Source organism: Taudactylus pleione, unplaced genomic scaffold (genome assembly GCF_031769625.1).
Source record: "Taudactylus pleione unplaced genomic scaffold, aTauple2 ptg000114l, whole genome shotgun sequence".
Lineage (NCBI taxonomy): Eukaryota > Metazoa > Chordata > Amphibia > Anura > Myobatrachidae > Taudactylus > Taudactylus pleione.
The window spans coordinates 989,922-1,134,100 of record NW_028284516.1 but is presented as its reverse complement, the minus strand read 5'-3'; the positions used below and the strand labels follow the sequence as shown (position 1 = coordinate 1,134,100).

General features: G+C 45.1%; 2 protein-coding genes and 1 non-coding gene across 6 annotated transcripts; 1 reads left to right on the top strand and 2 right to left on the bottom strand.

The window, feature by feature from the left end:
- Window positions 1-33,704: 33,704 nt before the first annotated feature.
- Window positions 33,705-131,851, bottom strand: RAD54B (RAD54 homolog B). 4 transcript variants are annotated; one of them, XM_088471365.1, is made up of 15 exons: window positions 131,749-131,851; window positions 129,598-129,733; window positions 119,221-119,368; window positions 84,985-85,182; window positions 73,931-74,203; window positions 72,147-72,309; window positions 69,145-69,370; window positions 67,610-67,817; window positions 64,376-64,515; window positions 61,966-62,256; window positions 55,545-55,711; window positions 49,371-49,632; window positions 46,360-46,426; window positions 36,143-36,343; window positions 33,705-34,979 (listed from the first exon to the last, which is right to left on the bottom strand). In XM_088471365.1, exons 2-15 carry the CDS (start codon window positions 129,724-129,726, stop codon window positions 34,765-34,767), a joined length of 2,688 nt encoding a protein of 895 aa, XP_088327491.1. In that variant the 5' UTR covers window positions 129,727-129,733; window positions 131,749-131,851; the 3' UTR covers window positions 33,705-34,764. The 4 variants fall into 4 exon arrangements, with proteins under 4 accessions (XP_088327491.1, XP_088327495.1, XP_088327494.1 ...); XM_088471369.1 differs by having other exon boundaries at window positions 74,120-74,203; XM_088471368.1 differs by lacking the exon at window positions 131,749-131,851 and adding an exon at window positions 131,443-131,469.
- FSBP (fibrinogen silencer binding protein) lies at window positions 92,403-103,122 on the bottom strand. Its single transcript, XM_088471370.1, has 2 exons — window positions 102,685-103,122; window positions 92,403-93,610 (listed from the first exon to the last, which is right to left on the bottom strand). Exons 1-2 carry the CDS (start codon window positions 103,056-103,058, stop codon window positions 93,097-93,099), a joined length of 888 nt encoding a protein of 295 aa, XP_088327496.1. The 5' UTR covers window positions 103,059-103,122; the 3' UTR covers window positions 92,403-93,096.
- A 4,848-nt stretch (window positions 131,852-136,699) lies between the features above and the next one.
- LOC148524898 (U8 small nucleolar RNA) lies at window positions 136,700-136,828 on the top strand. The gene has a single exon (XR_015878334.1). It is a non-coding gene; the product is annotated as a U8 small nucleolar RNA (small nucleolar RNA).
- The last annotated feature ends 7,351 nt before the right edge of the window (window positions 136,829-144,179 follow it).

Here is a 144,179-nt window from a genome sequence, read left to right as displayed (position 1 = left end):
GCCGAGTCCATGGGGCCAGTGCAAACTGTGAGGTTCTGGTTTTGTTGTGGGCTTGGGGTGATAGGAGGAGACACTGAAGCAGTTTTAAATGAAAAAGTGGAACTTTTAATGAGTGGTTTGATAGACATGAATATGACAAAAACTAAAGTCCAGATATAGCACTAAGTGCACTTGGGAGCGGTGGTGAAGTAATGGGTAGTGACAGGCAATGAACAATGTCCAGGAACTGACTGGTTAATAGAGAATGTTCAGTTGATGACAGGCTGGAGAAATCAGGTGTAGTGGCTGAAATGAAGAATGCAGGCTGATGAAGGATTATCCAGCAGAGTGTCAGTGGAGACAAGGTGCAGGGTGAACAGCAGACTCAGGTACTCAGGCAAGGGGAAGGTAATGGAGGATGCAGGGTAGTCCAGCGGGGTTGGAGCAGACAAGCAGACAGGCAGGTAGCGTATCACAGGAAACAGGTGGTGAGCACAGGGAACTCTCTCTCAGCTATGCTGAGAAACACGTTGCACTGGCAATGAAGTGAGGCTCTGAACCTCCCTAAATGCCAAGTGCTGCGCCGTGACTGGCCAGAGAGAGCATGTGACAAACCAGGATTGGGCGATTAGGTCACGTGGCGCCCATGCTGGAGCGGAACGGAAGCACCACCAGGCCTCACCAGCCCAAAGTGACAACATGCCCACACAGAACCACGCACAGCCAACGCCCCTCGCCAAACACCAGTGCTACTGCCAGACGCACCCCGCCATAGCGACCTCACAGGTAATAACAGTCGACCACCATGCCGAGAAACTCTGGTCGTGACAGTACCCCCCCCTTATGGGTGACCTCAGGACACTCACCAGGCTTTTCCGGATGAGCAGTATGGTCCCAAGTTGTACAGAATTGGTTCAAGAAGCATTCTGCAGAGTTCTGGCAAATGGTGTGGCCACCACATTTCCCCCAACATGAACCCAAATGAGAATTTATGGGACGTGCTGGAGAGGTCCATTTGCACCCAAGATCCTGCACCTACAAATATGAGGGCACTGTGGGAAGCTATCCAGAAGGCATGGGTCATCAGCTCTCCAGAGGTCTTCTATCCACTTGTGGAATAGATTCCACGTCAAGTGGAAGCACTTTGCCGGGCTAGAGGGGGTCCTACACAATATTAGGCACCTATCCCATGACTTTTGGCACTTCAGTGTACATACCCTAACATTCAGCAGGAGCATGTATTTGTAGACTGTATAACATGAGGAACCAGAAATGCATGATAAATTCAGGACTCCCTCATGGATGGAAGACTTCTTTGTGAACAACATATAATATATTTGCCCATCTAAAACTTTATAATTTTACTTCTGAATGAAGATTATCAATATTCTAGAGTTCGATTTAACTTTTATAGCAGGACACCAGGGAAGTTCCAACTGCTATGATACCTCTGGAATGCATCCGAACCACAAATCACAGGTAGAGTCGATTCTGAAAAGTTTATTCAAGGATAATGCACTGGCTGGGGAATGCAGGTCAATTTGACAAGAAAAAGAATTCTTGAAAATACATGTAACACCCTCTAGGGCAGTGGTTCTCAAACTCGGTCCTCAGGACCCCACACAGTTCACATTTTGCAGGTGCACAGGTGAATCATTACTCAATTACACATTTAAAAAGGTCCATAGATGGAGCTAATTAAAGGAGGGGCTGGAGAGATACACACCCAGTCCCCACAACCCTGCATGTCTAACATGCAGATAAGAGAAAGGAGGGGGAAGGAAGAACAAAGGGGATTGAGAAGAATTTGGGAGAGCGCAGACATCTTTGGGGAGAGTCAGAGCTGGAAGCAGAAATGTAGCCCTCGTGCTCCCCTGGCAGGGGGAGATTGGCGGGGCCATGGTCGCTGTCACGATGCCCATCTAACACTAAAGGAGAGATAGGTCTGGAGTGAGACCACTGAGATAAAGTCTGTGAGAGACCACAGAGAAAGAGCTGGAATGTTTTGATGTGAGCAGCCCAGTGAAGTGTTTAGTACCCATGAGGGGTAAGAGATGTCAGTATATGTGTTGGAGAGATGGGGGAAGAGGAATTTCCCAGGAGCTTTTACTGTTAAGGTACCAGAGGAGTCCCTTATGCATAAAAGCCCCCCGCATCCATTAAAGGGGGGGGGGTCACTGTGGTAGCAGTGTGGCTATAGGAGTCATCCCTGTAAGAGAGGGATGGGCTGCTGCTGAGAGTGCGATAGCTGCAATAGAAAAGTCTGTATATTGCTGTCCCATGTGAAAGAGAAGGGGAGCAGAGAGAGGCAGACTGGGTATGAGACACTCTGTATATTGTCTAAGAAGAGACGAAGAGGCAGAGTGCAAAATAAGTTATGTGATATGTGTGTGAAGCGGTTGGACTACAGGCACCAGCCAGCATAGGGCCAGGTGGACCTGCATGTATGAAGTGGAGAACTACAGGCACCAGCCAGCATAGGGCTAGGTGGACCTGCACGTATGAAGTGGAGAACTACAGGCACCAGCCAGCAAAGGGCCAGGTGGACCTCTGTGTGTAAAATGCAAAGCATTCATTGTGACGGTGCTTAAAGACTGTGCTGGTGAAGAAGAGTGTGATGTAATATAACCATATCCATAAGATTGTCATATACCATCTGACCTGCCAAGTATCTGAGCTGGAGGGAGAGGAGAAGCTGCTGTAACCATATTCTTGTCCTGTAAAGTCATGTGCAGGAGGAGAGAAATAAATTAGTATATTTTTATAGGTCTGGCGCCCAAGTTATTCAAAATAACTGTTGCTGCATGTGTCTATCTATACCTTTATCTACACTATATGTGTGACTGTTATACAGCCCGCATGGGCAGGGACCCCCTTCTCAGGTATTGCCCACACCCTGGAGAGCTAGCCTGAGGCAATATGAGGTGTATCACTCCAAATGCACCTATGTACCACACCGCACACTGAAGGGGGTTACATACAGATAAAAAGAGTCTTGAGTAAAGGCCCATACATCTGCGATGGATTGCCGCGATGTAGCGATCCTGCAACCTGGGATCGCAGGGTTGGTGAAATCCAACATGCCGATTACACTCAAAAAATGATTGGCACATCGGTGAAATTTAACATGTAAAATTTCACAGCTCCTGCGACGGATGGCAGAACATCGATGGCCGCCGGTCAGCGTTTCCGATCCGATCGCAACATCACGGCAACCACCAGTCACAGATGTATGGGGAACTTAACAGAGCAATAAGTATCAGGTGTAGCAGATTGTATCATTCATTGCAAGTTTCACAGACACATGTAAACTCAACTTGGGATGTGCAGACAAACGGTGAGCTGGAGATCCAAGGTACAGGAACATGACATCAGAATGACTGGACAGACTGTGAGATCAAACATAAAGACTTTCCAGTGAGAACAATCAATGACCAGCAAGGTGCATGGTGATGGGCAGTACTGTATAGCAGTGAGGCTGGTGCAGGTGATTAAACAGGGAAAACACATTAAATCCTACATGCATACCTCCCAACATGACCCATTCCAGGAGGGACAAAATGCTCTATTCTTGGACTTCCGTCTAATTTATGGTTGCCGTCACCTGTGTTGAACTAGTTAATCAATAATAAAGGTGCTTCAACACAGGTGACAGGGGATGCAATCGGGAAGCCGGCTGACATTAAACCGACAGCCGGCTTCCCGACTGTCATATCCCGGCGAGGGTGAAATGCCCGGCTTCTAGATGTAGACACCGCTCATTTCACCGACGCCGGGCGACGCGAGCGGACAGCCGTGTTTTGAGTTAGGTTTAGCGCACCCCGAGGGGGACTTAGGGTTAGGCACCCCCACGGGAGGGTTAGGCTAGGGGGAGAGAGGGTTAGGCACACCCAGGGGGGACTTCGGGTTAGGCACCCCCCCGGGAGGGTTAGGCTAGGGCGAGGGACGGTTAGGCACCCCCTGGGAGGTTATGGATAGGCACCCCCCCCCGGGAGGTTAGGGTTAGGCACCCTCCCCCGGGAGGTTAGGGTTAGGCACCCCCCCGGGGGCTTAGGTTTAGGCAGCGGGGAAGGGGGGGGGTTAGGTTTAGGCACTTAGAGGGGGGATTATGGTTAGGCACTCAGGGGGGAGGTTAGGGTTAGGCACCCCTAAGGAGGGTTAGGTTAGTCTATACTTACCTTACAACGATCGGGATTTCCAGCACTGTCAGGCTCACACTGCCGGGAATCGAACCGCCGGACGTGCAGCTGGCGGTATTTCAGATCGATTCCGGTGACAGCAATCATAACTTAAGAGGGAAGTCCAGGAGCAGAGCATTTTTTCCTTCCTGGAATGGGTCAATTTGGGAGGTTTACTACACGTGAGGAGAAAAGGTCCAAAACAAAACAGCATCACCTCTGGAAGCACAGAGGTACTGCAGGCTAGATAAAACAAGGATTCAGAGATGGCCGCTAATGCGATCGCAGCTTAGTTTTTGGCCGCAATGTAGCTGCGAAAATATGCTAATGTGTGCAAAAATCACCGTGCATAAAGATGCCCACTGCTGCCTTCTTACCTGCGGTGCGATGACGCATACCTGCATAAATATTGGTAACATTGACGCGCACCGGCAGCTCTCCTCGCACGCAGAGGGCTCTCATGCTGCGAATGCAATTGTAGTTGCTATTTTATGCACGTCCATAAAACCGCGATCTAACGTATAGACACCACTGCGTTTTTCTGACAACCCCCTGTTGCCACTCCCAAACGCAGTCCACCTGTCACTTACTTTGTGCTGGATTCCACGTGCGCCTGTAATCGGAATGCTAGCACTGCGCTGCGCACTCGCGCGATGGCACTCAATCTACATACGTAATCGACATTGCGTTCATCTCTGAATCAGGCAGAGAGTCCTAACACCAACCCTCCATTAGTTTTAATATCAAACTTTCTTGAACATCTGAAATCCTTACTGGGCTTCTGTTCCTGCAAATAATTCCTTGCAGTCCCTTCCCTGTGCTGCATCGCGGCTTACCACGTCTAAAACTTCCATAGATAGAAATCCCTACATAGCGTAAAAGCAATAATACAACAGACTGAAGGTTGCCCATATAAATGTGGAAAGAACAGGAAATAACCACAATATTTCCTTTCATAATGCCCTGGCTTCCATTTATATTCCATTTATTAATAATAATAACGCTGAATCCTTTTTCTAAATACATACATACATACATAATGAGCAGGAATAAATCCAGCTGTGGTTTTGTAGATCACATTTAAAATAGAACAAATACCATAACTTGAATATAAAACTACTATTTAATGGCAGAAATCATTCCATATTTCACATAATGAAAATATAATGGCAAGTAAGATAAATAAGTAATTGACTTTAATGGACTATTCATAACTTTAGGAAATAAGGCTTAGGGAAGTCTCATTAGAGCGTAGGATTCCTGACAGACTCCGGCCTGTTATTGGTTTTAGAACAAGAGTGCATGGGATAATCTGGCTGTACCGTGACGTCATTCAGTGATTCTCTCCAGAATTTGATTGTGCTCTTTAATTCCTTTAAGCCCTCTACAAACCTATTTTGGTCAACTCTAATGAATTCATAAAATGCTTTCAGCATTGCTCTGGTTTTAACTCAGCCAAATTCATTGATTTTCATTTCCTTAAAAGTGCCCTTAAATGTGTATTGATCTATCTGCATGAAAGAACAGCAGCTTGATTCAAACCCAGCAACCCTGGAATGAGCATGGGAACTGCTAGGTTATTCCATGCACTGTGTGCCGATTACAGCAAGCATTCTCAGTACTGGGCTAATCTTGGCCATTTGATTGTCTTATTTCTCCACTCATTATGCTGGGCATACAGTATATAATTATCGAGCCGATCCACCAGATATTGGTGGATCACCCTGATAATTGTACTGTGTGTGTGCAGCCGACCAATGCTTAAATATATCGATAGGAGGGGCATGCCAGATTGTCCAGTATGCCAGTCTCCTCTCTTCCTCCCCCTGCTGCTGACTGAGCTCTTGTGGGTCTCTGAGCAGTGCACTTCCTGGTCACATGACACATCTAAGGTGTCCATCAGTGCTCAAGGCACCCTACCCCCCCACAGTGAGGCGTGCCTCTTTTGGCTCTTTTTTTCAATGTTACAGGCAGTGGTGCGACTCCTTCCCAAGCTCTGCAAGCAGTGTCTGAGAGGCGAGGCTGAGTTCTTGTTGCCTAGCCTCTCATCTCTCCCGACAATTCTAGGGAGCTCCGCAGATTTTGCCAATTTTAAGAAAAAAATGATTACAGTAAATAAAGAAGATGTTTAAAAGTTATAAATATCTTCCTTGTATTATTCTAGTCATTTTTATATCAAAACCATGGAGCATGACAGGGAGTATGACAGGGGAGGGAGTATGACAGGGGAGGCTTTGCCTCCACTGCCTACCCTGACTGCACATCCCTGTACATTAACTAGTGTTTTGTAGAGTTTCCAGAAGTCCCGATTTTCCCAAGACATCCCCCATTTCTGCAACATATTAAACATCCCGTATGAGGAACAATTTGTGCCATCTCAAGTTTCAAAACGACCCCAGTTTTTATATTTTTCTATATTTTCTGATTTTGGGCATGTGGTATCAAGGGGTTGCAATGTGGTGAATGAAGATTCACTTACTCCTACCATCTACACATCTGTCCTGGGTACCCTCTTCAGGAGGCAGGTGTGTGTTCGCTAGTCTGGGGTTGCTCTGGGAGAGAACAAGTGAGTTGGGAGATCATCCAAAATGGCATAGATATAAAATAATTCTCTAAAGCAGTGGTTCCCAAACTGGGTGCCATGACACCTTGGGATGCCTCTTAGCACTTGCTGGGGTGCAATGGGTTAGAGGTCAAGGAGCAAATCAAATTATTTATTTTCAATGTGACAGTGCTGGTGGCTGGCAATCATAAAATAATTGACAAACAGAAGCAAAACCCTATCAGTCACCACATACCTGAACCTAAGGATGACAGGTAAGCACAATTTACTTAATTTAACAATTTGCTTAGAATTTATCAATGAGAAACTTATGCCTCAGAGGTGCCTTACAAAAATATACTGATACTCTAGGGCCCCGTGATTCAAGAAAGTTTGGGAACCACTGCTTTAAGGTCTGTCCTGTCTCCTACATGCATGTGGCTCTCACTACTAGAGAAGCAGGACAGACCACAGTAATAGAGGAATATGCCGCCACTGGAGGGAGTGGTCACAAAGGACTGTGGAGGGGCAGAGCAAGAGGGAGGAGTGGGACAGAGCAGTGGACAGAGTGTGCGGTGTGGTACATAGCAGGGGCAGAACGGAGCAGCAGACAGAGAGGGGGTGGCGCAGTACAGGATGGGGTGGGAAAGAGAAGACAGAGGGGGGGGTTGGACAGGGTGGAGTAGCGGCAGACTGAGGTGACCAGGCATATGCCGGATTTGTTTTCTAGTTTATTAATAGCGGGATAAAAGTAGATATAGGTAATTTAGTTAAAATTTGATAAAGGGTACAGAATTCCAGCAGTCTGTATGCCAGTGTTCAGAATCCCAACAGCGGCATTCCGACAGTCAGAATCCCGACGCATGCAGGAAATACCCTAACCCTCCCCCTAACCCACCTTTCCCACAGCCTTACCCTAACGATCCCCTCCCGCAGCATAACTCTAAGCTTCACTCCCATTGCCTAACCCTAACCTGTCCCCTCCACAACCTAACATTAACCCTCCCCTCCAGCAGCCTATCCCTCACCTTGCCTCCCTCTGCCTAATTTTAACCACCACCGTCCCACCCCCCACAGCAGCCTAACCCTACCCCCTAGTGCCTAACTCTAATACTTACCATCGCATTGTCAGCTGTCTGGATTCCGGAGCCGGGATCCCGACTGCTGTTGGGATGCCGATGGTCGGAATCCCGTCCACAGACATCCTGCCAGGTGCCGACAACATCCCCATATGATAGTAGAACACTATAGTTGCTTTAAATATAATAAATAAGTAGGAATTTCCTCAATTAAGATGAAAATAATGATAGTAATCTCTCTAAAGGCTTTGAGAATAAGCATACCTCCCAATCAGGGCCAGATTAAGGGGGGGGAGCGACAGGGTCAGTCATCCCTGGGCCTCCACACACGGAGGGGCCCCCACTAGCAGCAGTGCAGCCGGTGGCTTGCACCGGGGTCCACTGTCTGCAGTCGCCGCTAGTGTTCCGTCCGCTAGTGTAGTGTTGACCGCACTGAGCGTGGCCACACTACACAGTTACAAACACAGCCGCCGCCGGCAGCTGTGTGTTTGTTACAGCAGCTGATGAGAGTCGGACAGACTCTCATTGGCTGCTGCGTCAAAGGAGGGAGCCGGCTGGAGCTCACTCATGAGCTCCGCTTTCCGGCTCCCCCCGCAGTGGGTGATGATGGGAGACGTCATGATGCTGACATCTCTCCCATAGTGCAGGAGAAGAGCCGGGACTCTGAGCGGACAGCGGCGGACGCGTCAGAAGCGGGGATTCAGGTAAGTTGTGGGGGGGGGTTTGTGTGTGTGCAAGGGGCACTGCATAGGGGGGGCTGTTACAGGGGGTCACTGTATAGGGGGGCCGCTTCATGGGGGCACTGGGGTGGCGCTACTAGAGTCAATGCATAGGGTAGACAACTACTGGGGGCAATGCATGGGGGGACTACTACTGGGGGCACTTACCGTCAACTCTACATAGCCGCAGTAGACATCGACACATCCTCACTGAATTTTGCATATGAGAGAACACCCCATCGCAACCCAGTCCCACCTCATCAGTCGTAGGTGTAATGTAATTGAAATGCGTATGCATCACCCATATTTGACAGCGCTCAATATTGGCACATGCGCAGTGCGAAATCAACCAACATAACTCTGCCAATAGGCCTTTTCCGTTTTTCTCGCCCCCCTATCCTTTTCCGCTCCAAGTATTCTCACGTTGACACTTTTCACATTATTTATAAAATATTAATGACAAAATATTTATCAAAAATATATTTTATTCTATAGATTAGACTAACTGGTCTTTCAAAATGGCCAGCTCTGTACCAATTAAATCCTCATTGTCAGACCTTATTTATATTTCTAGCTCATGCAGGGCTAGTGACCTCTGCTGACAGAGCTGTGCCCGTCCAATGTGGTATAGGGCACCTTGCTGGAAGCTGATGATTCATTGCATTAAAGAGCCGATTCCAGTAACAAGTAACAATCCATTATCTCCGAGTGCAGATTGTGCTGCCCTGTCACCGCTTACGTTAGACCGTGATATCTAAACAAAAGAAAGTCCAAGTTTACAATGTCTACAGAATACTCCATACAGAAACTCGGATATTATCTGAATGTATAGTACAAGTACATGACCCCATTAAACTACGGTATCAGATGTACAAGTGCCGCCTTTAGCACAGCTGTACGGGAAACTGTCCCCTTGCTTGTCTTATACTCTTCATTTAACTTATTTAGCTCATGAATGAGATTATTTTTTTTTTTATTATTTTTTTTTTTTTTTTAGGGAGAGAAAGTTTTTGGCACCTGATTTTTCCATGATGTAGAAGTTCTTCAGAAGTTCTTCTGGTACGGAGTTTGGTTTGGTCGACAACCAATTTATTTCTCTGGAAATCAGCCATTTCTCAGTTACATGTAATGTAGGAAATGTTTTCATTTTCTCTAATTGACCTCAACAACTATCTATTAAAAGGGTGTTTATATACGAAGTAGTGGAAATTATAAGCATAACAGCAACAGAGGAGTATATGTGTTTTGTTATGAAACTTCTGCAGGGATATGAATTCCCCCCCCATTGGATTTAGTGTATACAAAGGTGTACTAATTGATAATGACACATTAACCATCTACTGCCTGCTGGGCAGATTAATAGTGGAGACTCTTGATGTCACCCTCTTGTATAACCTTATCTTTAGTAGGCAGTGATGTCACTTGTGTCACAGCTCATTGCATAGCATATAATAATCACATATACACATTGAGAGTAAAACACACCTGTATATGATGATCACCTCATGTAAGTAAAGGCCCCATACATCTGCAATGTATTGGGCCAATTCCCTGATGCCCAGATGCCGGGGTCGGGGCATTGCTGAAATCCTACATGTTGGATTTCAGTGATTTGTCAATCACAATCAAAATATGATCATGATCAGCAAATCAGGGATTTCCAACATGAATAATTCACTGATTCCCCAGCATATTAGCGATCGATGGCCGAAGATCGGCATTTCTGACCGGTGGATTGGTGGTTCGGCTCCGGTCAGATTGGGGAATCTGTAAAACTGCCGGCAGATGTATGGGGCCCTTAACTTGTATGTGACTGTAAAGGAATCATCTCCCCCCCCCCTGTTGTCATATACAAATATTAGAAGCCACTTGGGAATTCTATGAACTGTTTAAAAGCCTGTGGTCATGCAATTCCCTAGTGGATTTGAATAGGATTATAGTCTACAGTAATGTCTGTTAGTTGTTACTTAGGAGAGTGACTGCCAGGTCTATCAATGCTTCTGGGTAGTGGAGGAGTTACAATCATTGCAGAGGGGAAAGCAGCTAAGGAGCCCAGAGATTATTGGGGTCTGTAGTAGGGATGTCCATCAACCATCGTTGGTTAACCACCAATGGCATGGTTTTGTTTTTTTTCTAGCTCCGCCCCCAACACATCCCGCACAGATCCACCCTTACTCCTTGATTGGCCCACTGTCCTTCATGTATTGAAGCAGACATGGCCATCAGTGGATAAAACCATTAATGATTCCCAGCCGATGGTTTCATAAAATCGATGTCAACCACCAATGATAGCATCGATGGTGGCCATAAATGGCCATCCCTAGTCTGTAGTCACTGAACTCTGACAACTGAACTCTGCCCCCAACCCCCCAAACCAACTCTCACACAGCCCAGGCTCTACTCTTCAAGAACATGTCTGTTTATTAAATAAGTTAGATACTCAAAACGGTGAGGGGACTGGCATTTAACAACATATACAACCCATTTTAGTCAGTGTCTAAAATGTTTAAAATATCCTGTACCTTGCCGACATAAATAGCACAATATCCATAAAAAAACAACAACAAAGTACCTTCACTGTCTAAAGGAGCTTAATTGTATAGTATTACCAGGTGACCAAGTTGTTGTGAATACTTCATTAACATACGATCCTAGGTCACATGGTTTGCAGTGATAAAATTAGTTATTCATAATTATTGGGTGCATACAACTGTAATCATAAAACAAATTGTAAGAGACATCACTCATGTTGGAAAAGAAGTAAAAACAAAACATAGCACCCGTTATAATTTTCATAGAGCACTCAACAAAACAACAAACTGAAAACAATGTCTCTGGTCACAACGTAAGAGGGTGTTTAATTTTATAAATAGCTACCGTGCTCTCCCACACAGGGAATATTAAATGGTGAGCATATTAAACCAAGAATTAATATTTGCAACAAAATAACGAAAACAGAAAATAACAAAATGGAAAACAAAAATTAAATAAAGCGTAAAAAAATTGTAAAGTAAAATACAACAGGAAAAAAAAATAGAGAAAATATAAAACAATAATAAAAAATATATTATCTATATATAATACATACAAATGATTAGAAACATAAGTGGATAATTCTAACAATGTTAAATTAAAATTAGTGGAAACAGGCTGCTAGATTTATGTCTACATAAGCCCTTTAGTTAATAAAGTTTGAAGTTCATAGTTCCAATGTTTCTCTTTGTCAGAGCTTCTCCACTGTTATCAGCAGTTTCTTGTTCAGTATGCATGAATTTAAAAATATACTGTAGGATCAATTTGCTGTTATTTTTTTTTAAATTTTACTATAGGTGCAATTAATACTGGGTAATCCTCTGGTATTTCAAGACTAGGGACTGGACAGGGCCACTGAGTTTTCAGCTGCCATTTTAGAGATGTATCGTGAACTACTGTAGCCATAAAATGACCCAGTGGTGAAGAAAAAGAAGGTGCATCAAGAGGATTGACGAGGATACAGAGGGCCTGATTCAGAGATGTACGCTATTCTGTTATTTACACAGTTGAGCGATTACCGGTCGACTGCGCAAGCATCACGGTCACACCAAGGCATCTTTGCAATGCTGCTCGCAGTAAGGATTACATCGCAAATTGACTGAAAGTCAAGGACCATTTTGAAGGAGGTAATGGGGAGTGGTGGCAAATGCAGCCATGTTCCGGCTGTTTTTGGGAGGGGGGGTCATAGCCTGCATCTGCATTCTTGTATGCAGATATATGGGTTTCGACGTGTCAGTTCAGACGGTCATTTTGCGTGACAATAGGGCTAGTCAGATGGCTAATTACCGAATGATCTGTGACAGCGGCTCTGTATTTGGATGCACTCGCTTGGATCTGAGAAGCCGCCGAAGGGCGTCTCAATACATTTCCAGCCGGCTACAGCATTAGCATATTTTAGCACAGCAGCTGCATGCGTGAGCGCAGATACGAATGTCTTAGCGCACACGCCCAGAGCCCCATCATGGTGCCTTCATCTCATTCATCGATACATGTGAATCAATGACCGTGAGAATCTAGATCTCACTAACAAGATCGTTCAGCTGCTGACTGGAGATAGATGGGAGTATTTAGAATCACAGAAGGGTGTTTAGGAGGAAGTGATGATGGAGAGTCAGCAGGCCCTCACATCCCTGGGTAATTCTCATTTGGATTGACCACGTGGAAATCATTTCTTGTGGCTGGTGTTAATGAGAACAGCCATTGGAGCCAACAAGATGTATTGGTGAGCTCTGATATCATACAGATGTGTCCTTATACATCATTGGTCAAGTCGCACATAATCTATGAGGACATATTTGTATAAAGAAGGTACTCCTAGGCCTGGTTTGACTATATACACTTCTCCCCATTTTCTGAGGTTGACACCTGGATAGTGGATAGTTTCCTTTGACCAATTCATTTCATGAGCAGATAAGCATGAATATGTACTTATTTTCAGGACCATACTGGCTATTAATCTGTTACCTTATTTCACTATTGTCAGTTTTATTCCTTTGAGCAGTGTTCCTTGAACCCGGTCCTCATGGAACCCTAACAATGTATGTTTTCCAGATCATCTAGCTGGAGCACAATAGGTGTACAGATGGTACTAATTATTCCTGAGGTTACCTTGAAAGCACCCATGAGGACCAGTTTTGAGAAACACTGCCTCTGAGATTTTCGGGACCTTGTTTGATGCACAAGACACAAAGATCCTATTGACATCAGACATTACATTTGATATGCAAAAGATTGCCACTTTTGTGTTTATATCTGTTTAAGTTTTGAATCACACTATGCTTGGTGCTCTGTTTTTTTTGCTAACCGTTCCAGATTCCATACACTTAAGCAGGTGTATTTCAGTGGAGGCTGAAATTCTGAGTGCAGTATTTGTTTTATTCACATATTTAACACTAGGTGCCTACACACTAGATATTATGCACGATTTGGCCGATTTCGAAGCATTGGAGAGACAGATCGTGCATAATATGTGCAAATCATGAGTTTCCACTCACGATAATGCGCGTACCTGCGGGTCGTACGTCGTATCTTCAGATCTTGCCTACAGCAGGCAAAATCTGTCAATCAATGCCTGAACGATATGTCGTTCGAATCCTCATACTATGCCAGCGTCACTTGCAAGCACGGGTCAGTGAGATCCGTGCTGCAAGCATCAAGACACGGATGCATGGACAAATCAGTGAGATCCATCCATGTGTCTGTGTAAAAAAAAAAAAATGAATACAAAAGAGTAGGGTTCCCCTGTATTATCCTTAACCAGCACCAAGCTCTTTCTTTCTAAAGATATGCAAATCGTTAGAGGTTGGACAGTGTGCTATTTCTAGTAGTTATTTTTAAACCTAAAGGTCATATCCAATTGACAAGATTTTTCCAGCAAAACTTAAGACGGGTTTCACGACCAAATTTTCTATTACGGCTGATTAGCGTGCTCCCAATTACTGCACTATCCAATAGAAAAATTCTGTTGCAAAATTTAGCCAAAAACCCACAGAAAAAAAAAATAATAGGGGAGCAGGCTGCATGCTAAAAAAAAAATGTTGGGTAACAGTAATGTTTATTACTATCTCAGAGAAAAAAATATATTGTTATTTAAAAATTAATGAAATAGCGGACGTGCATTTTTTTTTATAAGTAAAAAATTTATAAAAATAAAACCATTTTTTCCTTTTTCGTCTAATTACAAATTAATTCATTGAAAAATTTAAATAATAAAAAAATAATAATTTGGGGGCACTTTGAGCACAATAAAAAAAAGAAAACTAAATAAAAAATAAAAATTATAAAAAAAAGCTATTATTTTTCATTTACATAGATTCATTCAATTTGGGAGTGCATAAATCAATGAAAAAAAATATTTTGTGTTAAATTGAGGTAATTTTTTTAACAGGAATAATGACATGAAACTATTGGACTACTTAAGTTAATTGGAAATTTCCAATAGCCTAATGAGTCATTAGAGATGGTTTTTGCAATGGGTTCTGATACAAGTCTTGACATTATTAACTTCCTTTGCAATTGGGGGCTGCGAGGAAAAAAATTTGTTAATTTCAATTGGCTTAATTTATCCCCAGCAATTGAATAGAAAAAACTTTGTGGCTGCAGTGTTTTATTCCATGAAATAGGTACTTTTACCAAAATATATATTTAGAAATATTACTTAGGGAAGCCAGAGGAACACCTGCAGGTGACAAATGGTATTACTCTACATAAAATAAATAATTTCAAATTAGTAATATGCTTTGAATAAACACATCTGCCATAAGTTATACAAAAATATCTGTGGTTTCTGAGCATATGTGTACCAACACTATTCAAGCCTTGAATTTATTTCAAGCCTGTATTTTGCTTCATGAGCTGACTCGAGTTTCAACACTCCTGATACGCTTATAGTAGGGCAGACCCTATGGGCCTTTCTGCCATACTGTAGTAGGTCACATGACCTGGGCCTTACCAAAGCAGCAAATACTTGTACATATAACAAACCACCCTGAAATCAGTGATCGGTATCACTGACAGTGTTGTTAAATATTATTTCTTAGTTACTGTATTTTCCTTGAAGCTGCAGTACATCTCCTGGCTTACTTCCCTGACTTACCGAGGCTGTCACACTTATTCATTCATCATGCTTATGTTTATTTTCATAATCCTGTATTACATAAATATCTGAATTGCGCAATGCATAATTATGCTTGATAGATAATATCTTGTTTTTGAATGATTGGGCGTCTAAAAGGAAATTAGTTTGGCTTTATTAACTTAAAACAATATGTATTTTCTAATGCAGAGTTGCAGTTGTCTTTAAGATAAACTTACAGTCAGCATCCATTTAATTTAAATGCCTTATTACTCATGAAGGTAGTTTTAAATATTTAAATTGTTTAAATAATACAATACATGAGAAACCTTAGTACTATCATCACAGCTGATGGATGAGCACTAGGCACCCCAAAATTGGGCACTGCCCCACCTTTACCTACGTATTACCTTGTGTGAAGGAAGTGGGAGTTGGCAGGCAGAGGAGGGATGTCAGTGCTGCTGCTCCTGCCTAAGGCTTAAGCTGCATACACACACAACGATTTTGTTACCAACGATTTTATGAACGATTTTATGAACGATTATCTTTCAGATTTTTTAAAGTGTAATGAACGATTTTTATGAACTACAAACGATTTTTGCATATTCCCTTAATGAAAATCGTTCAGTTGACAAGTCTGACTGAACTACAAACTACAAACGTGAACGCGCATGAACGATAATCGTTCATCATTTGACTCAGAAAGTGAACGATTTTTTCAAACGATTATCGTTAAACGATATCGTTTAACGATAATCATTAAAAAAATTGTTGTGTGTGTATGCAGCTTTAGGAGTATAATTACTAATGTGCAGGTTTATAGAAGTGGAGGTGTTGTAACCAATCAGATTCTAGGGGGTAAATTTACTAAGGTTAGAGTTTTTAGAAGTGGAGATGTTGCCCATGGCAACCAATCAGATTCTACTTAACATTTAACTAGCACCTTCTAGAAGATAATAGCTAGAATCTGATTGGTTGCTATGGGCAATATCCCCATTTCTAAAACCGCTCACTTTAGCAAATTTACCCCTAGCTATTATATTCTAGAAGGTGCTAGATAAATTATAAGTATAATCTGATTGGTTGCTATGGGCAACATTTTCACTTCTAAAAACCCACACCTAAGTAAATATACCACTCAGAGGGTAGCAATCAGCTGGAACGTCTAATGAAAGGAGCTTTTATGTTTATAAAAGTTAATGTTTTAATGACATTCACCTCCATTGAGCATTGTTTTACTTTTTGTCATAGAATCAATATTGGTTGTTTTTTTCATGGATTTTTTTTTCCACCAATAATCCACTAAATATACTATGAAAAGTAAAAAAAAAAATTAAAAAAAGTTCTAAAATGCGCTCGTTTATTAAAAAAATATAAAAAGAATAGATTACATAAATATTCACACCCCTTGTTTTAGTTACACGGTAGAAGCACCTTCAGGTGTAATTACAATTGTGAGATCCTACCAGCTTTCCACATCTGTAAACTGCAGTTTTCACCCACTCTTTCTTGCAATGTTACCTGTGTTAAATCGGTTTTAGATGGAAACCGTCGTGAACAGCCAGTCTGAAACCATTATGCAAATTCTCTATAGAATTAATGTCTGGGATCTGACTGGGCCACTGCATGACACTGATGTTTTTCTGTATCTAAGCCACTCGACTATGTCTTTTGCTGTATACTTGCGGTCATTGTCCTACTGGAACATAAATCTTCTCCAGAATCCTCGACCTCTGGCAGATTGCAGAAGAGTTTCCTTCAAGACTTGACAATATAATTTTTCAGTCCCTGAAGTAGAGAAGCAACCATATAGTATTATGTACACTATAAGGTACAATAAAGATAGTGGTTTTGGTATGATGCTCAGTCTTAAGCTGGGTACACACGTAAAGATTTTCTGTCCAACCATCCAACTAGTTGATTGGTTGGAATGAAAATCTGGTAACATATGGTAGTAACTGACTATCAGCAATATGCTCCTAAATGCCAGAAAACAGATGAAAATGGTCGTTCAGACAAGTTTGTTAAATGTTTTATCTAAACAATTTGTTCAAACAACAGTTTTTGTCCATTTTCCGGCATTTGGGAGCAAATTGCTGATTGTCATTTGCTTTCATACATTACCAGATTTTCATTCCAACCAATCAACTAGCTGGATGGTTGGACAGAAAATCTTTACGTGTGTATGTAGCTTTAGGCTTGCATGAAACCTCCACTACTGGTCACACTCACATCAGTCCACATAATCTTCCTCCGATATTTGGGTCTACCAAATGCTTTCTGGTAAATGGTAGTAAAACTTTCCGGTGGGTTTTCTTTTAACACTACATTTGTGGAGTGTCCAGACTATTGTTGTCCCATTGATAGTTCTGTTATAGTTGTCATAGTTGGCCTCTTGACAAATGCCCTTCTGACAGGGATGCACCATTTTGGAGGACAGCCTGGACTAGACAAAGAGGTTGATGAATCAAGCAGTAAAGTGGACCAGTGAAGGAGTTGCCCAGAGCAACCTATCAGATTTGAAGTAGCATTTATCTCTAAAATGATAGGTAGAATCTAATTGGTTGCTATGGGTAACTTCTCCACCTGTTCACTGTTTGATCCATCAACCCCATACTTACAGATGAAGTATAATGCCGCCATCTCCTAATCATGGACTTGACTGGACAACTGAGGATATTTAGGGGCCAATTCAATTTGTGGCGATGTTCCGGCGAACATCACTGCGATATTTTGGCTGCGTATCTGTCATATAAAGGTGCCCTAATCATCAGTACTTTTTCTGCGCACCTCTATGGCATGCCAGGTAAACACAGCAATATTGCTGGTGATGATGTGCCATTCCATCAGGTAACTTTTCTCTGACTTGTTTTAAATGTTTTTTGATCTTCAAGATACAGCTATGGTTTGGACATTCACCGCGTAACTGTTAAACTTATTTTTGAAATAAATAAGATCATTATCGAGTATATTAGTTCATATTGTCACAAAACTGACGCTACTGAACTGTGCATTTGTGGGTATCTTACAGCGGAATCGGTATGAAACACCCCCGGCCACATGGAAATCCCGATCATTGTAAGGTAAGTAATAACTAACCTAACCCCCCCTAACCCTCCTTAGGGGTGCCTAACCCTAATCCCCTCTGTAAGTGCCTAACCCTAACCCCCCCCTTCCCCGCTGCCTAACCCTAAGTCCCCCCCGGGGGTGCCTGACCCTAACCCTTCCTCCCCCTAGCCTAATCTAACCCTCACGGGGGGGCCTAACCCTAACTCCCCCCCGGGTGCGCTAAACCTAACCCGGGGCCCTGCGGCTGTCCGCTCGCGGCGCCCGGCATCCCTTCGATCGGGATGCCGGGCGCCGTGTCCCGGCATCGGTGAAATGAGCGGCGTCTACATCTAGACGCCGGACATTTCACCCTCACCGGGATGACAGTCGGGAAGCTGGCTGTCTGTATAATGTCAGCCGACTTCCCGATTGCATCCCCTTACAGCTACACCCAACATGGCAATAAAGCCGGAATATACCAAGCCGCTCAACCTGGGAGACAAAATTATCAATTATACTTATATCCATTATCAGTTATATACTGTACCTTAAGGGGTCTATGTACTGAGCCTTGGAGAGCTATAAAGTACCAACCAATCAGCTCCTAACGGTCAAACACAGCCTGTAAAGTGACAGGAGCTGATTGGTTACTTTATCTCCATCCACTTTACCTCTCTCCAAGGGCTTAGTACATAGACCTCATGTGACTTCAAGGACGTTTTGCTTCATTTTACCCGAATCAACAAAGTGATAATTGAGAAGAGGTTAAAAAGTTGCCAATTAACATAATACAATGCAAACTTTTTTATTCTAATAAAGTTACTTTATAATGTACATATATAATAGATATGACATATATGCATGTATAGAAAGGAGTACCAGCTCTTATTACAAGTCATAGCCTAATCTTTACACAAAGCTTATTTTCATTTGATATTGTCTGCTAATGTGAAGACAGGGTTAGGAGTTGGGACAGTGGAATTTAAGTAAGTCCCTAAATCCATGTAAGTTATGTATATAAGAATTCCATTAGTATTGCTTTCTGGTGTGTGTAGTGCAGAGTCAGGGTATGTCTCCGGGATCTCTATATATAGGCATTCCGGCAGTAACAGTGAATAACAGGTACGACTTACTTGGTTTAACATTTATTGATCTGCTTAGCAACGGTGCATGTTTTCTAAACACTTTGGCCTGCCCCCCTTCACATCCCGTGTAATACTGACTCAGCGGAGCCCGTAGCTTTCGCCATGTCACTCGGATGAGCATAGACAGCAACAAATTCTGTTTTGCCAAACACTTTGGGAACGGTGCTGTTAATATAAAACAGAGCGGGCAGCAGGTAGGAGGGAAAAGACAAGCAGATCCTACAAGATATGAAATCAACATTGCGTTGGATGCTTTTGTCTAACCCATCAGGTTACTGGAAGTATTGTGGAACATTCGTTTAGAGCTACTAGCCAAAGTGAATGTAAAATAAATATTCAGGCAACCTGTTTGTAATAAAGAACAGCGATGATTTAAAGCATTGGAATATTACAGTAGTGATTACAGGGGATTACTGGCAAGAGAAGCATTAGTTAAACTTGAATGACATAAAACCTGGTAAATCATTTACATGAAGTATGCACAGATGTCACAGATAAGTGGGAAGCCCTATAGAACCGAGAGGTAAAGTCAAACTATAGAGCATGTATTTGTGACTCATTATTACACAGGCATTGTCCCTATCGGTAAGTGGTACTTAATTATCTATGCGGAGAAAAGAAACGCTTTTACTAGCACACAATTCACTGCGATTGTACAAAAGTAAATGTATTGTTCTAAATACTTATTTAAAAAATAAACTTAATACATAGATGTTATAAATTACAATTAAAAAAGGTCAACAAAACTCTAGAGGCAGTGAAACAACACCCTGGGATAAATTTACTAAATGGAAGGTGGAGAACCACAACTGCCAGCTTGCCCTGGCGCTTGTAAAATAAAAATACACACACACATTTCTTGAAAAATTATTTTGTTGAAATAAACACTTAATTCTAAGGGGAGAGTCTTAGCTCCATGTAGGTATCCATGATGTAGTCTACTGAGGATGATGCTAAACTTGTCCTGTGAGGCTAAAGCTGCGTACACACACGGTACGATATCTATGATATTTCCGAGAGGGACGAGGCCAGGGCCTGCATCTGCGGACGCAGATTCCTGGCCTCTTGCGTGACCAGGCACCGGCCATGCTGCGGGAAGCTTCAGCTCCCACCGCCTAATGGAACACCAGGGAAAAACCGACTTTGTGAGCATTAAGAAAATAACTCAAAAAACAGTGCCATCAATTTCAGGTTTCCATACTGCCTTAATAACAGAAATTTTCTTAGGAGTGTGTTGCTTCTGTATTTTACATTTTACTCTCAAGGGTATTGCAAAGCTACAACCTATTCCATTGGCTTCCCAGGAACAGAAATGCTCTGCACAGTCGACAGGTTGTTTGATTTTATGTGCAGGAGCATTGCCAAAACTGAAATGATATACTTTTCCATTTTACCTTTTTATCCATAGTAGTTCCACCTTACGCAGACGAGTGTATATACTGAAAGGGAAGCACTTCGTTGCAAATGGAAAAGATAGTTTATATAAGCATGTTGAAAACTGTGAAGGATGGCTGAAATATACTGTAATTTATATGAGGGAATAATAGTGTAAGCAGATGTGTGTGAACAATGCCTAAGACCACTTAGGGCCTGATTCTGAGGCGCTCGTAAGCGGCCGCTCATTCGTTCCGACCGATGTTCGCACAACTGCGCATGCGTACGGATTTTAATACGCATGCGCGAACCAGTCAGTGCGGCCGAAAATCGTTTGTTCGCTAAATAGCGAATGCCTGCTATTTTGAGTGACAGGAGGAGGCGTGTGTGGGTGGTAACAGGGGAAGGTGCTTGAAAACGGGGAGTGGAATTCAGAACGCAGGCGTGCTTAAAGGTCAAAACGGGCGTTTTATGGGTTTGCATAATAAATACAGCAGCGTCATTGACCACGTCACTTGGTTGATTTATAGTCAGAACTGCTCGCAAGATTGTGGTAGGAAAAACCAACCACAAGAATAGCGAGCAGTTCATACACTGTTCGATGTACTCGATTAATCTATTAAATAGCGGACATGACATATGGTGCGAGCGGCCAGGGGGCGTCTTTTTAAAAATTACGACCGCAAGTTTTGTTCGCTCGTTCAGACATAGAGGCGTGAACAGACCGCAAAGTGCGAACGGTTCATTTGAATAGCCACCCCTTTTTAATGAACGAGCGAGCGCAAATAGCGTCCGGCTCTGAATCAGGCCCTTAGACCACTCCTAGAATGAAAACAAAAAACAAACAAACAACAGAATAAAAGAAAGAGTGACAATGTTCCCAATAATTGTGTTTGTTATACTAAAGTAAATAATAATGGAAAGTTATATAAAAATAAAACTGTAATTAAGAAAAAAAAATATAGAAATAAAATGCGTGTAGAAAGACAAATAATGAAATAAATCAGCAGTACACATTGGTAATGTTTAAAACTCTTTTTGACGGTGATTTGGGTGCCCGCTGCCAATGTGCAATGCTGCGGGTGTCTATCCCCCGTCTTACCCTAATCCTTGTTGGATGTTAGGTGTTGAAGATAGTCTGCCTCGACCTGCCTCTGGCTCCGGTGACTTGGAAAATCACTTGTCGTCTCTGCAGCGCACGGACACTAGCGCTGTGTTCCGTCTTCTGTGCGGAGGTGGCGACGCGCTGCCGGTGTGGTAGAAAGTATCTCCGGCAGCTTCTCTGGCTTGCTGCTCTATTTGAGAGCTGTCGGTGGATATGTGTAAGGCTCCAACGCGTTTCATACGTACTGGACCTTGTCAAAGGAAAGACGAGTCCCTTTCATACTATGGGCCTGATTAAGCAAGGATCCCAAGTGCTAAGATTCACGCAGTTGGGCGGTTTTCGAGATCTGCGCATGCGTATGCATCGCAGTATGTGCGTGCGCAAACTAGCCCATGCAAGAGAAATGAGATCGCAGTGTGTACTCAGACCCATCGCAGAGTGATTGACAGGAAGTACCGTTTGTGGGTGATGGGGAGGGGGGTGGTCGAGCGAACGCACACGCACCAGTGAACGCCGTTACAGGGGCGTGCACAATTAAGTCTCTGCGACGGCATACTCAGCCTGAGCTCTAGATACCAACAGGAACTTTAGCAGTTTGTGAGTGAGGTCTGACCTGCCTTAATTGCGCATGAGACTCCGATGGTACCAATGATTTCACAGACTTGCAAAGTATTACTGATGTGAGTAAAGGGAAGTGGGCGTCTTTATGTTGTGCTGTGGTGGCATAGCGATCTCAGTCATTTGCATAATTTCGCAGCAGAACTGTGTACGCACTTGCTGCCGAGATCGCATCAGCGATCCTTACTGAATCAGGCCCTATGACCTCAAATTCAGTAAATGTACTGTAGCCAATTTGTCCTCCTAGAACAAGGATGGGGAACCTCAGTCCAGGGGGCCGTATAAGGCCCGCAGAATCATTTGGTCTGGCCCTCTGAGCTTTTTTCTGCTAGCCTCATCTGGCTAGCAGGATGCCTATATTGGCAGCCAGAATCTATGCAGCAGTGCCACCTGGAGCGTCCTTGGGACATTTCAGACGATTGTGGCCCTGTCTCCATGTGAAGTCACATGGAGGGGGCGTGGCCTGCAAATAATATATATATCTCAAAGATTGCCTTCGGCAGAAAAAAGGTTTCCCACCCATGTCCTAGAGAGACATTATAATGGCAGTCACCGATCAGTTAAAGGAGAGATTATAAACCTGATGTTCAACTAATATCACTTCAACCAACTTGCCCCTCACATAGCCCATATTGTGTATCATCTTTGTTCATTTTCAAGCTATTGACTGTAAGTTCTCCAAGCAAGGATCTGTATACCTTTTATTTTGATTTGTATTTATCCTTAATACAGTTTTACTTATTGTACAGCACTATTTTAAAAATCTATGCTTAACAAATACTGATAATAAAATGTATATCATCTATTTAACACTTTACATTTATACATCTTACAATAAAATAACCAGGGTGGCTGGTTCTAGGTTCCACAAGCCACACTAGTTAGGGGAATCACTGACATGTTCTCCCTTCGGGGTATGAACGTGTAATGTGCATGTGTTTGCACAGCAACTCTCCTGCCGACATTTGTGCACTATAAACTCTGATTCTACATTCAGTGCGACTTGCTCCCCATAGAAATGTGCTGTGTGTGTGTAATGCCTGAATGGCAGGATGTTATAAAACATCACTAGTGTCAGCTGCCAATACTGCTCCCATCTCTAAGCAAACGTCATACACAGTGAGTACACAATGCTACACCACACTCAGTTTACACCTTGTCTATGATCCTCACATACCACGCCATCCACAAATGCTGCCAAGAATGGGTGTACACCATTGTAACTACCCGTCATGTGCACATGCTACCCACCCACCCGCTTCCTGCACATACCAACACTAGCTACGTGCCTAGTCTGCCCGTGATGTAGAGTAAATGCCAATCCTACCATAATTTTCACCTCTTACATCTCTCCACAAACTCTGAAGTTACCATTGCTCATCAAACACATTCCCAAACCCACATTAGATCAGCCAGGGAAAAGGAATACAAGTCATCTTGTTCCTGCAGTCTGTTGTTATTAGATGAAAGCGTGATATTCCATTCACTCCCAGCTATCAGAGTAATAAAGCTTCTCGGTTTTGGGAAAGTGAATGAAGGAGGCCTCTAGAACGACTATGTCATAGACCAGTGGTTCTCAGCCGCAACCCTTAAGTACCCCCAGCAGATCGTGGTGTGAGGATCTCTCTGTGGAAGTAGACTGGATAATTACTGACCCAGTAAAATAGGTAAACTCCCCTGCCATGATTAAATAAATCCACAAAATATGACCTGTGGGTGGTACATGAGGACTACAGCTGAGAATCACTGTCAAAGTAACCTAGGTACCAGGACGAGATGGTAATAAGGTTTGCTACCTACCGTAGACCAGGACTGACGGCTGTATGCACAGCATACCCTGCAGTGCCTCATTCAGCTCCATTAAATAATAGATACACATTACAGACATACCAAGATACTCATTTATATGTAGCAGACAAGCCAAGGTCATTGCTATGAACATCTTGGAAGGTCCAGTGAACAGGCTATTGCAATCTGCGACCATCTTTCTCACTGTATAGACTATCGGCAAGTAGTAACTTACTCTATACAGTAATGGTTAGTAAAACTAGAATCTGCTCATGTTTAGTAGTGGAATAGTGGTTATCTTGGTAATTTAATACTTCATATAACCAATAAGTGGATGAGTCTTATAATGGGTTGGGTATGAAATATCGGCAGTCGGATGCCTGCTGTCAAAATGCGACAGCGGCATCCCGACAGGGGTTGGGTAAGTATGCCAACCCTCCCCATAACCGTCCATTCTTGCACCCTGACCCTAACCCTCCCCACCCCGAACCCTCCCCCCTTGGTCCTAAACCTAACAGTCTCCCCTAGTGCCTAACCGCCCCAGTGGTGCCTAACCCTAATCCCTCCCCACGGCTAACAGCTAAGGTGCCCCGGTGTACCTTCGACCAGGATGGCGGCTGTCAAGATTCAAGCGTCGGGATCTAGACTGGCATCAAGATTATGACGCCTAACTTAAGTCCCAAGTCGGGCTTCCGGTGCCTGGATTTCAATAGCCGGCATCCTAACTACATCCCCTTGTAATATTGTAGCTTGATCTCCAGACAAATTGTTCCAGTAGTTTATAGACGATATTATTTACCCAGGACAGAGGAATTATTGTGGCAGCTCCATTCAGAGAAAGGTCATCACTAGATGTCCAACTAATTATAGAACTTAGAATGAAAAGAAATGCTATTTATGAAGAGTTAGAGTTCTGTGTGTAATTCTTAGACCAGTTGTGATTCATTCCTACTGATAACTGGAGCAGCGATGTAGTCTGGGGTTTGAGGAACAGGGAAGATGAATTATGTTGCAAATGTGTCGGAGAACAGCAGGATCACCTGGAGCCCCTCCTTGGCACAACTATATTTCCATGGGAACTAATGGAACATACACACGGTCAGATTTTGTTTTGAACGATATCGTTCGAACGATTTAAACGATTTTTTTTTAAAAACTATATCAACGATTTTTGAAACTATTTACTCAACGATTTGATCGATTTTTATTAACGATGGACGATTTAAACGATATTGGACAAATCTGACAGAAAAAAAAGGGTGGAAATTCAAATGAGAAAGATTGGTCCAAATTAATGATTGACAGGGAAATGCTGGGTGTGACTAGCATGAGGGAATAAAAAGCTGGGGGCCATTTTAAAGCATTGCATTTCTTGCTCTGTTTCTAGTTTGATTCGGTTTATACCAGCTAAACGTCGTTACATTGCTAATTTGGCTTGCCTTTTACAAAGTGTGTTTATTGTGCTATAGTGATATGGATCCCATTCGTCAGCGAATGATGGTGGCCTACGCAGGAGTCGCAATTTTGTCTGAGAGGGAGAGGGCAGTGCGGAGGAGGCCTCGCTCTTGCTGGACAAAGGAGTGGCTTTTGCGGAGGGATACAATGTCCCATATGCCTTTGCTCATGGAAATCCGTGAGAATAATCCGGATGACTACCGGAATTTCTTGCGGATGGACGACGTCGTCTTTCAGGAGTTGCTGCAGCTTGTAACTCCTGTTATTCAGCGACAGGATACGAATATGAGGAGGGCCATATCGGCTGAGGAGAGGCTGGTGGTTACGTTACGATATTTGGCTACCGGAAGATCCTTGGCTGGGTCTGGTGCTGATCTTAAATATAGGGGGTACCCCACGTCGTTTTTGCCCCCTATATTTAAAACCTGCACTAGTCCCTGCAGCCTGGTGTTGGTTTCTAAAATACAGTGGAACCCTACACATTTTGTTCCCCGTATTTTTAGAAACCACCACTGGCTGGCAAGCCTGGGGCTGGTTTGGCTTTTGGGGGGGGGGGGGGGGACCTTATGTTTTTTTTTTTTTCATTTTTTTAATATTTTTTTTTACAGGTTAACAAAAACGAAAAGTTCCTGGAAATATTCTAGGGACCCCCCTAATGATGTGTACACATGGGGGATCACTATGGGTACCCCCATTTTTAACTTCTGAATGAAGACGGTGTTTATAATAGCCGCGGCAGGAAAAAACACCTTTCAAAGCTATTGAAAAACCCAGACTTTCTTCTGCAGGCATAAATGGGGGTACCCATAGTAATCCCCGAGGTCTGGACATCTTTAGAGGGGTCCTACAATTAATTGCTAAAAATTTTTAATTTTTTTTTCTAAGATCGAAGTATTGGCGGGTCACGTTTTTGACTATTTCAAATTGAATATGGGGATAAGCAGGAGCGGCCGCGATACTTTTTCACTGTCAAAACCTCCGATGTGCGGGGTCGAAAACCTCGCTGGCGAGGTTAACGTTTCATATTGAATACCCCTCCAAATTTGATGTTATGTAAGGATACCATTTCAACAGTTTCACATTGTCTTTTCACAAACACCCCAATTGCCTGTCACCTTTTTTTGTTGTTTCACTCTGTCACTGAAAACTCTGGGTAGTAAATTGACCCTTGTAAATACTGGTATTTTTTGTTCATCAATTTAATTAAATCTGCTGAAACATATTTTATGTTTTTAATTTCAGTTCCCTGCTACAGTTGGCGATTGGCAGAACATTGCTGGGGAATTTGAAAGGAGATGGGATTTTCCAAATTGCGGTGGTGCCATTGATGGCAAGCACATCCGGATTACCCAACCCAGCAATACTGGCTCCTTGTACTTTAATTACAAGGGCTACTTCAGTATCGTCCTAATGGCAATAGTTTCTGCCAAATATGAATTTATGTTCATTGATGTAGGAAAGAATGGTCGAGCCTCCGATGGTGGATCATTTAAAAACACGACATTTTATGAAAGGATGGAGAAGAACATGTTACAACTTCCTACTGCTAATGATTGTTCACATGGGTTATCATTTGTATTTGTGGGTGATGAGGCATTTGCGTTGCACAAACATGTCCTTAAGCCATTTGCCCAAAGAACATTGACACCAGAAAGGCGCATTTTCAACTATCGTCTATCCAGAGCCAGAAGAACAGTGGAGAACGCCTTTGGCATTTTGAGTAATCGTTTTCGAGTTTTCCACACGGTTATAAATCTGCGTGTGGATAAGATAAATTGGGTGGTTATGTCAGCATGTGTCTTACATAACCTTTTGCTGCGTAAAACACAAGGACAACCCAGTTTGACAACAGGAGTTTCCTCTGAACCGGCACTTGCAAACTAGTCCTCAGTCAATCCTCCCTTGCTTCCCCAAGGTGTCACAGGAGGGGCCAAGCAAATCAGGGACCGATACGTCTCTTATTTTAATGGTGAAGGTGCCGTTCCCTGGCAGACAGACCGTGCATAAAATGTTTTAAAACATTACCTGGCAGACAATTTGTATTTACAAGAAAAAATAAATGGAACCCTTCTTTGTTATGTTTTCCTGTGTTGTCTTTTTTAAGTTGTCTCTTTACTTACTTTGTTCTTGTACATGAGTACCGCCAAAGCTTCAGAGACCCAAACTCCTGGTCTCTAGGTCCAAAGCATTACCACCCTAAATCACTTAGGGTAAGCCAGGAATTTTGGGGGAGTGGGGAACCCCGCAAAGAAGTTTACCCCCCTCACCAGCACCCCCGCCTTACGCTGAAGCCTGGTGCTCGTCTCCCTATCCATTTCCCTTGTGTATGGGTGTAATGTGTTGGTGAAATGATCTTATTTTTTGCAATCTTACAGTTGAACTACAAGTGCCAGCATGCCTGTCATTATGCTCTTGTGGAACTACAAATTCTAGCAGCTATGTGGCACCTGTGATTTCACTGTAAAATTAAATGTTAAATAAGTGTGGATTTTCCCCCGACTGCAAATATACGCAATTATTAAAATATCTTGCGCCCTTTTTCACCAAGCCACCACCCAAGGGACAATTTGGGTATTTTGTAAAATATATCCCAAAACATTGTTTTTAATCATTTACAAATGGTCGGAATCTAGGTGGAAAATTTGTTTATTAAAACCATACTCCTGGCCGCTCGTTAACTTGTGGGTGACCACCCACAGCTTTAGCAAACGTCCAGGATGATGGAACATCGACCCACTTGTAGGTGTTCTGCGCGTGCAAGGGGGTCTAAATCGGGCACACTGTCTAGTCAATGATTTAAATCAATAGTTATACATTGCAAATACTAAAGACATAAATTGTTTTGCTTAATAATATTTAATTCAAATAACTTTTTAAATAAAGACAGACAAATTTTGAAGTTTAAATGAAATATAATTTTTTATTTTTAATATACAAAAAAAATATATCGCCCATGAATACTGGACAGGATATTCTGGGTAGTGCCAAGCCAATGAGTGCCTTGAAAATAAAGAATACTCAGATCGGGGCTACAAGGCTTCATCAGCTGCTGCAGAAGTATTGCATGGGCCAAAAAACAAATGCAACCCAAACTGGGTAAAGCAGAAGATCAAAAAATATTCCGAACAATGTCAGCGGAAGTCAACACAAAATATGGAATGCCAAACATTCCAAAGGAAGGGCAACGATAAGGTGAAGAGAGTCCAACATTATGGTATTATGAGCAAGTGTCCAACATCCAGACGAAAGAGAAGGAGAAATCGGACTGAAAAAAAATTAACAAACATGCCATAAAAATACGTGTCTACAAAAATTAGGCATCAAAAAAATCGTCATGGGCAAGAGTGGCCAATGCACTCCCAACAGCAGAGTGAAGGCCAATTGAGGACGGCCCAGGAAGGTTTGACGGTGACGGAGGGGATCCCGACGCAGAACGGGGAGACATTTGTGGAGGAGGAATTGGGGGATTCGGCGTAAGGAGGTGACTAGTACTTATTTCCGTGGGAATACTTTGCTGGGGTATGTATGGGCTTATCGTCGTGGTTTCATCCACCTCATCTGTCATACCACGTTGAATAAGCCCATATATAAGCCGCCGGCAAAGAAATTGGGTTCGGGGCTTCATGTTCCTCAACTCATTGCCCATGTTGATACCGAAAACTGTTAAGTCATCCGAATTTGTCTGAAGAACCTCCTCAGCACGTGTTAAAAATCTTTCAGCCCGATCAGGTCTGGAACTTGAGGCTTGCGCCCCCTTGTCTGCCAACCTCCGCCTCTTCGCCACTGGCTGTGGCTGCGGTGTTGTGGCTGGCGCCTCCACAATGCTTGCCTCAAGTTTCGTTAGCTCACTGGTTGGAGGCTCAGGATCCACTTCCTCCGTAGGACGAAGCTAGGGAAGAAAATATGAATTAATTTCAAATTATTAAACAAAAAAAAAAAAATCTAGATAATTTGTAAAAGAAAAACAAAACAAAACACCAACATCACTACATTGCATTGGAAAACTATATTTAAGAGGTTCTACAATATTTTAAAAAACTATATAGTCCATGAACTTACAGAATCCTCAGTCTCCGCTACTTCAATAGGAGTAGTCACCTCCACGGCCGCCTTCAGTGAGCTAACTGACTGGGTCTCCGCCTCTCTCGTCAGGACGAAGGACAGGATGTCGTAATACCATAATGTTGGTTTCTTCACCTCATCTGCCCCAGCTCCTGAACGTTTGGCATTCTCATATTTTGTGTGCTCCCGCATGAAGGTTGTTCGGAAATTATTGATCTTCTGCTTTACCCAGGCAATGGTTACATTTTTGTTCAGGGCCTTGCAATACTCCTGCAGTTTCACATAGCCCTTGTGTTTCAAGCCCCGATCTGAGTATTCTTTCATTTGCAAATTCCACAGACACTCATTGGCTTGGTAGATTTCAAGAAATCCTGTCCAATATTCCCTGTTACCAGGCATGTCTGAAATACAAAGATTCAAAGAGACATTCAAAAAAACAGGTATATCAATTATCATAACATTAAAAAAAAAAGCCTTTAAAATAAAATAAAAAAAATGGACCATCAAAAATACTATATCCTATGTCGCTGAGATCCACTTATGCGCTAGCTCCGTGCTGTGCCTCTACCCGTGAGGGCTTCTGTCACATAACCAACATGCTAGGTTTTGCAGCAGCATGGCAGGTCCTATATGACATGCCAGGTTTTCCCATAACATCGCAGATGATAAAATAACATGCCAGGTTTTGCAGCAGCATGGCAGCTCTTATATGACATGCCAGGTTTTCCCATAACATCGGAGATGATAAAATAACAACATGCCAGGTTTTGCAGCAGCATGGCAGCTCCTATATGACATGCAAGGTTTTCCCATAACATCCGAGATGATAAAATAACAACATGCCAGGTTTTGCAGCAACATGGCAGCTCCTATATGACACGCAAGGTTTTCCCATAACATCCGAGATTATAAAATAACAACATGCCAGGTTTTGCAGCAGTGGCAACGCTGATGCCCTGCTGAATACATTGTCCACAACTGCTGTCTCCTCCATGTCCCCCATCACCCCGCCCTGCCCCCGCTGCTGATGGGCCTGCAGGTAATATAAAAAAAAAAGGTCCCCGCGTGTGTGCTCCATTCCAGGCCGCCCTTCCCCCCCCCCCCTGCACTGCCCCTGCTGCCCCGCTGGAATCCTTTAAACCCCCATGCTGGCTGCCCCCACTGCTTTGAAATGCTGCTATTAAAAAAAAAAAACACTTACCTTATTTTGAGTGTCTTGGGCGTCTTCAGCTGCACCACCGGCTTGCACTGCTGGCTCTGCTCGCGCTGATCACAAAATGGAACCTCGGGGAGTGGCTGGGGAGTGGCCACCAGTAAAAAAATCGTCCAAATCTTTCAAATCGTTCAAAACCAGAAACAGTGAACGATTTGAACGATATCTGAAGAAAAAGAACGATATCTGACAAATCTGACTGCAAACATGTCAGATCTCAGATATCGTTCTGTGACAAACGTGAACGCGCATCGTTCAAACTAAAATCGTTCATGTAGTATACATGAACGATTTTTTCATCAGATTTGAACGATTGAACGATTTTTTAAATCGTTATCGTTCAAATGATGAAAAATCTGACCGTGTGTATGCACCATAACAAACACCTGTTTAAGATTTGAATGAACACTGGATTTATTTTATAAAATATTTTTGTGAATGATGAACTAAATGTATGCTAGAGTTTAGCTTTTAGGCAACAAATCACATCTATAATCTAAGCTCCAGAAAGAGAATTTACGACGACGTAGAACTGCAGTGAAATGAAGATTTGGGTTTGTTTGATTGAATTGTTAACATTTGCCTAAATCTGCATGTTGCTTATAAACTGTAATACTGTGCTGAATCATGAGCCAAAATTTGGATCTGGTGCATCCCTACTTACTGATCATTTGGTAGTTCAACTGTCAGTAAGGTGCATTTGCAGACGGGAAGCTATGACAAAATGGAAGTATTCTCACCTAGGGACCAGTCTACAATGCAGCACAGTCATGGCCAGCGAGGTTATGTTATATAGACTGATGTGGAGACACAGAATACTCTGTGCTGCTGGGGGATACTGCTTCTCACCATCTGTGGCTTCCTACTGCCTCCAATCCCCTCCTCACCTCATAACACAACACTACCCTGCCACATGTAGCCCTGGCTTCACTAACAAATTACTAATCTCTTTATATACTCTGCGCTGCTGGGAACCCTGCTCCTTCCACTGTATAACTCTGTGTGTATTGTTCCCTACTGCCTCCATTGCCCTTATCACATCATGTCACTGCCCTGTCCTCAGTAACACAACCTCTCATCTCCTGATATACTCTGTGCTGCTGGGGTTACCTGCTTCTAACTCAGTTTTTGACTTCCTGCTGGCACCATTCCCCTCCTCACTTCATGTCACTGCCCCTGTCAGATGTATCCCTATGAATACTATCACATCACTCATCGCCTCTGTGCTACTGGGGGTCCCTGCTTCTGACTATATAACTCTCAGTCTGTGACTTCCTGCTGATTCTATTCCCCTCCTTACTTAATGTCACTGCCCCTGTCAATACCAACACAGCCACCCACCTCCTGATATGCTGTTCCTCTGGGGGTCCCTACCTCACTGTAGAACTCTCAGTCTGTGCCTTCCTGCTGCCTCCATTCCCCTCCTCACATCATGTTACTACTGCGCCTATCACATGCAGCCCTCTCCTCACTAATGCTGGGTTATACACCTGAGCAACCAAATGGCCGACCGACCATCCTGGTAAGCACACACACTTACCAATCAGCCGCTCAATATGTCTGGCCAGACATCACAACTTGACAGGCATTTAAATTTGTCCACCCAGTTGTGATGTCAGTGTTGGTGGTTCCTGCGGCCAGTGTAACGGGTCGGTCGGTGGGCGCCTGTACATACTATCAAATGCGCACAATATATCTTCCAGGTATATTGCATCTGCTGTGCTGCACAACGACACAATATACTTGTGAACTACGTCATTCACAGATATATCGTGTACACACCGGACGATATATAACAGTGTGTATCCAGTATAACACATCACATCTTCTGATATATTCTGTGCTGCTGGGGGATCCTCTATAGAACGCTCAGTCTCTGGCTTCATGCTGCCTCCATTCCCCTCCTCACATCATAACACGACCGCTGTCTCATACAGTCCTGTTAATCTAACACAATAACACCAAAGGACGACCTGTCCTGCTTCCAAACAAAGTGAGTACACACATCTTCCTCAATACTGATTTGGTGCAATTATTTTGCGGTAGGTAAAGGTTTATCCTTCTCCACTTCAGCTCCTGGTACATAAAGCAGGTGAGCAGGGGTTGACAAGTGATAACACAAGTTCTCTGACCTAACTTTATAGCCATGTAAACGGAATTACCCCAAGGAACATTATTATAATTTAATTTTTAATTTCAATTTCAAGTAACCATTTACCAACTGACTCTATAATGTATGTAATGGTTACAGAAGGATTGTATAGTTACGTAACTAGACACTTGGGGAAGGAAGATCTCACTTACATGATCTAAAAGAACTTGAATCTTGTTTCAGGTACAATATTCAATAAAGTTCAGTATTTCCAGCAATAGCCTGATCTTTATTTTGGGGGTTACACTGATCCCAGGATAAACATCAAAGTAAAACTTTAACAAAGTAGCAAAACTGTTTGCAAGAGTATAAACAAATCTATACAGCGCAGTTCCTGTATACTGCACCTGCTGTCCTGTTAGATACATTACATATTATTTTGGGAGGGCATTTCCATTAACTATGATAGGGAAACATAATCTGGACGATGCAGGTTCACCTCCAAGCTATTTAATCAGGGACGCAGAACATAATTCCTACTAATATCCTGATTATTTATCAGGTTTTAATATTGTTGTGTTGTAGAGATCTCCAGTCTCCTTATCCACTGTCTGTTTTAACACATAATACATAGTGCTCTTCTTTATGGGGTCAACCCAAAACAAAGATCAAAACTGGTGTTATAAAAATGACATATAAGGAAAGTAAATGTTTTAATGCACTTTGTGTAGAAAATCCACAAAGCAGTAAGTGATAATGGTGGCGATAACTTTAGGAAGCGCTCTAATTTGTAGAAAACAGAAAAGTACTCATGTATAAAGAAACATAACAACCCCAATGGCTGGCAACCCTGGGGCCTGATTCAGATTTGTACGCAAAGTCCCACTGTTAGAATTCAGTGCATGCGCAGGTCTCTAACTGCGAGTACGCTCGAGGTTCCCCTAAGCATGCTGCGGCCGTTTGGGGACGGGAATGGGAAGGAACCAGCCAGCATTCCTGAAAACATGGACGTCGCCCCCGTTTTCTGGGAGTGGAGAGCCCAGGGTTTTGCGTCTTCCGATGCAGATTTCCTGGCCCCGGCTGAGCAGTTCCAGCGGTCATTCTGAGTAAGCTTAGGCTTACTCAGGTGGCTGCGATGTTGATCCGATGCTTCGTCTTTTGTCCTCAGGCGCCTCCTGCAGCATTGCAATATTTTCTCATCATTGCTGCGTCCATAGTCGCAGCAGCAATGTCAATAGCGTACAACTCTGAATCAGGCCCCTGATCCATAAATCGAATACAAACCCTGACAGATTAAAGCCCAGAGATCTATAATATTACCAAAGTATCAACAAGATAATGTAGGAGAATTTTAATGAGGAAAATCAGTTTCCTGGGAACATTTAATATTAATACTTCTTTCAAAACAAATCTTATAAAACTCTGTGTATTCTGAGTTGCTGTGTATACAGAGTTGCCTGACAATTAAACATATATTTAACATGGTGGCTGACTGCAAGCTTTGTTGCCCTTACTACAAGACCACTGCCCCCATTATTATTGTATTATTATATGGAATTGCTCACACACTCCATTAGAAGCAGAACATGTGGCACTATAAATACAGTAACTGTGCGGCACCCTGTAAACAGCTCAGTGCAGTTGAGTAGTAAACGATCGGTCAGCATGTCAGTGTAGAATGCATTGGACATCACCATGTATCGTGTACGCAGCAGCCGGCGTTCCAGGTGATGGAGCATTTGTACACCTCTGACGACAGTTCACGTACTTGCTGTTGTTTGGCTGTTTGTAGTGCTCTGGAAAACAAAAGAAATGTCTTCTCTTCCTGGCAGGAGATATGGGTCATCAAGTCTCTGCTGCGTGGAAAAGTGTTTCCACTGCATCAGCTCAGACATGGAGATGTTCTTATCCGGCTTCGCTGTGTGTGTGCCAAGCTGGCAACTGCTGGGCATTAACTGCTTCTCAGCGGGGTTATCTGCAATGAAACCAAAGCATTATTTAAATTTAATTAAAGTTTATTACAAAATGAAAAAGTACAAAAAAAAAAAAAAGATCATTGCATATAATTTATTGGGGAGTTTAACAACAACCACATGCAGTATTGACTGCAACAACCTCTGAATGTAATATTTAAATGGCTAGAGTTCAGGAGTGGGGGAATGCTAGGGGAACTCTTGATGACTTAATGGTGTATGAACTCAGTGTCGGGCAGCCAAATAGAAGTGCAGAGGAGGTCAAGGAATCTCCCTCGTATCACTATTAGATCCAGTGATCTAATCGCTGCCTTCATGTAAGCTGCTATATAGTCATGTTAGTTGCTGGGAATGTGTTGTCTGGACCTATTCTGCACCCCACATTTCAGCTACCCCTTAGTTATAAATTATCAGAATTCCCCTTCACGCACTTTTGCTTGCGGCACGCCATGTCCTTATTCTGTTCTGTGAGTGGTTAATTGGTGGGCAGAAAACAAACTGATAGATTGCAGCCACTACAGTGGAATCCACGGCTGTTGCCGACGGCCTGAAGGCAACAGCCACACAACACGTTTCAGCCACAGTATGTGTTTATTACTAGACGGAATCCACCAGCTTTCTAGACCTATACATCGTCTGTTTATTACGTAGTTAAGCTCCGTTTTGATTTAGGATGGTATGTTAAAGGTTTGTTCTGGAAAATGGTCAGTGTGAAAAATAAAACTTTACACCCAATTTAGTTCACTCCTTTCCAATAGAGCTATGGCTTTTCCGGCGAAAGTCTATTTAGAAGGATCATGGCAGTACATGTACTACTGAAAGCCTCCTATCTCCATGTCATTATGGCACCAGCCGGGGACGTCCACAATAAAAAAAATATTTTAAACATTTCAAAAAAAATTTGTATTCGAAAGTGGAACTGAAGTCCAAATCCAGGCTTCCAGGTCCACTGCGCAGGAGTAAACCAGCAAAGCCGGGTCACCCGTGAGCAAATATCAAGGCAGGACGGGCTGGCGAATCAGTAGGACTCTTACCGCTGCCAGCCAGTACCACTCAGCTGCCCCAGTAACATTCTATTAGTACATGATGGCGATACGAAGTATTCTATCAACACTTATGGGAGCATGTTGATAAATATACCCCATCAGACATTATACTGATGTACCTGAATGGTGTTTTGCTTGTAAACAGTCACAATCCAGCAGGTCGTGGGTTATGCAGTCTGACTCTTCATGCAGAGAGAAGAGATCTCGGAGTTCATCCACAGAAAAACGGATATGTTCAGATTTCTTGGCTAAATCGACCACAGCCCCAGAAAGACCTTGTTTACTTATCTGCCTCTGGTAGATCTTTTCCTCTATAGAGCCTGAAACAAAATGGATATCGCACCTATGAAGAGATCAGACAAGCACATATACAGCCAGTGGCACGTCTGACGTTATCCCATGAGACCCTTCAGGAGCTACTACAGAGGGGTAGAAGACGCAAGGAAAAGATGGCTGAATCGGCGAGTCCTGGTGCAGCGTAGGTGTTGTATATGTGGGTACTAATGATTTATCTAAGATTGGTATAGGAACAGTGGTCAGAGCTTTATATCTGTTCGGAAATGCGTTTGGGCAAAGAGAGACTAAGTGGGAATGTTATATGGCACCAGTTTGTAAAAGGGCCCATTTTTGGGTAATAAATGATTTTTTTCTTTTAAAATATCGCCGCTTTAAATCCAGGACTTTTACAGACTCAGGGCCTGATTCATCACGGATCGCAACTGCAACAGCGTACGCAGATTGGTCGATGGTGCGTACTGCACATGCATCGCAGTGTGCGGGCTTGAGTTAGCACTGCGATCGCTCTGCGATCACAGACGCAGAAAGAAAGCCATCGCAGAGTGAGTGACAGGAGGTCAGCGTTTGGAGGTGTAGACGTGAGAGTGGTCGGAGAAACGCAGGCGGGCCTGTCCGTTTGAACGCCGTTGCATGGGCGCGCATAAATTAGCTACTGCGATGACATATGCAGCCTGCGTACTCACCGCCTACAACGAGGTTGGCAATTTCTGAGTAACGTCAGACCTGCAGTAATTGTGCATGAGGTGCCGATGTTACTTGATGTATACGCAGGACTGCAGACTACAGATGTGAGATAGCGGTAGTGGGCGTCTAAGCTGGCTGTGTCCGATGGCTTGGTGATTGCATTAATTAGCATATTTTCAAAGCAGACCTCCGTGCGTAATCCCAGCTGCGATTGCAATAGTGATCTGTATTGAACCAGGCCCTCAGATTACACTTCCCTCTAATTGTGGAATCTTAAGGTGCCCATACACGGTACGTTTTATTGCACGATGTGTACGATATCGATCGATCGTAACGATCAATCGTGCACATTGTGTGTTGTTTTGGTAAGTTTGCGATGCTGATGTGCTTCCCCGCCGTCGTATAGTTGGATCATACAATTTACGGAAAAAACGTAAGATTGCAATCTGTTGTGTAGGATGTATTATGATGTATGTATGATCGTAACGATCAATCATACACCATTTGACCACATCGTATGGAGACTTTCAAAAGGAAGAATTGCAAGGGCAATCGCACAACACATCGTGAGGTGTTTAATCGCACAGTGTATGGCTGGCTTTACATTTAATGTAAAATAGTGCACGTAGGACACAGAGATTCAAAAGGTCCAACACAGAATAACAGGTGATGTAACGCCAACATCAATAAAGGAAGGGGACCTTGGAGCCAGAGTTTCAAGTAACACAGCCAAGCTGTAGGGAAAGACAGTACAATACCGGATTGAACATGAGGCATTAGTAGGGGGAGGCTATATTGCCACTGAATAGGTCACCTGCAAGACTTCACTACTGTGCTTATAAGATAGAAAAGAGATATCAGGGAGGGCTACTAATATGGTGCATAGGCTGCATACCAGAACTTATAAGGTAGTGCTTAGAGGACAGCAGGGTCAAAGGTGGCATGATAAAGGCATTCCAACATATCTAATTTACAGAATATAGCTCAGGATGGCAGAATGCTTTCTTTGTAAAAAAAAAAAAAAGACTGTCTCTAGAACAGGAGGCACCATGCTTAAATTGGAAATGTAAAAGTAGCCCTTTTAGAAAAACTTTTTACAGTAGAGGTAGTGCATGGAACAGTGGCCCTGATTCAGAGCCGGACGCTCTGACAGAGCGCTTGCTCTGAATCAGGGCCGTCCTTCTGGATTCTTAGAGCGGCCTCCCGGCCGCTAATATAGCTGTGGGTGACCACCCACAGCTATAGCGAGCGGCCAGGAAGATGGTCGCGATGGTCAAGACCATCGCGACCATCGGGCTTGCGACGAGACCCTTGTTGTAGGGTCTCGTTGCCGCAAGCCCTAGAGTTCTTTCGGCTCAAACAGAGCCGAAAGCACTCCCACTGACATCACTTGTGATGTCAGTGGGGCCGGCCCCAGACGGTAGGCGTTCCCATGGGAACGCCTCCGTCTGTGCAGCCATGCCCCCGGCACGCCCACCAAAACGATGTTCCTATGCTGTCCTTATAAAAGAAGATACCGCTTACCCATCTGGCAAACTGTACAACACTATACAACCTTTGTGATAGACTGAGAAGTGTTATACAAGCACAGAAAACTCTGCACCGTCCATACATTTGTGGATTCATACACACCAACACTGCCATAACTGACATGCTATGCTATATCATTTCAGCTTTTTCCCTATTAGCACTACTGTAGACAGTGTATTTATGATGTAGGGAAAATGAAAAGCTGAGTTATGACTTACCCTTGTTAACTCTCTTTCTTCAAAGTCCATAGTGTCCACATGGGAGACAATGGGGTGTAGGTGGGACCTGAAGGACCGGACTCCAACAGCAAAGCTTTTCAATCTCAGGCCCTGATTCAGAGCCGGACACTCTGACAGAGCGCTCGTTCTGAATCAGGGCCGGGCATTTTTTTTATTTATTTATTTTTTTTAGAACGGCCTCTTGGTCGCTCGCATAGCTGTGGGTGACCACCCACAGCCATTGTGAGCGGCCAGGATGATGGTCGCGATGGTCAAGACCATCGGGCTTGCGACAAGACCCTTGTGGTAGGGTCTCGTGGCCGCAAGCCCCAGAGAGCTTTCGGCTCTAACAGAGCCGAAAGCTCTCTCAATGACATCACTTGTGATGTCAGTGGGGCCGCCCCAGACGGTAGGCGTTCTCATGGGAACACCTCCGTCTGGGCAGCCACCCCCCCGGCCCGCCCACCAAAGGGGGCGTGCTGTTACTCAACATCGACAGTACGCCCCCTTTAGTGTGAGACCCGGAGCGACGGGTTGCCCGTCGCTATCCGGGTCTCGCGCATGCGCTCTGGGCCACCATCGACCCGGTTGCGAGCGCGCAGCGCTTGCGACCGGGTCTGAATCAGGCCCTCATTCCTTCCCCCTATACCCCACCCACAGCCTGAGCCATAGGCAGGAGCAGGTCAGGAGAGAAGGAAGATTGGTACACTGAAGAATCACACTCTCACACAGAGAAGGGAACCATGAGAAGAAACACTTAGAAGCCAGGTGCATCGGGGCGGATGCCCTGTGGACCCTATGGACTTTGAAGAAAGAGTTAACAAGGGTAAGTTTTACTATAACTCTCCTTTTCTTCTTCAGGGTCCATAGGGCTCCACAGGGGAGACAATGGGGATGTCCCAAAGCAGTTGTTCACGGACAGGAACGCTCCTGAGCTGAGAGGAGAACCCTGCTTCCGAAGGATGCACCCTGAGAGGCATATGTATCAAAGGCATAGAACCTAAGAAAGGTGTGGACAGAAAACCATGTAGCCACCTTGCATAGTTGTTTGGCAGAGGAAACACGCCGGGCTGCCCATGAGGGACCCACAAAGAGAGTAGAATAAGTAGATACTGTAGCTGGCACAGGGAGGCCAGTCTGCGTATAAGCCTGTGAGATAGTCATGCAAATCCATCTGGCCAGAGTCTGTTAGCTGGCCATCCCTTCTTATGGAATCCATATAGGATGAAAAGGGAGTCTGATTTCCTGATGGAACTAAGACGGTCCACATAGATCTTCAGAGCACGGACCACATCCAAGGAGGCCTCACCTGCCGAGAGGTCTGGTGATTGAAAGGCCAGAACCACAATTTCCTCATTAATATGGAAATGAGAAACCACTTTGGGAAGGAAACCCGGGCACGTTCGAAGAACAGCCCTGTCCTGATGAAAGATTAAAAAGAGGGAGCAACAGGAAAGCGCCCCTAAATCTGAGACTCTACGGGCAGATGCTATAGCTAGAAGAAATAGAGTCTTCGCAGTCAGACATTTGACTTCCACTGATTCTAAGGGTTCGAATGGAGGTTCCTGAAGTGCGTGGAGAACCACTGACAAATCTCACTGAGCCACAGGAGGGACAAAGGGAGGTTGTATACGTAGAACACCCTGCAGGAATGTGTGAACATCCGTTAGAGGAGCAATTCTGCACTGAAACCAGATAGAGCAGAAACATGCACTTTCAGAGATACTAAGCAGAGACCAAGATCCAATACGGTCTGAGGAAAGGCAAGTATTCTAGAAACCTTAAAAACCTAAGGGTTATAGTTTCTAGGGGCACACCACTGGAAATATGTATGCCATACCGGTAATAAATCCTGTAGAGGCCGGTTTACGAGCTCTGAGCATGGTCTGGACCACAGAGCTAGAAAATCCCTTGGCCCTTAGGAGGGATGTCTCAAGAGGCAAGCTGTTAAAGACATGCGGGCCAGGTCTGAATGTAGACAGGGACCCTGAGACAACAGGTCTGGTTGTAGAGGTAGTTGTATAGAACGTCTATGGAGAGACTTTGCAGGTCGAAGTACCAATGGCGTCTGGGCCAAGAAAGAGCTATAAACAGGACTGTGCCCCCTTCCTGTTTGAACATCCGAAGAACTCGAGGAAGAAGTGATATTGGAGGGAAGAGGTACGCCAACTGAAAGATCCATTTCACAGATGTGTCCACGAAGGCTGCGTTGGGGTCCCTTGTTCTGGCTCCATGCACTGGAAGTTTGTGGTTGTGTCTCGAGGCCATTATATCCACATCTGGGAGACCCCATCCTGAGCCAGAGTGAGAGCTCTGTAAATGGCTCTGAGTTCTAGGACGTTGATTGGTAAGAACGCCTCGGCCTGAGTCCAGTGGCTCTGAAAGGAGTGCTGGCCGTTCACCACGCCCCACCCTCGGAGGCTTGCATCCGTGGTTAGGATTACCCAGTCCGGGATCGTCCCTTGTCCAAGTGGGACGTCTGTAGCCACCAGGCCAGAGACAGGCGAATCTCTGGGGAGAGACTCATCATCTGTGATCTGAGCAGATGAGGTAGCCCATTCCACCTGGAGAGGATCAGGTGTTGTAGGGGCCTGGAGTGAAACTGAGCGAACTCCACCATGTCGAAGGTGGACACCATGGATCCCAGGGTCTGCATTGCAGAGTGAAATGACACTTGATGACTGTGTAGTAGTCTACACACCTGATGCTGTAATACTGAGATTTTGTCTGCTGTTAGGAAGTTTCTCTGAACCTGAGAGTCCAGAAGGGCTCCCAGATGTACCATTCTCTGGGAAAGTGTCAAGGAAGACTTTTTCCAGTTAATCAGCCAACCGTGCGTTTGTAGAAAGGCAATGGTTATTTTTAGATAGCGGGTGAAGCGATCCTGGGGAGCTGGCCAACAGCAAGAGGTCATCTAAATATGAAAGCAGTCTGATTCCCTGACGACGAAGACTGGCCGTCACAACTGCCATGATCTTGGTAAAGACCCACAGAGCCATTGAAAGGCCAAAGGGCAGAGCCTGAAATTGGTAATGTTGCTGTAGTATAGCAAACCGGAGATATTGTTGATGAGAAGGCGCTATAGGTACATGTAGGTAAGAATCCTGAATGTCCAGTGACACCATAAAGTCCCCAGGCTCCATAGCCAGAATAATAGAGCGGAGGGTTTCCATACGAAACCTGGGCACCCTGATAAACTTGTTCAGAGACTTGAGGTTGAGAATAGGCCGATGAGACCCATTGGGTTTCTGAACGAAGAAAAGGGTAGAATAATAGCCCTTCCCTCACTGTGCGGAGGGTTCTGGAATTATTACTACTGAGAGTAGTAAGGACTGAATGGCCTTTTGGATCAGCAGGGCCTTGCTTGGGTCCCCTGGTGGGCCTGTGCAAAAGAACTGCTGGGGGGGGGTCGCCTCAGGAAGGATAGGGTATATCCATGGGAGACCACTTCTCTTACCCTAGTGCTGTGTTGGCTAACCTTGACACTCCAGCTGTTGTGGAACTATATATCCCAGCATGCCCTGCCACAGTTTTAGCATGCCCTAATAGCAAAACTGTAGCAGTGCATGCTGGGTTATGTAGTTCCATAACAGCTGGAGTGTCAAGGTTAGCCAACACTGCCCTAGTGTCTGGTGTGGTCTGACGCCAGAAATGGGTGAACTGAAGATGTTGGTCTTCCACCCTGGGAGCCCCCAGGGAGAGACTTGCCCCGTCAGACTGAGGGCTTGTCCACAGATTTGGTAGGTGGACGTCTAGAGGCCCAGGTCTGCTTGGTCCTAGGCTTGGAAGCCTTAGTTGATACCTGATGCCTTGAAAAGGACTGGCTTTTTGTTTTCCCTTGAGGACAAAAGGACCGAAAGGATGATATCCGAAGATGGCATTATATGCAGATGTCAGGAATGCCATCTTGGAAGCTGCTAATGCAGTCACAATTTGTCCAGTTATGGACCAAATAGGATATCTCCTGAATAAGGCAGAGACTCCAGAACCTTTTTAGAGTCCGCATCTACCTTCCATGAGCAGAGCCAAACAATAAGGTGGGTTACTACAGAAGTGGCAGATGCTTTGGAGGCTAGGAGAGCCATATCCATAGCTGCTTCACCCAAATAGGAGGCTGCATCTCTAATGTGAGATATGTAGGACAGCTGTTCCCTCGAAGCATCAGAGGGAAATGTCTCTACTAGGGACTCAGCCCAACTCTCAATGGAATTTGTCACCCAGGCCGTAGCCCTAGCAGAACGAGTAACAGCTCTTGAAAGAGAGTATATAGACTTTAGGCAAGCCCCAATCCTTCTATCCGTAGTCTCCTTCAAGGAGGTTGCAGAATGGATAGGTAAGGTAGCATTCTTGACTAAACATGTCACGTGGGAATCCACTGCTGGGGGAACTTCCCATTTAGTGCAATCAGTAGCGGGAAGAGGATAAAAGGAGCTTAAACGCTTAGGCAGCGGAAATCTTTTAGTGGGCATATTCCGCGCCTCACTCATATGATCAGAATGAGGGAAATCTGGTAAAATTACCTTTTGTCATTTAAAAGCTGTCTGTTTTGTCTTAGGAGCAGGTTCTGTCTCTTTTATTTGAAGAATAGATTTTAAAGCTCTTACAAGCGCAGGTATATTCAATTTAGAGGAAGGTTCCTCATCTGCCGAAGGAGAGTCAGAGTGAAAGAGGTCTGCATCTTCTGCCTCCCCAGATGATAAATCAGAATCTGATTGCTGGGTGGACTGGGAAGATTACACGACACGCTTAGTAAATTAACTAGGTAAGGGTCTCTCTTTTTGCAGCATTTGCTGAATGGCTGTAGAGGTCTCCGCCAGACTCTGCACTGAGGTAGACAGTATGTCTAACCATGGGGGATGCAAAGGATTGCAGGGAGTACCTGTTGTGGCCCGCAATTTTTGCCAGCACCTGTGAAAAGGTAGCCCAAGGTGGGTCCTGAGGAGAGGACATCGGGTCTGATGGGCCTGAGGCAGTATAACAAGATGCACACAGTCCATCCTGAATGAGGTCTTCTGAAGTTAAGCCTGCTGAGCAGGACTTACAAGATACCAGAGTGAGGGGAGCGGGCTGCTTGTCATTCTTGCCTCTGCCTGACATGGCTGCAAGAATAATGAAACACCAATCTGAGCAACCCAGATGTATGTGCAATATGGCACACTGAAGTTGGCAACAGCGATATGCAGTAGGTGATAGCCCTCACAAATATGGAGATGTGAGGTACAATGAACCCCTTATAGCTTTCCCTTTCTTCCGATATAACCCCGGCATACTGAGGTATAAGCTGAAAGTCATATGAAAAGGAAAACAGACAGCAGCGCTAACATAAGTCACATACAATGCAGAATGTACAATATAACTGCAGTGGGCACTAAAATCAACTACACAGACCGCAGTGGCTGGTAGGCAGAAAATAGCTGCCGTGAGTCTCAGAGAGGACGAAGGGTGAGGGAGGAGTGCCTTGTCCCCTATGCTGACTTCAACCACCGGGTCCCCTGGCCCTACAAAATGCCCTGTACCAGTAGTATTTATGCCCTGGTGGTCAAGTTGAGTCCCGGACAAGCCAGTGTCCACGTCAGCGCCTCCAGTCTGTCTCCCAAGACCGGAGGTAAGACCTTGAGAAAGGCCATCCAGGCAGAAACGCGTTGGAGTTATCCCATACATCCAAGCATTTGCTGTTTTTATTGTGGCTACCAGTACGAGTGTGCGCTGCAGACTAAGAATATCCAGACTGAACTAATTACCCATTCAACACACGTGACCACCGATCGGGTGATCACATCACGGAGGAGACTACTAGCAACTCTACCATCTGGAGGAACATAGCCGGCAGGGGAAGGAGCGGTGAATCCCAGGGTGAGACAGGTAAGTCACCGGTTACACAGGGGGAGACGCACGGCACGCTACTCAAGTGAGCGGCGGTGCCGGGCAGTCTCCCGTTGGACACAGTGTCATCCCCGGTGTTGCAGGTCGGAGGCGGCTTGGTCATTCAGGCAACCTCCGATACTGACACGGTGAGCGGATCACACTGCAACCAGGAGGCTACTGCTCCCCGGCATATACACCGTACTCTTGTCCCCGTGAAGATCATCCCGGGCACCATACCTCAGACTGAACTTTTTACCACCTCTTGCTGCCACTACAGCGGGACGCCGCTTTCTGACTAAAAGACTGACATCAAGCATCCAGATTCATTTGGGATCGTGCACGCCAGTGCACTTTATCACTTTTAGTATGATCACCCCTTGGCCTGATATTCACTATCCATTTACTATATCCTGACACATATATCCTATGGTCCTTGATTAGTCAATGCTGATTTGATCTCATTCCTAACTGATCTGGTAGGATATTGTTTGTTTGTGTGCATGTGCAGATTTTCCACTCTACATGGTTTAGCCACTTTGAGAATAAATCATTTTTTATTACATAATATCCACATTGTCTACTAAGTATTTGTTACATATTGTCTTATCATACCATACGTGCTAAACATAGATTAACTTCATACTTGGTTCATAGATACCGCTCGTTAGTAATATTTGCTAGCTGAGCGCAGTATATCTTTTTCTCTGTAAGACTGCACAAACACGCGGATCCCCGCGAGCGGGGTTCCACCTTATTTGTTCCCGGCTGCAGTCTGGGGTCCAGGGAGCATCTGCTAGCTAGGTCCCCCTCAGAGCCTGGCCGAGAGTACCTAGCCGAGGGCTGGTGTCACGGCGCCGCAGAGGGGTGATGGAGCAGAAGTGCAGTCGTCCACTGGACTGTGTCGTGTTGCTGCTCATTGTAGATAAATAAAAAATAAATGAAATCATTAAAGTAAGCTTGGGCTGCTTAATAGCAGCCCCCTGTTAAAACGGTAATCCAACTCCTGACGGACATCAACGAAACAGAGTTGCCCTCAGGCTGTGGGCAGGGTATAGGTGGAAGGACCGGAGCATCCTAGGATTGAAAACCTTAGCTGTTGGTGCCCGGTCCCCCAGGTCCCACTTACACCCCATTGTCTGCCCTGTGGAGCCATATGGACCCTGAAGAAATTAAACTTTACATATATCAAAATCATTATGACACTGAGCAATATGTTGCATTCATACAACATATATAAAACAGGGGTGCGCAGATTAACATTCCTCTTTTGTCCTTCTTGATTAGCACCATGTTTTTGGGCTTAGTTGACCTTTCAAGTTGTCATTCGAACGTCATCGATTGCCAATAATAAATAATTTGTGTTTAATACTTTGTGGCTTTCCATATTCTCTTAAGACTGTAAAGTTGTCCAAGGCAGTCACAAAGCTACTGAAAAACCTATTCATTGATACATTTGTTTCATCTCAGATTGCTCCAAAAGGGAAACAAAAGTTTTCCCATAAAAGTTAAGTTTGTATGGAGGGAGTAGGGTAATAGGGTCTGGACAAAGATGTATGACCCCTAGCACCAAGTGTGGGAGAGAAAAATGAATTATTGCCTATTCTATACACACAGTGGGGAAAAAAAGGCAAATTTTAGTTAATAGCAATAATGGAAACAATGTATATATATATATATATTTTTTTTTTTTAAGTTCCACACAGCCACCCACATATGTACACCATGAAAGTCTTACTTCTCACCTGTGGTTAGAAGCCTGTAGATACGTACAGTGTGCTTCTGACCATCTCTCCACACACGAGCCATTGCCTAAACAGGAATAAAAACTGTATTTAACCATTTATAATAATAGCATCATTATTACTACAATCATAGATACATTTAGGCAACATGAACCTATCTAGCCCATCTTTGTAGGGTTAAAGGGAACCACATGAAACAGGTGAGAGAAGAGGTGCTGGATGTGTACATTTCAAAGCATAGCATTTACTTTGAATATAAGAATTAGATATCTGGACTAATCATTTAGGAAGAAGGATTTCTTTGCAGAAGGACAGCATCTAACTTGTTCTGAGCACATAGGTTTCAGATCAAAATAAGACAACAGTGCCACCTGCTGGAAGAATGCTGTATGACTAAACACCTCACTGGCTGCTGTAGTCTCATCTTTCTCCACCTTCTGCCTATTCTTTGCTCTTCCCTTTCCGCACTGCTCACCAGGCACTTCTCTCTCATGGATGTTCTGGCCATTCTCCTCTCCTTACAATCACTCTCTGCACCTAAAGTTCTCACCTTGACTTGTCTGACAACTGGGGTCTTATAAAAGTACCTGGCAATCTGGTCTGTGTAAAGTGAATGATTATGGTGTCTGTGCAAAGTACCTGGCTACAGGGTCTGCACAATGGATCCAGCTAAGCCCCAGTAATGACGCTATGTAGGTGCCAATAGATGATCAAGGTTTACACATCTGCCCAGATACAGATTACCATTCATAAATGCTATGTATATATTGTCCCTCTCTCTCTCTATCCATCTATATCTCTGGGTGTTGCATGGGTTATTCAGTGGGCTTCAGTCACAGACAGGAGGGAACAGTCCTGTGCATCCAAACAACATGAGGGGGACAATCAGGCAGCCAGTGAATAAAAAGAAAATCTGTTCCTGGTTAGGAGGCCCATGCCCTGCCGATGTCGGACGCAGCTGCACCGTGCATGTGTCCTGATTGTGTCCATACAGAGGGCCTGAACCAGATACATAAGCCGATGGTTTACGTACATCACCGATGGGTGGAGATCTGCATATTGCCTACGGTCGCAGTACCCCTGGGTTGCACGACTGACATACTGCGGCCGTTCGGGGCTGGTGACTACTAGCGTTCTATTGTCTGTGTCTTCTAATGCAAATTTACTGGCCTCAGCTACAGAGCCGATATGGCCATTCTGAGCAGCCTTGGGCTTACTCACATGGCCACGTGACGGTGATCTGATGCTGTGTCTCCGGAAGCAGCACTCGGATCTGCCATGTCGGCAGTGGGCGCCTTTTGCCCTCAGATGCCTCATGCGGCATTAGCAGGAGCGGTTGGGCGTCTGTGTACCCAACCACTTTCATGCTCACGACACTCCCATAACACGCCCATATGATGGGCCATCTTTGTGTATGCGCTAAGACACCTCCCTCTCACGACAGCTACATTCTCAATACACTTCTCCATGTGTGCGTCTGAAATCACAACCAAAACTCTTGGCCTGATTCAGGGATGGACGCTATCTGCATCGCTGCTGCATCCTTGGTTTAACCAGCACATACTCCAACTAAATCCCTGAGATATCACAGGTTTCTAGTGACCTAATAGCTGCAAAATCATGAACTGGCCTCACTACAACTGCAATGACGGACGATGATAGAAACTGATAAATGTGGTGGGAAGAAGCCCTCTATAAGCCTGAGAGTGCAGTCATCCCCAACAAGGTCCCTATACTGCAGGAAGTGAAACAGCTCCTCAGAGTCCAAGCAATGAACAAGCTGTATATTAGCAGTCACTTGTCTCTACGGGCAAGCAGCCATATTGGAGAATGTGACCAAACTACACTCTGTGGCAAGAGATATCATCAAGAGAGCCTGATTGCATATGTATAGGGACTAAAGCCGGGTACACACTATACGTTATATCGTACAATATATCGTCCCAACTCAGATCGTGGTGATATATCATACACATCATTTAGTGTGTACGCCCGATCAGTCATTCACTGCATTGTCCCATCTGCTGTTCTGCACGTCAGATGGGCTGATGCAATGAATGATGCAGTGCTGATACATGCAGCATGTAATGATACATCGCTGAGTGTACGGTGCGCACATGTATTGTTACAGCACACTGCCTCTTCGCCCCATCATATGGTGTGGACCCAGCTTTACAGTGTGTGTGAATGTGTTTGAGTTCCCCTACTTGGCAGATATGACACTCTTACATTCTATTGGGATCTACTTATTTTTGTGTCCCAGGACAATGGCATGCTTAAAGCCCCAGAAAAATGGCAGGCTGACCCTTAGGGTCACAAGAATGTCAGGCATGCTGATTGTTGGCATCCCAGGACAATGGGTCCCAGGTACACCGACCAATGGGGTTCCAGAACTATGACCGTTATACTGACCATTGGGGTCCCACGACAATGGCAGGCAGACTGACCCATGGGTTTCTAGGACGATGACAGTTAAATTGGCCATTGGGGTCTCACAACAATGGCGGGCAGACGATCTTTGGGGTCTTATGACAATAGCAGGCACACCTGACCCTTTATGTCTCACTACATTAATAGGCAGAATGACCCTTGGGGTCCCAGGTCAATGAAACACTATCCCTTGTGTGCTCCCAGAAAATAGCATGCTTGGAGGCTCATGAAAACAGTCCCGGCCAATTGGGTTCCCCATGACAATAAGTCACGTTGAACTTGTGTTACTGAACAATGGAATGCTGACCAATGAGGTCGCAGGACAATGGGCACATTAACTCTTGGGGTCTCAGGATAATGCTACCTTCAGTCTATACCCTCAAATGCACATAATACATGGTTAGGTCCATGTAGTGACATATATAATGTTCAGTGGAAAAAGGAAATAAGACAAGAAACAGTGCATCAGATGTTTGCTTACACAACTAAGATTTATAATTCTAGCTAAATAAAGAAGATATCGGAGGACTGTAACATAACGAAGCATTCGGCAGTAAAATGGGGCATATTACTGTGCATACCTGTATGTCATTAGCAGGATTCCAGTCAATATCATAGAGAATTAAATGAGATGCTCCAATCAGATTCAATCCCACCCCTCCAGCTTTGGAGCTAAGTAGGAAGATAAAGTCTGGCGAATACTTGCTGTTAAACCCATCCACAATTTGCTGCCTATGGGTAACTGGTGTCTGTCCGTCCAGCCTGGTGCACTTGTACCCACGCTGCTGGCACACGTCTTGCAATATATTCAATGTCTGTGTATAATTAGACACCAGAACCACTCTGCAAGATACATTCAACCACGTGTTCAACTTGTACATTCAGAGTAACATAAATATGCAAAGTGCTAACAAGTAAATATTAAGAATCAAAATAAAGGTGATCAAAATAATTTTACTTGGCCCCATAATGTACCCCACAATATTGAGGCAAGTACTATGTCCTTCCCAAAAGATGTGTTTTACTACTAAGCCATATTTGTATATTACATCTGCCTGTTTAGCATCCATGAAAGTAATATTTTAAGCAATGAAACATTGTAAGTAACAATGTCAGGATGGCGAAAATTAAGCAAAATTAAAATAAACACACTTCTGATATCGCAGGAATAGAATTACCATAATAGTTAATACATACACTTGTATTTTTACACTAATTGCTATATTCTTCTTGTCATTGGGGTGGAGAGGGACAAACTACATTTTTCTTTTAAAATGTGCTATGAGGCAGCAGTAAGTGATGAGTAAGGTTGTATGAGGCAGAAGTAAGGGGTGAGTAAGGCTGTATGAGGCAGCAGTAAGTGATGAGTAAGGCTGTATGAGGCAGCAGTAAGTGATGAGTAAGGCTGTATGAGGCAGCAGTAAGGGGTGAGTAAGGCTGTATGAGGCAGCAGTAAGTGATGAGTAAGGCTGTATGAGGCAGCAGTAAGGGGTGAGTAAGGCTGTATGAGGCAGCAGTAAGTGATGAGTAAGGCTGTATGAGGCAGCAGTAAGTGATGAGTAAGGCTGTATGAGGCAGCAGTAAGGGGTGAGTAAGGCTGTATGAGGCAGCAGTAAGTGATGAGTAAGGCTGTATGAGGCAGCAGTAAGGGGTGAGTAAGGCTGTATGAGGCAGAAATAAGGGATGAATAAGGCTGTATGAGGCAGAAGTAAGGGATGAGTAAGGCTATATGAGGCAGAAGTAAGGGGTGAATAAGGCTGTATGAGGCAGCAGTAAGTGATGAGTAAGGCTGTATGAGGCAGAAGTAAGGGTTGAGTAAGGCTGTATGAGGCAGAAATAAGGGATGAATAAGGCTGTATGAGGCAGAAGTAAGGGATGAGTAAGGCTATATGAGGCAGAAGTAAGGGGTGAATAAGGCTGTATGAGGCAGAAATAAGGGATGAGAAAGGCTGTATGAGGCAGAAGTAAGGGATGAGTAAGGCTATATGAGGCAGAAGTAAGGGGTGAATAAGGCTGTATGAGGCAGAAATAAGGGATGAGAAAGGCTGTATGAGGCATAAGTAAGGGGTGAGTAAGGCTATATGAGGCAGAAAGTAAGGGGTGAGTAAGGCTGCATCTGGCAGAAGTAAGGGGTGAGTAAGGCTGTATCTGGCAGAAGTAAGGGGTGAGTAAGGCTGTATCTGGCAGAAGTAAGGGGTGAGTAAGGCTGTATGAGGCAGAAGTAAGGGGTGAGTAAGGCTGTATGAGGCAGAAGCAAGGGAGGAGTAAGGCTGTAGGAGGCAGAAGGGGTGAGTAAGGCAGTATAAGGCAGAAGGGGTGAGTAAGGCTGTATAAGGCATAAGTAAAGGATGAGTAAGGCTGTAGGAGGCAGAAGTTAGGGGTGAGTAAGGCTGTATAAGGCAGAAGGGGTGAGTAAGGCTATGTGAGGCAGAAGTAAGGGATGAGTAAGAATGTATAAGGCAGAAATAAAGGATGAGTAAGGCTGTGGGAGACAGAAGTAAGTGATGAGTGAGGCTATAGGAGGCAGAAGGCTGTATAAGGCAGAAGTAAAGGATGAGTAAGGCTGTATGAGGCAGAAGGGGTGAGTAAGGCTGTAGGAGGCAGAAGTAAGGGGTGAGTAAGGCAGTATAAGGCAGAAGGGGTGAGTAAGGCTGTAGGAGGCAGAAGTAAAGGATGAGTAAGGCTGTAGGAGGCAGAAGTAAGGGGTGAGTAAGGCTGTATGAGGCAGAAGGGGTGAGTAAGGCTATGTGAGGCAGAAGTAAGGGGTGAGTAAGGCAGTATAAGGCAGAAGAGGTGAGTAAGGCTGTATAAGGCAGAAGTAAAGGATGAGTAAGGCTGTATAGGGAAGAAGTAAGGGGTGAGTAAGGCTGTATGAGGCAGAAGGGGTTAGTAAGGCTGTAGGAGGCAGAAGTAAGGGGTGAGTAAGTCTGTATAAGGCAGAAGCAAGGGTTGAGTAAGGCTGTATGAGGAAGTAGTAAGGGGTGAGTAAGACTGCATGAGACAGAAGTAAAGATGAGTAAGACAGTATGAATCAGAAGGGATGAGTAAGGCAGTATGAAGCACAAGGGGTGAGTAAAGCTATGTGAGGCTGAAGTTAGAGTTGAGTAAGGTTATCTGAGGCAGAAGCAAGGGATGAGTAAGGATGTATGAGGCAGAAGCAAGGGATGAGTAAGGCTGTAGGAGGCAGAAGTAAGGGGTGAGTAAGGCTGTAGGAGGCAGAAGTAAGGGGTGAGTAAGGCTATATGAGGCAGAAAGTAAGGGATGAGTAAGGCTGTATCTGGCAGAAGTAAGGGGTGAGTAAGGCTGTATCTGGCAGAAGTAAGGGGTGAGTAAGGCTGTATCTGGGAGAAGGGGTGAGTAAGGCTGTATCTGGCAGAAGTAAGGGGTGAGTAAGGCTGTATCTGGCAGAAGTAAGGGGTGAGTAAGGCTGTATCTGGCAGAAGTAAGGGGTGAGTAAGGCTGTATCTGGCAGAAGTAAGGGGTGAGTAAGGCTGTATGAGGCAGAAGTAAGGGGTGAGTAAGGCTGTATCTGGCAGAAGTAAGGCTGTATAAGGCAGAAGGGGTGAGTAAGGCTATGTGAGGCAGAAGTAAGGGATGAGTAAAGATGTATGAGGCAGAAGCAAGGGAGGAGTAAGGCTGTAGGAGGCAGAAGTAAGGGGTGAGTAAGATGGTATAAGGCAGAAGGGGTGAGTAAGGCTGTAGGAGGCAGAAGTAAGGGGTAAGTAAGGCTGTATGAAGCAGAAGGGGTGAGTAAGTTTGTATGAAGCAGAAGGGGTGAGTAAAGCTATGTGAGGCTGAAGTAAGAGATGAGTAAGGTTATCTGAGGCAGAAGCAAGGGATGAGTAAGACTGTATGAGGCAGAAGTAAGGGTTGAGTATTGCTGTTTGAGGCAGAAGTAAGGGGTGAGTAAGGCAGTATAAGGCAGAAGGGATGAGTAAGGCAGTATGAGGCAGAAGGGATGAGTAAGGCTGTAGGAGACAGAAGTAAGGGGTGATGAAGGCTATATGAGGCAGAAGGGGTTAGTAAGGCTGTAGGAGACATAAGTAAGGGGCGAGTATGGCTATATGAGGCAGAAGAGAGTAAGGCTATGTGAGGCAGAAGTAAGGGGTGATTAAGGCTGTATAAGGCAGAAGGGATGAGTAAGGCTGTAGGAGACAGAAGTAAGGGGTGAGGAAGGCTATATGAGGCAGAAGGGGTTAGTAAGGCTGTAGGAGACATAAGTAAGGGGCGAGTATGGCTATATGAGGCAGAAGAGAGTAAGGCTATGTGAGGCAGAAGTAAGGGGTGATTAAGGCTGTATAAGGCAGAAGGGGTGAGTAAGGCTATAGGAGGCAGAAGTACGGGGTGGGTATGGCTATATGAGGCAGAAGGGGCGAGTAAGGTTGTAGGAGGCAGAAGTAAGGGGTGAGTAAGGCTGTAGGAGGCAGAAGTAGGGGTGAGTAAGACTGCATGAGACAGAAGTAAAGATGAGTAAGACGATATGACGTATGGCTATATGAGGCAGAAGGGGTGAGTAAGGTTGTAGGAGGAAGAAGTAAGGGGTGGGTATGGCTATATAAGGCAGAAGGGGTGAGTAAGGTTGTAGGAGGCAGAAGGGGTGGGTATGGCAATATGAGGCAGAAGTAAGGGGTGAGTAAGGTTGTAGGAGGCAGAAGTAAGGGGTGAGTAAGGCTGTAGGAGGCAGAAGTAGGGGTGAGTAAGACTGCATGAGACAGAAGTAAAGATGAGTAAGACGATATGACGTATGGCTATATGAGGCAGAAGGGGTGAGTAAGGTTGTAGGAGGAAGAAGGGGTGGGTATGGCTGTATAAGGCAGAAGGGGTGAGTAAGGCTGTAGGAGGCAGAAGTAAGGGGTGAGTAAGGCTGTAGGAGGCAGAAGTAGGGGTGAGTAAGACTGCATGAGACAGAAGTAAAGATGAGTAAGACGATATGACGTATGGCTATATGAGGCAGAAGGGGTGAGTAAGGTTGTAGGAGGAAGAAGGGGTGGGTATGGCTGTATAAGGCAGAAGGGGTGAGTAAGGCTGTAGGAGGCAGAAGTAAGGGGTGGGTATGGCTATATGAGGCAGAAGGGATGAGTAAGGCTGTAGGAGGCAGAAGTAAGGGGTGGGTATGGCTATATGAGGCAGAAGGGATGAGTAAGGCTGTACGAGTCAGAAGTAAGGGGGTAAGTAAGGCTGTATGAGCAGTGTTCTCCCCAGAAATTTTTTCCAGCCGGGTGGCATCCAAAAGTAGCCGGGTGGGGGCCTTCGCAATTACGCGCTCCGGGAAAAGGGGCATCTCCCAGACCAATCCAGCCCGACATGTCTCAGGCTGCTCCCCCACTGGCTCTCAGTCAAAAGTGCCCATTATGCAGTGCCCCCTGTATTTGTGCCCTTTATACAGTGCCCCCTGTAGTTTTCCCCTTTATGCATTGCTCCCTGTAGTTTAGCTTTGCCCTTATGCAGTGCCCCCTGGCTGAAGTAGTTCCCCTATGTAGTGCCTGCAGACTGGTCCCTTATGTAGTGCCCCCAGGCTTAAATAGTGCCCCCAGGCTGGCCCCTTTATGCAGTGCCCCCAGGCTGGCCCCTTTATGCAGTGCCCCCAGGCTGGCCCCTTTATGCAGTGCCCCCAGGCTTAATTAGTGCCCCCAGGCTGGCCCCTTTGTGCAGTGCCCCCAGGCTGGCCCCTTTGTGCAGTGTCCCCCAGGCTGGCTCCATTACAAAATGCCCCCAGGCTGGCTCCATTATAAAATGCCCCCAGGCTGGTCCCGGTCCCAGCACTTACCTTTACTTGCTGGCCGGTCTCCCGCTCGCCGCTGCTGCTACCACGCGCTGACTGGATCTAACTAGATCCAGCAGACGCGCGGGGAAGGCTCCTCACGTCGCGCGTGACGTCATGACGTCACCCGCGCAGTGCATCACTGGGAACGCTGGCCTCTGAAGTGATCGGAGGCTTCTTTAGCCTCCGGTCACTTAAGAGGCTAGTGTTCCACAGCGGGGGTCGGCAGGGAAAAGTGCAGGGCGGCAGGCTGTTTCTGCCGGGCGATGTGCCCGCAGAAAACAGCCTGGGGAGAACACTGATGAGGAAGACGTAAGGGATGAGAAAGACTGCATGAGGGAGAAATAAAGATGAGTAAGACGGTATGAGTCAGAAGTAAGGGATGAATAAGGCAGTATGAAGCAGAAGGGGTGAGTAAAGCTATGTAAGGCTGAAGTAAGAGATGAGTAAGGTTATCTGAGGCAGAAACAAGGGATGAGTAAGGCTGTATACGGCAGAAGGTGTTAGTAAGGCTGTAGGAAACAGAAGTAAGGGGTTAGTAAGACTGTATGAGGCAGAAACAAGGGATGAGTAAGGTTGTATGAGGCAGAAGTATGGCTATATGTGCTAAAAGGGGTGAGTAAGGCTGTATGAGGCAGAAGTAAGGGGTAAATAAGGTGGTATGAGGCAAAGTAAGGGATGAGCAAGGCGGTATGAGGCAGAAGTAAGGGGCGAGTATGGCGGTCTCCAACACGACACTTAAGAAATATATGAAAACTCTTGATAATCTGGATAATGTACTTGGGAAAGCAGGGATTGATGGGAAATTTCGACTGATTATCAAAGGAGGAAACTTCATTAAATAATTTTCTGCAAAACTTCCCTGCCAACTCTTAGGACTGGAAACACTTCATAGGTCTACAATCAGCAGTCTGTTATGCATTGATAAATGATCTACCAACAGAACCCATAGTGAAATTGCCACATACAGAAGTGTATATATAGTTGTACATACCGCTCAGACGGGCTGTGTTCCCTTATTGCGGATAACAGCTTTGTTAACACCTGCAGCTTTCCAGACTCAGACTCTGAGAGTTTACCGGCATTATAATCATGGGGAAAGAGCTGAACTAAACTCTCATAGAGGCTCCGTTCTTCAGTGTCCAGATTTGTGCTCTTCTCCTGAAATAAAGCATAAAAGGAATCAAACACAGCTGTTTACTTGTTTTATTATACAGGGTGGTCCATAAATGTGGAAACACCCTTATTAAAAAGAAATATTTATTCAGTTTCTACACATATAAGGGAGTGGGGGGAAGCTTTTCAGGGTATGTCACCAGTATGGCGGCCATTTTGAAGTTGGCCATCTTGAATGCAACTCTAAATTTTTAATTGGGATGGTAGTCATGTGACATATCAAACAGATGCAGAATTTCCTAAGAAAAACAATGGTTTTCTTCATTTTAACATATCTTTATTAATTCTCCCTGTGGAGCCTATGGACCCTGAAGAAAAAATAATAAGAGATATGGTAAGAACTTACCTTTGTTATCTCTATTTCTACGAAGTCCATAGGGTTCCACAGGATACCTTGGGGTATAGGTGATGACGTCAGTCTTCAGGCACCACAGTGTTAAAGTTTTCAGCCTCCCAGGATGCATCTGGGACCCTCTCCTATACCCCGCCCCCGGGCCAAGGCATCTCAGTTACGTCACAAGCCATAGGCCGGAGGAGGAGAAGAAAGAGAGAGAAGAAAGATCTGGACACTCACGAAAATCACATTCTCACCATAGGGAGACGGAAAAACCGGTGACCAGAATAAAGCCCATCTGCAGTACAGGTGCGACAGGGCGGGAGTCCTGTGGAACCCTATGGACTTCGTAGAAAGAGATAACAAAGGTAAGTTCTTACCATATCTCTTATTTTCTACTGCAGGGTCCATAGGGTATCCACAGGACACCTTGGGGATGTCCCAAAGCAGTATCCTTCAAGGGTGGGGATGCTCCTGTGCTGAGAGGAGAATCCGCCGCCCGAAGGAAGCATCCTGAGAGGCAAAGGTGTCAAAAGCGTAATACCTCACAAAGGTATGGACAGAAGACCACGTAGCAGCCTTGCAGATCTGAACTGCAGAGGCACCACGTCTAGCTGCCCACGAAGGACCCACAGACCTAGTGGAATGAGCCCTCACAGAGGAGGGAACTGAAAGACCTTCATGAAGATAAGCTTCTGAAATTGCCATACGAATCCAGCCTGCCAAAGTCTGCTTTGAAGCAGGCCAACCTTTTTTACGGAAGCCATAGAGGAGAAACAAGGCGTCCGACTTACTAAACAAAGAAGTGCGGTCCACATAAATCTTTAAGGCCCGCACAACATCCAAAGTGGCTTCACCCACTGAAAGTCCAGGTGAATTGAAAGCCGGCACAACAATTTCTTCATTGATGTGAAAACTGGATACCACTTTGGGAAGGAATCCCGGACGAGTGCGAAGCACCGCCCTATTCCTATGAAAATTCAGAAAAGGGGGTCTACAAGAGAGAACCCCTAAATCCGAAACCCTTCTGGCCGAGGCAATGGGCAGAAGGAATGTGGTTTTAGCTGTAAGCCATTTAAAGTCCACTGAGTCCAGTGGTTTAAACGGCGGTCCCTGGAGAACTCTCAGGACCACAGCCCAATTCCAATGCGCCACCGGTGGAATAAAAGGTGGCTGTATGCGAAGAACACCACGCATAAAGGTGTGCACATCAGAGAGCGCAGCAATCCCACGATGAAACCAGACTGACAGGGCAGACACCTGCACTTTCAGAGAAGCCAGGCGAAGCCCATGATCCAGTCCATCATGTAGGAAAGCAAACACCCTAGACAGGCGGAACTCCCTAGGGGAATACCCTCTAGGTCTACACCACCGGAAGAAAGTATGCCACACACGATGGTAGATTCTTGCCGAGGAAGGTTTACGAACTCTTAGCATGGTTTGCACCACAGAGTCAGAAAACCCCATGGACCTTAGCATGACCGTTTCAACAGCCACGCCGAGTCAGGTCCGGGTGAAGACAAGGACCCTGTGACAGCAGATCTGGTCGTAATGGTAACCTCAGAGGAACGTCTACTGACAGACTCTGGAGGTCGGAGAACCAGTGCCGTCTGGGCCACTCGGGAGCTATCAACAGTAGCGTACCTCCTTCTTGTTTTGAATTTCCGTATTACCCGCGGAAGTAGGTAAAATGGAGGGAAAAGGTAGGCAAACTGGAACGTCTACTGGACGGACAGGGCATACACCAGAGACGCCTTTTTGTCTCTTGTTCGAGACCCGTACACCGGCAACTTGCTGTTGTGCTGGGACGCTATGAGGTCTATCTCTGGAAGACCCCACTTGTCCACCAGACTCTGAAAGACGTCCTGGTGTAAAGATCACTCTCCCGGATGCACGTCCTGCCTGCTGAGAAAATCCGCATCCCAGTTGAGGACTCCCGGGATGAACACTGCTGATATTGCTGGGAGATTGTGCTCCGCCCAGACCAGAATACAGGACACTTCTGCGAGTGCTGCCCGCTTGCGGGTTCCTTCTTGCTGGTTTAAATAGGCCACCGTGGTGGCGTTGTCCGACTGGACATGCACAGGGTGACCCTGGAGAACCGGCTGTGCCAGCTGGAGAGCACTTAACACCGCATGGAGCTCCAAAATGTTTATTGGAAGCTCCGCTTTCGCCCGAGTCCACCTGCCCTGAAACAAGTGTGGACCCGCGACAGCTCCCCAGCCCCGGAGACTGGCGTCCGTTGTTAACAGGACCCAGATCGCCACCCAGAACGGGCGACCCTTGTTGAGGTGGGTCGTCTGCAACCACCAGGTTAGAGACAGGCGAACGTCCGGAGTGAGCCCCATCATCTGGGACTTGAGACACTGAGGCAACCCAATCCATCTGGACAGGATCAATAGCAGCAGAGGTCTGGAGTGAATTTGGGCATATTCCACCATGTCGAATACGACACCATTGAGCCCAATAACCTCATTGCCGAGTGTAGCGACACTCGACGACACTGCAGACAACTGCGCACCCTCAACTACAAAGTAAGGATCTTTTCCTCCGTCACAAAGATCCGCTGCTGCCTGGAGTCCAATAAGGCCCCGAGGTGCAGGATCCTCTGAGACGGGGTGAGAGTGGACCTCTGCCAGTTTATCAATCCAGCTGTGACGTTGCAGTACCGCAATCGTCAGATCCAGATGGTGTAAAAGAAGCTCTGGAGACCCCGCCATCAACAGGAGGTCGTCCAGATAAGGCAACAGTCGGACTCCCTGCATCCGAAGGAGAGCCGCCATGACCTTGGTGAATACCCGTGGAGCAGTCACCAGGCCAAAAAAGGCAGCGCCCGGAACTGGAAATGTTTGTTGCAGATTGCCAATCTGAGGAACTGCTGATGGCGCAGAAGAATAGAAACATGCAGGTAAGTGTCCTGGATGTCCAATGACACCATGTAGTCCCCAGGTTCCAGTGCCAGAATAATGGACCGCAGGGTCTTCATCCGAAACAGAGGCACCCTCAAGGACTTGTTGAGGGCCTTTAGGTTTAGTATCGGACGGCAAGACCCATTGGGTTCCTGCACCAAAAATAGATTGGAATAGAAACCCAGGCCCCTCTGGGAAATTGGAACATGCACTAAAACTCCGGCCTGGAGCATAGTGTGCAAAACCTTCCGCAGTTCCGAGGCTTTGCTCCGGTCTAGCGGAAGGCCTGTGGTAAAGAACCGGGATGGAGGCCTGTACCGAAAGGAGAGGGCATACCCGTGAGAGACCACCTCCTGAACCCAAGTGTCTGTCGTAGTCCTCGACCAGCACTGGGCGAACTGAAGCAGGCGGCCCCCCACTTTGGGATCCCCCAAAGGGAGGCCTGGACCGTCAGGCCGCAGGTTTGTTATCTGACCTAGGAGCCAGACGTCTGGTACTCCAGACCTGTTTCTTGGGCTTGGACAATTTCTTGGTCCCAGCCTGCCGTGGAAAGGACTGTGCTTTAGGCCTACCTTGGGCCCTGTGAGGCCGAAAGGACGACCCACCAGCACTAGAAGGAATCGTAGCAGATGGAAGACATGCAGATTTTGCTGCTGCCAACGTAGCTACTATTTTGTCCAGATCTGGACCAAATAGTACCCGTCCATTGAAAGGCAAACCTTCTAATCCCTTTTTGGAATCCGCGTCCGCTTTCCAAGAAAGCAACCATAAGGTGCGACGAGCAGCCACGGCTGCAGAGGAGATCCTAGAGGTGAGCATAAAATATCTAAGGCCGCTTCATTAATGTAAGTGGCCGAGTCTCGGAGATTGCCCACCAACTCGGTCTGTTCAGCCGAACAGTCAGAGTCCAAAGACGCCTCCAAATTATCCGCCCAGCGCTCCATAGCTCTGGCTATCCAACACACGGCCATAGCCGGTCTGGATGCTTCCCTGCAAGGGAATAAACGGATCTGAGGCAGATCTCCACCTTGCGGTCAGTGACATCCTTCAAGATTACATCGAAGGCATAGGCAACGTGGCACTTTTGACTAGGCGTGTGACATGTGAATCCACTTGCGTAGGGGATTCCCACTTAAAAAAATAATTGACCGCAAACTGATAAGCCACGGCTAAGCGCCTCCTCTGGGGCTGAAACCGTTTACCTGGATTTTTCCACGCCTCCTCTAAATGATCCTAATTGATCAGAAAGAGGGAACACCATAGCCTCACCCTTAATATCCTTAAAAAGGCATATTTGAATGTGGCCACCGAAGGATCAATATCAATAACTAAAGCCGTGCGGATCGCTCGAATAAGACCAGGGATATATACCCTGGACTTAGCGTCCGGCTCTTTGGTACGGAGAGGTTCTTGGTCAGATAGATCCAGAATCTCCCCATCATCTGACGTCTCATCGTCATCTACATAAGGAGCAGATAAAGACGCCACCGGCCGTTTATGAGGCCGCAACACAGAATTCCCTGTAAAACATCGGACAAATGCTGAACCGATGTAGTTAGAGTATTAACCCACGCAGGCTCCGGAGAAACCTGGGAAGGGACAGGGAGACTGTGGGGTACCATCAATTGTCTCGGGAACTCCCACATGGGTGACGACACCACTGACTGCTGGGACAAACCCGTCTGGGTAAACGCAGGTGGCGGAGCTAGCTGGCCCACAAGGGTTGTAAGCACCTTAGCGAAAGAAGTCCAGGGAGGTTCCTGTACCGGGACCGTGACCATAATCGGCCGTGACAGTGTCAGGCACTGGGGACATAACCCCTCCGCGTTACCCTCCCCCTCCGCTATTGGTACTTTACATTTAGTACACATGAGCTGGAGAGGAAAATCAGTCTCAGACATGATGGTAAGTATGTGACACTCACACCTATACGTATTGGTATAGTGTGAATAACACCCTGCACACCGCGCGGGCTTTGAGCAGAGCAAGATCAGGGACAGTAATATGGCTGACAGTAGAAAGTGAAAGTACAGACAGCTGGCTAGCAGATTAGTCACATACAATGCAGAAGAAACAAATCCCTGCACTATTAGCGCTGATTCTCAACTACTCAGACCCTCAGGCTGGTAGGACTCAGCGCTGCATACACTGACCTGTGACAAACAGAGGAGAGGTATGCTGGGGGACCCAGACCGCAATGCCACCGCTGATAGGCTTCCAGCAGCGTTCACCATGCTTCAAAGATGGCCACCGAGGAGCAGAGATGAAGGAGGCCGGCCTGGGGGAGGAGCGCTGACACACTGTGGCCAATCAGGCAGAGCAAAGAGGCTGTGTGCAGCAGGGGAGGCGCCGGCTGTGAGACAGGGAAAGCGCGCTCCCCTGGCATGCATTTAACCCCTGGGACGCCGCAGCGCATGCCGCTCAGCAGCGGCCCGCTGTCCCAGGGGGTAGTGGAAGCGCAGGTTGGTCGCCTGGCTCCACACTGCAGCCAGTCCCCAGGGAGCCCCCTGCCTGGGGACTCAGGACCATGTGACCAGCGGGGACCCACCGCGGGACCCCGCTGCTTACCTGCTATCCCCTGGGATCCGGCCATGGTCCAAGACATCTGGGGGCACCGCTAGCCGTGACCCCAGATGTCTACCAGCATCCCCGGATCAGTACCGGCGTTCTGGTACCGGCGGGGTGTAGGGGAGACAGCATGGACGTCAGTACTGACTGTCCATGCTGTACTCCCAGATGTGCAGCCAGCGCTGCCTTTAAAACAAACTTCAGGGGCTCTTCATAGCCCCCCTCTGCACAGTGCCTCCGACTCAGAGCCAGGCACCGACGAAACTGGGATGCCTTGGCCCGGGGGCGGGGTATAGGAGAGGGACCCAGATGCATCCTGGGAGGCTGAAAACTTTAACTCTGTGGTGCCTGAAGACTGACGTCATCACCTATACCCCAAGGTATCCTGTGGATACCCTATGGACCCTGCAGTAGAAATATATACTGACCTGGATGGTCTTAAAAAGCAGACATGGATGGTTGCAAAGCTTCTTCAGTGCCCCGATACACACCAGGTGAGGGCTGCTTTCTCCAAAGCCTTGCAGACAGGACTTAACAAGCCGAGAGTTGAGGAGCTTTCTGTACACATCAAGCTGAAAGAAGGATGGCTTGCAGAAGACTATGCTTTCAATTTTGGGAGGGAGGAATTTATTGATGACCTCTTGTGTGCGTCTGAGAATAAATAGGCCTGTTAGACGGGCAAGTTCTGATGCTCTTTCGTCTCCCAATTTTTTTTCTTCCTAAAAACAAACAAAAAAAAAAAATACAAGGAGTTGATACAGATGTGTCCTTATACTGTATTGCCGCAGTTGTGCCAAACAGCCCTTGACAGTGCGCCAGGTCCCGTGCGACTTGGCTGGTGCCAAGTGTCTTTTTCACTTGAATATGCATCTTAGAACCGTATTCAATTTGAGCCGAGCTGTGATACTTTACCGCGTCCCGGACTTTTCGCCTAGTTTGACTGTTTTGTAGGCGGAAAAGTGTAGCGCGCGTCCGCTTTACCTCGTATTCAGTTTGAATGTACGCGAAAACGGTACCCGGGGAAACTTGAACAGGCGGAAAGTACTGTCAGATTTGGGGGAAATCAGCCTGACACCCACCAAAAGATGCACTGACATGACAGGGTTCACTATGGTACCCCCCGATTTGGCTTGCTGAAGGTATTTGGTCTTTTTAAACGGGCTCAATAGCTGCTAAATAGCGTTTTTCTATATCTGATGCAGAATCGTATTCAGGAGTATTTTTCCATGAAAATAACTTATCCCAGCAAATTTGGGGTACTTGAAAATGGGGGCCAGCATATTTAAAAGTTGCTAAAGTAAAGTTGAGAAAATCATGAAAAATCCACCTTCCGCAAGCACCTGCAATCAAAAACACACTTGAGGCACACTTGGGGACCCCCCCAAAGTCAAGTTCTCTAGTTTTTAACTTTGTACCCCAACATTTTTTTTTTCACCCCCTTTTTCAAAGTCATTTTGGGGTGTCCTTAAGTGTTTTTTTTTGTAATTTTTTTGACAGTTTACCTTTGGGGACTGTCTGAAGCCTGCAGGGGGGTTCCCGCAACGTTGCACCCCAAAACCCCAATTCTGCACTTTTTTCCGCCTGTTATTCATAGGTGAAACTTTTCCGCCTATTACATTGCACTGACTATCCGCCTAGGCGAAAAGTCTTTCAAATTGAATACGGAGTAAAGTAAAAACAGGCGAAAATGACGCCATCGGTGAAAAAGTATCGCGGATACGGACTTTTGGCCTCAAATTGAATACGGCCATAGTCGCAATGAGATGCGACAAAACCGCTTAACGAGACTGCGCAGATTTCATTTGATATGTGACACTACATCTGTGTGTGAATGAGTCTGAATCTGTATATGAAGTGCTACGATGGAAAGGCCGCGTTTTTTTCTCGCGCCAAGTTCCGTTGTGCTTCATCTGCGACTTTGTACATATTTAAAACAAATGACTGTGCAGCCCGGTGTCTCTGGTACAGATTGTGTGGTGTTTGGCTATGTCTGCCGTGTGTATAAGACACAAATGTAAAAGAAAAAGTTGCAAAGCTGCACCTCTCGCCGCGTGGCGTATTGATACTTGGTGTATGACGATACATCTGAATGATTGCACTGAACACCCCATTCTCACGGCAGCCAAGCTAGGATTCTTAAATGTAAATTAGAGGGGGAAAAACCCCCAAAAACAATATGGGCCAAATTCAATTAGCCTCGAAGTTAGAATTGTACTGTTCAGGGCTATTCAATTACAGCCCGCAGGCTGCACTGAACGCAGAGTTCTGTTCTCCTCCTGAGGCTGGAACAGTAATCAATGCTCTGTTGGGCTTTCTTCCCTTAGCCTAGTTGCCACGGGCCCATCGCTCCGGGCACTTATACCGGAACTTATGGGTTAATGCGCATTAGCCTCAGATTTACCTGTGTGAGGAAACAAGCTTGTAATGGGATACCCGGGCGTAAAAGTCAGAGGCTATCACCCTTTTCCTCACAAGGTGAGATATCAAGGCTAATTGAATCCGGCTCTATGTCTCCTATGAGTTTTAATACAGATGGGGAATATTTCTTCTCAATGCTCCAAAGTTACACTTCAATGCGGTCTGTCATTGTCTTGTTCTTATGCTTTAAGTACTACCCGGACTGTATGGCCTACACACACAATATGAACACAGCACAGTCGCCTGCATGTGCTGGTGCAGAATTCCTAGGTGCTGCTTGTTTTCCGTGTAATTACATATTTTGGGAAGCCACATATATTGTAGCTTAGCTGGGAGCTTGAAAATATCTTATATTCAAATAAAAGTTATCCACAGAGTGCACGGTACTTATGGAGCAATCCTATTCTCCTGTACACTTACTTTACTTGCTGAAGGCTCTCGGGATCGAATTATAGGCTCTTCATAGATTTTTTTGTAAGAGGACGATGAGCCGAGTATTCCTGGATTTACAAAATCAATCAATGCATGGAACTCCTGAAGGTCATTCTGTACCGGGGTGCCTTGCAGAAAGCAGAATAAATCTTTTATTACTTTTCTAGTGTCCTAATACCGCACCAGATTAAAATGATTATTAATTGCAAACAGCAACTACATATTTTTGCTTTTAACAGACAGGAGAGGAAAATTGTGAGGTCAGAGGCGGCCCCATATGCCATCCGTGACCAGGCACTTGTACAGGTATGCATTTTGTAAGCATCACGGAAGTGCTCAGCTGTCCGTTCCCTCAATATATATAAAGTATACAGCCATGGCCAAAAGTTTTGAGAATGACAAGTATTGGTTTTCACAAAGTTTGCTGCTTCCGTGTTTTTAGACCTTTTTGTCAGATGTTACTACAGGTTGAGTCTCCCTTGACTGAGATAATGAAACCTTTGATTTTTGATGGTTCAATGTACACAAACTTTGTCTAAGGCACAAATTATTACAAATATTGTATAAAATCACCTTCAGGCTGTGTGTATATGGTATATATGAAACATAAATGAATTTCATTTCTGTACACAAACTTTGTTTGAGCCACAACATTATTGAATATATTGTATAAAATTACCTGCAGGCTGTGTGTATAAGATGTATATAACACATAAAAGCATTCTGTGTTTATATTTGGGTCCTATTCCCAAGATATTTCATTATGATATGCAATTATTCCAAAATACGGAATATTCCGTTATCCAAAATACTCCTGGTCCCAAGTATTTTGGATATGGGAGACTCAACCTGTATGGTATACTGAAGTAAAATTACAAGCATTTCATAAGTGTCAAAAGGCTTTTATTGACAATTACATTAAGTTTATGTAAAGAGTCAATATTTGCAGTGTTGACCCTTCTTTTTCAAGACCTCTGCAATCTGCCCTGGCATGCTGTCACTCATCTTCTGGGCCACATACTGACTGATGGCCGCCCATGCTTGCCTAATCAATGCTTGGAGATTGCCACTTAGTTATCACTTTTGCCTTATGGCAAGGTTCTCCATCATGCTGGAAAAGCCATTGTTCTTGGATCGTTGTGAGAAGTTGCTCTTGGAGGATGTTTTGGTACCATTCTTTATTCATGGCTGTGTTCTTAGGCAAAATTGTGAGTGATCCCACTCCCTTTGCTGAGAAGCAACCCCACACATGAACGGTCTCAGGATGCTTTCCAAAACATCCTCTAAGAGATACTACTCCCAACCTTCCAAGAAGTGTTTGAAAAATGCCTTTTCCAGCATGATGGAGCACCTTGCCATAAGGCAAAAGTGATAACTAAGTGGCTCGGGGAACAAAACATCGAAATTTGGGTCCATGGCCAGGAAACTCCCCAGATCTTAATCCCATTGAGAACTTGTGGTCAATCCTCAAGAGGCGGGTGGACAGACAAACAAAAACCCACAAATTCTGACAAACTCCAAGGACTGATTAGGCAAGAATGGGCGACCATCAGTCAGTCAGTATGTGGCCCAGAATTTGATTGACAGCATGCCAGGGCGAATTACAGAGCTCTTGAAAAAGAAGAGTCAACACTGCAAATATTGACTCTCTAAATAAACTTAATGTAATTGTCAATAAAAGCCTTTGACACTTATGAAATGCTTGTAATTTTACTTCAGTGTACCGTAGTAACATCTCACAAAAAAGTCTAAAAACACTAAAGTCGCAAACTTTGTGAAAACCAATACTTGTGTCATTCTCAAAACTATTTTCCATGGCTGTACAATATATATAACATCCTTTGTTCTGCCATGTCAGTCAGTGTCAGGCTCTTTGAGTAATGGTTTGTTCCTGATCACAGACCTTATTGGGCTGATTTCTCAATACAAGTAGGACAGTGCAGAAATAATCTAGTAGTAATGCAATTTCTCAGATCGCATTTACCTACTGGGTCACACCTATTCTTTCTTTGGGCAGACGATCAGTGTGACCCGAAATAGGTTTTTTACCTCAATAGATCACAGGTTCTCAAACTCGGTCCCCAGGACCCCAAACAGTGCATGTTTTCCTGGTCTCCTCACAGACTCACAAGTGAAATAATTAGCTCCAAAGTGGATTTTTAAAATGTGTCAGTGAGTAATGAATACACCTGTGCACCTGCTGGGTGACCTGGAAAATGTGAACTGTGTGGGTCCTGAGGACAGAGAACCACTGCAATAGATCATTCTCTGTGGTATCCACCTGCCTTTTCTAATCATTGAGGTTCTTGCATGTGTAACGTGTACAGTGTTCATTCTAGATCCAGCGCGGGGCAAAGCGCCGGACCATAAAATGGACACTCTCGCACCCAAAAAGGGTGTGTGGTCACAAGTAAAGGGGGCGTATCCTTAACACGTGTACCCTTTTCATCACTCTTGGGGGCGTGCCCAGCACTTATGGACATGCTGGGCTGCCCCACAAGCTCTCACCTCACTGAGAATAGATTCTGTTCACGGAAATGATAACCGGCAGTGACCGCTGCACCGCAAATCCCCTCCCACGATTGGGAACGGTACCCGGCACACCAGGCAGGGGCTGTTTCAGCAGGGCGCCGCCATAAGGGCAGTGCGCATTTTGCGGTTTTGAAATCGGGCAGGCCTAAAACAGCATAGCGGGAATACTGTGTGTACATTTATGGTTTTACTTCAGTGAAGAAAGAATGTTATTTAAAAAAATATATGTATTTGGAGAAATGGCAGCAAAAACAATTTGTGTCAGCCTATTCCTTTAAAGCGGGGGTCTGCCGAGGGCCATTTTGATATATATAACATTATTCACGGGCCCGATGCAGGCATGCTCCCCTCCATTTGACGTCACACGGGGGCAGTGCCACAATCGCCGGTGATTACAGTACTGCCCGGAGCATCCTGAGGATGATCTGGGGAGCTGTAAGCGCAGCGGTGCGACTGTCTGAAGCATCCTAAGGACGATCCAGGCGGCACTGCTGCATAGATTCTGGCTGCAGGTTGCCATTCTAAGCACTCTGCTAGCCAGATGAGGCTAGCAGAGAAAAGCTCAGAGGGCCAGACCAAATGATTCTGCAGGCCTTATGCGGCCCCCGGGCCTGAAGTTCCCCACCCCTGTGTTAAAGGATGTATAATTAGAAGCAAAACAGATACTCTCTCAATAACCAGATGTGTTACCTGATAGGATAATCCTTTTGCTGCACGACAAGCTGCTCAGCGCGGAGGTTGTTTTTATAGAGCTGTTCTTTAGACGGTGACCCTCGTCGCAGATGATGATGTCGAAGCCCAGGCTCTGTATTTGTTCCAATGAACGTAATAACATCTCATAGCTGATGATGAGCACTGAATATAGGGGGGAGCTGATGAACTCTTCCACTTTGTGATCCTAGGCACAAACACACAGATATAGAACAGCCATTTATTTTCCATTCCTGTCATCAAGATAACAGCCAAAGTGGACAAGGAAAAAGAGAAATTAAAGTTTACCTGTACACCAAAAATATCTGCTTTCACAGCGCAACTAGAGCCTGAAGTCCCACGCTTTAGCGCCTTTTTCCGCAGTCGCATCTGCAACTTAATGCTAATTCTAGCATCAGCCCTTCCCCTGGTGCACACCAGTGCACCTGAATGTGAAAGGAGTGAGGCGCCCACTTTAGGTGTCCTTAGTTGCTGAGTACCGATTGGTGCAACTCTAGACGCCACCATCGGTCGTATCATCGAAACTTAGACCAGCTATATAGTCGGTGCAGATTTTCCAGCTAAGTATGGCCTCCAATGTGAGTATGGCCTCCAATTTGAGCGAGTAAGCGTCTCTGCACGCAGCCCCTTCAGCCACACGCCCACTGCACATCCATAACACGGACCATTTTTGTGCTTCTGAATATTCCTCTCCTAAGGACAACCACATTTCCAGTACAATTAGGACACCGTTCCATACAAATCGCAACTGCGCCCTGTGCGTACACACAGTGTAACGCATGAGCCGTGCAAGGCAGTGTCTTGCATGCGCAGTAGCAAATAAATTGCTCAACTCTGACCAGCGACATTGCTGTGACTCAGAATCAGCTCATGAGGTTCTCTGTACATAAATGACGGAAATTCTATTTTTTGCAATTTAACATTTGCATTCGTTTTACTCCCTCACACTGGTAATGCCAGCGACAATGAGAACCGGGCCCCGGTGCCTCCTGTAAGCAAAGGAATCAACTTCTGCTTCAGACATGAAGGCAGCCCATAAAATACACAACCCAACACGTGGCGGGAGAAGGCCCCAGGTCACTCCACATGAAAACCGGATAATTACATCACATTTCTGTCAGTCCTGTTACTTAGTTTGTTAATGTCGACTAACCTGTGTGATATTTATGATCGTTTTCTCAACAATCATCATCACCCACGACTATCGGAGATATATTGCATATCTGCTATATATGTTATGGGATTAGGTTATTCTGTATAGATGTGGTGGGTCTAGTGGGATCTAAGGAAGATGGCCTCTGTTCAATACTAGTGATCACAGCTAAATGGTTTACTTAAATCACATGTGCGTTTTAATGTGTTATTCCACTGATCTCATTGCATGAAGTGAACTTTCCTTCTTTAAAAGTCTGGATAAAATAAAAAGAACATATACTGTGGCACATTGCAGCAACAGATGAACAATATAAATGTGTGATATATATTGCACTTTACATCAAAGCTATGACTGATACCTGATCAACCGCAAACACACGCATTCGCTCTGTTCCCAACCACTTCTGGAACTCTTTCCTCCAGTTCTTCACCAAGCTCCCTGGAGTGACAATCAGGGCTCTCTTTAAGAGGGGTTTGCCTCCATATGGACCTTGACGAAGAAGGGTCCAAATCAGAGAGATGCACTGAAGAGTTTTACCTAAGCCCATCTCATCAGCGAGGATGGCTCCAAACTGGTCATTTACCCTGTGAGAAAGCAAGTAGAATATAATAGTGCAAACATCGCCATAAGCATGGCTCTAGAGGAGTGAGGCATTCTGGGAAATATTTTTTCTAGAACAAACTATGGACCCCATTTAACGAGACAGAACTCCTTTAGCACTGCCTAAAGGGGTTATGTCCTCCTTACAGTATTTAACAAACAGCGGTAAGCCATCTATAGATGTAGAGATACGGTCACCATTGCCAGCATTACTGGCATTGGGGACCCAGCAACAGTAAAGGCTTCCATGAAATTCCGAGTCCCCATAGGATGAAAGTGTCATGCGCGTGTAAACAGACCGCCCATCGTGTATGCGCATGACACAACAGCGTGGAGGATGCAGCAGAGGAGGTGGAGGTTGCTGGTTCTCGTTGGTAGGGTAAGTAATGTTAAATACCAATGGCATCATGTTAGTATCACTGTGATACTAAATGAAATATGCCGCTGGTAGTAAGAATCATTGTAAACGAGGCCCTATATTACTTGCCAATCACTGCACAACACCGGGTCTGACACACTGCAGGAGAGCAGAGGCAGAGGCTTGGATGGTATCAGGACTGTTTATTGCAGGATATACTAGGCACAAATATGCACTGCATAGATACAGGAGTAATGGGAAATGAGTTCAGAGGATGGACCTCAGTGGCTGGAGGACAGATTAGGCAGGCAACCAATGCAATTAGGCTGAGCAGAATTTAAGTGGCACTGGTACAATGAGATGGCACGGGTATATAGCTGAAGTACCTGGGTACACTGACAATGGTTGTAATAAGCTGTACAGACAGCAGAACTGGTGCAGCTGGAAAGTGACTGTAATATGCTGTGTGTAACTTATTACAATCACTGTCAGATACTGTGATGCTGTGACTGCCTGGGACTAGAGGACTGACAAAGTTGTATTCTTGTTGATGGCAATACAAGCTGCCAGGTGACCCGCAGCTAAGATGTGTGTGTGTGGCGGTGGGGGGTGGGGTGGGTGAGGCTATCAGGCCCCGTCGGCCCCAGTACAGGTGAAGCGACTTCTCAGTAGAAATGTTACCAGGCACTATTAACAAGTTGAAACAGAATGTGCCCAAATCTTATGTAGGACACTGGAACACAAAATGAGGAGCAGCAGGAGGGTAACAGAGGGAGGTAGAATGGTAATTTATTTTCCCAAGTGATGATACATACGGGTCTTTCCGTGTCAGTTCACCCAGGCCATGACACCCACGGACTCAGATTTTCATGAAACTTTGTACACGATGCATTTCTTAAGAGAGATTTTTAATTAAACATTAAAATACTCATACAGGCAATCAAAATCCCATTATTTTTCTTTTATAGGTTTTTAAAGTATATTTTAAGGTTCAATTTAAAAATAAAATGGACATGACAACTCATCTGCCTTAGGTTGTTAATGGGTATTGAACCCACCTTTTTTTGGCACCAGAAAAAATTATTAAGTATGAATAAAAGGAATGTATAATGACTCTCAGAGTCAGGGAAGGTTGATAAAACATTTTTTTTGGAATCTCCATTTTCTGATTGACAAAGGGCCAAAATTTCAAAGTGATACGTGGATTAGGCACTGATATAGGAATGTTTTTCCACATACACCGCACAAAACACGGAGCATCAGGAGCGGCATTTCTAAGCAATTATTTTAAACTTTGTCCCCCCTATTTCTCAAAAACTATGAGGGCTAGAGAAGAAATATTGTACATGGGTTTGTTGCTATGTGGTAGTATCAAGTGTACAAAGTTTCACGAAAATCTGAGTCGGTGGGTGTCAGAATACATTTTTTCTGGGTGATTTGACATGGAATGACCCATAATCCATAATTTGTGTCCCCCTACCACTGATGTAGCAATGGTCTATTCTTAACATACTGTATGCACTAAATTAATGTTTTGCTGATATCTAAAGTGAAATAAGCAGAGGTGAAGCCTATGAAGATATATTGTATGTTTCTGAGTTTTGTGTATCTTACACAGCATTTGAAAATTCTATGGACAAACTATATACCGGTAGTTACCTGTACGTGTCTAAGCTATAAAGAAATTATAGACCTCATTCAGAGTCGGTCGTTGCAGCCGCACGGTCGTACGCCACCGATGTTCGCTAAACTGCGCATGCGTAAAGTTCGCACTGCGGTTGCGCAAACTAGCTGCTACGATCAGAAATTTCTTTCTCCTTGAACACAGCCAGGTCGGTAGTTTGAGTGACAGAATGAGGCATTTGTGGGTGGTAACAGGGGAAGGTGCTTGAAAACGGGGGAGTGGAGATCCGAACGCAGGCATGCCTAATTAAGCGAACGGCGTTTTATGGGAGTGCATAATTAACAGAGTAGTGTCATGGCACACGTGACATGGGTGGTTTGTACACTGACCTGATTGTAGTGCTTAAGAGAGGGTATGGTCAACCTTAAGCTCTACGACCAGTTCCGATGGTTACAGATGGTCTCGATTAATCCTTATATGGCCGGAGATGACGTGTAATGCGTACGAGAAGGGGGTGTATTTTTTGTCTTACGGCCGCATCCTCCCCTTGGTCGGCCAGCTAACGATACGATCTTAAGGACGCAACTTGCGAGTGCATCATTTGCATATCCGGCCCCTTTTCCCTTACGACTGTGCGGCCGCTATGACCGACTCTGAATGAGGTCCTATGACTTCACCTCCTGTTAAAAAAGATGTGTGGGTCTTTCTGGTACCCACTAGAACCATTACTGTATTATGCATGTCCCAATAGCTAAGGTTTAGTAATGTGTGGTCTTACCTCATTCCCATTATACATTCATACAGAAACAGAATTCCATCTCTCTGATGGGGTCTTAGATGTACAGCCACGTAAGGATCTACCACCACGTCTACTATGGATAAGCCAGACTTATTAAACAACTGCTGGTGATGAAGTGATGGTTTGGGCATCACTATGGAATCTTCCAAAATATAAAATACAAAATATTGTGAAGAGATTATAATATGAAACATATCACAATAGTTCTTTACATTTACAAGTTAACTGTCTTTTACAAATAAAAATATAAGACTAAAGCTGTGTAACCACTTGCTTATTAAACGATTACGACATCGTAATCGTTCAATCGCTCATTAATCGGGCATGAAAATGTCTAAAACGACCAGCGATGCGAGCTCCCGCTGGTTGTTTCAGACATCAATCATCGCCCGAACATGCCAGTCAATCTGCCGATAACGACAGATTGGGCATGTTTCGGGGATGAGGGAGGGTGCCTGCACTGAACAACATATCGTGTGGGCACCTACAGGACAAGGAACGACTGAACGATTACGATGGCGTAATCGTTCAAACGTTCCTCAGTCAGCAAGTGGATACACACCTTTATTATGCCAAAATAACATTTATTTAAATAATGATGGGTGTCACCTATAACCCAGAGTAGTGAGAGAGAGTCAGTTTGCAAGACTCTGCAGTCAGGACAGGCTGGGGCATGTGTGTCCAGTCAAGGTGGGACTACAGTTGGAGAAAAGTGTGGGCTGGGAAGGTACTGGTGGCTAGGAAGCCGGGCTCAGACCTACAGGAGGTAGGGAGAACCCTAAAATTCCAAAATACTGTGACATAACAGCAGCTAAGCTGTAGGCTGAGTAAGCCAGAGCCTACACCTGTAGGAGACAGGGAAGGCCACCAAGAAAGATTGTGTATGTTACTCTGCTGGAAGCAGATTGTGAGATTGTAAGCAGGCCAGGAGTCTGAACGTGAGCAGACTGGAGCCTGTGAAAATACCTGTCAGAGACAGGACTGGAACTGACTTTGAGACACTGTGTTTGCAGATTAGCTGCAGAATTATAGTTAGGGGCGAAGAAGTGCATTAGTTGCCCTGAAAAAGGGGCTAGGAATTTATTGTTTTCTGTTCATTTGTGTTGAACCTGGTTTATGCTGAAAAGTAAAGCACCATTCCATTTATTTACCTGAAAGCTGTGTCGGATCCTGATTGAGCACCTTAAACACTGCACCACTGACACCCATTACCAGCTAATTACTACAGTCATCACAATATGTTAGTGCTATTTGGAACAGAGGGATCCAAAAACAGACCCACTATAGTTTTCTAAGTCAGTAATAAAACACAGCTGCCACAAGTATCAGGAAGTTAAGATTACAATTGTAAATTGATTACAACATTAGTTGTGAGACTATCATGATATGACATTCCCACTAAACACAATCATTTTGTCAAGAATAAAGCTGGTTACACACTAGGACGATGGATCGGTCCATAGACAGATCCGCCATCCAAGCAGTTCATTGGTAAGCTACACACACTACTATTCGGCTGCTCGATAGGTCTTGACATCACAAGTGGGCGGGCATTTAAATTTGACCGCAGAGTTGTGATGTCAGTGTACACGGTCTTCAGCAAGTGTATGGGCGGTAGGCGGCTCATCCCTACACACATGCAGATGCGTCATCGGCTGTGCTGCAGGGCCGACACGATATGTCTGTGAATGATGTCGACATACAAACAAATGTGTCCCCAGCGTTAGCTGTAATTGTAAATATAAAGTCTTAGTAATTTGTACTTGGTAGGCTGGGATCATGTCGTGGTTTGCAGATCTGGAGCTCTCTTGATATGGCTTCTTTGTTGCTGCCATTTTTAAATGGATTGCTGAAAGGTTTTAGGTGGATGAAATCTGAAGGTGTCTGGGTGGGAGCTATTCCTGCAGCGTGGAAGCATCTGCCGCTGCTGTAATCCTCGGCCGAGATCTTACCCATCACTTCAATCTCTTTCCCACCAATCATCAAGGTGTGACCTTCATCCAAGTTCTCCAGATCCTTCAGCTTGTATCCAGATCCTGTTAGGAAGACATATTCATTATATATTGTATATTACCTTATAATACCTGTTGGAATAATTATTGATTATAAAACAAGATACAGAATAGAAAGTTTTTGGTGAGATCGTGATTTTAAAGTAATGTTATGTTAAGTAACTAGATATCAGAGTACTAGATATCTCTAATCGGATTCAAAAAGGCACAAGATAAGAGTAGCTTATACACAGAGGAGAGCACCGTCAACAGCAGCACCCATTTGAATCATATGACTAGCGTACAGAAGACCAACTTTCTTCCTCTGCTCTCTTTATTCACCAAGGTTTAATCTGAGCAGGAATGCTCATGGAAGAAGGCAACACCTGAATGACTTGTCTCAAACAGGTAAAGCGGGAAGAAAATAAAACTAAAAAAAAAAAAAAAAAAAAAAAGATTGCTTGACCCAAAACTAAAAAAAAAAAAAAGATAAGAAGATCACACAATTAAAACATTAAGCAGCAAAAGATTTTTTATTTTTGTGAATTAAATAACACAAACACAGAGAGAGCTGTCTTAGAAGGGGAAGTCACTGAAGAAGAATTAAACTCTGCGATTACTCGTTTATCACCTTGTAAAGCCCCGGGGCCAGACGGCTTCACCAGAGTTTACTTTAAGATGCTCAAACGTGAAACTGTACCTACTCTTCTAGAATTGTTCAATACAATTTACAGATCCCAACCTGAATATCAATCTTTTACCAAAGCGTACACTGCGCTTATTCTAAAGCCGGGTAAAGACCCCTTGTCGGTGGACTCCTATAGACCAATTACTCTATTAAATGTAGGATTTAAAAACATTTTCAAAAATATTGGTTAACAGACTACAGCAGATCCTTCCCGAATTGTTAACTTCCCATCAATTGGGTTTTACTCAGGGACGCCACTTAGTAAAAGCAATCCGTACTGTCATTGCTGCGACAATAGCCTCCACTCGGAAGGGAAAAGTTGGACACATGCTTCTCAATCTCGACTCCAAGGCCTTCGACACAGTAGCCTGGCCCCACCTATTTAAAAAGTTGGAGTGTAGAGAGTTCGATGAGAACTTCAAACGTATTCAATATTTTTACACAATGCCCTCTACCTCTCTTTTGGTTAATGGCTCGAGGGGGAACAGTTGGTAAAGCAGCGTGGCACAAATCAAGGGTGCCCTTTATCGCGGCGTCTTTTTAATTTATCCATCGATCCCTTACTTCGTATTCTACAAGCCTGATCTGTATTTAAGGGTAAACAAATTGGTGACATAGAGGTTAAGCTATCTGCATTCGCAGATGATGTGTTACTGTATATAGGTAATCCTAGAATTTCTCGTCCCAAGATCTTAGACTTATTGCGGCAGTTTGGAAGGGTATTAGGATTTGAGGTAAATCTTTCAAAATCAGTGGGCATGTACCCTGACCTGGAGGTAACTCAGCCAACAACTCCCGCTCATGTGGGCTAAATCTCATATTGTTTACCTAGGTATAAAACTTCCTAAATATCCTTCAGAACTATACCGTATAAACATAGGAGAGGCGATCACGGCCATCTCGTCTGAACTGGAAGAGTGGAACCATCTAATGCTCTCTTATAACGGCAGAGCCATCTTTATAAAAATAAACTGAAGAAAAAATCTAGGGACACACACACGTCACTTCCGGTACCAGACAAAGGCGAAAATAAAACATTCTGGAATAAAAGAAAGAAAGCCAGGACTTAGCTCCCCTTTCATGCGCAACCATATCATACCCGTTAGGGGTCTAGACTAGCACTGTTCTCTTCCTCAGAGTAAACTAATTTTGGATCCCCAGACGGAAGGCGGAAGTATTTATTAATAACTTCCGGTCTTGCGTGTATCTAGGTAAAGAGCTTGCCGCCATCTTTAAAAGGGACTACACAAACTCTTGCTTAGTAAATAAATGTAATAAGACTATAAAAGTAATGGCTTTAATCCCATCATTTCTCCTAGCAGCATATATAGTATTGGTGAACATAAAAAAAGTTTGAAGACAAGAACGAGACATATAAAAACAATATATAACATAATTCAGAGAAGGGAACACTGGCAATAAAGGTAATAGATGTAATAAAATCAAATATACTAAAAGAGAAGCAAAAATCTCAAAAAACACTTGAGCTCGAAGTCCACATTGAGCCCACTTGGTGTGAGGGTTTTAAGATCGAAAATATATTTCATTTCTGTTTGTGACAAACAAATCTCATGATCTTTCTTTCTCCATTGACCCTCCACCTGTTTGATGCCAATAATACTTTTTATAAAATCGCTAGAATTATTATGGTGCTCCTTAAAATGGGAAGACAGGGAATGTTTATCGAAACCTCTTAATATTTCTTAAATGTTCTGCCCATCTATCTTTTAATGGTCTGGTAGTCCGCCCCAATATATCGGAGGCCGCACGTGCACTCTTTGAGGTAAATACTATTACATGTAATAAAACCTGGAATCTGGTAATTTCTTCCAGTTTTAGTGGACCTATAATCCTCCTCTTTAGCGGGTTGTTTGGTTTAGTTCCTACACACCAAACAAACTCCACACCGGTGGAAACCCTGGGTTTTAATTCTACCGGTTCTCTTTGGTGGGATTGCACTTTTGACGATCCTATTTTTCAAGTTGGAGGCATTCGTATAAACAAATTTAGGTTTGATTGGAATAACCGGCCTCAAAATCGGATCTCTAATTAACAAATTCCAGAGTTTCCTAATTATTTTTTCCACTTCTTTGTGTTGACCATTGAAAGAGGTAATAAATGGTAATATGAAGTCTTTAGAAATTTCTTTTTGATGCTGTTTTGGTTTCAATAGGTCATCTCTTTCTTGTCTAACCATCTCTTTTATCAGATCGCCAATGTCCGTTTCTGAATACCCTTTAGAGATAAACCTTTTCTTAATCCTCAAAGACCTTTACATCAGAACAATTTCTTCTAATGCGTCTAATCTGGCCTTTCGGCATGTTCTTCAGCCAGACGGGATGGTGCTTACTTTTTATATCTATATATGCATTACAATCCGTCGGTTTACAAAAGTTCTTTGTTTTTAAGACATTTTTCTCTACATAGAAGGTCAAATCCAAGAGATTGACCTCTGTTCTACTGGAATTATAGGTCAAATTCATATTGAAGGTATTATTTTCAAGAACTCTTGAATTCTTCAAGTATGCCCTCCTTACCTTTTCATATGAACCATATATGATTTATATTATTATATATATCCAATGGTCCGGCACTACAATGAAAGTTTTTAAGTGGCCCTCGTGCCCTCCGTGAATGATGAATAGCCAGCAAAAAAGAAAGTACAGCGGTACTGAAGGTCTTGAATTTCAAGACCCACAATGCCGCTGTGCTGTATTTTTTGCTATATATATATATTATATATATATATATATACATATACACACACACACACACACATACAGTCAGGTCCATAAATATTGGGACATTGACAGAATTTTCATATTTTGGCCTCTATTCACCACCACAATGACTTTGAAATGAAACAAACAAGATGTGCTTTAACTGCTGACTTTCAGATTTAATTTGAGGGTAATCACATCCTAATCAGGTGAACGGTGTAGGAATTACAACGGTTTCTATATGTGCCTCCTACTTTTTAAGGGGCCAAAAGTAATGGGACAAACTAAACAATCCTAAAACTAACTTTCACTTTTTAATACTTTGTTGCAAATCCTTTGCAGGCAATTACAGCCTGAAGTCTGGAACGCATAGACATCACCAGACGCTGGGTTTCATCCCTGGTGATGCTCTGCCAGGCCTCTACTGCAAATGTCTTCAGTTCCTGCTTGTTCTTGGGGCATTTTCCCTTCAGTTTTGTCTTCATCAAGTGAAATGCATGCTCAATCGGATTCAGGTCAGGGGATTGACTTGGCCATTGCATAACATTCCACTTTTTAGCCTTAAAAAACTCTTTGGTTGCTTTTGCAGTATGCTTCGGGTCATTGTCCATCTGCACTGTGAAGCGCCGTCCAATGAGTTCTGAAGCATTTGACTGAATATGAGCTTATAATATTGCCTGTAACACTTCAGAATTCACATCCTCAATAAATACAAGGGAACCAGTTCCATTGGCAGCCATACATGCCCATGCCATGACACTACCGCCACGATGCTTCAATGATGAGGTGGTAGGTTTTGGATCATGAGCAGTTCCTTTCCTTCTCCATACTCTTCTCTTCCCATCACTCTGGTACAAGTTGATCTTTGTCTCATCTGTCCATAGGATGTTGTTCCAGAAATGTAATGGCTTTTTTAGATGTTGTTTGGCAAACTCTAATCTGGTCTTCCTGTTTTTGTGGCTCACCATTGGTTTGCATCTTGTGGTGAACCCTCTATATTCACTCTTGTGAAGTCTTCTCTTGATTGTTGACTTTGACACATATACATCTACCTCCTGGAGAGTGTTCTTGATTTGGCCAACTGTTGTGAAGGGGTTTTTCTTCACCAGGTAAATAATTATTTTGTCATCCACCACAGTTGTTTTCCGTGGTCTTCCGCGTCTTTTGGTGTTGCTGAGCTCTCCGGTGCGTTCTTTCTTTTTAAGAATGTTCCAAACAGTTGATTTGGCCACACCTAATGTTTTTGCTATCTCTCTGATGGGTTTGTTTTGATTTTTCAGCCTAATGATGGTTTGCTTCACTGATAGTGACAGCTCTTTTGGATCTCATATTGAGAGTTGACCAGCAACTGATTCCAAATGCAAATGTCACACCTAGAATCAACTCCAGACCTTTTACCTGCTGAATTGATAATGAAATAACGAGGGAATAGCCCACACCTGTCCATGAAATAGCTTTTGAGCTGATAGTCCCATTACTTTTGGCCCCTTAAAAAGTGGGAGGCACATATTGAAACTGTTGTAATTCCTACACCGTTCACCCGATTTGGATGTAATTACCCTCAAATTAAATCTGAAAGTCTGCAGTTAAAGCACATCTTGTTTGTTTCATTTCAAAACCATTGTGGTGGTGAATAGAGGCCAAAATCTGAAAATTCTGTCAATGTCCCAATATTCATGGACCTGACTGTGTATATGTATGTATGTGTATGTGTATATATATATATATATATATATATATATATATATATATATACATATACACACACACACACACACATACATACACACACAGAGCCAATCAAAGTTTGGACACACCTTCTCATTCAATGGTTTTCGTTTATTTATATTATTTTCAACATAGTAGATTAATACTGAAGACATCAAAACTATGAAAGAACACATATGGAATTATTTTGTAAACAAAAAAAGTGTTAAACAAATCAAAATATGTTTTATATTTTAGATTCATCAAAGTAGCCCCCTTTTGCTTGGATGACAGCTTTGCACACTCTTGGCATTCTCTCAATCAGCTGCATGGAGTCTCCTGGAATGGTTTTGGATTAACAGGTGTGCCTTGTCAAGAGTCAGTCTGTGGAATTACTTGCCTTCCTAATGTGTGTGAGACCATCAGTTGTGTTGTGCAGAGGTATGGTCAGTACACAGTGGACACCACTATTTGACTACTGTTGTAATCCATATTATGGCACCAACCACTCAACTCAGTAAAGAGAAATGACAGTCCATCATTACTTTAAGACATGAGGGTCAGTCGATACAGAAAATTTCAAGAACTTTGAATGTATCCTCAAGTGTAGTTGCAAAAACCATCAAACGCTATGATGAAACTGGCTCTCATGAGGACCACCCCAGGAAAGGAAGACCATCAGAGTTACCAGCCTCAGAAACCGCTACTTAACAGCACCTCAGATTAGAGACCACATAAAGACTTCATAGAGTTCAAGTAGCAGACAAATCTCAACATTAACTGTTCAGAGGAGACTGCGTGAATCAGGATCAGGCCTTCATGGTCGAATTGCTGCGAAGAAGCCACTACTGAGGATGAACAAAAAGAAGAGAATTGTTTGGGCCAAGAAACACAAGGAATGGACATTAGACCAGTGGAAATCTGTACTTTGGTCTGATGAGTCCAAATTTGAGATTTTTGGTTCCAACCGCCGTGACTTTGTGAAACGCAGAAAAGGTGAGAGGATGGTTTCTGCATGTGTGGTTCCCACTGTGACGCATGGAGGAGGAGGTGTGATGGTGTAAGGATGCTTTGCTGGTGACACTGTTGGTGATTTATTCAAAATTCAAGGCACACTTAACCAGCATGGCTACCACAGCATTCTGCAGCACCATGCCATCTCATCTGGTTTGCGCTTACTGGGACCATCATTTGTTTTTTTTTTAACAAGACAATGACCCCAAACACACCTCCAGGCTATGTAAGGGCTACTTGACCAAGAAGGAAAGTGATGGAGTGCTGCGTCAGATGACCTGGCCTCCACAATCACCCGACCTAAACCCAATTAAGCTGGTTTGGGATGAGTTGGACCGCAGAGTGAAGGAAAAGCAGCCAACAAGTGCTCAGCACCTCTGGGAACTCCTTCAAGAGTGGTGGAAAACCATTCCAGGAGACTACCTCATGAAGCTGATAGATAGATATATATATATATATATCTTTACCAGTGGCTTATATTGTCCCGATAGAGGTTATTGTTCCAAATAGTTGTAAGCTCCCAAAAACCCATGATAGGTTGGCATAAAAGGGTGCAAATTGGGTACCCATGGTAGTTTTTTTTTAGAGAGAATATTTGCCTAGATACCAGAAAAAAATATTTCTAAGATAAATTCAAATCCCTCCAATAGGAGTTGGATTTTATCTTCTTGCATCCCCCCTTCTGTGAGGAAATAATTTACAGCTTCTATACCCTTAGTGTGTTCTATGACAGGCTGGGGCATGTAGGGGAGGGAAGAAATTAGAAATTTGCCCGCCACCAATTAATATAGATAATTTGGATAATAACCTTTGTAATCACATACTAACTAAAGAAGACTCAGTTCTACGGAAGGGACTCAAATTTGCACCAAGCAACAAACTGAATAAGTTTGAGACATATTTGGATCCATAGAAATTTGTGAGGAAGGTTGTAGCAGCAGAGAGACTTTTAAACCGAAGTCCACTTTAATCCAGTTTTTAACCGTGGTTTTATTGAAAGTTTTCAAAAAGCGATCAGTTCCGGGACAAATTCCATCACAGCCAATTTCTCACACTTTTTGGACCATTATTTACAACCAGAGGTCCTAAAGTTAAAATCATATATTAAGGATACCACAGATATCCTAAATAAAACAAATGGATTAAAATGGGAAGTAACCGCAGACGTGAGTAGTTTGTACTAGATCATAGAACACACCAAGAGTATAGAAGCAGTGAATTATTTCCTCACTGAACGGGGGATGCAAGAAGATAAAACCCAACTCCTATTGGAGGGAATCGAATTTATCTTAGAAAATATTTTTTTTCTGGTATCTAGGTAAAATATCTCCAAAAAAGAGGGTCTGCCATAGGTACCAGTTTTGCACCCTCTTATGCCAACCTATTTATGGGTTTTTGGGAGCTTACAACTATTTGGAACAATAACCTCTATTGGGCCAATATAATACACTGGTACAGATATCTAGATGATATCTGGTTCATTTGGAAAGGTAACAAGGACACACTTGAAGAATTCAAAAGAGTTCTTAAAAATAATACCTTCAAAATAAAATTTGTCCTATAATTCCAGTAGAACAGAGGTCAATTTCTTGGATTTGACCTTCTGTGTAGATGAAAATGTCTTAAAAACAAAGAACCAAACTGTCTCTGGGGCAGAGGCAGTTTCTGCGCACACGTGGTATCTGCGGAGAGCCAGAGTAGTGATCAGAGCTGCACTGCCTGTGAGGATCCCCAGTGACAGATTGGCCCTTGCCGAGAGCTGACAGAGCTTCCTGCAGAGTCTGACAATTGGAGCGGTCAGCATCAGAGAGCCTGCTATTGCTGCAGAGGGAAACAATCCAGGAAGACGACATTTGTTTTGCTGGTTGATGTGGTAAACGAAGCACGCCGAACCCCGGCCACTTCGAGGGCATGACAGCTGCCAGGAGATCAGGTAGGAGCAGGGACAGTTAGCAAGAGACTCCCTGTGTCTCCAACATCGAGCTAAAGGCACTACCCTCCACGGCTTTATTCAATCTGCCTACTCCGCCGCCCGGGTCCCACCAATTGATTCTAAAGAGCTATAAACATTCTATGTTTTGTTATTTCATTACATTAATTTGAAATCATTTTTGCGTTTCAGCATTGCACACACAATTATAACCACAAGTGCTCCTTATATACTTACCCTTTCCACAGATTCAACTTTATAACCACGCGGCAGTGCTGAGATATCTGCATGATTGGCTCTCTAACAGTGAAATATACCAAACACTACATTGGAGAGACAGTTTCTTTCAGAAGGTAACGATCACTCTCCATCGTTTCGAAGCGGAGATTGTTCAGGAGATCAGAGAGAACCCTTTGCTCTGGTCAGTATATCACTCGTGGCACTTACGGAAACATAAAGCTAGTTTAAATGCATACAAGTCTTTATTCTTGACCTTTCTGGGTAATGATGCGTTCCAACATGAGGAGGCGGCTTTTCCCTTCACAATTTTATAGCGGGAGAGGCTCAGAAATACTGGCGGAGTAGTGGACTTTTCAACTAAAAAGCCAAAACCTTTTGTAGAGGCGAAACAAACCATTCCTATCCTTCAATGTTTTCCATTAGCATACTTTCAACACTATGCCAACTTAGTAATTGGAGGGTTTTCAGAGCTAGACTAGTCGAATACGCTGGATTGCCTGTTGGGGTCGCCACCTGCCGCCAGAAAAGCCATATCTGCACATTATTCTTTCCTGCAATCTTTGATGGACCACTCTACTACTCTGTCGGGAGTGTGACAGTGGCTCATGGACTTTCCATCACTTAGCTGCCCTATATTACTTAAAAAATTAAATTTCTTCATGTCGTCTACTTCCCTAAATACAATACCAAGAAATGTTCTTAAATGTATTTCATAGAGCATATTATTCACCCCATAGGTAATACCTGACAGGCATGTCCACTTCCCATGAGTGTCGTCATCGTTGCCATGCTCCAGAAGCAGATATTTTTCACAGTTTTTGGGCATGTCCTTTGATAAGACGATTCTGGTTCTAAGTTAGAAATTTCTCAATGGAACATTTAGTGAATTATTTACAGTCTACTGCGGAATGGGTGATATGTGGAATTATCCCAGAAAGCCAGAGGGTCTCCAGAGGTTGTAGAAAGTTTTTGCTGGCAATTAGTGCAGCAACTCGCAAGTTTATTTTGCAAGCATAGATCCTTCCCCTCCCGCCTTCTTTACATTTTAAGGGGAAGATACACCATATTTTTCAAATGGACTGGTTGGTGATGACCTTAGACGAAGAAAAATTGGTATAAAAATTTTTTGAGTCCTGGGAAAGTTATATTTCTATTCTCCCAGCAGATTTTCGGGGTCGAATTAGACATTCCCTTAAAAATACAGAAGTGTAAAAAAACCAGACTGTTGTTGGGTGATCCTCCCATAATTCTAGATAGTTAGTCCCTTGATACCTCATCTTTCGGTTTGGGCCTTTGGCTCCTCCCATCTCCGACAAGGGCCCTATTGGGATATGGACTTAAAGCTGTTATTGTATTTGCCATGTACTTACTAGTGGATCTGGGCATATTATCCATATGGATGACTACATTTATGTACATTACTGTATATGATTACGAACATGTATATGTTTTTCCATTTTTCTCCTGTATATTTGACATATCATGCTCGATGTTTGTAAGTTGATGTGAAGCTCAAAAAAAAAAAAAGTGATCAAAAACAAAAAAATTCAACAACAGATTTTGGTGGAGATCTACTTTGAAAAGTAAGCACAGGCTATCTATAAGGATGGTTTGCAATTCTGCGTATGCTCAGTAAAATAAATAACCATACAGATGTGTCCTCATACATTACTGCCGCAGTACCGCCAAACAACCCATGACTGTACACCAGGTCCCATGCGACTAGGGTCTTTTTCACTCGAATATGCGTCTTATCGCAGTGAGATGTGACAACATTTAATGAGACTGCAGTGATCAATTTGATATGCGGAACTTGTATATATGTGTGCGACGGAGTCTGAATCTGTATATGAAGTGCTATGTTGTAACGGCCGCAGCTTTTTTCACACCAAGTTCCGTTGTACAGATTCAGACTCAGTTGCACAAAGATATTCAAGTGTCGCGTTGCAAATAAGACGAACATTTGATAGAAAAAGATGCAACAGTCGGTGCAGCTCACTCGCACCAGGCATCTCGTGCCGCATGGCGTATTGAGGCTGGGTGTATGAGGACACATCTGTAATTTAATCTTCCAAAGTACACATTTCCTTTCTATATTTCTATGTCTTATTACAATGCATTGCATCATTATATATCTTCATTAGAACACCCTAATGGTTTATGAAGCTGAGAGGAATAAAAGCAGTACAGAATAGCTCTACTTGCGGATGAAAATAAATAGAAAAAAAATCTGCGTTTGGTTGTTAACATTACATGGTATTTACAAGCAAGCATTCATTCAGTTTATATTTTGGCCACTGGGTGGCACTGTGATTTTGTGGGCTACAGTATATGTTATTTCCACTGACTCCTGTATTTGGTGAAAAATATGTCCCTTTGTTATTTTTTGAAACATTGGTAATCAAAAGTCTCAGGCTTAGATTTACAAACTATTACAATAGTGAGTGAAACGATAATTATAAAAAAAAATTATAATAAAAAAAACAGAAAAACTAAAAAGTTAAGAAACTGATAATATTGACCTCACCTCTTCCTATATCTTTGCCTTCCATGTCCTTTAATGTCACAGATCTCCCCCTTGTAATAAGTACAGCATCTCCTTCCCATTTCTTGTGCTTCTTCTTAGATGCCTTACACCAAACCACACCGAAATATGTCACGTGACAGCTTGCCCCTTCCTCCTCATTTCTAGGCTGTGTATCTTGATTTATTACATGCAAAGGAGCTGCAAAAACACAGACATTATTTCATCAGTAATTAAACAAGATAAGGGGTCACTGAAAGATAAACAAATGACCCAGGGAGAGACTGAAGCTAGTTTGCATATGTAAAGTACTATAAATGAATGCTAAGTGTTTGCTTTAGAAAACCAAGTTGTTATCCTGTTGTTGGTGTATGGGATGGAGGTGTGAAAATGTTCTATAGGGGGGGAAAAAGAAAAAAACAGGCAAACATGCTATATAGAGAAGATCTTTTTTTAACTAATCTCGTGGAAAATACTGTTGGTTATGAGATTTCCCATTATTCTGAATTTACTGAGTATGTTGCATGACAAGAATGGACAAGGTGCCGTTTAGAGAACATTAATCCCTATTCAAAACCGACCTTCAATGCACACAATTATTTTAAGAAAATGGATGAAGGAACATAATCGAAACAAAGGAGTTTATGCAGCGCCCTTCACGGTGCATCCATTCCCTGTAATATTCTTTTACAGTCAGGTGCATAAATATTGGGACATGGACAGAATTTTCATATTTTGGCCTCTATTCACCACCACAATGGCTTTGAAATAAAACAAACAAGATGTGCTTTAACTGCAGACTTTCAGATTTCATTTGAGGGTAATTACATCCAAATCAGGTGAACGGTGTAGGAATTACAGCGGTTTCTATATGTGCCTCCCACTTTTTAAGGGGCCAAAAGTAATGGGACAAACTAAACAATCCTAAATCTAACTTTCACTTTTTAATACTTTGTTGCAAATCCTTTGCAGGCAATTACAGCCTGAAGTCTGGAACGCATAGACATCACCAGACCCTGGGTTTCATCCCTGGTGATGCTCTGCCAGGCCTCTACTGCAAATGTTTTCAGTTCCTGCTTGTTCTTGGGGCATTTTCCCTTCAGTTTTGTCTTCATCAAGTAAAATGCATGCTCAATCGGATTCAGGTCAGGGGATGGACTTGCCATTGCATAACATTCCACTTTTTAGCCTTAAAAAACTCTTTGGTTGCTTTTGCAGTATGCTTCGGGTCATTGTCCATCTGCACTGTGCAGCGCCGTCCAATGAGTTCTGAAGCATTTGACTGAATATGAGCATATAATATTGCCCGAAACACTTCAGAATTCATTCTGCTGCTTTTGTCAGCAGTCACATCATCAATACATACAAGGGAACCAGTTCCATTGGCAGTCATACATGCCCACGCCATGACACAACCATCACCATGCTTCACTGATGAGGTGGTATGTTTTGGATCATGAGCAGTTCCTTTCCTTCTCCATACTATTCTCTTCCCATCACTCTGGTACAAGTAGATCTTTGTCTCATCTGTCCATAGGATGTTGTTCCAGAACTGTAATGGCTTTTTTAGATGTTGTTTGGCAAACTCTAATCTGGTCTTCCTGTTTTTGAGGCTCACCCTCTATATTCACTCTTGTGGAGTCTTCTCTTGATTGTTGACTTTGACACATATACACCTACCTCCTGGAGAGTGTTCTTGATTTGGCCAACTGTTGTGAAGGGGTTTTTCTTCACCAGGGAAATAATTCTCGTCATCCACCACAGTTGTTTTCCGTGGTCTTCCGGGTCTTTTGGTGTTTGCTGAGCTCTCCGGTGCGTTCTTTCTTTTTAAGAATGTTCCAAACAGTTGATTTGGCCACACCTAATGTTTTTGCTATCTCTCTGATGGGTTTGTTTTGATTTTTCAGCCTAATGATGGCTTGCTTCACTGATAGTGACAGCACTTTGGATCTCATATTGAGTCGACAGCAACTGATTCCAAATGCAAATGTCACACCTAGAATCAACTCCAGACCTTTTACCTGCTTAATTGATAATGAAATAACGAGGGAATAGCCCACACCTGTCCATGAAATAGCTTTTGAGTTGATAGTCCCATTACTTTTGGCCCCTGGGTCTGGTGATGTCTATGCGTTCCAGACTTCAGGCTGTAATTGCCTGCAAAGGATTTGCAACAAAGTATTAAAAAGTGAAAGTTAGATTTAGGATTGTTTAGTTTGTCCCATTACTTTTGGCCCCTTAAAAAGTGGGAGGCACATATAGAAACCGTTGTAATTCCTACACCGTTCACCTGATTTGGATGTAATTACCCTCAAATTAAATCTGAAAGTATGCAGTTAAAGCACATCTTGTTTGTTTCATTTCAAAGCCATTGTGGTGGTGAATAGAGGCCAAAATATGAAAATTCTGTCAATGTCCCAATATTTATGCACCTGACTGTAAGATGTCTGGATGAGGAGGAGTTATGATCCCTATGCTGGACTCCACCCATGGGCCCCGATTCAGAGCTGCTCGCTGCTAGCGCCCGCTCGCTCTGAATGTGGACGTGTTTTTTTGTTTTGTTTTTTTGGTCTCCGGCCGCGCGCAAAGCTGTGGATGGCCACCAACAGCTTGTGCGAGCGGGCTGGAGACCGTTGGCTGAAATACCACCTGGATAGTTTTGCTTTCAAACCTGTCAGATCCACCCAACCGTGATTAGCCAACTTTAGACTGTGAATGGAGATCACCTCCATATATTGTGTAGTGTATAGAGGTGCTCCAACTATTGGGCAGTCGTCTCTTCCTCTGTCCCTGTTGGCTGGTCGGCTGTGTGATCAATCTTGCAGTGTATGGCCAGCATTACAGCAGTTAAATAACATTTAATGGCAGTGAGTGGAGCGGGAAGTTTAAGTGGAAAGACCTATAAACAAGCTGCAATACCTTTGTTGTTATGAATGAAGAATTGAAAATTCACATACGATTCATCGAAATTGGATGACGGGACAGAGGACAGTAGAACATGCTGCACTTTGCCTTGTCTTTTTTTCTATCTTAAACCTATGCTGGCCATACACTAGTACGACCAGCATAAGATAAAATTCATCTTACTATTTCCCTTGAACTCCCCAGCAGCTCCCTGGCAGTCCCGGCCACACGATTGACACACGATGTACATACGATCTCACAATACGATGCATCGTGCGTCCGACCGGCGTCATTTGATTTAAAAAAAAAGACTGATGCACACACAGGGAGATCCGTGATGCATGCATCTGTCTTTAATAAAATAAACACAGATGCAAGGATGGTTCAGTGAGAACCATCCGTGCATCTGTGAAAAAAAAAAAAAAAAAAGTTTTAAACCCCCGCCCCTAAAGAGCAACTAGCCCTGGGCTTTTAGTGACCCAGAACTGGTTGTGCAACATACGGGGGACAAACGACGTAGGGGTCCCCCGTATGTAAGCATAACCAGCACCGGGCTAGTCAGAACCAGCCCTGGTTGCCAAAATGAAACAAGAGGGTTTCTTTCCAGCTCTCACCACCAAATAATCAATACTCAATATATAAATAGCATGCAGAAGTATAAAATATCTCTGACACAAATATAGTTTATAAAATGGGTTTTATTTGAAGAAACATATTACTTCAGTAAATGGGGTAAAGACGGAATCTCTGACACTATCATATAAATATCAAGAAGGATTAAGTGCTAAAAAATTCATAATATTATGTCCTAATACCGGTATACTTAAAACAACATGGAAGGACAAAACAAAAAAGGACAACAGGAATATTGTATTCCAAATAGGATCCGTGCAAATGATATGCGCTAAAGCAGCGACTTATTATACTGGCACTTGAGAAAATATTGCAAAGTATATAGAATAGGTGCAGTCAATAGGCCTTGTGATTCTCCGCAGTCTTCAGGTTAGGTTCAAAGAAATGTTCTAAATAGATGCTCTTGTATATATCTACAGTGAGGATCTCCCGTAATTAAGGGTGAAAGATACAATCCGTTCTCCCTTGATTGAGGGTACAACATACAATCCGTTTCTGAATGTAAGAGCTTACCTCCTTTTGGGAGCTGGATGGAATAGGTGGATGATCATCCTCTACACCACTTCTTGGCGATCCAAAATAAGAGTAAAAAGGTGTCTGCCGGGAGACTTTAGAGCGCTGTTCTAAGGTGAACTGCCCGATCAGAGTCCCATTGATGAACTCCGCACTGACGCGTTTCGCCTGTAGCCAGGCTTCATCAGGATACAGAGTCACTGTTGCTTCTTCTCTTTTATCCTCGTTGAAACGATGGGTCATAATTGTTTGTAGTTGCGGGCATCACTTCCGCAACTACAAAATACGGGGGACAAACGTTGTAGGGGGTCCCCCGTATTCTGCGCAACCAGCACTGGGCTCTGATGCAGTCCTGGTTCTGGAAATACAGGGGGAAAAAATGTGTAGGGTCACCATGTATTTTCCAGAACCAGCACTGGACTTTTTCTAGCGGGGGGCTGATGCCACAACCAGGGAAGCCCTTTCACCGGGCCCCCCCAGGCGAAGCATCAACCCTGACTGCGTCAGCCCAGGCCGGGGATCTCAATAAAGGGGTCCCCCCCTCCAGGTCTATTCCCGGCACCCCTGGGGCGGTGGGTACCAGGTTGATTACATAGTGTGGTGTCGTGTAAAAAAAATGAGTAGAACTGCAGGTCCCAGCAAGCCTCCCCCGCATGCTGGTACTTGCAACCGTGGTTACAGCGCTGGGATCGCGCAGATGCAGCAAGGAGGTGTTTTTTTCCTACAGACACCCCCTGCTGCATTTGAGATGGACGGAATTGCACAGTAGTTTGTGTGCGGCTCTGCAATTCCATCCACACACACGTTGGCCATTCAATTGAATGCCCGATATGTTGGCCAGTGTGTACCCAGCATAAAAATTTTCTTCATGCCAATATACAGTATTCACACAATCATTTTAGAATAATTACTCTCTACTTCATTATTCAAGTCAACATTGAGCCACCATTGTTTTCAAGTGTGCACACAATGACAATCTCCTTACTGATCGAATGGATCATTAACATGCTTACAATCCACTTCTATGGGCCAAATTCAATTAGCCACGAAGGGCCATTTACTTGCAATGCAATACCCGGGGCTATTGAATTACAGACTGCGACAGCCACTTAACTCAGATTTATGTTCACCTCCTCATGAATTTCGAACAGAAATCCAAGTTAAATAGGGATTTATGCCCTTATCACGGCAGCCGCCAAAACGTTAACCCATAGCTCCAGGTATTTATCTCGGAATCTACAGGTTAACACACGTTAGCAGCAGATTTACAGCACAAGGAAAAGAGCTTTACATTGAATAGCCTCGGGCATAATAGTTTGAGGCTATCACCCTTTTCCCCGCACACTATTGCTGGCTAGACACTGGCTAATATATAGGGCGTTCAACTGAATGGATGATAAATCGTGTGCGTCAGTGTGTACCAGAGACGTCGTTCAGAGACATATCGCGTCGGCTGTGCTGCAGATATATTTGGGCATGTTGCTGTGTGGGCAGGTGGTCAGCCAGCAGTGATCGAAAGCTCAACTGGGCGGGCGCTTGCAAATTCCTGGCCAGTTGTGACATCAGTCACAACGAATCGAGCAGTCTGTATATCATTCAGGTGTGTACCCACCTTAAGTTAACGAGGCTAATTGAATCTGGCCCTACAGTTTATACGAGGTAAATTTTCTATAAGAATGTACTTTACAAATATTCTAGATTTCTACGTAACGAACAACAAACTTGTGCTATGCAATAAATGTCTTGACACATTTCTGCGCCTGACCTAGGTTATTAGGTAGAAACTAATTAATTAATTAATTATATTTCCATCGGCGAATAACAGTTACCAACCTGATCTCTCGATCACGGTTGATAACTCGACAATCCACTCTGCTCCACAAGCTGTCCTTTGTTCCCCAAATTCAATCAGTCTCAAAATCATGTTACATACATCTAAAAAACATATCCAAAATTCGACCATATCTCACACAAGACACTGCAAAACCTCTAATTCATGCACTCATTTCCCGCATTGACATTGCAATAGTCTCCTTACTGGTCTTCCCAAAAACAGGCTATCGCCATTACAATCAATTATGAATGCAGCTGCAAGGTTTATCTTCCTTCATAAAAAAAAAAGTTCCTCGTCTGCTGCCCCGCTCTGTCGGTCCCAGTTTTCTACCGTATTCAATACAAAATATTTTTACTTACACATAAGGCCATTAACTAAACCACACCAACATACATCTCTTCACTCATCTCAAAATATCTCCCAACCCGACCTCTCCGCTCAGCACAAGATCTGCGTCTCTCATCCCCATGCATTACTTGCTCCCATTCACGGTTACAGGACTTTCTTCGGGCGGCAGCCACTCTGTGGAATGCCTTACCATGCACAATAAGACTTACATCTAGTCTCCCATCCTTCAAGCGTTCCCTGAAAACTCACCTCTTCAAGCAAGCTTATCAGATTCCAGAACCGCCCACATAACCTTCATAGCTTCCATGTCTAATTACATCCACACATAACCTCACACATTGTCTTTCTTTCACATCCTCCTGACATTTGGCCGACATACCTGTGTGACTGGATCATGCAGCCCACCAAGATACTCTGCAGTCTAGCTGGACCAAATTGCAATATATAGCACCTATCCTTGTGTATCAACCTATAGATTGTAAGCTTGCGAGCAGGGCCTTCCTACCTATATATATCTGTATGTTATTATCCAGTTTTGTTCTATTAATGTTCCAATTGTAAAGCACAAGGGAATATGCTGCGCTATATAAAAAAACTGTTAAATAATGTTGCAAGCATCCGCGGTAGTGCGCATATTGGCCATACACGCGGAGCGATGCGGCCAATATATGTTGCTCCGATTCGACCGAAAACTACATATCGTGCAGACATCGCTCCAGTGTGTACCCGGCATTAGCCTTGGCGAGAGATAAAGTACCAACTAATCAGCTCCTGTCATTTTTCAAACACAAACTGTAACATGACAGTTAGGAGCTGACTGGTTGGTACTTTCTCTCTCGCCACGGCTTAGAACATCTCCCCCATTGCGGTTCTCAGATACAAGATAGGTTAACTGGCTTCTATCTAAATTAGCCCTAGTTGTGTATTTGTGTGTCTGTGGATGAGAAAATTAAGACTTACGCTCTACTCTGGTAGGCACTGATGTGAATGAAACAGTCTCTGAACAGCACTGAACAATGTTACTGCTATATAAAATATAATTGGAAAAAAAAATATTTGACAATGCACAACGGATATTGTGAACAGCGCAGAAATCCTGTATTTATTTCTACTGTATGTTGCTGCAGAAAGACCACTCTGATACATGTTTGCATAGTTCATAGATTTTTATTCATCGTAAATAGTGCACACAAGCCAAGAACTATTTAGAAAAATCACATTTTAAATCTGTAAACATCCTTCCACTGCAGTATTAAAAAAGAAAAAAAAAAAATCTCTATATAATAGAAATAATATTAAAGAGAATTAGGTTGTTCTCCTACAAGCCCGTAAATGTGGGAACTCAACATGTAAATTCTTTACTGAACCACAGTTACAACCCTGCGGTGATCTGATAGAACTTTAAGCAGAATTAATAATTTTCTTTAGTTTCATTGTTTCCAAGACATACCGCTTTCATATAACATGTGCCAAGTGACATATATACAAGTTCCATATAATCTCACAAATGAGAGACTGTACTTATACAATCAGTGCACTTGCGAGACTCAGAGCCTATCCAGAACTCCAGTCAGTGAATACATGGGGTACTTTTACAAAAAAGGTAGAAGTTAATGTATTTCCCATAGTAACCAATCAGTCTAACAGTCATTTATCTACTACATTTTAGAAAATGATAGCTATAATCTGATTGGTTGCTATGGGTAACATTTCCACTTTTCCTGGCAACACCGGTGTTAAATTGTGTAATCCAGCATGCCCTATCAAAGTCGGGCCTTGCTTGGACTTGTCGCTCAATACCAGCAGGAAAACGACAGGTTGCTTACACCAACAATGTTTTAATGTTTTTTTTTTGAATACTTTAAAAAGAAAATAAATAAAATCTACAGATTGCTGTATTCCGGTAGGTCCCGCCTTAGTTTCATTGCCTTTAATTTCTCTACTTTAATCTTAGCTTTCAGCAACTCTTCTTCCAGATGCTGTCTCCTTTTCAACCCCTCCCTTTTCTCCTTAATGTAAAGTCCATATTGCTTTTGATTGCTTAAAATGATCTGATGTTCTTTCTTCACCAATTGCAAGGTCTCTGGGTTGCAGGCGCAGGCTGACCTCTGGCCAGTGTGGCGGAAACATTCCTCTATCCTAGGGACTGGCGGAGACAGGGATAATCTCATATCCACAGAGGAGAGAGAAGGAGATAATGATCTCTCTAGGACGTGTTCAAACTCCTGATCCTCAGCTTCCTCCAGAGCAGCCTCAGGCTGGGGAGGTATGAGCAGAGATGGAGGGGGTTTCACGTCTTCTTCTAGCTCTAGCTGCACGGTGACGGAGGCATGCTGATCTGGTAACTGTCCTGATGGGGAACAAATCACTGCTTCTGTATTTGAATTTATTGTTTCACTGAAACAACAAGAACATAAAAATAGATTTATATACACTGTAAACATATTACATAAAAAGTAAACGTCTAACATGTGGCATGTGACAGCAGTATAGCACCTCTGCAACCTCGCACCCGTTAGGGGTGAGCAGGAAAATAAGTGACATTGCCCTACTGTAATCCCGAGTGATGAGTACTGCCGCACATCATCACAGCACACCACTTTCAATTGAGTCAGCACTTAAGAAACACATGAGAATATTGTAAGTGTTAGCACTCAGGTGTACACATCATTTCTGTGTGTTATGTATCGGTGGGGGGGGATCAGTGTCTGTTTAGTGAAATGTCAGCTTCCATTTGGTGCGCTGTTGATGTGTGCAGATGTGTCCTCATACATCTTTGCTGAAGCCCGTGCTGCTCCTGACCTTTGGAACTCTCACCCTCACCCTATCAGACTCTCCACCTCTTTACAATCCTTCAAACGGGCTCTCAAGACCCATTACTTCATCAAAGCCTTCCAGCTCTCATCCTAACTTGCTGCAACATGCTCCTTCCTCCCTGTTTACCCCATCTGTGTCACACCTGTTTGTCTGCCCCTCCCCTTTAGAATGTAAGCTCTTACGAGCAGGGCCTCTACCCTCTTGTGCTTCTCCTTACTTTACTTTCATCTACTTCTTACCCCCCACCAGGGCACCTAACACTTGGTTGATTATGCTCTGTTGCATATCTAGGTGTTATGGTCACTAATGTAGCAATATATATTATCCATGTCCTTGTCCTATATTGTACTGTAAGTCACTTGTCAAATTATTTGTTTATGTACATTTTAAGGCGCTGCGGAACACTTGTGGCGCCATATAAATAAAGGATGATAATAATAAGTTACGCCAAACAGCATCTTTCTGCCTGCCAGGTCCCGTGCGACTCTGCTAGCGCTGGGCATCTTTTTGGCAACTTTCTCCCGGAAGTACGTTTTAATTGCAATGCGGTGTGACTAGGGCGCACCAGGAGACGGCTGATTACTTTGAGAGTCTCAGTCGCACACAGATATACAAGTGGTGCTTATCAATCTATACAAGCAGAGTTCCGTTGTGCTTCATATACAGACACAGGTATACAGGTGTCCTGTATCAAAATAATCAACAGTCTCCTGCTGCATCCTTGTCCCATTGCTTTGTGACTAACTCGTGCCAGGCATCTCGAGCCGCTTGGGGTATTGAGAGTAGATGTATAAGGGCACACCAGTATATATTTTTTTATCCAAAACACATAGAATTTAAAATTATATTGTTTTCAGTCAGTTTATTTCCAATTTAAATGTGTGAACATAGGAGCTGAATCTGAGATGGGAGCAAAGCAAAAAAAAAAACAGAAAGGAGTTAAAAAACAAAAACATCATTTTGCACTGTGTAAGGGGCATATTTAAAATGTGCAGAGATTTAGATTATATATAATATTTCAGTAAAGCTGTAATAAAGCATCAAGGATCTACCTGTATGGAAAGGAATATATTTTTACTTTCTCCATAGTAATTTTGTGTCTAGAAAATATTCTCCAGAAACAAGAAATGAAAGATTGTGTTCCCTTGACAACCAATAATACTTAATAGTTTTCTGTGTGTAAATCATTTTTTTCTATGCATCTATAAAGCCCGTGTAATTACAACCTGCAGCCCCTTTTCTAAACTACGTGATTAGAATCTAGGACTTTACACCATTAGAATCTAGAACTTTACACCCACATGACACCACATGTAATTAATTTCCAAATACAAATACAGGGAATTCCCAGTTCGCTTTCACGCTGCTTTGAATTACTGATATTGTAAATTTAACCTGGGGTCATGGTAAATGTGCCTAATAAGGAGTTCATGCTAGGTAATCAGGAGTTTACCTCCATCAATGGTTGTATCCCCACGATCACTATATCCTTACCCAAAGCATTGGAGCTATACCTGCTACATGCCATTAACATTTTTTGTACCTGCCCTCAACATTAAAGCATTGTTACATGAAGTCATTGACTTCTGACCGTTGTTAGTTTGCAGGTTTTCCTCCCATCTACAAACAAAGGATTGAAATACCAGGCACCAAGAAAGCACTAATCAAGTAAAAGAAAAACCTGTGTGGGCTGCTGCTCAGCGCCTGGGAATATTGCCACTCTCCCCAACAGCAAGAAATATAGTATAAAATAGGTGGAAAAGTGCTGCGCACACAGACAAAGATCAATATATACGTTATAGTGAAAAGTTTAATATACACTTAAAAAGATGTCAAAAATAGCTCTGATAGAGAAATCATTAGATCCATTTGTCTATATAACACATGTAGCATAATAAACCTTTTATAAGGATCTAGGTGCTATGCTAAACGACATCATCATCTATGGTAAATAAAATGAAAACTGTAATATACAATAGTGTGATCACTTGTAAGGCTAATGGAATATGGCCGTGTGTTTGGCAGGCTCAGTGCAGCGGCTTGATGATAAATTCACATTTGGTATGCGTGATCTCCACAGGGTAGCAGGTGATAACTCCGGGGGTGCAGGTATGCGAAAATGGTGGTCCAGACAGCTAATCCTTAACGCGTTTCACCGTGATCAGCGGCTTTCTCAAAAGCTTACTTTATTTCCTTTAAACATATGGCCATATTCCATTAGCCTTACAAGTGATCACACTATTGTATATTACAGTTTTCATTTTATTTACCATAGATGATGATGTCATTTAGCATAGCACCTAGATCCTTATAAAAGGTTTATTATGCTACATGTGTTATATAGACAAATGGATCTAATGATTTGTCTCTACCAGAGCTATTTTTGACATCTTTTTAAGTGCATATTTAATTTTTCACTATAACATATATTGATCTTTGTCTGTGTGTGCAGCACTTTTCCACCTATTTTATACTATATTTCCTCCCATCTACTTCTAAAGTGCTTCCCAGATGGACTCAGAGGAATTGATATTACGGTCAGTACAACAAAAATCCTCATCTCATCTGGGTGATACTGCGACTGTGGGACTTCCCAAAGAAAATCATAAGAGGGGGGTCACGCATAGGCCGAGTCATGCGCAAAAGCTTGCAACAAAACTTGCATTTTTGGCCACAAACGTGTGGAAACAATAAAATTTTGTGAAGGTGAGCACAGAGGGCAAAAATACCACCTTGTACAGCTGCTCTGTCACGCCGCCCAAGAAACACTCATGGCCCAAGTAGAATGTGCCCAGATATGGTCAGGCACCGGCTCATCCAAAGAAACACAAGTCTGTTTGATAGTAGAAGTAATCCAGGGAACCACGGATTACTTGGCTATAGGACAGCCACAACGGTGAGCATCATACAGGAACAAGAGACAGACCGACTTCCAAGTTGCCGCAGTCCTGTCAACATAAATCAACAATGTCCAGACAACATCCAAGAGGCAGAGGGGGCTACCAGGATCCGAAAGATAAAAGGCCGATAAAATAATCTCCTGCTTCAAATGGAATCGAGTAACCACCTTAGGTTGAAAGGAAGGCAGAGTATGAAGTACCGTGCGGTCAGAGTGGAAAATCAGGAGAGGAGAGCTGGCCGATAATGCTGCCAACTCCGAGACCAGAAAAGCAAAGCCAATGGCCAGAAGAAAATCTACTTGCCAAGTAAGTCAACGCAAATCCATCGACTCCAGAGGCTCGAAAGGAGCCTGTTGGAGATCCGCCAAGACCAAATTAAGATATCACATTTGAACAGGCAGGATATATGGTTGGCTGTACATGTAGCACCCCTTGCATGTAGCCATACGATCCTGAAACAGAACTGATAAGGCAGAAACCTGAGCCCATAATGAGGAAAAGACCCAGAGACAATCCAAGCTGTAAAAAAGGAAAGGAGGAACATCAAGCAAAACTCAGAAGCAGAAATACCCCAGCGCTCACATCACCCAATGCAAGTTTTTCACCTGGTGGTAAATGGCAGCCGTCGACTGGTTACGAGCCTGAAGCAATGTCCTTTGGCTGGGGTGCCAGTCCAAAAGACTGGCATATGTCATAACCAGAGTCCAAGGTTTGGCGGATAGCCAGTATGAGATCGCTGACCCCCAAGCTGTCGGGAGAACTGTCCTCCCAACTAGAATGATCACTTAATCTTGACCTCCACTTTCTCCTCAGAGAAACACTCAGAATCCCCCTCTCTTGCAAAATGTAGCCCAAGAGGAGCTTGGCATTTTTGGGAACAAAGAACATACCTTGGAAAGTTTATACATCTGCTGTGCCAAACCGAGAACTACCGAGGCTCTGGCTATCGCCGGGGGTGTAGACTGTGGAGGAAGAGCCAGCTGTGGACCAATGGGAATGGAAACGCTCACTTCTGACTGGTTGCGGGCGTCAAGTACCTCATTAGCCAGCTTCGCAATGGTCTGAGCCATAAAATTTGCCCAGGCCGGTAACAGCTCCTCAGGCTGACAATTCTCAAGCATGCGATGACTGAGTGCCTCAGTCTCACAAGCCACACAAAGAGGATCCAGCTCCCTGCTACCTCTAAGGAGCTTGGAAGAGCATTTTGAGCAGGCATAATGCACCAACTGTGCTAGCCTCACTTGGGTTTGGGATCTCTATCTCCCTTTCTAGACATTCATGTATTGTTTTTTTATTTATTTTGTTTTTTTAAGAAAACAGACAAACCAAACCAAACCAAAGACAGACTGTGGTAAATGGGGAACTACTGCCCAATTACAATTAAATTACTGGAACAGCCCCTTAATTGTAAGAGAAAAAATACCCTAACTAAACTAACTATAGGGATATACAACTAAAGGCAGGTATCCACTACTAGATCTACAAATGAGAGCACGATTACGACATTGCAATCGTGCTCTCGTTTGTATATTAGTGATGTGCCAAGCCTGAACGTTCACTCGTTCAGTCCAGGCACATCCATCATCCCCGCACATGCTGAACCTGACGGGATCGTCAGGTTGACCAGCATGTACGGGCGATGATAAGATGTCGGAAGCGACTAGTGTGCACGCGCATCGCTGGTTGCTTCCGACCAAAACATGCCGGATGCATGCGCCATTTGCAAGCGATTGCACGATAACGACGTTATCGTGCAATCGCTTGCTAAAGTCGCCTAGTGTATATCCCCCTTAAGATAGATTCACTAGTTTATTAGAAAGAATACATAAATAAACAAAAAACCAAATAAATCACAGGCTAGAATAACTAGTCCACTCCCAAGCACTTCGTTTTACAGGCTGTGTCGCCGGGGTGAGTGGCGTCTGACGTCAGAGCTCAGGAGACAACTATAGCCTCAGCCCTGGGAGTGCTAGGAAGATGGCACCTGCAATAGTAAAATAGCACCTTAAGTAAATTTGGAAAATCAGGAGCTAGCATAAATATGCACTCTCCACGGTCACACCCGAAGCCTATACTTACAGGAGGGTCAACGCGGTTCTGGCTGCCCAGCACTAACTAAATAGGCTGTAGCGGCCAAACTGGAAGACCACTAGACACGGGTTGCGGAGCAGCAGTTACAGCCATTTTTAAATGGCCTTAGCCTAACTAAAAAACAGTGTTCTAAAGCATCCGCGGGTGCCTTCTGACCCTCTTCTGGGGCCAGAAGCGTTCTGTGGTCAGGGGTACAGACACCGGCTGGGCATAGTATCAGCTCCAATAGTTAACTATTTAGTGCCTGCTCCTTAGCCCCCCCTCTAAACCAACAGTCGCAGTGTCCCCCAGATGAGATGATCAAGAAATGCTACTTTTTGTCCGTCAAAGCCACATATGCCTGATCTTAATGTTGTTTTACATCAATAGTACAAAAATAAATGAAAATAAAATGATCTTTAAGAATCAAAAGATCATTGTAAATGTTATTTTAGTAACAATATTCCTGAACCTTAAGGTGCAAACACACTAGACAATTTTTAAACGATATTGCCGATAATGACACATAGTTACGACAATTCTGTTTAATCGTCTAGTGTGTACGCACTAGATCGTTAAAGATGTGTTCTCCCGTGGGTCGTTAACAATATCCCTAGTCATCTGTATTTGCAGCACAATCTGGGGATATCGTTAGCGATGCCATGCTGCCGAATGCAGCATGGCCCTAGGCCCCCCCTGCAGTCATACATTGTTGCCATTGGCAAGTGTGCATGCACTTACCAATGCAGGCACCCCCACTGGGTCCCGCCGCTGCCGATATCGCTGGGTATACACATCGTTTAGTGTGTACCCACCTTTAGAATATTGTCCCAACTTTCTTACATAAACAAGAATCAGTTCTTATTATAAAAGTAATACTTTAAATGGTTAGTTTAACTGTATTTAATGTGTGTTGGTCATGAACATTATTTTCCAAATACTTTTGTTTAATTAAAGGCAATAATGATTGAATTCATGATAATATTGTATTATTTTCCTCATGTTTTTTTAAGAGATATACGAGCCACTTAATAAATTAGCCGAGTCATTGGTAAGCCAAACGTTACTAATTTGCTCTCTTTTTGTGGTCCCTCCCTACCCCAAAAAATAGAAACAGATTATTCATCCATCTGCTATGGAGTATCTTGGGGGGCTTTACCACCTTGGTGCAAGACTGGGCTTCAAACACAGACAGGGAACTATTATCTCCTCTCAACTCCTTATCTACACAAAGAAAAAAAGGCCTATGCTAAGTGCTATTTACAAAGCACAATGAGGTTTCAAACAAACACACACAAAATAAAAACCAGGTTATTGTTATTTAAAATAGGCTACTGCAAGTGTGTGTGGAGGGGAGGGGGTGTATCACATAATAGAAACAACGTAGTGCTGAATTAAACAATCATACTGCCATTAGCCTGGGCAGCCCGTGGCACGCTAGCTGCTGTGGAACTACAAATCCTAACACGCAGGAACTTGTACAGTCGTTCCCCAAAACCTATAGAGCCACACACTTCTCACCTTTGGAGTGACTCACAATGCTTATAAGAGGGCACTTGTAAATAGTAAGGCCCACAAAACATCTTTCTGGATGGGGAATCTCTATTGTTTAAAGGGTCTGATTTAACGGTATACATCGCTGACCAATCGCTTCTCCCAAATTGATAAAGGGTTAAATTAAATGAATAAATTGAATTATTGCTGAATATATATATATATGCCTGGAACTCTTTTCTCTAACTTTTATGACTTCTTGTTTTGCATAGTTTTTCAGTATTGATAGCCTTTTGGTAGTTAGTGTTCCTTATACATATCACAACAAATAACTGTATTCTCTCTGTTAATGCGGACATTATTCTTAAGCACAGTATTTTTCACTAAGTGTTTTCTCCTACTATGTTTCTTCCTTTCAGCCAACAACTGCAGTAGCGTGTTAGGTTGTCTTGGCAACCTCCGGAGGTGAGACGAGTGACGTCACATTGAAGGCGACTCGCGCCCTCCGGTCACGTGATCGCGGGTCAGCGGCTGCTTCAATCTTTCTGTGCACTCGGTGGGGTATATAGGTAAGTGTATGTTTGTGTCTGTTTGTGTACTGTTTTCCTGACGACGGGGCCAGGGGGCCTTGAAACGTTGAAACCATATTAAAGCTGCTATTTGTGAAAATCCTGGAGTGACGCTGAGTGTTTGGACACAATTTGTGACTTACACTGTGTACCTGTGTATACTACTGCCTCAAGCGAGCACCCAGGTCTTATCGTTATATGGAGGATCAGCGAGTGCCGGGCCATATTGGACTATATATATATATATATATATATATATATATATATATATATATATTAAGCAATTGTAAGACTGCAAATTTCAGAGCGTCATATTAATGTTTCAAGAAATTGATGATTCCAATGGTACAATATTATAACATTGATGTGTCACGAGAAAATGAGTAGCATGGCATGTGTATAGCCCAATAGGGCTACACACAAAGTTCGAGAACCGTGGATATAAGCCATGTATCTTGTATTGAAATGTACAGAACAGATCGAAAGACGTCACTTAGGATTAATGCTAGGAGAACACAAGGACCATCCTGTAGCACAGCTTTGAATAGAAACCAGCCCAGGAGAGCAGGGTTCGGCAGGCTCAGCCAGCTTTGTATACTAGGACTGGAATTTCAGGTTTGGACTGGCATGTGGGAGCATAATACTCTGCAGTCTTGCTGCACTAACCCCTGCTTTCATTTTGCTGAATGAGGCTGTTCTAAACCTACATCTGATTTTAACCTCTTCTGCTCACCTAAGTGGTTTAAGCCTGGCCTGTTTTACAGAGGAAATCCAAGATGCTCTCTTGCTGGTCTGACTACAAAATTCAAAAGGTGAACACACACATTATAAACCATACAATTTTCTGTGTTTGGCAGAGTGGTAGCAATAAAAATCTGCTAAAAATATAACCAGCAACCTACTTAATATACTAAATAAATGAAATGGTGATTTAAAGTAGATATTATAAGCTGGTTCATGCTCAGTAACAGACTAAAATATGCCAGTAAGAAACATGGGGCAAACATATAATACAAAATGCAACACCGTGTACAGTAACACATGATAATCTGCACTTTTGTACTGCTAGAGAAAGAAAGCACAGCATATAAATTACAACAAAACTATGAGGGAGTGATATGTGATTTGTTTCATGGCTATAATAAAGCAAGCTATAATGGTATAATTTATTGTCAGCGTAACGCCCTATATACTCAACAGAACTCTCCCCAGAGCTTGAAAATAAGCCACCCAAAGCGTATATATATACTAGCAATTAACAAAACATTTACAGGAAACCTTACTTAACAGCATATGGGGTTTATCTGTGGGCAGCGGAACAGTTAACAGACTGTAATCTGAGATTTCACAAAGCCAGTATGTAAGGTCATAAAGGTATTAGCTACATAACATGTTAAAACAGATTTCTGTTAGTCTCGCCTCCTAGTATTACATTAGAGTGCAAACTCTATAGCTAGCATGTCTGCAGTAACTTTTATGTTAGGTTTGCACCTACAGCATAGAAATGGTTTATTGCTTGAGGTAAAACTGCCCAGCATCTAGCACACTGTTGTGCTATAACACTATATACATTCAACCAGAGCATGCAAAGCCATACAGATCAATAAGGCATCAGGCTTACCTGGACAATCCATTGAGTTCTCTTCCAAAACACACGTTGCCAAACTGAGGAATAATCTCGACAAGTTTCTTAGTGGCCTCCGACACTTTGCTCTCATAGTCGGCCTGTTCGGTCTTGCACTGGAGCAGCTCCTGCTTGCCGTACTCCTTCAAGCGCTTGTACAGAGTGCGTAGCCCTTGCGCGGTGCGCGGAGGCCGTCCTGCCCCCATAGTGTTGTACTTTTCCGCTATGATCTCCCAGCAGTTGTTTTTCTCAATGATTACAGAGTGTTTGTTGGTGTGCTCCTCTAACACACCTATGTACGGTTTCACCAGCTTCAGCAGATCGAGCTTTTCAAACACTGTGAAATTAGATGAGCGAGCCTTCCCCACCATTTTCAGGCCTCCTTAGCAAACAGTTCCTGAAGCCACAATTCAGCCTTGAGCTCTGCACAGCTCTTTCCCCCACAGACACACACACACAAAAAAAAAAAAAAAAATCAGGCTTAACTAGGTTAGTCTCGCTTAGGCCTACGCCTACTGGGGAGGGTTTATTAAAATTCCTTCAGCTTAATCTGCCACAGGTTCAGGAAATCTGTTTAAGACAGGCCTGACCTACATAATAGCTCTTGAAGAATGCTGAAAGATACCGGCAGGATCAATGGCACAGAAAAAAAACCACATTGTAACGTTTTGGGAGGGGGGAAAAAAAAAACACTCACTGAATATCTAAAATCTGGGCACAAAGATCAGCAGTGCTTTTTAAACACACGAATCCTACGTGGACATTGTTTGGTGTTTATAAGAAGCTAACACTTATCTGTCAGCATTTATTAACTCCCAACTAAAAGATCCAGGTATGTGTAAGGTTGGAGACATAGGAAAAAAAACAGCAATATTGAAAGGTAAAAAGTGTGACGTTCGTAGGAGAGCCCCTGCTGGAGCCCCAATCAGCCTCTGTTCAGACTTGCGGCATTTGCATAATGCTGGTCCTGCTGTCAATCAGGAGCTGTGCTTCCCCTAGCTTGTTAGGTTACACCCAAGGCTCAAACTCCACAGCCAAGCTGAGCCTCGCCTGCATGTCACATTCTGCTGAGCCTGGAGGATTATGGCGGCGGGGACATTTCTCCAGCTCGTTCTCTGCACCATGCCCTTACAAAGAACGCAGCCAGCTGTGGCGCTAACAAATACAGGAGAGCCTTATATTAAAGTGTGGTTATTGTGAGTTTGTAGTGCCCAGCTCAGCCACTGCCTGAGAGCAGCTGAGTTTAACCCCTGCTGTGCTGGAGAGGTCAACAAATTTGGGATTAGTGCTTGTGCACTAGAAGAGGTGGCTAATTAATCTGGCCCTGCCTCGGGTAAATTGAGCCTGAACAACGCCTAATTATTATTGTAGTATTACAAGGGCAAGATAAATGCTGCAAACATCTGGGAAAACAATATCTGCAACAGTAACGTCTCAGAAATGGCCAAAAATACAATATTTATGCTTATTTCACAACAGACAACCAAAAAAAAAAAAAAATGTATAAACTCAGTTTTAATGCGGTTTGTGACATACAGAAAACACAAGTCAATAATTGTGTTTTTATTTATTTATATTTTCTCTAAATTTACTTATTTTCTTTGCATTTTTTAAGTAGCATTCTATGGGGCAACTAAAGTCTCTAGGGAGGCCAATCCCAGGTAGTTTTTTCAAACCTGGGATTCAATGGGGCAGGCGGGGGGGCGAGTGGCTGAAGGAGCAGGCCGGCGTGGGGCTGCGAAGCATGACCTCTGACGTCATGCTGCGCACAGTTGGGGAAGCGTCTGAGTGAGTGCTACAGGCATAAAAGAAATTAAAAAAAAAAAAAAAAAACACAGAGCAAAAAAAAAAAAAAAAAACCTGCATTTACTAATCCTGATTCAAATCCCGGGATCCCGCCGATCCTAATGCCAGGATTGGCCTCCCTAAATGTCTCGGCAATGCTCAGCAGCGTACATCACCCCAACAACACACAATTCCCTGAAAATGCGAGATGCTGGAGAACGCCAGGTGCTGGCTTTCCGTCCATTTCTCCGACACTTTGTGACAATTGCTGCTAATTAATTTGCCCTCTATGTGTTTTCAAGTCCTTTCATTACAGAAAAATGCACAGTAAAAATCCAAAGCACACACACATGCCTAGCCCTACTATTAAATAAATCACACATAAAAAGACATGCAATTTTCAGTTTGTGAATACCGACTCTTGTTGCATAGAGAACCTTGCAGTGCCTAAACCAAAAGCTGATGCATATAACGGGTAAGATGGTAACATCCTCCAATCTACTACAAGCCTGATAATTGTGTCTTTAGATTCAAGGGGTAGAGAAGACACCTACTTATGTGGGATATCCTGGTTTGTGGATAGCAACATAGACTTTTTTGCTCCAACTCACCTCTGCAAAAATGAGTGTTATGGTAAGAACTTAACTTTGTTAACTCTCTTTCTTCAAAGTCCATAGGGTCTACAGGGAGACCATGGGGTGTAGGTTGGATCTGGATCCCGGGCATCACGCAGTTAAAGCTTTTGCTCCCAGGATACACTGGTCCATCCTCCCCATACCCTGCCCCCGAGCCAGAGGCACCTCTGTTGGTAAGTAGCCAATGGCTGGAGGAGGATAAGAGAGAAGGAAGACTGGTACACACAAGAATCACACTCACAGAGAAGGAGACGGGAAACCGGTGACCAGAAATATAGCCCATATGAAGCCAGGTGTTTCAGGGCAAGTGCCCTGTGGACTTCGAAGAAAGAGTTAATAAAGGTAAGTTCTTGCCATAACTCATTTTCTTCTTCAGGGTCCATAAGCTCCACAAGGAGACGTTGGGGATGTCCCAAAAGCAGTCCTTTTAATGGTGGGGATGCTCCTGCGCTGAGAGCAGAATCTGGCGCTCAAAGGAAGCATCCTGAGAGGCTAAGGTATCAAATGCATAGAACCTTAGTAAGGTCTGAATGGAAGACCACGTGGCCGCCTTACAAAGCTGAAAGCCGAGGCACCACGGCGAGCTGCCCACGAGGGGCCCACAAACCGAGTAGAATGAGCAGTAACAGAAGCCGGCACAGGCAGGCCTGTCTGTGTGTAAGCCTCCGAGATAGTCATACGAAGCCATCTGGCCAATGTTTATTGGCTGGCCATCCCTTTTTGTGAAATCCATAGAGTCCGATTTCCGAAGGGAACTGGTACGGTCCACAGAAATCCTGAGAGCACGGAGCACATCCAATGAGTCTCACCAGCCGAGAGGTGTGGTGACAAAGGCTGGTACTATAATTTCCTGATTTATATGGAAATGAGAAATGACCTTAGGACGAAACTCTGGGCGAGAGTGAAGCACAGCCCTGTCCTGGTGAAATATCAGAAAGGGGGGATAACAGGAGAGTGCCCCCAATTCTGACACCCTCCTGGCAGATGCAATAGCCAGAAGAAAAAGAGTCTTCGCTGTGAACCACTTGAGTTCTACCAAATCCAGGGGTTCAAATGGAGGACCCTGGAGGGCACGAAGAACTACTGACAAATCCCACGGAGCCACTGGAGAGACAAAGGGAGGTTGAATCCGGAGGACACCTTGGAGGAAGGTATGGACATCCGGTAGAGGAGCAAGACTACGCTGAGACCAAATGGATAGAGCAGAGACATGCACCTTCAGTGAAGCAAGACGAAGTCCAAGGTCCAATCCAGCTTGAAGGAAAGCCAGAACTCTGGAAATCCTAAACACTTGAGGATCACAGCTTCTGGTACGACGTCATTGGAAATATGTATGCCACACTCTGTGGTAGATCCGAGCAGAGGCTGGCTTACGCGCTCTGAGCATAGTGCTGACTAAAGAGCTAGAAAATCCTTTTGACCTCAGTAGAGATGTCTCAAGAGCCACGCCGTCAAAGACAGACGACCCAGGTCCGGATAGAGGCAAGGACCTTGAGAGAACAGGTCCGGACGTTGAGACAGCAGGAACGGAGTGTCGATGGAGAGACTCCCAAGATATGAGTACCAGTGACGTCTGAGCCAAGCTGGAGTCACCAGCAGGACAGTGCCTCAGTCTTGTTTGAACTTCCGAAGAACTCAAGGAAGAAGGGGGACTGGAGGGAATAGGTATGCAAACTGGAAGGTCCACTTCACTGGTGCGTCTACAAAAGGTTGCCTCGGCATCTCATGTTCTGGATCCGTACACTAGCAGTTTGTGATTGTGTCAGGATGCCATAAGGTCCACCTCTAAGAGGCCCTATCTGTGCACTAGGAGTTGAAACACCTCTAGGAGAAGCGACCATTCCTCGGGAAGCACGTCGTGACGGCTGAGGAAGTCTGCTTCCCAATTGAGAACTCCCGGAAGGAACACTGCAGAGATGGCCGGGAGGTGACCCTCTGCCCATGTCAGACTGCGTGACACTTCTGTCATTGCTGCCTGACTTCCTTGATGGTCGATGTAAGCCACTTTTGTGGCAATGTCGGACTGAACCTGTACAGGTTTTCCGTGAAGTATGTGCTGGGCCAGGGTTGAGGGCCCTGCAGACAGCTCGAAGTTCCAATATGCTGATTGGCAGGGTTGAGTCGACCAATGTCCAACAGTCCTGAAAGGAGTGCGGACCAGTCACTGCGCCCCAACCTGGGAAACTGGCATCCGTTGCTAGGATTACCCAGTCCACGAACCAAAAGGGGCGACCCATGGATAGATTGGATGCCTGTAGCCACCAAGATAGAGACAGACGCACCTCTGGAGAGATCACCATCATCTGAGCTATGATCCAGTGGGGAAACCCGTTCTACCTGGAGAGGATCAGCCTTTGCAAAGGCCTGGAATGGAACGGAGCATATTCCACCATGTCGAAGGTGGACACCATGTATCCCAGAACCTGCATTGCTGAATGGATCGACACTCAGTGACTGTGGAGACATTTGCACACTCGTAGTCGAAGTGTGGAGATCTTGTCTGATATCAGAAAGATTCTCTGATCCTGAGATTCCAGCAGGGCTCCCAGATGAATCATTCTCTGTGAGGGATTCAGGGAAGACTTATTTTTTTTCCCTTGATTAACCATCCGTGCTTGTGCAGGAAAGCAATGGTTAACTGCAGATGGCGGTGAAGCACTTCTGGAGATCCTGCTAGGAGCAGTAGGTCATCCAGATATGGTAACAGGTCGGACACCCTGACCACGTAGGTGGGCCGCCATGATAGTCATAATTTTAGTAAACACCCATGGAGTTGTGGTTAGTCCAAAGGGCAGAGCCTGAAATTGGAAGTGTTGCCGTATAGCAAACCGGAGATATTGCTGCTGTGAGGGTGCTATAAGTACCTGTAGGTACGCGTCCTGAAAATCCAGAGATACCATGAAGTCCCCAGGCTCCATAGCTAGGATGATGAGCGTAGGTTTTCCATCCTGAACCTCGGTACCCTGAGGAATTTGTTCAAGGATAGGCCGATGAGACCCATTCAGCTTCTGGACTAGAGAGTAGAATAATAACCAGTCCCTTACTGAGATAGTGGGACTGGCACAATTCCCCCTGCTTGCAGCAAGGACTGTATTGTAACGCCTCATTCAGGTCTGAAGGAGGCCTGTGTAGAAAAACTGGTGGGGAGACAGTCTGAGAAATGAGAGGGCGTACCCAGTGCTGGTGTCAAACCACCACTTCTCTTACCCAAGCATTCGTGGTGGTTTGACACCAGCACTGGGCGAAATGAAGAAGTCAGCCTCCAAGTCTGGGTTATCCCAGAGGGAGGCCTGTCCTGTCAGGCTGAGGGTTTATCCTCAGGTTTTTAAGCAGGGCGTCTGGTGTTCCAGGTCTGCTTGGTCCTGGGTTTGGCGACCCTAGTGGAAGCTGACTGCCTAGGAAAGGACTAACCTTTAGGCTTTCCCTGAGGACGAAAGGACTTAAATGATGTAGTCCGAGGCCTAGTAGAAGTAGTTGCTGAAGGCAGAAATGCAGTTTTTGATGCTGCCAACGTGGTTACAAACTTGTCAAGGACTGGGCCAAACAAGATCTTCCCATTGTAGGGTAACCCTTCTAGGCCTTTCTTGGAATCCGCATATGCCTTCCATGAGTGTAGCCACAGGATACGGCGGGCAGACACTCTGGAGGCTAGGAGACTGGCATCCAATATCGCTTCTCCAATATAGGAAGCTGCATCTCGAACGTGAGCAACAAAAGACATCTGATCCCTAGAAGCCTCTGAGGGAAAAAGTCTTCAAGTGCGTCAGCCTAGCTCTCTATAGTTTTAGCCACTCATGCAATAGCCATGGTTGGACAGAATAGGCAACGTAGCGCTTTTAATTAAACGCGTAACATGTGAATCCACTGCAGGGGGTGTTTCCCATTTTGAACAATGAGCCACAGGAAAAGGGTAACATGAGGTCAGATGTTTTTGCAGTTGAAACCTCTTACCAGGCAATTGCCAGGCTGCAGCCATGTGTTAAGCTAGTTGACCCGAACGAGGTACTAAATGAAACCGGAAAAGGTTACTTACAGCACTAGTTCCAAAAACTGGACTGTGGGGGCGCTCTTGCTCGAGAACGAAGAAGACCATTGCATTTACAATCAAGAAATGCATTAAACATTCACATATTTTGCAGAACAAAATTTACCTTTATAGAGTGCAATCTCCACAAAATAGCAGCTCCATGCGACTCCTTAAAGCACAGTGAGCCCAAGCTCAGAATTATAAAAATGCCATTGACATTAGCATCAATTCCTCCAACTGCAAACTCGCCTCTCTATCTTTTGTATCTGTCTATACAGATCAACCCCCAACACACATTACAAGATATGCTGGTAGATGGGTCACCAATTCTATAAAGGACAGTGATGTGCATTTCCACTGTTCTCCCCAGAATTGTTATTGAAGGTAGCCCCCGGGGATGGGGACGAGCGCGCTGATCCCAGGGAGGGGGGTGGACGGGGATAATGAAAGCCCTGACCGGGGTGGAGGGATGGACCTGTGGTGGCAATATGTCTGTGATGGCATTATGTCTAAGGGGCCCTCGGGGGAACATCCTTACCTTAAAACACATGATTGAGGTAGAGGTGCCATCGATATCTAACAGTATAGCGGTGACTGAGGGGGGCAATGCAGTGTTCACCCCACGCTTTATTTGTCGAGCGGTCCGCCCAGTAAAAATCCCCCACAGCCCGGCACTGTAACATCGGCGGTGCAGCCGGTGCATTGCACCGGGGCCTGCACCCGCCGCTAGTGTCCCACAAGTGTAGGGCAGACCGCAGTGAGTAGCGTAGTGCCCTACACAGAAACAGACACACAGCCGCCCAGTGCCTCCAGTAGCAGGGGGCTGCTACTGGGGGCACTGTGTAAAGGGGGCTGCTACTGGGGGCACTGTGTAAAGGGGGCTGCTACTGGGGGCACTGTGTAAAGGGGGCTGCTACTGGGGGCACTGTGTAAAGGGGGCTGCTACTGGGGGCACTGTGTAAAGGGGGCTGCTACTGGGGGCACTGTGTAAAGGGGGCTGCTACTGGGGGCACTGTGTAAAGGGGGCTGCTACTGGGGGCACTGTGTAAAGGGGGCTGCTACTGGGGGCACTGTATAAAGGGGGCTGCTACTGGGGGCACTGTATAAAGGGGGCTGCTACTGGGGGCACTGTATAAAGAGGGCTGCTACTGGGGACACTGTATAGGGGGGCTGCTACTGGGGACACTGTATAGGGGGGCTGCTACTGGGGGCACTGTATAGGGGGGCTGCTAATGGGGGCACTGTATAGGGGGGCTGCTAATGGGGGCACTGTATAGGGGGGCTGCTACTGGGGGCACTGTATAGGGAGCCGCTACTGGGGGTACTGCATAAGGGGCCAGTCTGGGGGCACTATTTAAGCCTGGGGGCACTACATAAGGGACCAGTCTGGGGGCACTACTTCAGCCTGGGGGCACTGCATAAGGGCAAAGCTAAACTACAGGGGGCAATGCATAAAGGGGAAAACTACAGGGGCACTGTATAAATGGCACAAATACAGGGGGCACTGCATGATGGGCACTTTTGACTGAGAGCCAGTGGGGGAGCAGCCCGAGACCTGTCGGGCTGGATTAGTAAGGGAGATACCCCTTTTCCCGGCACGCGCATAATTACGAAGGCCCTGGGGAGAACACTGCAGTGGCAGTAGGTCTGTCCCTAAGCACCCTTGGTAATACACTGTGCCAGGTACCCAGCCTGCTCTGTATAAAATGCTGAGAACAAACACACCCTGCTCCAGCTCTGGTTGGGGAAGAGCAGGGTTCCCTCCCGGGGCTACACTGACAGAGCAGCTGCAAGATGGGCCGAATATTATATTTGCCTCTGCAGCAGCTACGCACTATGTACCTCCGTATTACAATCACCACACACAGCAAGTCGGGCCACCAGGTGGCGTGAGAAAAAAGCTGGGCGGACCGCCCATCAAAAAGGCCCTAGGGAGAACACAGATTTCTGTACTACTAGTTGAGGTTATTATATACAGATGACAACATATACCTATTCCAAGCTTGTCCAAAAATATCCCCACTGTTTCAATAATTGCAGGAAGCACATGGGCCGATTTTATTATGCTCCGGTCTACAAGATTCACAGCCTAACACAGACAGCTTTTTTCTTTTTTTCTTTAAATCAAGTACTTAATATTGGCATTTTCAGAACAAGGCAATGGTTTTAAAAATCTTAGCCCTTCGGTTCTGGCATATGCACAGCCGGATAGGCCACAGCTTAAGGAGACATAGTAAATATACAAACACTCTAGTTATCATTTTATTAAGTTAGTTATATACTACAGGGATCAGCACGCGATAATAAAAACTAAGACGGGTATTTATTATCCATTAATATCAACGAATGGGGGAACACAAAGGTTACTTTTGGTACTTGCTATATACCAAACACTATGTATATCTGTATTGCTGTAAGGATTAAGATTTACCCCTATTAACCACATATGGTACAGTGTTGACCAATGAAATTATAGGAGGAGGGATATAAATAGGAGCATTTGGTCTAGCCCATTACACCTTGATAAAGGCTTTCTTTAAGCTGAAACGTGTTGGTGGATGTTTGAGGAGGAGCTGATCCAGACCAAAAGCACAGTGGGTGGATTCTTGAACCCAGGGAGGTACCCATTTATTTCTACAAATGTTTTATGGTGTTTTTATACACCCTTTTGTCTGGTACGCAGCCTCATAATCACTTTTAATTGTCACTCAAAATAAAATTTCTTTATCACACTATTGCGATTTTCTTGTTTTCCCTTGTTTTTATATTTGAGGAACGAGAGGTACCCTAGTGTGTTTGAAGAGGAAAAAATATGAGATATGGTAAGAACTTACCTTTGTTATGTCGATTTCTACGAAGTCCATAGGGTTCCACAGGATACCTTGGGGTATAGGTGATGACGTCAGGCATCGGGCACCATAGAGTTAAGTTTTCAGTCCTCCCAGGATGCACTAGGGTCCCCCTCCTATACCCCGCCCCCAAGCCGAGGCATCTCAGTTAGTTACCAAGCCATAGGCCGGAGGAGGAGAAGGAAGAGAGAGAACAAAGATCTGGACACACACAAGAATCACATTCTCACCAGAGGGAGACGGAAAAACCGGTGACCAGAGTAAAGCCCATCTGCAGCACAGGTGCGACAGGGCGGGAGTCCTGTGGAACCCTATGGACTTCGTAGAAATAGAGATAACAAAGGTAAGTTCTTACCATATCTCATATTTTCTACTTCAGGGTCCATAGGGTATCCACAGGATACCTTGGGGATGTCCCAAAGCAGTATCCTTTAAGGGTGGGGACGCTCCTGTGCTGAAAGGAGAATCCGTCGCCCGAAGGAAGCATCCTGAGAGGCGAAGGTGTCAAACCTGTAATACCTTATGAAGGTATGGACAGAGGACCACGTAGCAGCCTTGCAGATCTGGACTGCAGAGGCACCACATCGAGCTGCCCACGAAGGACCCACAGACCTAGTGGAATAAGCCTTAACAGAAGGAGGAACCGGCAGACCTTCATGAAGATAAGCTTCAGAAATAGCCATACGGATCCAGGCTGCCAAAGTTTGCTTTGAAGCAGGCCGCCCTTTTTACGGAAGCCATAGAGGACAAACAAGGCGTCCGACTTCCAAAACGAAGAAGTGCGGTCAACATAAGTCCTTAAGGCCCGCATAACATCCAAAGTGGCCTCACCCACTGAAAGGCCAGGTGAGTTAAAGGCCGGAACAACTATTTCCTCATTAACATGAAACTGGGAAACAACTTTGGGAAGAAATTCAGGACGAGTGCGTAGCACTGCCCTGTTCCCATGAAAAATCAAGAAAGGGGGTCTACAAGAGAGAGCCCCTAAATCAGAAACACGCCTGGCCGAAGCTATGGCCAGAAGGAAAACAGTCTTAGCTGTTAGCCATTTAAGATCCACTGAGCCCAGTGGTTCAAACGGCGGTCCCTGGAGAGCCCTCAGGACCACAGCCAAATCCCAAGGCGCCACAGGTGGAACAAAGGGTGGCTGAATGCGTAGAACAACTTGCATAAAGGTGCGCACATCAGGGATTGTAGCAATCCTACGATGGAACCAGACAGACAGGGCCGAAACTTGCACCTTCAAAGAAGCAAAGCGAAGCCCATGGTCTAGTCCCGCTTGCAGGAAGGCGAGAACCCGAGACAGACGAAACTCCCGCGGTGCATAACCTCTCGGCCGACACCACTGGAAGAACGTATGCCACACGCGATGGTATATTCTCACGGAAGACTGTTTCTGAGCTCTGAGCATGGTACGCACTACAGAGCTGGAAAACCCCCTGGACCTTAACATGGCCGTCTCAACAGCCACGCCATCAAAGACAGCCGAGTCAGGTCCGGGTGAAGACAAGGACCCTGTGACAGAAGGTCCGGACGTAGCGGCAACCGCAGAGGACTGTCCACGGACAGACACTGAAGGTCTGAGAACCAGTGCCGTCTGGGCCATGCGGGAGCTATCAACAGGAGCGTCCCTCCTTCCTGTTTGAATTTCCGGATTACCCGTGGAAGAAGGGAAACCGGCGGAAAGAGATAAGCAAACAGGAACGTCCACCGGACGGACAGCGCATCCACCAGAGACGCCTCTTCGTCTCTTGTGCGAGACCCGTACACCGGTAACTTGTTGTTGTGCCGGGACGCCATGAGGTTGATCTCTGGAAGACCCCACCTGTCCACCAGCAGTTGAAAAACGTCCGGGTGCAGGGACCATTCTCCCGGATGAACGTCCCGGCGACTGAGAAAGTCCGCCTCCCAGTTTAGCACTCCCGGGATGAAGACAGCTGATATGGCCGGAAGATTGCGCTCCGCCCATACCAGGATCCGAGACACCTCTACGAGAGCCGCCCGACTTCGGGTTCCTCCTTGCCGGTTTATGTAGGCCACGGTGGTAGCGTTGTCCGACTGGACCTGCACTGGGTGACCTTGGAGAACCCGACGTGCCTGCTGGAGAGCGTTGAACACCGCTCGGAGTTCCAAGATGTTTATTGGAAACTCTGCTTCTGCCGGAGTCCACCTGCCCTGGAACAAGTGTGGACCCGAAACTGCTCCCCAGCCCCGAAGACTGGCGTCCGTCATCAACAGGACCAATTCGCCACCCAGAACGGACGACCCTTGTTGAGATGGGTCGTCTGCAACCACCAGGCAAGGGACAGGCGAACCTCCGGAGTGAGCACTATCGTCTGGGATTTTAGAGACTGAGGCAGTCCATTCCACTTGGACAGGATCAGGTGCTGCAGAGGTCTGGAGTGAAACTGGGCATATTCCACCATGTCGAATACCGACACCATGGAGCCCAGTAACCTCATCCCCGAGTGTAGAGACACCCGGCAGCTCTGCAGACAACTGTGCACCCTCGACTGTAAGGCAGAGATCTTTTCCCCCGTCACAAAGATCCTTTGCTGTCCCGAGTCCAATAAGGCTCCGAGGTGCAGAATCCGCTGAGACGGGACCAGGGTGGACTTCTGCCAGTTTATTAACCAGCCGTGCCGTTGCAGTAGCGCAATGGTCAGGTCCAAGTGGCGCAGAAGGAGCTCCGGAGATCCTGCCACTAATAGAAGGTCGTCCAAGTACGGCAACATGCGGACTCCCTGCAGCCGCAGGGAAGCCGCCATGACCGCCATCACCTTGGTGAAAACACGTGGTGCTGTCGCCAGGCCAAGCGGTAACGCCCGGAACTGAAAGTGGTCGCTGCGGATTGCAAACCTGAGGAACCGCTGATGGTGTAAAAGAATAGGGACATGCAGGTAAGCGTCCTGTATGTCCAATGACACCATGTAGTCCCCAGGTTCCAGCGCCAGAATGATGGACCGTAGGGTCTCCATCCGAAACTTCGGCACCCGCAAAGATTTGTTGAGAGCTTTGAGGTTCAGAATCGAACGAAACGACCCATTGGGTTTCTGCACCAAAAAGAGATTGGAATAGAAACCCTGGCCCTTCTGGGAGAATGGAACAGGCACTATAACTCCAGCCTGGAGCATAGTGTGCAAAACTTTCCACAGCTCCGTGGCTTTGTTCCGGTCTGATGGTAGACCCGTGGTGAAGAATCGAGCCAGAGGTCTGTGCCGGAAGGAGAGGGCATACCCGTGTGAGACCACCTCGAGAACCCAAGTGTCTGTCGTGGTGACCGACCAACACCGGGCGAACTGCAGCAGGCGGCCTCCCACTTTGGGATCCCCCAAAGGGAGGCCCGGACCGTCAGGCCGCAGGCTTGTCATCTGGCTTAGGGGCCGGACGTCTGGTACTCCAGGCCTGCTTCCAGGGCTGGCCGAATTCTTGGGGCCAGCCTGTCGGGGAAAGGACTGAGTCTTAGGTCTACCCTGTGCCCTATAAGACCGAAAGGACGGAGTACCTGAACGAGAAGGAACAGCAGCCGACGGGAGACATGCCGATTTAGCTGCCACCAGCGTGGCTACAATCTTGTCCAGGTTCGGACCGAAGAGAACTTCTCCGTTAAAAGACAACGCCTCCAAACACATTTTGGAATCAGCATCTGCCTTCCAGGATCGCAACCACAAGGTGCGACGAGCAGCCACAGCTGCCGAAGAAATTTGAGACGCCAGGGTACTAACATCCAAGGCCGCTTCGTTGATACAAGTGGCCGAATCCCGGAGATTGCCGATCAACTCCGTCTGCTCAGCCGAACAGTCGGAATCGAAGGACGTCTCCAACGTATCAGCCCAGCGCTCCATAGCTCGGGCAACCCAGCAAATGGCCATAGCCGGCCGCGCAGCCCCCCCCCCCCGCAAGGGAATAGACGGACTTCAGGCAGATCTCCACCTTGCGGTCCGTAGCATCCTTAAGGGAGGACATGGATGGCATGGGTAATGTGGCACTACGGACAAGGCGTGTCACATGAGAATCCACGTGAGGAGGGGATTCCCACTTTGCAAAATAATTGTCCGCAAACGGATACGCCACTGCTAAACGCCTTTGAGGCTGATATCGTTTGCCTGGCTGTTTCCACGCTTCCTCTAGGTGGTCAACTAATTGCCCCGAAAGAGGAAACACTGTGGTATCTCCTTTAACATCTTTGAAAAAGGCGTATTTGGACTTTGATACCGGAGGCTCCTCATCTTCAATAACTAAAGCAGTACGGACTGCCCGAATAAGGCCAGGTATATACACCTTAGACTTACCGTCCGACTTTTTAGGGCGGGAAGTTTCCTGGTCAGAAAGATCCAGAATCTCCCCATCATCGGACATCCCGTCGTCATCCTCATAAGGAGCAGACTGGGACGCCACCGGCCGTTTGTGAGGCCGCATCACAGACTCCCCTTGTAACACTTCTGACAACTGCTGTACAGAGCTTGTTAACGAATTAACCCACGCAGGCTCATGAGAGACCCGAGGAGGGGAAATAGGGAGACTGTACCATCAATTGTCTTGGGAAACCCTGCATGGGTGACGACACCACTGACTGCTGGGACAAACCCATCTGAGTGAGGGCAGGCTGCGGAGCTAACTGGCCCACGAGGGTTGTAAGCGCTTTGGCGAAACAAGCCCAGGGCAGCTCCTGTACCGGAGCCGTGACCGCAATCGGTCGCGTCAACGAATAACACCGTCGACATAGTCCCTCCGCACTGCCGTCCCCCTCCGCTATAGGTACCTTGCATGTAGTACATAAAAGCTGGAGAGGAAAATCACTTTCAGACATAATGGTAAGTATGTGACCCCTCTCACTGATACTCGTTAGTATAGTGTGAGACCACCCTGCAAGCACCGCACCGCAAGGGCTTTAGCAGAAAGAACAGGGACAGTTAAATGCTGACAGATAGAAAATGAAAGTACAGGCAGCAGACGCTAGCATAGGTCACATACAATGCAAAGAAATCAATTCCTGCACTATCAGCGCTGATCCTCAACTACACAGACTCAGAGCCTGGTAGGACACAGCGCTGCATACACAGACCTTATCCAACGGAGGAGAGGTATGCAGGGGGACCCAGACCACGATGCCACCGTTCTTCAGCGTCCAGCAGCGCTCACCATGCTTCTTCCAAAGATGGCCACCGAGGAGCAGAGAGGAGGCCGGCCTGGGGGAGGAGCGCTGACACAGGACCAGTCAGCGTGTGCAGCGGGGGAGGCGCCGGCTGTGAGACAGGGAAGGCGCGCTCCCCTGGCATGCATTTAACCCCTGGGACGCCGCAACGCTACCGCTCTGCCGCGGTCCTGCTGTCCCAGGGGGGTTAGTGGAAGCGCAGGTTAGAACCTGGCTCCACGCTGCTGCCAGTCCCCAGGGAGCCCCCTGCCTGGGGACTCTGGACCATGTGTTTCAGAGGGGACCCACCGCGGGATCCCGCTGCTTACCTTTGTCCCCCTTGATTCCGGCCATGATCCTAAACATCTGGGGTCACCGCTAGCTGTGACCCCAGATGTCTACCAGCATCCCCGGATCAGTACCGGCGTTCTGGTACCGGCGGGGGTGTAGGGAAGACAGCATGGACGTCAGGACTGACTATCCATGTTGTACTTCCAGATGTGCAGCCACAGCTGCTTGAAGAAAACTTCAGGGGCTCTTCTTAGCCCCCACTCCAACAGGTGCATCCGACTCCGGCCGGGCACCAAACTAAACTGAGATGCCTCGGCTCGGGGGCGGGGTATAGGAGGGGGACCCTAGTGCATCCTGGGAGGACTGAAAACTTAACTCTATGGTGCCCGATGCCTGACGTCATCACCTATACCCCAAGGTATCCTGTGGATACCCTATGGACCCTGAAGTAGAAAGAGTGGCTTTTGTGACTTTGGGCAGACCAATGTACTATAGAAAGAAGACGTTTACCTGTACCATCTTAACATGAAGGAACTTTTTTTAAATTGGACCAATGGATTATTGATGGTGACATTGGACTTATTCTTATTTATTTATAATTTTCCATTCATATTATTCATTTTGAAGAAATTGATTCAGGAATCTTGAATCAGGTGGTGATATTTATTGTTTATTGTCAATTGAACATATTTTTATTGAAAAAATGTATTCCCTATTGAGTTTTTTGCGCAAGATGCACCTATCTTTTTCTCTGTCTATTTGGGGTGTTTTTGTGGGTGTACACCTTGCACCTTTGCAGCATCTTCCTCATACTCGTGAAGCGCTCGGATTATCAACATTTTGTTTTACTTGCATAATGTAAACAAGTAAATAACTGCTGTAACCCTTAGGGGCCCATTATCAATGATCGCTTTTGCAACACGATCAGGGCATGCCAGTAACACCCATGATCGCATTGCAAAATGCGATCATAGTAGGCAGATGTACCATCCTGGACATGGACTCCGAAAGGAGCCTGTCTCTGCGATGTCCCCGGAGAGCGGCCAGCCACTGCAGGGGGAGGTGCGCATGCGCAGACCCGCAGACTGTACATGCTCATCCGCCATAGCCGGGGTGTGTACCGGCGGATCCCTCCGCTGGCTACTTATGCGAGGTGTAGCCCATAGGCTACAGTGGCTAACGTCATCTTCAGATGGCGACAGCTGCCGGGGCCAATATCTGGATGCACTGCATTCCGTATATTGGTAAATTTGGCAGCATTGCATCCCCCATAGAAACCTATGGAGGAGGCGGCTGCCAGCGGTAATGGAGGGATCACAGCAAGTATTGGAGATACCTGCTGTGGTCCCTCCTTAATACATCCAGGGGATACTTAGTATTTGAGATAAACCCCCGAAAACACCCGTTTTACCTCAAATACATTTTGACAAATGGGCCCCAATATGATAATTAAAAGCACTGGAGTCAAACCCTACAAGTTTGTTTTCCTGCAGTGATCACAGAGCAAGATAAGCAATACACTATCCTGTTCAGGGGCCACGAGCCCCAGGGTATGGCGTGTGCTACCTTTGTACCAGTTATAATGAATGTCTTCCAGTGAGTGGTCACGGTGAATGCTGAATCATCGCATGTGGAACTTGCGTCTTCCCCATCTCTAGGATTTATCATTTATATTGTAAAGGTTTAAAGGAAAATGAGAACGCTAACAGTGTCAGATGAATATCTGATATTAAAAGCTGTGTCACAAAACAAGAAGGTAGCAACAGAAAAAGGACAGCGACTACCATGCAAGATCAAATACACCACAGTTACCTGTTACTGGTTTAAACTTTGAAGCAGCAGTAACTGCAAATGTGTGAGCCGGGGCTGCAGACAGTATAGTCTCCTCTATTGTTGTGGAGTTTGTGTTCACATCGCTGGTTCTCTCCAAGGCTCCGAAAGGCACAGCGCCATTCTTGGGCTTTAACAACAAAAATAAAAGTTTTCATTCATTAGGTTATACTACAATGCAAGCTGTTAACGACAGGCAACAACTGGACTTAATCATCATTAATGTACCCACATTGGCTCTAAAGGTTAGTGATCAGGAAGTGTATAAAGTAGAAGAAATATCAGAGTTGTCTATAAATCAGGGTAAAGAAAACCTCTATCCATTATTTACAAATATACCAGCAGTCTGCATTATACTTACTCGGCGGAAGAGGACACAATATTACATATATTTTAATATGTTGAAAACAAATAGTGAACTTCACAGTGATGTAGTTTCATTGATAAGTTGCTCTTTAATTCTTCCTATTATATTTTAAAGTCTGTACTAAAGCTAAAGTCACTGACTAGATCAATAAAAGGAACTAACCTAATGTCAGCTATACACTAGTATTGGTCAGAAAAAAAATATTCTACTTTCCTCTCTTGTCATCAATATACCCCTAACTTAAAAATTTGTGCACTTTGAGTGGCAGAAAGGGAAAAAAAAAAAGTGCATTTTCTAAAAGCATTTTACAAATACTTAAGAGTCTTAGGCCCTGTATTCAATTGCAGGCGAAAATTCCCGGACTTTTCACCTGCATCGCGTGTTTTTGGCGAAAACACTTTCCGTGCGTGCGGCCGCTTTTCGCCCTATTCAATTCCAAAGGACGCGAAAACGGGACCCGGCGAAACTCAAACAGATGAAAAGTTCTGTCAAATTTGGGGAAATCAGCCTGACACCCCCCAAAAGATGCACTGACATGGGGGATCACTATGGATCCCCCCGAATAGCCCTGCTGAAGGTATTTGGGGTACTTAAATTATGTCAATAGCTGCTATTCAGCGTCTTTGCATAAGTGGTGAAGAATAGCATGTAGCAACTTTTTTTGGCCAAAATAAAGTAGTCCCATCAAATTTGGGGTACTTGTAAACGGGTGCAAGCATATGTAAACGGGGATAAGTGGAATCAGCGAAAATGATGTAATCGGCGAAAAAATTTAGCCGAGAACAGCTCTTCGACGCTAATTGAATACGGCCCTTAGATGCAATATTCTATGTTTTTCTTATAACAGCATTTTAATTACTGAAAATATCAAGCAACTGGATCGTTATCACTCACATTTCAGACGGTCAGAAGAGGAATGCTATGAGAGAGGGCATCTTGGAACAAGACCCAATGACGCTGGAAGAGATCCGGCTACAGGGCTATGCTACAATCAATCAGATATTGTCCAATTTGGCCACCTGCGTGTAGAGAGGCAGGCTCTGCCAGCGTGTGACCAGCTTAATTTGCACTGCAGAATAGTTTCTTTCAAGTGCACATTTTTACTTTAGAACAATTTTAGGAAATTCTCTCATTATGTTCTGTGATACAAAAAGCGCTGAAAATGCAGAGCACCTATGATCAAATGCTGGAACTGTACAGGTGTTACAAACCAGTATAGAGTGATCACTATACATATTATTCGTACATGACGCTATAAACTAAAGGACTACTTGAATTAAGTTGTATGACATGTTAAGAGACGTAGCCAATATGGAAGAGAGGCGTGCGAAGTTGGACTAATGAAGATTGCAAGTAACGGCATTAGTAGCAAAATTTATTTATTACCAGTTATTTATATAGCGCATACATATTCCGCAGCGCTTTACAGAGAATATCTTACCATTCACATCTGTCCCTGCCCCAGTGGAGCTTACACTCTATATTCCCTATCACATGCTCACACACATACACACTATGGTCAATTTTGTGGGGAGCCAATTAACCTGCTAGTGTATTTGGAGTGTGGGAGGAAACCGGAGTACCCGGAGGAAACCCACGCAAGCACAGGGAGAATATACAAACTCCACACAGTTAGGGCCGTGGTGGAGATTGAACCCATGACCTCAGTGCTGTGAGGCAGTAATGCTAACCATTACACCGTCTGTGCTGCCGAAAATCAGGCAGGTTGTCACTAGTAACATGACATCTTAAGCACTGTATATAGTTCCGGAGGTCAACCATCTAAAAATACATTCATAGAACAGGGGTACGTAGTTGAATTAGAATCTTCCAATGAAAAATTATTCATCTGCAGCTCAAAGTACCCAACTGCTCCAAGTTAGCTTGCTGTGCCGCAGACAGGACACTGCTGTACAATTACTTCCAACTCATTGGCTCTGCGCCCTGTAAGGAGAGCCGCCTGCAGCTGTAAGAACATTCAAGAGCTGACTGAGGATCAGTGTCCTGGACAGTGTCCTGAGCACCCTAATCCACATTTACTACAGCTGTGTGGCACATCCTATCTCTAACACATTTTACCTATACAGTACCATGTATGAAAAGCGCATAGAAAACGCATTTCCTTCCATCGTGCATTTTTTTTTTTTAACACATCTACACAGCACATACATGTTAGCAAGCCCTCAGCAAGGAAAATTGTCCATGTTCATAGGAATGAGACCAATACAGATGTGGCGAGATGCAGATCATCTGAGATTTTATCCGATGATACTGACCACCCCAATGAGACAGAATCCATTTCTGCAGGTACCTGGAGTGGAACCTGGCATACTGTAAGCCACCATATCGAATGTGGATACCATGGAGCCCAGCACCTGCATTGCCAGGTGAACTGACACTCTTTGTTTGCAGAGTAGACTGAACACACGAGACTGTAGTGGCGCAATCTTGTCCTCTGGTAGGAGAATCCTCTGGCTCAGAGAGTCCAGCAGCGCCCCCATGTGCACCATCTGCTAAGTTTGAGAAAGAGGACTTTTTCCAATTTATTATCCAGTCGTGCTCTTGTAAGCAGACAATGGTCATCTGAAGATGGCATTGTAACAACTTCTGCGATTGTATCAGGAGGTTGTCCAAATATGGCAGTGTCCTGACCCCTTGTTGTCTGAGATGAGCCATCATCACTGCCATTATATTGGTAAATACCCGAGGGGTTGAAGGGTAGAGCCTGAAATTGGTAATGTTGCTGATCTACCGCCAATCTCAGAAATCTTTGGTGGGATCATGCAATTCGCACATGCAGATATGCATCCTGTATGTCCAGGGAGACCATGAAATCTCCAGGCTCCATTGCCAGCATAATTGACAGTAGGGTTTCCATACAGAATTTGGGCATATGGATTAATCTGTTGAGAGACTTCAGATTCAGGATAGGGCGATGTGACCCATTTGGTTTCTGAATCAAAAACAAATTTGAATAATAACCCCTTCCATGTTGCGTCACAGGAATGGGGAATATGACTACTGACCTCAGGAGGGCCGGAATAGACTCCCGGAAGGCCGAGGACCTGACCGGGTCTAAAACCAGGGTTGTACCAACAAACCTTTTAGGGGGATGCCTCAGGAACGTGATGGCGTAACCTTGAGAGACCACCTCTCGAACCCGGGCATCTGTCGTGGTCTGATGCCAGGCCTGAGAAAACTGTAGGAGTCGGCCTCCAACCCTGAGACCCATCCCCAAGTCAGGCAGCGATTTTAAATAATTATCAAGTTTTCTATCTGTAATCTCTTTCAATGAGGATGCTGCAGGAATGCTCTTGATCAATCTAGTCACATGAGCATCTACTGATGGAGGAACTTTAGCCACTTTCTGACGCCTAACGACTGGAGTCTTAGGGCTCGATCCAATTAGGTGCAACGTACTCGCGTGTGCGAGTCATCGCGACAGTGGCCTTGCTTGACGGCCGTCCGGATTCGCCTGAAAGTGCTCGCTGCCCCATGGGGCAGCGATCAAATTCAGGCAAATTCAGTGGTGAGCCGGGCTGCGAAGGGTGCGATGTACCGGCATTTTAACGCCGTTGCCACGGCACATCGCACCTAATTGGATCGAGCCCTTAGATTTCGGTGGAACCTCTTCTTCCTCTATGCTGAGGACAGATCTAACCGCTCTCACCAGAGGGGACATCCACAGAGGATTGATGGTCTTCTTCCACTGAGTATGACCCAGAACTCTGAGTATCAAAGTGTGATGAGGAGGTTGAGTCAGAATCCTGAGGCAATGTCTGAAGAGAACCGCTCTTATGCCCCTGCTTCTTTACTGCCACTGGTCTATTCGCCTGTACCACCTGCCAAGGGGCTATAGATGGCAGCATACTCTGACTAGAGTGAGCAGAAGAATCAAACCAACAGGGATTCATAGGGGACATTTACATAAAAGGATGCAACTGCTGTGGGTATCCCATAGTAGGAGGCAATATCGTGGCAGGAGCACGCGACGCTGTGGCCTTGTCCACCAAATGCGACAAAACCTGTGAGCAAGACGCTACCCAAGATGGCTCTTGTGTAGGTGCAGGTGTACAAGATAGAAAAGGTGGCTGTTTAAAACAGGCGCTACACAACCCATCTTGCACAAAATCCTATTCAGACAGGCCTGCAAAACAGGATTTACATGACTTGAGCATCGGAGGCTCACCTTTACCTTCAGACATGACAAATGTGTGATCGGTATAAGGTGTACAGTATAAATGCAATGTGACCCTCTTCACATAATAAAAACCCCACACACCTTTTTCAGAGGAATGAGGAGAAACACAGTGATAGATATAACTGACAGTTTGAAAACAAAATACAGTATATATACAGTAGCTAGCATGAAAGTCACATACAATGCATAAATACAAACATTGAAATTGCAAATTGACTCTGAATCAACTGACCAGCCCCGCAGGGGGTATTGGCAGGATATAGAGCGCTATATACCAGACCCAGAGGATACAGACCAGACCTCTGAGTACACACAGCAGTACACACAAACGCGAACTGCGAGCGTCTCACACACAAGGTGGTCAGAAGTAGCAACACAGAGACGGGAATCCGTAACCGGAAGTTGCGTCTGGGTCGGGGGAGGAGCGACTGGGGGAGCACCTATCTCCCGTAAGCTGCGATTTTGATGGCATGGGTACGCTGGCCTCACAGTAGTAGACGCGAACTAATGCATCTACTACCCATCCCCGGCGACAGACGATATGGCCCCGGCCGCCTTAGTGAGTAAACGTTACACGAGGCCTTCACCCAGAGCCGCCTCTGGTGCGTCTCCTACACCGGAGGCCTGGACTGCACCGTGCACGATTCCCCTCACGAGCAATCACTTACCTGCCATCTCCGTGAATCCGATCACAATCCGGACCCCAGCGACGCCGGTAGCTAAGTCTCGCTGAGGCCTCACTGAAATCACTAGGGCATAAAGCGGTACTGGCGTTTAGGCATCGGTAGATGGAGTCGCAGTACTTGCGTCCTATTTGGCGCTTAGTACGGCTCAACTCAGAAGTTCAAAAAACTAAGTTAAATCATAAAAAAAAAAAGGTCTGGGACTGCCTAGGCAGTCCCGCTGTTAAACAGGTACCTCTGGATACTTGCCGCGTACCAAACAAAAAAACTGAATGCCTGTGGCTGGAGGCGGGGTATATAGGCAGGAGGACCAGTGCATGCTGGGAGCTTTAAAGCTGTAGCTGTTTGGTGCAATGGCTCTCTCCAACTACATAACCCAAGGTAAATCCTGTGGACCCTGAAGAAAAAAAACCTTATTGTACCGGCCACCTTTGCCAGCTGGGAGCCTATGAATCGGTCTGGTGAAAAATAAAAAAGGCTGCCCCAGCAGACAGCGCCCCCCTTGGCAGGATGTGCTGTGCCGCCCAGATGCAGCTCTGGACAGAACTACTACGTGATTCTACACCATTGCCATGGGTGGCACCGCCCTATCCCCTTAGGCCGGCACCCCTTGCGACTGCCATCCTGGCCAAGAGGTAGTTACGCCCCTGCACACACCCAAGATTTCATGAAGGGGAGAAAAGCTGAGCTTTTGGTAAAAATACAACATCTCAGGATGGTATTTTACATTTAGGGCTACCAACGTGCTATCGCTCCATTCTGTGAATGAGCCCAACCACCTTGCACATGCATGGTCCGGCTGAATGCATACATAAAAGAACCTGGAGCAATACGATGATGCCAGGGAGCAGAAACTACATCACCGGAGAGGTAGGTTTAGGCAGGACTCCTCCTGCAGGGACAAGCTTGTTAAATACTGGCACCAAGCACATCTGAGTGGCTTTTGCCTAGTGAAGATGGAATATTACCACAGGCACTAACTGTCCAGGCAGAGCTACATTGCACCCCCCTACAATTCTTACTGGCCACTGGCTCGGTTCTTGCTTACCCTCCATTATGAAGGCCAGAACAGTGTGGCATGCCTCCCAATCTGTGCCTGTCGATTCGATGTTTGATCCTTGCTCCCCTCGCTGGGAAAATCCTGACTTTCGGGAACTAGTGTTGTTGGAGGGTGGGAGCCCCTGGCATCTGTATGGGGTAGTGTCTATGGGCCAATTGTATGAAGTAGGTGTTCTCAACAGTTTTGAGAACTTTCAATCAACTTTTGGCCTACCTAATTGTTTCTTTTGTTATATATCCACCTGCAGCATGCCTTAGGCATGTAATTTACTGGGGTTCCTCTGCAGTTGTCTATCTCCCCACTGAGATTGTTTCTTCAATCACCGAGTATACATAAATTAGTCTCTACTATATACTCCCATCTGTTAGGTGGAGCAGATAGTCACTCATTGCAAAGTCTACGTTATAAAAGAGAATTTAATCTAGGTATACTGAAGGATTAGGAATGGTCTGTTGTTTTGGGGTCACCTTGCAAACTGCATTAGTGAGATTCCACGTTTATTCCCCATAGGGTTAATTGGACTCCTGTTAGGCTGGCCAAATAGGTGAGGGGGCAAGTATTCTTGATAAAGGTCTATGTGACCGAAACGTTGAACAAGGATTGACACAGCTTGTCAGAGTGATTCTTCACTTAAAGGACCCGTGAGTGCCGCCATTGTACCCCTTTCTGTTATCTGCATGAGGTTATTCATTAACCTGTAGATGGGCACCTGGGCATTTTGCTTACCTGTTACAGTGGAATGCAGGCCAGGGGCTGGATGGATCCTGCACCGCCCTCTTTCTCAGAATGGAATTGGTATGAAATACCGTCAGCGGCAGCCCGACAGAAGCAGAGTGCGACGCAGCGGAAGCCCGACAGCGCTGGAAATCCCGATCGTGGATAGGCAAGTATCCACTAAACCTAACCCCCCTAACCCTCCTTAGGGGTGCCTAACCCTAACTCCCCCCCCCCCCCCCCCAAGTGCCTAACCCTAATCCCCCCTCTAAGTGCCTAACCCTAACCACCCCCTTCCCCGCTGCCTAAACCTAAGTGCCCCGGGGGGTGCCTAACCCTAAGTCCCCCCCGGGGGTGCCTAACCCTAACCCTCCCTCCCCCTAGCCTAACCCTAACCCTCCCGGGGGGTGCCTAACCCTAAGTCCCCCCCGGGAGCCCTAAACCTAACCCCCCCCCCCCCCCCCCCGCGGCGCCCGGCATCACTACGATCGTGATGCCGGTCTCCCGGCGTCGGGGAAATGCGGGCGTCTACATCTAGACGCCCGGCATTTCACCCTTGCCGGGATAAGACAGTCGGGAAGCTGGCTGCCGGTATTTAGGCAGTCGGCTTCCCGATTGCCTCCCCTCAGAATGGGTGGCCCCAGTTAACTCTTCAGTTTTTTTATATGACAGCAGAATAAGTGTCTCCAGAAATGTGAAAAAATATTGCTGTGATGGAAGTTTCCCACAATAATTTGGAGTCACCTTCTACTTAACTTTATTGTCTTTGTTGCCTGTGGGAGGCCGAGTCATATCATCTGAGTTTTTGCAAATTTCACACATGCAGGGTTTATGTAATGCCTCGTACTCTAACTGCACTTGTGTCTACCCGATACTGTCATTTATCTGGATATGTGTAGCTTTACAGATTGAAACCTAGTATGTTTTTGTTTATGCCTATATTGAAAACATATTGTATATTACATTTCTCAATTTTTCTTTAGGTTTACAAAACTCAAATGAAAATACACAATCAAAAGAAACACACATTCAAAGTTTGGAGAGAATAAGGTGGAGAGAGAAAGTACCAACCAATCAGCGCTTAACTGTTTCTTTACAGCAGGGCTCGACAAATCCCGGGGGCCAGGTCGCCATGGCGATCAGATTTTGCTACCTGGCGACCAGATTATCCGGGGTGAGAGGAAGCAGATCAGATCCTGTAGAACGCGCTGGCAGGTACTGTGTTGTGCAGCAGTAGCCAATCGCTGTGCGGCGCCTTATCCCCCAGCCAATCAGTGCTTACCTCCTTTGCTCCTGCTGAGAGCAAAAGACAATCACCGCATGTCCCCCATCGAATTAGTGTGTCCTAAGCCAGTCACCGCGTGGCGCCGTGTCTCCAGCCAATCGCCGTGCCCTGACACCTCCTCTCTCCCCCCAGCGCGCCGCGCTCTATATCCATTCCCGGCGGAGGCTAGAGCTACACGGGGGGCGTAAATGGAGATGGGGAAGGCAGCAGCAGAGAGGAGCCCGGTTCTTGCAGGCTGAGGTAGAGGCAGCAGGCTCCTGAAGGAGAGAGGCTTCATCCTCTAGCAGCAAGCGCTGAGTTGGACACTGCACGAGGCAGAAAGGAACTGCAGGTGAGCAAAGGAGGTAACCACTGCCCCAAGCGATATCTACCTTTACCTCCTCCCCCAGTACTGTCCCAGATGCTATCCTGACCCCCTTCCTACTCCCAGCACTGCCCCCAGTATTGCCTGCCCCTAACCCCCTCCTTGCCCCCAAATACTGCCCTAGCTGCTATCTACCCTCCTCCCACTCCCTAACCCCAGTAATGCCTGCCCCTAACCTCTGTCTTGCCCCAGTACTGCGCCACCTGTTATCTACCCGTGCCCCCTCACTGCCCCTTGTACTGCCCCAGCTGTTATCTACATTTGTGCCTTCCCTACCCCCAGGGCGGCCCTAGCTGCTATCCTGACCCCCTAACCCCACCATTTCCCCCAGTAGTGTGCCAGCTGCTATATAACCTTGCCACCCCTTCCTACCCCTAGCTCTGCCTGCCCCTAACCCCCTCCTTGCCCCCCCCCCAGTACTGCGCCAGCTGCTGTCTGCCCTCACCCTCCATGATATCTGATGGGACCCAGAAACAATGGATTAGGACCCCAAAGTGAGGGGTCCCTGGGACCCACAATTTTTTTTCTCTCTCCGCGATCACTGTGTGTGCCACACGGCAGCTGCTGCTACATACACTATCAGCTGTGCTCCTCATTGCACTGTAATATAATTAATAAGACTCCTGCACCTTTCTTCTGGGCCATCATACACTTTTGTCCAAATGCTATTTTAAAAAAATATATATTATATTAATGTACATATAGGACCTACTGTGGCATAATGTGCATATGGGCCCTACTGTGGCATAATGTGCATATGGGCCCTACTGTGTGGTATAATGTGCATATGGGCCCTAGGGTGTTTCCTAATATGAATGTGGACCCTACTACATGGCATATTTTGAAACTGGGGCAGGTATGGGCATGTGGCAGAATCTGCTGACCATTGAAGAGGCATGTGTGGCAGTCTAATGGCATATGGGGAGGTTGAGGGGCACTGAAGCAGCATGTGGGGTGGCCTACACAAGTTTTTATTTTGGTCACGGTCTGGCTCCTAAACTTTTAAGATGGCTCCTAGATTTTACAAAAAATTGTCGAGCCCTGCTTTACAGGCTGTTTTTGAAAAATGAGAGTTAGCTGATTGGTTGGTACTTTATCCCTCTTTCAGCTTTGATAACTCTCCGCCTCTATATCGCTGTGAAAAGCAGCAATGCTGAATGTGTTTTAGCGTTTTTATAAATGTACCCCTTAGTTCTACAGCTACTAAGAGGTTAATAGATCACTTTAGCCTGGCTAGAACTAAAACATGGAAACTCGTGTTGACCTTTCATAAAATAATTTTCTGGCGCATAAAAGTCATTCATTAAGCAAAGTGCCCAAAGAAGGAAATGTCCTTTCAATTCAAAATTGTGAATTTCCCTCACTAACCTATCATAATACATTACTGAGATATCTTGCTTCAATATCATCTTTGGATTTAATCAGATCACTGCTGTTGTTTAGTGTAATTATCCTTTAGTAGCACTGACTGATATGTAATGAGTTTGAGGGAGCACAGGTTACTCCTGTGTGGGGGTACAGGTTGGCTTTATATTTGCTTTTTGAGGGGTACAAGCTGGCATGAGCCACTTTCAATATGTGATCCTGTGTGACGTTTGTGCAACTTTTACTGGATGCACAGGACACAAGCATGCCGCTGGATAAAATCTTAAGGACAATAGCAATATTACATCATTCATATTTACCTTTAGAGTTGTAGTCACAATTTCAGCAGTTTTATCAGAATATGAATGGACTTTAAGAGGCGATACAAAGCGAGGCTTTTTTGCAAGATTCCCAGTTAGTCGTTGACTTGGGGCTCCTGATCTCCTCATATTGTACCTGGGATAAATGAAAGCTCCTGGTTAGCCTGTAGAAACCCGGACATTATGAACACAACATCTATGTCCCTGAAACACCACCACTGTCATTCCCTACTGCAAAGATTGGTGTAGAAATAGTATACACTAAAAAATAAAGGTCACATTTATCACTATGAAATCAACCGACAAGATGGAACCAAGTGATTCCACTTTTAGGGGCATAAAGGTCTAAAAGGTGCATACACACACAACGATTTTTTTAACGATTATCGATAACGATATAGTTTAAAAAATCGTTCACTTTCTGAGTTAAAATGATGAACGATTATCGTTCATGCGCGTTCACGTTTGTAGTTTGTAGTTCAGTCAGACTGACCAACTCAAAGATTTTCATTAAGGGAATATGCAAAAATCGTTTGTAGTTCAAAAAAATCGTTCATTACATTTAGTAAATGAAGGATTTTAGTGAACGATTTTCGTTCATTTTTCCCTTGAAAAAATGAACGAAAATCGTTTACTAAAATCCTTCATTTACTAAATTTTTGTGTGTGTATGCAGCTTAAGTACTAAGCCTTGGAGAGAGATAATGTAGATGGAGGTAAAGTACCAGCCAATCAGCTCCTGTAATTTCTCAACAAAGCCTGTAAAGCAGGCCTGGCCAACCTGTGGCTCTCCAGCTGTTGTGAAACTACACATCCCAGCATGCCCTGCCACAGTTTTAGCATTCCTTAATAGCAAAACTGAAGCAGTGCATGCTGGAACTTGTAGTTTTACAACAGCTGGAGAGCCACAGGTTGGCCATTTCTGCTGTAAAGTGACAGATAGGAGCCGTCTCTCCAAGGCTTAGTACATAGACTCAATATTTGCCAATGTCTAGAACATAAACCTGATAAAAATAAGTTCTTATTATAATAAGAAATCCATTATCAGAGCAATGTGTTGAGAAACTGCTGCAGGGACATATGCTCCATGAAGTGTAAAAAAATAAGATGATCGTTTATGCGATCGCTTTACCAGTTTTGTATCCAGCACTCTTGTCGCTCACATGCGCAGGCGGCAGTTAAAGGGCTGGGAGTCCGAAGGATCCCTCTCCTGGAATTTGTTTTTGCAAAATGTAGCGAATAAGCTACAGTGGCTAATATCATCTACATATGGCGTTATCTATCGGGCCCGAGGCGCACAAAGTTCCAATTTTTGGAGTTTGGTACATTTCATCACTGAGCAGCCCAACCTACACACTTTTGGGGGTACTTTTGCGATTGAAAACAGAGTTAGTGCAGCAGATATTGGAGATGTCCGACATCTAATGCTGCAGTCACCCCTTCATACAATTGGGGGGGCACTTCATTTTTGAGGAAATCATCCAAAAACGTCTGTTTTCGGACATATTCCCCCCCCTCCCCTTAATATACTATTAATAAATATGCCCCTAGCACCAAACAGCATTGTAAATTAAATCTCAACATTATATTTTCCAAGACTAGACCCGTATTATGCACCCTAAGCTCCTGCCTAGGGCCCTATGAGATCTAAGGTGGGCTGCATCCATTGCAATACAACTATAGTGCTGGATATAGCTGTATCTGTCTGGGGTCTGACACGTCCAGCTTTGCCTATGAGGCGGGGTCACAGTCACCCGTATGGCAGTGGCACACAATACAGCATACTCATATACAGTATATACACACCACTGGCAGCACCATACTCATATACAGTATATACACACACCACTGGCAGCACCATGCTCATATACAGTATATACACACACCACTGGCAGCACCATGCTCATATACAGTATATACACACCACTGGCAGCACCATACTCATATACAGTATATACACACCACTGGCAGCACCATGCTCATATACAGTATATACACACCACTGGCAGCACCATGCTCATATACAGTATATACACACCACTGGCAGCACCATGCTCATATACAGTATATACACACCACTGGCAGCACCATGCTCATATACAGTATATACACACCACTGGCAGCACCATGCTCATATACAGTATATACACACCACTGGCAGCACCATGCACTGATCCCCGCGTCACCGGCGCTGCTGAAGTCAAAACTCCCCCGTTCCCAGCATGCACCGCGGCGCGCCAGATCAGCTCACCCGCGTCACCATGGTAACATACTGCACTCTGTTCGCGGTCACTCGCTAGATAAAGTTTATTGATGGGGAAAAAAAAGAACAGTGCACTATAGTCGTTGATTCACTCACTGACTGATCCGTTCTCGTTGGTAAAAGTCGCAGCAGCGCCAAACAACAGAAAAGGTGCTGGCAGTAGGAACACATTAGGGCCCCACCTATAAGCCTATACAGATAGGTGGGCCCTAAGTTACAGAGGACTTTCCCAAATCACAGGCCTTGCTCCTCACAGTCATTCTGCAGGCCGGGGCAGACAAAGCCTTGTTTCTGAGAAGGCAGGTGATGAGGAATACCTGGTCATTGGTAGCAGTGTCTCTTATTATCTGCTGTACAGAGGACATTTATCTGACCTTGTAACTAAGATAAAGAGGGATATTTGCTCCTGAGCTCCTAATAATATCACAGCTGGACTGTTAAGAAGTCTATTCATCCTAAATGACTGTGTTACATCCAAACACCCCCTGTTAGAATCGGGATGTAGCTGCAGCCGCCTGTCACAGTCCCGACGGCAGAATGCCGGATAGGGAATCACGATAGGCGTAGAATATACCGACTACTATCATAATCCTGACGCCAAAATCCAGGACAACGCGTGCCCAAACGCGGTGAGTCCGGGGCGCCCTTCCTGTTAGCCGCGGGGAGGAGAGGGGTTTAGGTTACTTAGCCAGGTTAGCGTTAGGTTTTTGGGGGGAGAGGTTAGGGTTAGGCACCCCCAGGGAGTGGTTAGGGTTAGTCACATCCCCTGGGAGGGTTAGGGAGCGGTAAGGGGGGTTTAGGGTTAGGCACCGCTAAGGGAGGGGGAAGTTAGGATACTTACCTGCATCTGTTGGGATTTTCATGCAGTCGGGCAGCTGCTCTCAGGATTTGAACCGGCGGCTGAACAACCGCCGGCATTTCCATCCCATGCCGTTAGAATCCTATACACTGATTTTCAAACCATTCAGTAAATTATATCAAAAGGGTATATGGAGTAAGAAACCCACTACTCATGGGCATAACTACTATAGGTGCAAGAGGTGCAGCTGCTATGGGGCCTAGAGCTGAGGGGGGCCCATCTTCCCTGTCAAAGTTACATGTGATAAATACATTTTTCACCTTTGGGTGGTACATAGGGGCCCTTACAAACTTTTGCTATGAGGCCTTCAAATACCTTGTTACGCCCCTGCCACTACTAGAATATTTACTAATGATCGATTTAAATCGATCAACATCGATGTGTTTCTGGGGCTAAATAACACATTTATTAACAGACAATTTTTCATTTTTTTTTTTAAGTATTAGTATTTTTTTTAAGTGTTAGTAAAATGTGTAATTTAGCCCCAGAAACACAACATCGATGTTAATAGATTTAAATCGATCAAAAAATCGACCTTAGTAAATATACCCTTAAGCGTTCTAGAAAATAGTTTTTTGGTAATATGCTTCATTATTGGGCACACACTTCATCCAAGTCACGATATGCTTTTGACTCCTAGCTGTATGTTTATTAAACGGCGGCTTTTGGCCCTGGGATTTCAAAGGACAATAAATGCACATCTAGAAGTGTTTTGCATTTAATATTATTGCTACAGCCAGAGCTGCTGACAAGCGTCGGTTCTAAAAAGCTGCTGCTTAGTAAATATACCCCTAAACTGAACTTGGCATGATTAGACGTGGAATCTAAGACCCAAATATATCAACGAGTGATTTTCTTGTTATCATTCATTACTAATCTTAAAGAGTGTTCTAACTAATCAGCTTCTGTCATAAGTTTGAAAAATGACAGGAGCTGATTGGTTGGAGCACCATTTCTGATTAGTAACGAGTGATAACAAGAATATCACTCGTTGATAAATCTGGGGCTAATGCTGGGTGCACACTGGCCAATATATCATGGGTGCGTTGGCCAGTGTGTACAGACGATATGTCTGTGAATGACAGCGTTCACAGACATCACGTCGTCTGTGCAGCACATCCGATGGCAGATATAACTACACATCGTGTTGTGTGTGCAGGTGATCAGACGACCACCTGTACACTTGCTGCAGAGGCCGCGAGGAGGAGGGCACGAGGCTACCCCCAGCAGAAGGGACCCGCGGCTAGATGGCAGATGATGGTTGTTCACTGTGTATGCAGATATATCTTTCAGGTGTGTACCCAGCTTTAGTAGCTTAATCCTCTGTATCCTTTTTAAATTAAGTAGATCATATCTTATCAAGCTCTTGAACCATACTTGCCTACCCTCCCAATTTGGCCGGGAGCCTCCTGAAAATCGGGTGCCGCTCCCGGCCCCCCGGAAAGGCAGACAAGCCACCCGGCCGCCGCCGACCCCTCCTGCATAACCCCCCCGGCGATTGTATGAGAATTGCGTAATTTTAACCCCGTCCCCTGCTTCACAATGCCAGAAATCTCAGCATTGAGTAGCGGGGCCGGGGCCAAAATTACGCGAATGCATGGCCACGCCCCCGCTCCACCCACAAACACCGGCCATGCCCCCCAATTTTGCCGATCTGGCTGGCCCTTCCTGGAAGGGGCAGCCAGAATGTCGGCATCTGTGTTTAAAATGTGCTGCACAGATCTGGGAAATATGTGGCCCTAAGCTTCCTGATTATTCCAAATCTGGCGTATTCCTCCTGGTTTATCTCACAAGAGATCCTAGCTATGAATTCAAGAAGGGATAAGAGTGTCAGATCTAGTAGATATGGGATTCTGGACCGTATATGACACTGGCCCTGATTCAGACCCACTCGCGAGCGGCTGTCCGCTCGCAAGTGGGTCGATGTTCTGCACTGAGCATGCGCACGACGGAGGGAGCTCCGTCGTGCGCATGCGCCAGACGCGACGAGCGAAGGAAAGTCCTTCGCTCGTTGTGTCTGATCAAAGGGGGCGTGCTGTCGATGTTGATTGACAGCACGCCCCCTTTGGTGGGCATGTCGGGGGCGTGCCTCCCTGACGGGGGCGTTCCCACGGGAACGCCTCCCGTCAGAAGCCGGCCCACTGACATCACTAGTGATGTCAGTGGGAGTGATTTTGGCTCTGATAGAGCCAAAATCACTCCGGGGCTTGCGGTTGAAAACCTCAACCGCAGGCTCCGGCTCGCAGTTTCGATGGTCACGACCATCGCGGCCATCAAACTGCACGCTCGTATAGGCTGTGGGTGGTGACCCACAGCTATACGAGCGTCCAGGAGGACGCTCCATTTTTATGGAGGGCGGCCCTCATTCAGAGCGTGCGCTCTGCTCAGAGCGTACGGCTCTGAATGAGGGCCACTATCTGCTAGAAATTACCCATATTACAAATAAAGACCTTTTGAATGTATCCAAATTAGCCACTTAGCAAAATCTCTGGCTTTAGCACTCCTTTGTAAAGGGATAGTTTACATCTTATACTATATACAGTACCAGTGGTTCCCAAACTTGGTCCTCAAGGCACCCTAAAGCTGCGAAGCCACTAGTCCAGTGGTTCCCAACTGAACCACAACGCCCTTGAGTATCAGTAATGTTTTCATGGCACCCCTAAGCCAAAAGTTTGTTATTGAGAAATTCAGAAAAAAAATGAAGTAAGTAGTGAAGTTAATTGCGCTTACCTGTCATCCTTAGGTTCAGTTATGTGGTGGTGGAAGGTTTGAACTTCTATTAGTCCACATATTTACATTACATTGACCATAAATGATTTGATTTGGTGCTGGACCACCAACCTGAGGCACCCCTGCAAGTGTCCCGAGGCACCCCACGGTGCCACGGCGCACAGTTTGGGAACCACTGCACTAGACGATAAATTGGATGATATCGTTATCGTCTGCAATATCGTCCAGTGGATATGCCGTCAACGACCCACTGGTGGTTGATTACATCTTTCATCGCCCGTACTTGTAGGGCAACCTGACAATATCTTCAGGTTGAGGGAGGGTGACGTCACTGAACAATATCATGAATAATATCGTTCAGTGTGGGTGCTCAGTGTCGTTAACGACATTGAGCACATCACTGCCTGGGAAACGCTAGACGATATTGCTCATGGAGCATATCGTCTAGTGGATACGTGGCTTCACTGTCCAGGTTTTCAGGATATCCATACTTTAGCAGAGATGACTTAAGTAGTACCTCAGACCGTTTGATTATACGTATACATGCACAACCATGGATATCCATAAAACCTGGACTGTTAGGGTGCCTTGAGGAGCGAGTTTGGGAACCCCTGCTATATACTATTAGACTTCCTATTGGGACCTCAGGGTAGACGTGAATTTAGATTACCGGGGACTCCCAGTGGAAAGAGATAAGCCAAATAAAATGACATCAAATTTATTTATTTATATAGCGCACACATATTCCGCAGCGCTTTAATATCTTACCATTCACATCAGTCCCTGCCCCAGTGGAGCTTACAATCTATATTCCCTACCACATACACACTATGGTCAATTTCTCTTTCATCCACTAGGGGACACTGGAGGTTGCTTACGCTGGGGTATAGAGGCGTGGATAACTGAAGCCGGCACTTTAAATAATTCAGAAGTGTGAAGCTCCTCCCCCTCTATGCCCCATCAGCCCTCAGTTTAGAAAATGTGCCTACTAGAAGCTGGTCACATTATGCTGTGCTCCAGCAATACATGATTTTTATTTTACATTTAGGTTTTAATTTGTTTCTTAAGCATCTTTTTACACTATATTAGGTACCCTTCGCCACCTCTCTAAAGGTGGGGTCCGGGTACCTGGCGCCCTGTTCTTAGTAGAACAGGAAGGAGTGCGCAGCGCTTATTACAAAAGCACTGACAGCTCCTTATCGCCACAGCACAACTCTAACAAGAAGAAGAGTGTGCTGCAGCTGTGAGAGATCATCAGTGAGGGTGTTCCTTACCTGTCCTCCTTATGGAGAAACAGACATGATGAATGGATCTGAGTACATGAGTACCCTGATCCCCAGCACCGCTCTGACCAACAACCAGGGTGTGTGTCAACCCGACTACTGCGCTGATGATCCTACCTTCGGGGAACGCAGTGAGTATGGCTGCGCATTCCCCGCTACGACTCCCCCCTCCCGCCCGCCGCCTGACCGCCCGCCCGCTGCCCAGTGACTTTGCGCTGCTTCAGGCGGGGGCAGACAAAAGGGAAACAGCCGGAGAAGCTGTCCTCAGTGCCTGCTCGCCGCTAAGAGCTGCAGAGGGACGGCGGGGGCGCATAGCGGGACTGACAGTGAAGGAGCTCCTCCGTTAGACGGGGGCAGCCATTTTGGATAATTGATAAGGACGGGGGGGCGGAGCCTACACAGCGCGGAAAGCTCAGGCACAGAGCTATTACAAACAGCATGCCTGCCATATTTTGCTCTTAATGCCTGCATTCTCTCCCTCCTGAAGGCAGAGTGCAGCTGTAAGGCTACAGAAGGCTGGACTCCTGCACATCTGTAATCCTACTACATCCCTGGTACAGACTGTGACTGGGGTGTAAGTGCAGGGAGTCTAATCTGTGGGAAGGTAGTGGGGTGTATCTCCTCCTCTGTGTCCCAAACCAGCCTTCTGTCTCAGATCTGTTCAGTTCTGATTAATGTGTGTCATTCTGAATGACTGTGTGTATCAATGTCAAACTGAATAAAGGCTTCTCAAAAGCTGTTTGCCGTTCTAAGGGTAACAAGCATCCAAGTTATGTGATGCTTGTATACCACGATTACTAACTCGCCTCCATAGCCGCTGACATGGTAGGAGTTATGACGGACATAACGTCACAGTTAGCAGAGGCACGCAGGTCTCATCCTCCCTGGGTGGCTGGGTTATCCAAGTCTCTAGACACCATGGTACAGGTTATGGGTACAGCGGTGTCTGCACCCTCCAATTCACACCATTTACAGGAGAAGCCCATGTGGCTTAGTGGGTTAGACGCTGATCTCACTACTGGCAGTGATGGCGGAACCCCTGGTTCAAATCTCCTGAAGGCCTTCCCTTTAACGGTACTCCTCAGGAGTTAGAGTCCGCCTCTCCCGGGGTGGAATCTCTAATTTTGGCAGTCAGAAATATCCTCAATTTAACTGAGGATATAATTCCTGCGTCCCAAGAGTGTGAATTATTTCATGAACACTGCTGTTTTTCCGTTTATCACAGCAGCTTTCAGTGGCCGGGAAACAGCCGGATAAGTGGTTCAAAATTCCACGTCTGTTTCCGTCTAGCTATCCTTTTCCATCATCCACGCTGGAAAAGTGGGAAACGCCTCCTCCTGTAGATGCGTCTACCTCCCGTCTCTAAGAAAACAGCACTTCTAGTACCAGGAGCTACTGTACTAAAAGACACTTTGGATCATAAGTGGAAGATGACGCTAACAGCTATCTATACTGCAGTGGGAGCTCAACTTAGACCTACCCTTGTTACCGCCTGGGTTGTGGTTTGCTGAGCTGACCAGTGGATCACAGGATTGGACTCGGGTCCTTCCAGAGCAGAATTATGCCTACTAGCAGAACACAGTTGTGAGTCTGCAGTTTACCTGGGAGAAGCTTCTAAGAATCGCATATCTGCGTTTGCTATTTCGGGTCTGATTGCGCGCTTGGCAAGCGGACGCAGTATCCAAGCGTGCGGTTCTCCATTCATTGGTGACTTGCTTTTTAACCTGAAATTGGACGAATGGATATCTCAGGCCACGGGGGTAAGTCTTCTTTCCTCCCGTCTACTGCTCAGGCTCCCAGAAGATCTTACACTGAACCTTCGTTTCTTTTCTTTCATGCACCACATTCCTTTTGTGGTAGAGCCAGAGGTGCTCCCACGCTAGCAAACAGAGGTAGAGGTCGACCACACACTGTTGTACGTTGACAGGAGCCTAAAACCAGCTGTAAAACAGGTGGCATGATGGTCTTCCGTCCCACCTGGGGTTCCCTGCGGTGGGAGCCTGCTTGCAGAAATTTCAAATCTCTTCAGAACCGTGGAGACTAATTTCCCTGGGGTACCGAATAGACTTCGAAGTTCCCCCTCCACCTCGGTCCTTTACTACAAGTCTGCCTATACCTGCAGACAAGGCCAGGGTTCTACATAAGGTTATCCAGTCTCTAATAGTATCATCGGTGCTAGGTCCGGAGCGTCAACGAGGTATGGGGTTTTACTCAAACCTGTTTGTAGTGCCCAGACTGGATGGTTCGGTCAGGCACATCTTAAACCTCAAGTCCTTAAACCTATATCTGAAGATGTATCGTTTCAAAAGAGATCTCTGCAGTCTGTCATTGCGAGCTTGGAACCAGGGGAGTTCCTATTATCCCTGGATATCAAGGATGCCTATCTCCAGTTTCCAATTTGAAAACCGCATCAAGCCTTCCTGCGGTTTACTATACTGTAGGACCACTACCAATTTTGAGCGTTGACGTTCGGGTTATCCTCTGCTCACTGCATATTCACATGTCAGTCATGATTGCTCTTCTTCGGTCATTGGGAGTGAACATGATCCCTTATTTGAACGACCTATTACTCAAGGCTCCATCGGTAACCTTCTCTCAGACCAGGCCTTACTGACATATCACACTCTAATCCAACACGGTTGGATAATCAACTTCAGGAAATCAAATCTCATTCTGTCCCAGAAACTCCTATTTCTGGGCATGATCCTGGATACAGCATCACAAGACAAAGCCCAGGATATCCGTTTGTTAGTTCAGCGGGTCCTCAGACCAAGCAAAGTGTCCCTACTTCTTTGTCTGTGTCTCTTGGGGAAGATGGTAGCTGCTTTTGAGGCACTACAGTTCGGACGGTTCCACTCAACAGTGTTTCAGCTGGACCTGCTGTCACTGTGGGTCAGGGTCTCATCTGCTTCTACATAGACAGATCCGTCTGAACCCGGTACCAGAGTGGCTATCCCCTGGTGGACACAATCCAAATATCCTAAGTGTGGGACTGCATCATTGTAACAACAGATGTCAACCTTTGAGGATGGGGAGCAGTAGTCCTCGATCACCACTTTGAAGGTCGATGGTCCCCTCTGGAACAGAAGTGGCCCATAAATGTGTTGGAACAGAGCGATTTACAATGCTTCGATAGACGTGACAGAGTTTCTAAGGTCTTGTCAGGTAAGAGTGCAACAGATAACGCGACGGCCGTCGCTTACATCAACCGACAGGGTGGGACTCGAAGTTGCATGGCCATGCGAGAAGTGACTCCGATTCTCCGGTGGGCCTAAAATCAGCAGATTACCTAAGTTGCTAAAACATCCATCCCGGGGAATGGAAGCTTCAGCCATACGTGTTCAGCGCACTGATTCATCGATGTGGGTGTCCTCAGGTGGACCTCATGGTGTCACGATTGAATCGTCAGCTCCCAGTATACGTGTCAAGAACTTGGGATCCGCAAGCACAGGCAGTCGACGCTCTAACAGTTCCTTGGATCTACAACTTCGTTTACCTTCTCAGAAGAATTAAACAGGAGTTGGCCTCTGTCATTCTCGTGGTTCCAAACTGGCCTCGGAGAGGTTGGTTCTTGGACCTTGGGTCCCTATTGGTAGATGATCTGTGGCCCCTTCCTTGGCGGCCGGATCTTCTACAGCAGGGTCCTTGCGTTCACCCCAACTTAGCGCAGCTGCGTTTAACGGAGTGGCTCTTGAAACCAGTATCTTGTAAAGATATCCCAGACTCTGTTGTTCCCACCATGCTGCGCGCCAGGAAGCCAGTTTCGGCTGCGCATTATCGTATCTGGCATTATTATGTCTTGTGGTCTTCCAGTCGGGGTCTTCCGTCTAGGACTTTTCGTTTGTCCCGGTTTCTGTTTTTTTCTTCAGACGGGATTGGATTCAGGCCTTCGCCTTGGAACGGCAAAGGTGCAGGTCTCTGCCCTTTCCATTTTTTTTCAACGCAAATTGGTCCTCATTTCTGAGGTGCAGACGTTTTCTTCAGGGGGTCTTGCGTATGCAACCTCCTTTTGTACCTCCGGTAGCTTCTTGGGGCTTGAACTTAGTGCTTCTGTTCCTTCAGTCGCCCATGTTCGAACCTTTGAAATAGGTTGATCTTAAGTACCCGTCTTGGAAGATGGTCATCCTTCTGGCTTTAGCTTCGGCTCGTAGAGTCTCGGAATTGGGTGCTCTATCCTATAAGCCATCTTACCTTGTGTTTCATGCTGATAGGGCGGAACTCCAGACGGTATTCGCTTTCCTTCCCAAGGTTGTGTAGTCTTTCCATATCAACCAGCCTATTGTGGTTCCGTCATTGGTGGCGGACTCGGGTGATTCTTCTACCGTGGCTGTGGTTAGAGCTCTCTGCATCTATGTTGCCAGGACAGCGTCCATCCGTAAGTCGGAGTCGTTTTTTTGGCCTCTATGATGCTATTTGGAGGGGTTGGCCAGTATCTAGGCAGATGCTGGCATATTGGATTAGGCTGACTATTCATCAGGCTTATGTTAGTGCTGCCGTCGGCCTCCTTCATCCATTTCGGCTCATTCCACATGTTCTGTGGGTGCGTCATTGGCGGTTGGTAGGGGTGCCTCCTCGTCACAATTGTGCCTGGCGGCCAATTGGTCTTCTGTTCACACGTTTGTAAAATTTTACAGATTTGACATGTTTGCTGCTTCAGTTTCGGCCGCCTTGTTCTGCAGGTGCCGCAGAACGCTCCCGCCTGTGGGGAAAACTTTGGGACGTCCCCAGCGTAAGCAACCTCCAGTGCCCCTAGTGGATGAAAGAGAAAATGGGATTTTGGTACTTACCGGTAAATCCTTTTCTCTGATTCCACAGGGGACACTGGACGCCCACCTCAGCGCTCTTAGCCTGCCTGTTCGGTTTGTTCCGTACAGGGGAGTAGCGAGGGTGGTTCCAGTGGAGCATTAGCTCCAGGCGCCAAAATAGACAGAGCGCACCATTCGGGTTTCCAGAATTCATGGGGCACTGCACAGTGTGACGACCGCCTGTTAGTTTTTTCTAATTTGTTTGCTATATGCTAAATAAGTTACAGATCAGAGATCCGTTTTCCAAATTTCATGCTCCCTCAAGCTGCCCAGATTGCCGGCCCTCCCACCTCTGTGATCATCTTCTGTCACCTCCCCTTTCCTGTCAGATGGATTACATTCACTTCTCACCTCTTTAATTCTCTCCCCTCTCTACCATGGGATCGGCTCTTTGTCCCTGTCCTCTCCTTTCTTTCTGGCTTCTGTCACCACCCCTCCCTGATCAACTCTTTGCCCCTCCCCTCTCCTTTCTTATTGGCTTCTGTCACCACCCCTCTCTGATCAACTCTTTGCCCCTCCCCTCTCCTTTCTTATTAGCTTCTGTCACCACCCCTCTCCTTATTGGCAGGTATGAGTTTAAAAAAAGTCACTGTTTTGCTATGTAAAGTAATGAGGTGTTCCTAGGTATGACCACACAGTGTTATTTGAAAGGTCTTTTAAAAAATACTGTATTAGGAGACCTGAAATAATGGTGGTAGACAGAACATGATTAGTAGTGATCTGTTACTTTTAGAGGCAGATTTGAAGTAGGAGCATAGCTGAGAATGGAGCCTCCCATAGGTTCCCACTCTAGTGACAGCTGCTTGGGGCAGTAATTGCAGTAATAAGCTGTGCACCTAGTGGAATCTCACTCTAGCACACGTATTCTGTAAATTTAAGTTAAATGATCAGAATATATAATACAATCTGCTCTATTGACTAATAAAAATTATTCAAAGGAGATAAAAGTCACATCCTAGGTGCTATACATAAATAAAGCAGTGGCAAGGAGCTACCCCTTCATGTCAGATCATGTATCTCCGAAGCATTCTATTCCCCCAATGGGACCTCAATGCCCAGTGATACAGACACTGTTTGCTGCATTTCAGTACAGGGGGGGAGCTACGACAAGCACTTTCTCCGGGCCTCATGGTTCCGCACTACTCCTCTGCTCCCAGTGCCTAAACCTAGACTCACCTGGATGCCGACTACATCCCCTACATTCACCTGATTTTAAATTTGTGATGAACGTCATCACCTCTATTTCCAAGTTTATCTCTTATTAATCCCATACTTATTTACTAGCAGAGGACACCCTGCACTTCTTGTGGCAATAGGAGACAAAATTCTGGCTCTATAACACTTGTGTTAGCAGCAACTTACAAGAGCGTAACTAAAAGCTTCTCAAACATCTGTAATACTTCATACAGGTTTCTATTGGTCCCAGACACCTGTTATAGGACTGCCCAGCTGAGGGCTAGTTTCTATGCTGCAGCGTTACTTAAGCATACTAGAAATCATACTAGAAATCATACTAGAAATCATACTAGAAGTCTTTATATTTACTTGACGTTCTCACTTCACAGTAATAGTTTTGGCTTTATATAACGACACACTAGTGATCTCTAATTTCCATCCAGTGACATCACTAAAATATGGGATGTAATCACTAAGAAATAAGCCAGAAATTTTTACAAACCCAATTGACGTAGGACATTTTCAGTTGTTCTGGGCATTTAAAATTGAAATCTTTATTCCAAGCCATTATCGGCTATGAGAAATGTACAGTACTACATCAATGTCATATTATGCAGGTGAGTTATGTGATTTTAATGAATGATTTAACTGTCATAATAGGAGTAACCTTAATTTAATATACAAGGGCAGCCAGGGCTTTATTTAATTCTATTTTTTATTTATAAACAATACAACAAGATTGTAACAGATCATCTGAGTAAACCATATTTTATGCGCATTTTCAATGTCAGGTATTAGTAACTGAGGATATTGTATTTTGTATTTTTCCCACTGATGTTGCTGAATCTTACTGTCCACTGACTTATATTCCAAGTGAACAGTGGCGTATTGTTTACACAGCTGAACGAGTGACCGTCCAGCCACTGGAGAGCGGTTTCTCAGGAAACACAACAAGCAATCCTCTCTCTTTCTTTGTCATTACAATGCAGAAGGGGAATGAAATTCCATTGGGATTCCTCTGTGATGTGCTTCCCAGTCTCAGTACTCTCCTCGACTCTCCTCACTCCCACTAGTTCCGCCAGGTAAGTGTGTGTTTAATTAATGATCATTTTAATCTACTAGTACATAAAAAAGCCACACAGTATGGAATTTACAGCATGGGGATTGTGACAAACACAGTTCTAAGTATCACTCTGTGTTTAAATATATTTAATAGTGTACTGTAGCCAACGAGGGCTATTTGAATACTATGAAATTGTTATTTTGAAAGCGATGAAGATTTACAACATATGGGAAAATGTAATAAACTATTGAGTCTTTGGCAGATCGCAGTTGATATGCGACAATTGTGGAGGGTTTGAAAAGCCAAAGTTAACGGCAATTTGAGCCAAAAACCACATACATTTTTTTTAGGCCCTGTTATTTAATTGATAGAATAATATTAATATCTATTAAATATTATATAGT

What these genes read in the sequence shown, in the direction of transcription:
- FSBP (XM_088471370.1), bottom strand. Translation starts at nt 103,058, where the DNA reads ATGGTGGGGAAGGCTCGCTCATCTAATTTCACAGTGTTTGAAAAGCTC. An exon ending in GAACTCAATGGATTGTCCAG is followed by an intron (nt 93,611 to 102,684) that starts GTAAGCCTGATG and finishes TTGTTGTTTCAG; the next exon opens with TGAAACAATAAATTCAAATA.
- RAD54B (XM_088471365.1), bottom strand. Translation starts at nt 129,726, where the DNA reads ATGAGGAGATCAGGAGCCCCAAGTCAACGACTAACTGGGAATCTTGCA. An exon ending in CAAAAGGATTATCCTATCAG is followed by an intron (nt 64,516 to 67,609) that starts GTAACACATCTG and finishes GCTTTCTGCAAG; the next exon opens with GCACCCCGGTACAGAATGAC. An exon ending in CTACAGGCTTCTAACCACAG is followed by an intron (nt 36,344 to 46,359) that starts GTGAGAAGTAAG and finishes ATTTTGTTTCAG; the next exon opens with GCTCTATAGAGGAAAAGATC.